The sequence below is a fragment of the Nicotiana tomentosiformis genome, chromosome 9, assembly GCF_000390325.3.
Source record: "Nicotiana tomentosiformis chromosome 9, ASM39032v3, whole genome shotgun sequence".
Classification (NCBI taxonomy): domain Eukaryota; kingdom Viridiplantae; phylum Streptophyta; class Magnoliopsida; order Solanales; family Solanaceae; genus Nicotiana; species Nicotiana tomentosiformis.
Window position 1 is genome coordinate 12323825 of NC_090820.1, and position 144179 is coordinate 12468003.

The 144179-nt window shown below is 39.6% G+C and overlaps 4 protein-coding genes and 2 long non-coding RNA genes across 8 annotated transcripts in view; 3 read left to right on the plus strand and 3 right to left on the minus strand.

Annotated features, from left to right (window-relative positions):
* Positions 1-28267: 28267 nt before the first annotated feature.
* Positions 28268-33940, minus strand: LOC104096890 (U-box domain-containing protein 24-like). Of its 2 annotated transcripts, none has more exons than XM_009603341.4 (5): positions 33687-33940; positions 33026-33102; positions 31532-32940; positions 30720-31038; positions 28268-29979 (listed from the first exon to the last, which is right to left on the minus strand). In XM_009603341.4, the coding sequence occupies exons 3-5, from the start codon at positions 32759-32761 to the stop codon at positions 28481-28483; spliced, it is 3048 nt and encodes a 1015-aa protein (XP_009601636.1). In that variant the 5' UTR covers positions 32762-32940; positions 33026-33102; positions 33687-33940; the 3' UTR covers positions 28268-28480. The 2 variants fall into 2 exon arrangements, with proteins under 2 accessions (XP_009601636.1, XP_070042041.1); XM_070185940.1 differs by lacking the exon at positions 33687-33940 and adding an exon at positions 33524-33638.
* Positions 33941-34336: 396 nt separating this feature from the next.
* Positions 34337-83589, plus strand: LOC138899464 (uncharacterized). Its single transcript, XR_011411114.1, has 3 exons — positions 34337-34383; positions 79773-79827; positions 83427-83589. It is a non-coding gene; the product is annotated as an uncharacterized lncRNA (long non-coding RNA).
* On the minus strand, positions 34639-39455 carry LOC104096891 (uncharacterized). Of its 2 annotated transcripts, none has more exons than XM_009603342.4 (2): positions 39241-39455; positions 34639-35169 (listed from the first exon to the last, which is right to left on the minus strand). In XM_009603342.4, the coding sequence occupies exons 1-2, from the start codon at positions 39367-39369 to the stop codon at positions 35053-35055; spliced, it is 246 nt and encodes an 81-aa protein (XP_009601637.1). In that variant the 5' UTR covers positions 39370-39455; the 3' UTR covers positions 34639-35052. The 2 variants fall into 2 exon arrangements, 1 of the variants encoding a protein (XP_009601637.1); XR_011411042.1 differs by having other exon boundaries at positions 35084-38497; positions 39241-39376.
* Positions 83590-131962: 48373 nt separating the features above from the next.
* On the minus strand, positions 131963-133241 carry LOC138898397 (uncharacterized). The gene is made up of 2 exons (XM_070184458.1): positions 132951-133241; positions 131963-132127 (listed from the first exon to the last, which is right to left on the minus strand). Exons 1-2 carry the CDS (start codon positions 133239-133241, stop codon positions 131963-131965), a joined length of 456 nt encoding a protein of 151 aa, XP_070040559.1.
* A 7472-nt stretch (positions 133242-140713) lies between these two features.
* LOC138899467 (uncharacterized) overlaps positions 140714-144179 on the plus strand; it is a 6057-nt gene continuing 2591 nt past the window's right edge. Inside the window, exon 1 of the long non-coding RNA XR_011411124.1 lies at positions 140714-141414. This is a non-coding gene — a long non-coding RNA (uncharacterized lncRNA). The remainder of the gene's footprint in view (positions 141415-144179) is intronic.
* LOC108945163 (uncharacterized) lies at positions 142245-143655 on the plus strand. Its single transcript, XM_018770876.3, has 3 exons — positions 142245-142337; positions 142382-143054; positions 143372-143655. Exons 1-3 carry the CDS (start codon positions 142245-142247, stop codon positions 143404-143406), a joined length of 801 nt encoding a protein of 266 aa, XP_018626392.3. The 3' UTR covers positions 143407-143655.

The window sequence follows — 144179 nt, forward strand, 5'->3', positions numbered from 1 at the left end:
CTTTCAAAGTTGGCAAATCAAACGAATAACCTCTTTACCTTACCATCCTGTGGCAAATGGACAAGCTGAGTCGACGAATAAGATTATCATCAATAATTTGAAGGAGACTAGAAAAATTGAAAGGGAATTGGCCTGAAGAATTACCAGGAGTGTTATGGGCTTATAGAACCACAACAAAAACAACCACGGGAGAAAATCCATTTTCGTTTGTGTATGGTTCAGAAGCTTTAATCCCAGTTGAAATAGGAGAACCAAGCACGAGATTCGCATTGGCAACGGAAGATTCGAACGATAAGGAATTAAGAACAAACTTGGACTTACTCGAACAAAGAAGAGAAGCAGCTTTAATATGGATGGCAGCACAAAAGCAAATCATAGGACAATACTACAATAGAAAGGCTCACCTCAGGTACTTCAAAATTGGGGACTTCGCTCTTAAAAAGGTTTTCCAATCAACGAAAACAACCAGAGCAGGAAAGTTAAATCCAAATTGGGAAGTGACCCTATAAAGTTTGAGGTATCACTGGAAAAGGTGCCTACGAGTTAGAAACCATGGATGGCAAGGTTTTACCCTCGAGTTGGAATGTTGGTCATTTAAAGAAATACTATTTCTGAGCAAAAGAAATACCCACGGTCAGGAATCGTTCAATTACGATTTTTGTTTTGTACAGTTAAAATTATACTAACAATTTTAGATGATAGGCAAAAAGCTAGCCCACATCAAATGATGATATTAGACCTGAAGGACACGAGGAAGCAACATTATTCCCGGTCTAGGGTTTCAACCTTTTTGATAGAAATATAAAGGGTTAAGCAGTCATCATCTAAATTATATATACCTATAAGTCTCGTATGTTTTTCCTTTTCAGGAAATGGACCACATAGAAGGAATAATCAAGTGCTCGAGATTTCATACTTCAAAACTCAAACACTTGGGGGACTATATATTTATTTATAAGGAAGGCAAAGAAGACTGGAAAAGTCAGAATTCAAGTCAAACCTATAGTCTACCCAACAAATCGAAAGTTAAGAGCAAAGTCAAGAGCAAAAAACGTAAGCCTGATTCAAAAACCTATGAAGAATACACTCGTGGATGTAAATTTTAAAATCTTACGAGTGTTTAGGTTAAAGGCAATATTTAGTCATGGGTTGCAAGATATACCCTTGAATTTTGTAAAATCTGTCGTAAAAAAACAGTTACGAAAGAGTTATAGATGATACTTGAATACATGTAAAGTATTATACAATTTGAAAGTTCGAATGATACAAAACTTCCTCAAAGTTATTCAAAGAAACGTGTGTGTTCCTATTTCTTCTTTCGTATGTTTACACCATTATGAAATTGAGACGTCTTTTTCATTAAGTGTCGTTTATAAAAGGGCCCTCTTATATAATTCGTGCTTGTTCAAAAAATCACGAAGAATTGAAGCATTTTTAAATGCATAATAAAATAGTAGAACAGAAACTCAAAATGAAATATTATAAGAGTAGAACAGAAACTCAAAATGAAATATTATATAAACTGGTTAAAACTAAGTTCAAACCAAAGTATTTGATAATAAACCCCAAAATGAATCAGGGGTAAAACTTGCCAACCATTCCACAAATAATAAAAAAAAACACAAGTTCACTATGGGGCAGATTCTAAAGTAGTACTATCAGCAACGGGAGAAGTCAAGATGGCAAAATCAGCAGCAGTAGAAGGTTCGACTTGCGCAGGAGATATTTGAACACTAACTTCACCAGGAGTAAGTTCATTACCCTCGGGAATGCCGACCTCAGGTGAGGAAAAGTTTTGACTCTGCTGAGTTTTTTCAATGGTTTCCTTTATTTTTGCAATCTCAGCAGTCAAGTCAAAACCTTCCCGGTTAGCCTCCATCAAAGTCTCGAGGTGCGTGTTCAAAAAAGCCCAGCTTACATCAAGAGTTGATTTATCCTCAAGGGCCTCATAATCCCTCTCCCATTGCTCAATTTCGGCCTCCAACTCTGCCTTTTCAGTCAAAGCAGCATCATAAGAAGTTTGTAAAGGGGCGAGTGATCTCTTTAAGAACTGGACCTTGTTAGAAGATGCACGAAGGTCTTCTTGAGCCTGAGTGAGCGTTTGAACAAGCTCCCCCGCATAGACTTCCATCTGATTAAGCAGTTCTTTCAGACCCCTAATTTCCTTAGTAGCTTTAGAAAGCTGCTCGACAAATGAAGACTCAAGGAGGACTTTATCCTTGCCCACTTAACTGGAAGAGGCTTTTTCAATCGCCAATTCTGCTGCCATCACTTTCACTTGTTGTTCCAAAGCAAAATTTTCCTCATCTAAAACTTATTTTTCTAACTGAAGGCCTTCAAATTGTTCTTTCCAGTTGTCCGCTTCCGTATGATAGTCGTTGACTAACTGCTCAGTATGGACAATTCTCTTCATCAGCTTTGTGCCTATCAGGTTGATCTACAAAAGAAAGGGAAGAAGTGATTATCAAACAAAGATAAAGAAATCACATGCAAAATAAAAGGTTAAGGCTTATACCTTTAAAGATGAATGGACAATGTCATTCATCCATGTCAAAGAGCTGTGATTTTCTAATTTAGACTTCTCAACTGGGCCAATCAGCAATTTTAGCCATACATCAGCTTGACCAGACTTTTTCAAAAGATTACCATCCTCGGGGACTTCAATGGTAACTTTTTTCATCATCCTACTGCTACTGGAAGAACCAACTTCAACATGAGAAGTGGTAGCAATAGGGATAGTTGAGGAAGTAAAAATAGCCATGGGAGGAGAAGTGGCAGCAACAACAGGCGCGGGAAACTGAGAACCAATAGGAGTAGATACCGGAAAGGAGGCAAGGGTTGCTTCATCAGAAACTAAGCCAAAGTCTTCACTATCAAACCCATGGGAAAATAACTGTTTTGTAGAGTCACGAGGTGCAGCAATCATCTCTTCATCAGAGCTCACCAAAGTGGCACTTTCAGGCTTATTCACGGTAACTGAATTTGGAGGAGGAGTGGCTTCATCATCCGAAATAACGCGTCTCCTAACCCGAGGCTTACGCACTAAAGAGACCTCCTCTTGTTCCTTTTCACCCTCAGAAACATGAGCTCTCTCTTCTTTTCTCCTTGATGAAGAACTCAAAATCATCTCTTGAGCCATGGACAAAGAAAGTCTTGATGAAGCAATAGACGCGACACTAACACCCTGTATGGGAAACCCTAGCAGAAGAAGAAGTTAATAAATCTCCAAATAAATATGAAAGAAAGGAAGAAAGTTAAAGGGAAGCATACCATGAGTTTTAAAATTTCTAACCAAACCTATGAGAAAGGTATTTCCAAGACCTTCTTTCCATAGGAGCAACCGACAGTAATTTTCCTACGCAAACACGGAAGTCTGGTATTTCTTCGACAACTTCCATGGTTGCTAAATAAAAAAAACAACCACGGGATCGTAAGTTTCTTCTTCCTTCATAAAAGAGAAGAAAGATATCTAAAATAAAACTTACGTGCAAAGTTCCATTTTTCTGAAAAAGGCATGTTCTCTTCACCCACTAAATTATTTATGGAAGCAGTAATAAAATGGGCATACCATCCACGATCTTTATCGTCTTCAGGGCTAACCAAAACCCTTTTACTCCTAGCCACGAGAGTAAACACCCCTGAACAAAACAACTTAGGGGAATAAAGATGAAGCAAGTGTTGAAAGGTGAAGGGTAAAGAGACCGAATTAGCCAGGTATCTTAAACATGCAACAACTCTCCATACAATAGGACCAATCTGTCCCAAGCAAACGTTAAAGAAACAGAAAAATTCTATGATGGCTGGGTCAATAGGTAGTCTAAAACCTAACGTAAAAGGATATGTGTAAATGAAAGAGTAACCAGCTTGGAACGAAGTAATCCTTTGGTTTGGACGAGGAACTAAAATTAGAAAGTCAAATTTCTAATGGCATTCTCTTCGCACAAGAGAAATCAAACCCTCAGTATTCTGGGAAGGATAAACATCGGCACGATCATGGGAAGTCATAGAAGTAACTTGATTTCTAATTGATTCATGATCATTGGAGAAAGAAAATTCTGCAGGAATAATTTCGTCAATAGTTGATTCTCGAATAGGTTCACTCGAATCCCTATTTCTGGCAAAAGATCTGTGAGTTGAAGAAGCCCTAGTTCTAAAAGAAGAAGGGGTAGCAACTTTGGTTTGAGAAGTAGAACCACGAATAGATACAGATCCTAAACTACGTAATCTACCACCTCTTCTACTCCTAACGGGAGCAGTTGAAGGGGGAGGTTCATCTACAATTGCTACTCTGCAAGGGTCGGGGTTTGATAAAGACATGGTTATATAAGAAAATAATGCGCGCTGAAGAACAAGAACGATTAAAGAAGAACACTGTAGATTGAAGGTTTTGTGAAACTAAAAGTGACTGACGCAGCCGCAAGAAAGCTTTAAAAACCGCTGAAGAGTCGCAGACCCAATCAACGAACGCCACGTAGCATATACATTAAATGGAAGTGACATGCGAAGCGATGGTTCTAAAGAAGACGCAATGATACATGGGAAACGGCGGCATAAAATTCCCGCCATAAATACATGCCACTTCCCAAATATTCAATTGCAGAATATTCGGCAAGTGGGGGGACTATCTGTATTGGTAAAAAATAAAATGTTATACGTGAAATTATATGAGGATGACAGGGCAAGATACGTGGATCACTAAGAAGATGTCAATTGGAGTGTCGCATTAAAAGATTCACAATTTACAATAGGTACTAACAAATCACTCACGAGACGAAAGGGTACAGTTGCTCGAGCCTAAATTACTCAGTGAAGAGACACAAGCAGGATGAATCAAGACAGTAAAGAGGAAAGATTCATGAACCTCTAATTAATGTGGAAGAAGAATCAGAACTGTTACAGAATCTTCATGAACAGTTACAGTTGCCAATAATAACGTTTCATTAATGTCATTAATGCTCATAATGATTCGGTCATAAAAGGGAAGAAATATTATATTTGTACATTCCTATATGAGGGAAAGAAATTTGACTTGTAAGGACACGTTCTGATGAACATTGGAATATAATTACTTTCTTGTGCTTTCTTTTGATTACTTTGTCATTTCTGATTCTGATTTCCTTTCTTATTTTTGAGAGAATATTGAATTTCTTGATTATTAGTAACCCGAGTACTTCTAAAAATAGACTTTGACTGAGAATCTAATTCTTTGGTTAAATAGTGGCGAATTTAGAGCATTGTTTATGAATTTTCGGAAAGTTAGTAATTTTTGCGTTGATCATGTATTTAAATACTAAGAAATTCATGAAATACCTATAAATATCTAAATGTAAACCTAATTATTATTGTATATTAATTTGAGATTACGATAGAAACTCATAAACTTCAAATCCTCGATCCGTCTCTGCTCAAAAATTACAAGCATCGACGTAACTCCACCTCTCTTCATGTGCAAAAGTTGGTAACGAGTTAATTGCATACTGGCACTCATTATTTCTTACATATGTATGCATATGGTCAAATTTTGTTACACAGACCATTTCTAGAAATCATAAGACTTGATTTGATGAAGTCATATTTTATACTCTGTCCCATAATGTGCACGTAAACCATAGTCTCACATCATGATGGACAACTGTTGTGTTGAAATAAATGAGAAACTGAAGTTTCAACCAAATGGTTACAATATTCTATCCTGAACTCTAATATTGCCATGCTCCGTATATTCTAAAGATTTGGAAGGAAAAAAAAACATAAAAATAATAAAAGGAATACTCTAATATAAGCCATCTTTGATTGTGACATTAACTTGTTAATTTTGCTTAAACTTTCATTATTAAAAAAAAAGGCAACCCGGTGCACCAGGGACATACGCAGAATCTTTTTTAAGTGGTGTCGTATATATATATATATATATATATATATAATAAGTATTATTTAATATCATTTTACAACAAGCTGAAAGCCTTGGCCCAATGGTTTAGTTGAATATTATTGCAAATGGAGGTGTAGGTTCGATTCTCCTTAGCCTCAAATTTTTACAAAGATGCTCGCTCAAAGATGTTCAAAAAAAGAATGTCAGGAGGTGGTGTCATTATTATATATTGCTTCATTTTTGCAGAACTTTAGTATAAACATTTAATAAATTTTTTCGGCGAAGCGGTGTCGGCTGATACCGCTTCAACCAATGTGCATCCGCCCCTGCGGTGCACAGAGCATCCCGCATTCACGTAGGAGTTCCGGAAAGGGATGCACCTAAGGGGGTGTGATGTTGGCAGTCTACCCTGATAAAAGCATCAATTGATGATTCCACGCCTCGAACCTGTGACATATAGGCCACACGATAATTTGGTCGTTACTCCAAGGCTAAACTTTCATTATTGTATCTTGTAACGACCCGACCGGTCATTTTGAGAGTTGTAGCCCCATTCCTCCATTTACTGCTCATTCTGTACTTTATAACTATATTGTGACTTGTCGGGGTAGTCAGTTCGAGTCCGAAGAGATTTTGGAATGAATTGAGACACTTAGTCTCAAAGTTGAAAATTTAAGTTGAAAAGGTTGACCGGATATTGACTTATGTGTAAACGACCCCGAAATAGAATTTTGATAATTTCAATAGCTATGTATGGTGATTTTGGACTTAGGAGCGTGTCCGAAAAATTATTTGAAAGTCCGTAGTTAAATTAGACTTGAAATGGCAAAAATAGAAATTTAAGTTTGGAAGTTTTACCGGAGAGTTGACTTTTTGATATCGAGATCGAAATCTGATTCTGAAAATTTGAATTGGTCCATTATGTCATTTATGACTTGTGTGCATAATTTTAGGTCAATCGGACTTGATTTGATAGGTTTCGACATCGAATGTAGAAGTTAAAATTTCTTAGTTTCGTTAGGCTTGAATTGAGGTATGATTCATGTTTTTAGCATTGGTTGATGTGATTTGAGTCTTCGACTAACTTCGTATGATGTTTTAGGACTTGTTGGTGTATTTGGTTGAGGTCCGGGGGATCTCGGGTGAGTTTCGGATGGTTAACGAATCAAAATTTGGGCTTAGAACAAACCTGAAAACTTTCTGTCATCTGATGCAATCGCACCTGCGGAATTTGGCTCGCAGGTGCGAGCTCGCAGAAGCGGGCGTGGGAGCGCAGAAGCAGAAAAGGGATAATGGAGCGGTGGCTGCAGGTGCGGAGGAAAATTCTGCAGATGCGGACGGAGGATCGCAGGTGCGGTTGGGACCGCAGAAGCGGACACTTCATCGCAGAAACGGGTCCGCAGAAGTAAAGGCTATCGTAGAAGCGAGAGATTTACCGTAAAAGAGGAACCGTAGATGCGGTTAAAAATTTCGCAGAAGCGGAACCTCTGGACAGTGTACAAAAATAGAGGGTTCCAAATTTTTGTCATTTCCAACATGGTTTTGGGGTGATTTTCAGAGAGAATTCACGGAAAAACTTGAGGTAAGTCACTTGTGATCATTGTTAGTCAATAATATTGGATTATCATTGAGTATTTCGATTAGATTACATGTTTTTGAGGTGAAATTAGAGGATTTTGGCCTAGGGAATTTCAAAATAAGAATTTGAGATTAGGAGGTCGAGTTGATGTCGGAATTTGGTAAAATTGGTATGGTTGAACTCGTGGTTAAATAGACATTCATATTTTATAACTTTTATTGGGTTCCGAGATGTGGGCCCCACGGATAATTTTTGAGTTAAATTTTGGATTTTTATTGAAATATCTGTATTTTCATATGGAATTAATTCCTATAATTTGTATTGACTGAATCGAATTAATTGTGACTAGATTCGAGCCGATCGGAGTCGGAAAATCGAGGAAAAGGCATTCTTATTGACTGATTGAGTTTGGCTTGAGGTAAGTGGCTTGTCTAACCCTGTGTGGGAGAAATTCCCTTAGGATTTGATACTGTTGTAATATTTTGTGATATGTGAGTGTCGTGTACGCGAGATGACGAGTGAGTACATGGGCTAAATTTGGAAATATCGGTTCTTGCTGAGTAGTCTTCTTTTAAATTCTTTAACTGAGTTGCTTTAGTATATGTAGTGATTATGTTTAGTCTAGTATCACATGTCTACGTGCCCTAACTCTTACTTGCAATATGTGTAACATGCTTAGCTTGATTTGATTTAAATCTTTAACTCTGAGATTCTTGCTGTAAATTCGTTATTTCCTTCAGATATCTGTTTCATATTTACTTTTGGGACTACGAGGCGGTTCCTCGGGAGATCCCCCTGTACTGCATATTTAATTTTGGGACTACGAGGCGGTACCTCGGGAGCGCCCCTGTTATTTACCTCTATTTGTTGTGTTGTTCACTTCTCAGTCATTTCGTTATATTATTATATCCTATGTCTTACTTTTCTATTATTTTCAGTAGGGCCTGACCTGACCTCGTCACTACTCTACCGAAGTTAGGCTTGGCACTTAATGGGTACCGCTGTGATGTACTCATACTACGCTTCTGTACATCTTTTTGTGCAGATCCAGGTACTTCTTACCATCCCAGATATCAGTTAGTTACTTGTGTGCGGAGACTTCAAGGTACATCTGCCAGCATCCGCAGACCTCGGAGTCCCCCCTTATCCTTATCATGTTGTTTTCCTTATTTTAGTAGACTCTGATGTATAGAGACATTAGTATTTCTCTTAGAAACTTGTGACTTGTTTCTACCGGGTTTTGGGAGATTGTAGTTCTTTGACTTGCAGATTTTATTTATTACAACTATTGAGGTTTGAGATTCCGACTAGTCGTGATGGCACCTAACCCAACCAACTAGATAAGTCAATTAACCACTAACCAATTCCAATAACAATTAATAAAGCAATTAAGTAAAGAAATATTTGAATCTTATACATTTTCTCAAAGACTGGTAGTACAAATTATGAGCTTTTAAGAATAGAGTTTATAAAGCCGGTATGAAGTAAATACATCATTTGTTTGAAAATTACATAAACAGAATTTTATGAATCTAAGGCTACCATGAACAAGAGGCAGCTACAACCGGAACGCAAGTACATCTTCAGATCCAGCTCCCAACGAATACAGCAACATCAGCAGGCAACATCTGCACGCAAGGTGCAGAAGTGTAGTATGAGTACAACCGACCCCATGTACTCAATAAGTAACAAACCTAACCTTAGGTTGAAAGTAGTGATGAGCTTGTACCAAGGTCAGAGTCCAACTCCAATAACCAACAATAATTCATGACAACATAACGTAAGTAATAAAAGAAGTAACTCAAAGATAATATGCTCGGCTTAATCATGATTTCTGAAAATAGTTCTGCCTTTCAAGTATATCAGTAAAAACCCAAATCGTTTACCGAAGTTTCCAAAATTATGAGTAAGTTTGAAAACAGTAATTTTCTCAAAAATCCTTTCAATAATAAATAAGATGTTTCATTTTCTTTTCACATAGCCAGTGTAAAACAAATGCATCACTATGCCCATGTGTCAACATGTGTGAGAAGTCATGAATGACGTGATACTGTACAGCATGAGGAAAATACATCTCTATGCATGTATTTCATGTGTGCATGTCAATGCAATGTATCTCAGAGATGAACTCATGTACTCATACTCTCAAAGTACTATTCTCACTTTCTCACACATTCCACTCATCATGCTCAATCACTCGGTACTGTATATGGCTAATTCGGCCCAGGGAAGATCCATCCCGGAATATACACATCAACTGATCATCAGTCACTCAGTACCGAGTAGGATCAATCCAACCTATGGAGAAGATCTATCTCCAGGTATATAATGCTTCGGACAAGATCCATGTACAGGGAAAATCCATCCCTCAATAATATCAACCGTGCTCACTGGAAGTATGCGCAGACTTCGGAGGGGCTCCTTCATCCCAAGCGATATAATCTGCACGGACAACTCACGTGCTATAGTATCAATATCTGGATCCGTACGGATAACTCACGTGCTTCACGGATAACTCACGTGCTATAATAAGCCAATATGGCATGCTGCGGCGTGCAGCCTGATCCCATAATTATCCTCGCAATCAGTCCCTCGGCCTCACTCAGTCATCAATCTCTCCAGTCTCTCGGGCTCACAATGTCAGGAAACTAGCCCAAAAATAATGATACGATGTGTCAATATGTAGCAACAGAGACTGAGATATGATATGAAATGAATGAACATGACTGAGTATGAAATTGCAATGTAAGCAAATAACTCAACAGCAGTAACGACCTCAATGGGTCCCAACAGAATAAACATGTAGCCTAGATATGGTTTCTAACATGAATCACAGCTCGATAACTCTAGTATGTAGAGATTTCATGATTACAGATAAGTTCAGGTAACTACACAGTATCACAGGAATAACAGAGTCACAGTTCACACGGTGTACGCCCACACGCCCGTCACCTAGCATGTGTGTCACCTCAACACCAAACACATAACACGTATAATCAGGGTCATACCCTCAGCTCCAAGATTAGAAGAGTTACTTACCTCGAACAAGACGAATCCAATGTCGAGCAAGCTAAACACTGCTCCAGAAATTATATTCTGCGCGTATCAACTTCTGAACGGCTCGCATCTATCCACAATAAATTTGATTCAGCCCACACAATTATAGGAATTAATTCCATATCAAAATACTAATATTTTCCTATAAAATCTGAAATTACACTCCAAAAATTGTCTGTGGGGCCCACATCTCAGAATCCGACGAAACTCACAAAATTTGATAACCCATCTAATTAAAAGTTCAACCATACTAATTTCACCCAAATCCGACTTCGAATCGATGTTCAAATCTTGGAAATTCATTTTATGAAATTGTAAAATTTTCTCTGATTTCTCTTGAAAAATCAATAATCTAACGCCGAAAACGAAGATTAATTCATGAAATATAATCACAAGAAAGTCAATAACACTTACCCTAAGTTTTGTGAAATATTTCCTCTCTAAAATCGCCCAAACCGAGCTTCAAAATCCGAAAATGGCTAAAAATAGCGAAACCCCGAACTTAAAGGTTCTGCCCAGCGTATTCCGCATCTGCGGTCGAATAGCCGCATCTGCGACCTCCGCTTCTGCGCAAGAAGCTCGCATCTGCGACTGTGGTCGCTTCTGCGACGTGCAAACCGCATCTGCGGTCGCTCTTCTGCGCGTGCATGTCTGCATCTGCAGCCTCTGTCCAAAGCCTCCCTGTCCGCTTCTGCAGCTCCTTTTTCGCTTCGATGACCATCGCACCTGCGCAAACCAGCCGTAGGTGCGGTCACACCAAAACTAGTAGCAACCATCAATCACAACATAAAGAAAATAATGGTCTGAAATCAATCTGAAACACGTCCGAGCCCCTCGGGACCCCGTCCGAACATACCAACAAGTCCCATAACATAATACGAACTTAGTTGAACCTCTAAATCACATCAAACAACGCTAAAACCACGAATCATACCCCAATTTAAGCTTAATGAAACTAAAAAATTTAACTTCTACATTCGATGTCGGAACCTATCAAATCAAGTCCGATTGACCTCAAATTTTGCACACAAGTCATAAATGACATAATGGATGTATTCCAACTTTCAGAATCGGATTCCGACCCAGATATAAAAAAGTCAACTCCCCGGTCAAAGTTCCAAACTTACATTTCTATTTTTAGCCTATTCAAGCCTAATTTAACTACGGACTTCCAAATAATTTTTCGGACACGCTCCTAAGTTCAAAATCACCATACAGAGCTATTGAAATCATCAAAACTCTATTCTGGGATCGTTTACACATCATCAACATCCGGTCAATTATTTCAACTTAAGCTTTAAATCTTGGAACTAAGTGTTCCAATTCACTCTGAAACCTCTCAGACGAGTCACAAAATTATAATTGAACACAAAATAAGAAGTAAATAGGGGAACGGGACTGTAATACTCAAAACGACCGGTCAGGTCGTTACAACGACATCCTACGGAGGATGAATTGGGGTCGTGACATATCTAGAAATAGTCAATTATCCAAGACTATTTAGTTTTAAGCTAAAAAAGGAGTTTGATCATGTTAATGCAATTTATATCATTATACAGTAACATCAAATTTCAACATAGTACAGTACATATAATGCATATATTACTTTGACAAGTCAAAAACAGCTAGGGAAATGTCATCTCCCTAATAAAAGCAACGTTCAACTAGTCCTAGTATTTAATAAAATAATTGATTTACAACTAATTGTTTATGAGATTTGTTCAAATTGATAAGTTATGTGCCCATAGACTACATTGATTAAGATTGTGCAGATAGAGAGGAACTTGTTTCCTTTACCTATGAGTTGCAGATCAGCTGAAATTTCTATCCAAGTTTCAATCATAGGTGTCAAATCATGAATTTCTATAATACATACCACACAAGAACATAATTACATACAGCTAATAATAGGAAAGAAGAATGAAGAGACTTCACTGTAACATATTAGGTCTTTAACCACGCCTGAAACTGTGTGGCCTAAATTATCAAAAAATATAGCCTTTGATCAAAGGCCACACATTTCGACCTAAGACAACGCTTTACGGGAAGTGGAATGTAATGTAAGAATGGAAATTATTAACCAGATATTCCTGTAACAAGAGATCTAGATGATCTGGATTGGCGATCGATAAGTAACAAGACTCTAGCAGCTTTCCTTTGGAGATGTCCATCTTCACAAATCCTACCTCCTATTGATTTCATAATCTGAAAATTATGCTCTTAAACGTGAAAAGTAATATCAAATGCTAAACTGCAGGTTGACAATAATCACACATGTAACCATCTCATATATGCATCTATAAGTGGTTCACATGATAGGTGAATGGGCTCATATTCACCTTTTATATATTTCAGAATTAGGGGTCTTAGTCCCAACTTTAGCTAGTATAATCATATTATTATGAGAACAAGCAACACAAGAGAATTCTTGAATAATCTTCTAGTTATTCAATATATCATTACCAAAATTCTCAATTAGCTCATGGTATTTAAACCAACAACAACAATACAACAATACAATAATAACAACACAGTATAATCCCACTAGTGGGGTCTGGGGAGGGTAGTGTGTACGCAGATCTTACCCCTACTCTGGGGTAGAGAGGCTGTTTTCAATAGACCCTCGGCATGGTATTTAAACCAAATGAAAAATAAAAACTTCCAGTTTATTATGACATGTGCTATATGTTAGTAAACTTCTGGTGTACTATGACATAAATTTTTATATCAGTTACTTCTAATTTACTGTGGCTACTTTTGTATCAGTAAATTTTTGATTTACCGTAGCTACTTTTGCCTCAGTAAAAATTTCTGGTTTACTATGACTACTACTGTCACAACCCAAAATCCAACTAGTCGTGATAGCACCTAATCCAACCCGCTAGGTAAGCCAACTTTCAATTATCCAATTCCAATAATAATTATTAAAGTAATTTAAGTGAATAAACATCTTAATCTTATACATCCCCCAAGAACTGATAGTACAAATCATGAGCTTCTAATAATAGAGTATACAAAGCAGAATGAAATAAATACATAGTCTGTTTGAATAGTATATAAATAGAGCTTTTATAAATCTAAGGCTACCCTGAACAAGAGGCATCTACAACAAGAACGCAAGTACGTCTTCAAGTCCCGCAACCATCGAGCACAGCAACAACAACAACAGCCAATATTTGCACGCAATGTGCAAAAGTATAGTATCAGTACAACCGACCCCATGTACGGAGTAAGTAACAAACCTAGCCATAGATTGAAAGTAGTGACGACCTTCCACCAAGGTCGGGTCCACAACCAATAGTCCACAACAACAATAAACAAATAATACCAGAAGTAACTCAGAGATAAAATGCTTAACCAAATCATGATTTCAAAAAAAATAATAGTTCTTCCTTTCAAATCCATTAGTGAAAATCCAAATCGTTTGCCAAAGTTGCCAAAAATATGAATAGTTTGAAAACAATAATTTCTCCCAAAATTTTTTCAATAATAAATAAGATGTTTCATTTTTCTTCCGGATAAACCGTGTAAAACAAATGCATCACTATGCCCATCTGTAAAAATATGTGAGAAATCATGAATGATATGATGTTGTACAACATGAGGAAAAATACATCTTTATGCATGTATGTCATGTGTGCATGCCAATGCGATGCAATTCAGTGATAAAATCATAAACATCCCCTCGGGCAGAACATCACTCATATATAACCCCTCGGAAAAACCTCACAGTCATTCGTGCCACTCGGGCATACCTCACAATCACTCTTGCCACTCGGACATACCTTACAATTACTCATGCCTCCCAGTCACTCAGCACTCGACACTCGGCACTCAGTAGGTACCTGCGCTCACTGGGGGTGTGTACAGACTCCGAAGGGGCTCCTACAGCCCAAGCGCTATAATCTGCACGGAAAACTCACGTGCTGCACGGACAACTCACGTGCTATAATAATAAAGTATGTTGCAGGCGGGAAGCCCCGATCCATACTCATCCTCACAATCAGGCCCTCGGCCGATATCAAACATGTTGCGACGTGCAACCCGATCCCATAAACATGTAACATGCTGAGGCGTGCAGCCCGATCTCATAAATATGCAACATAAATCAGGCCCTCGGCCTTACTCAGTCATAAACCTCTCAAGCCACTCGGGTATTTCAGTAAAAGAGGGCATTCGGCCCAAAACATTTATATGCATCAAAATAGAGTCATAAAACTGAGTTATGATATGCAATGAGATAAATATGACTGAGTATAAATTTTCAATTTAAAATAATAATTCACAGCAATATGACCTATGTGGGTCCCAATAATAATGGCATATAGCCTCAACATAATTTTTAATATGTTTTTCAGCTCAATTTCTTTAACACATAAAACCGCATGGAAAAAGCCAAGATTATTTAACTATAAAATTCCACAAAAATAATTATGTCACAATTTCTATAGTGCACGCCCACACGCCCGTCACCTAGCATGTGCGTCACCTCCCAACAATTCACAAAAATACATATATTCAGGGTTCATACCCTCAACTCCAAGATTAGAAGAGTTACTTACCTCGAACAAGCCGAATCCAAAGTCGAGCAAGCTAAACAATGCTCCAGAAATCCCATTAAGCGCGTATCAACCCCCGAACGGCTCGAATCTACCACAATTAATTTGATTCAGTCCACAAAATTCATAGGAATTAATTTCATATCAAAATGTTAATATTTTCCACAAAATCCAAAATTACGCCCCAAAAATCACCTGTGGGGCCCACGCTTCGAAATCCGATAAAACTCACAAAGTACGACAACCCATCCAATTACAAGTTCAACCACACTAATTTCACTCAAATCTGACTCCAAATCGGTGTTCAAACTTGAAAAATTCGTTTTGTGACATTATAGAAATTTCCTTCTATTTCTCTTGAAGATTCAATAATCTTACACCAAAAAATGAAGATAAATTCATGAAATATAATCACAAGGGAGTTACCCCAAGTTGTGTGGAAAATTTTCTCTCCAAAATCGCCCAAATCGAGCTCCAAAATGTCCAAAATGAGAAACAATCTCAGAACCCTCGTTTTAAATACTGCCCAGGCATTTCCGCACCTGCGGTGCTTGGGCTCGCACCTGCGCATCCGCTTTTGCAGACAAAAATGCACGTTAGCGAAAATAGCCAGCCTCCAAAAACCTCGCATCTGCTGACCTTTTCTCGCATCTGCGGGCTCGTAGATGCGCATTCCCCTTCGCACCTGCGGTCGCCTCACGCCAGCCCCAGTCCGCATCTGCGCAACACTTTCGTACCTGCGGCTTCGCAGATACGGCAAATTCCTCGCACCTGCGAGCACTGCCTAGTCCCACTCTTGGTCGCTTCTGTGGCTTATTTCACGCACATGCGGCTTCGCACCTGCGATAAAAATCTTCGCATGTGCGATTACACCAGTAGGCAGCAGTTCCTTAAGTCCAAATTTTATCCGTTAACCGTCCAAAACTCACCCGAGGCCCCCGGGAGCTCAACCAATTGTATCAACAAGTCCCATAACATAACACGGACCTACTCCATGCCTCAATCACACCTAACAACATCGAAACGACAAATTACACCTCAATTCGAAATCATTGAACCTTGAAACTTCAAATTCTATAACTTGTGCCGAAACACATCAAATCACGTCCGATTGACTTCACATTTTGCACACAAGTCACATTTCACATTACAGACCTATTCAAATTTTCAGAATCGGATTCCGACACCGATATCAAAAAGTCAACCCCCCGATCAAACTTTTCAAAAATTAATCTTTCGGCAATTCAAGCCAAATTCTACTACGGACCTCCAAATAATTTTTCGAACATGCTCCTAAGTCCAAAATCACAATACTGAGCTATTGAAAACATCAAAACTCCATTTCGGGGTCGTTTACACATTAGTCGACATTCGGTCACTATTTTAACTTAAGCTTTAAACCTTGGAACTAAGTATTCCAATTCATTCCAAAACCTCACTGGACCCGAACCATTTACCCCGGTAATTCACACAACAACTGTAAAGTACAATTTGAGCAGTAAAGGGGGAGCAAGGTTGTAATACTCAAAATAACCGGTCGGGTCGTTACATTGTCCCCCTCTTAAACATACGTTCATCCTCGAACGTGCAAAAAGTTATTTCAAGCCATCAAATCACTGTTCCATCTTACCACACACGTACCCGGGGTGAACCCACGTCACCCTATTCCACATAGGCTTGACTACACAATACAACTGAAAATCATTAATTTAACCTTAGCCCATAAACCTTGGAGTTTGATTTCCAACCTTTAGAATTTCTTTCAAGACACAAATCTTACATTTACACATTGTAATAGTCCGAGCAAGTTGCATCTAGCTATAACTATAACCACAGATATAATCAACCAACATATTATACAACTCGCCCGCTCGTGGCACCATTCCTGATCGCAGTGACTACTCCAAAACCAATCGCATACTAGTATAAACCTATATCGAACCAAACCTCATCCCAAAACCTTCGTACACTGTTGATAATAAAATAAACACGGGAAATTTCATGACCACTTACCAGATCAATAAGTCATGGAGATCTCTCGCCCCAACCGGAACCATAATCACTTTCTGAGCCGACTTTTAATATTATACTCCCGAATATACTGAAATTAAACCTGATAGTACCCATTCCAGGTCCAATGACCTTATATTACTAAACATAACTGTTCCACAAACATACCACACTAATATAACTCGGAGCCACAACTCGTGCCATCCGTGCACCAATACGCAACATTCAAATATACCCAGTCATGGGAAATGACTTAAATGAGAGAACTGCCCTACCAGATTAACAAGTACCGCCACATCGAAACGCTGAAAATTCATCATACATCGTAGAACCATCACGCGATTCTAACACGAGGTTCATATTAAATACTCCGAGCCACCCTGCTCCAAATTAATAACGACGGAGATTCAAATGACAAAAATACCACACAAAACCTGAAAGGACATAACCATTACGTTATCGATCATGCAATACCCAATTACTCATCACACTTAAATTCTGCTATAAAGCTCAAATAGAACCGCACCATCTGTGTACATAACCAATGAATCACAACTCTTCGTAGCATAAAGGAATAACTCACAGATCATTTGAGAACACGAATAAGTTCAACATCAACCAAATGAAATATCCCTCAATAATAGCAGTATGGAGCCAACCATTCCGGCTCGGTGTAGAATACATATCTTAATTGGGCCTACCTATGGACCCCCAAATCAACTCGGGTTACCCACAAATAGATAAAAATTCTTCTGAAAATCCATAATGACTAAATCATAACACATTCTATCATCTGGCTAGCTCCGGTCACAACTTCACAGTCCACAACCATGAAACAATCTGCTCCTGGGAACTCCCAATCTCCGAATCCATAGAACACGCGAATCACCATATTTGATTCCATCTCCACCGCCCGAATGACTAACACTTCTCTCATACACGATCATCCCACGACAAATACTTTAAAATTTCTTTCGTGCCAATTGACAAAATTTGAATATCAACAGTCTATCAACCATGTGAGTACCGCAATACTAATTTATACATCCGTAAGTAAAAATACAATGCACCTTCTGAAGTCCGCCCCTTTCTCATACAATACCAAGTAGTAATAGTATTCACCTAGTTATTTGAAACCATCCATGTTGTCCAACATTCGTTACCTTCTTTTCAAGACTGTACTGCCACCTTGTACATAAAAATCTAGCTTTTGTACAACCCATAACATCTATCTTACCATCATGTGAAAAGCACAAGAATCTTATTATCAACCTTGAGTCACCAATAATTTACATACTATTTTAGTTAGAAACCTTTCTCTTGCTTCTTTCAAGGAGGAAATCACAATACATAACACGTTCTCCACATCGGTAGAAACCATCAAGAATACTTGGGAATCCATTTGCACGTAATCAAGCCCTTAAAACTAAATTCCTCTAACTCGACCAAGCCACGCAAGTCGCCAAGTCCAGATGTATTTCCACAAAGCACCTGTAGAAAACCCCCATATCATATGCACCCAAGGAACCGATCTTATCCATTACCATACTGATCCAACCTACTACCGAGTTGTCCTATTTTTCTCCGAGTCCCTTCTGAATTTGTCTTCAGATTGATACTTTTTCTTGCTAAAATACCATGATCTTTAACCACAACTTACCCCACAAACCTTAGCATAGAACCACAACGCCCTACGGCCCATAAGCAACTATATTCTTCTTAAGCACCTTCAAAAATACCACAACTACAACACTCACTTTGAGAATACATTATGTGAATTTGAAATTGTTCTTCTTACCTTCCTAACACAAAATGTAGAATCCATAGTCATATAGAATTTCCGCAAGTCCAGGCACCATCAAACGCAAATCTCGGATTTTTATCCATACATAAGTCCGGAAACATTCTCAATTGCTATATAAAATTCTCAAACCCACTGGAATTTTCTCGGGAGTCACTCACTTTGCTCAAGTCTAATTGAACCGCCCAAATGGGCCAAAAGACATGTGCCTCATTAGTACAACAACACTCAAAGAAGTAACTCTACTTTAACACCACATATCAAATTCATACTCCGTGCGCACTACATCATTCACCAATAACAACTTACTCATCCTGCGAATTTCATTTACTCATACGTGCAATATAACCCTTAAGCAGGAATTTCCTTATTCGAGTCATCCTCGATCTCAACTTCTGCAAGTCATAGCTAACCCACAAGTATGCCTCATACCAAAACTAAAATTTAATATATAACCATAAAATTAAGTCGTCTGCAGCAGGCTCCCCCACTTGGCTCAAAGCCATAAATTTTATCACTCCATAACTCACAATATCCATACTCTACTACTGCCCTAATACTTCCGTCAGTTCAACAAAAAATTCTTCTCAAGCTCATACAACGCCAACCATAAAAATACCCCAAATCATCCGCTAAGCTCGCAATCCTTCTCTTGACACTCAAGTCAACTTTCTCAGCCAGATTCAGATTCAATTATCCACCCATACACTCCGTCGACAGAAAAGAAACTCTCTACTCACATCATAAGTAATACTCCTACATAGATTACTCCGCAAAGGATAATCCACCTGATTAGCCTCAAACTGGTATCTTGTTATATCCTTTCGCAGTCACAATTACTATGCAATCACTTAGTCTATCTGAGTCCAAACTCACTAACCAAACATGAGAATTTAGTCTGTCCCAAAATTTAACAATGTGAAAGATCCTTCAAAACATTCGTACTCGAGACTGTACGTCACATCAAATAAAAAATGAAGCATCCAATGGACTTCCCTTTACACATGAAGGAAACACTTCTCGTTATGTTCAAATCGTCTTAACACATCCCACGGTCACATCACACCCATCATACCGCCACTTTACCGCTCATCGAGCCATAAATTTTACTGTAGGGTCATCACCGGACATATGAGTTCAATAGTACAAATTACAACTAAAGCTACCGAACTTAAGCTGCGATCTAAACTTGGCCTCAAGTCCTCTAGACTGGCCCATCACCAAAACACAGAATACATATGTTGAACCTCGTTCATAAAATCACAAGTCGGTGATGCACAACTGATACCGAGCGCTCATGTGCGCATACGAATACGTGGAAGAAATTCAAAGAGTTTATGTCTCAAGCTGAATCAATCTTGCATGATAAGGAAAGAAAGATGGGAAGTATATATCATAAATGCCCTGTAGCCTCTCGAAGATAAGTATAGACGTCATCATACCAATTTGCAAGACTCTACTAGACACTTGCTCATGACTTGTAGAACCTATGAACCTAGAGCTCTGATACAACCTTGTCACGACCCAAAATCCAACTAGTCGTGATGGCACCTAACCCAACCCGCTAGGTAAGCCAACTTTCAATTATCCAATTTCAATAACAATTATTAAAGTAATTTAAGTGAATAAACATCTTAATCTTATACATCCCCCAAGAACTGGTAATACAAATCATGAGCTTCTAAGAATAGAGTATACAAAGCGGAATGAAATAAATACATAGTATCTTTGAATAGTACATAAACAGAGCTTTTATAAATCTAAGGCTACCCTGAACAAGAGGCAGCTACAACAACAGCCAATATCTGCACGCAATGTGCAGAAGTGTAGTATCAGTATAACCGACCCCATGTACTGAGTAAGTAACAAACCTAGTCGTAGGTTGAAAGTAGTGACGACCTTCCACCAAGGTCGGGTCCACAACCAATAGTCCACAACAACAATAAGCAAATAATACCAGAAGTAACTCAGAGAAAAAATGCTCAGCCAAATCATGATTTCAAAAAAAATAATAGTTCTTCCTTTCAAATCCATTAGTGAAAACCCAAATCGTTTGCCGAAGTTGCCAAAAATATGAATAGTTTGAAAATAATAATTTCTCCCAAAATCTTTTCAATAATAAATAACATGTTTCATTTTCCTTCCGGATAACCCGTGTAAAACAAATGCATCACTATGCCCATCTGTAAAAATATTTGAGAAATCATGAATGATATGATGTTGTACAGCATCAGGAAAAATACATCTTTATGCCTGTATGTCATGTGTGCATGCCAATGCAATACAATTCAGTGATAAAATCATAAATATCCCCTCAGACAGAAAATCACTCATATACAGCCCCTCGGGCAAACCTCACAGTCACTCGTGCCACTCGGGCATACCTCACAATCACTCATGACTCCCAGTCACTCAGCACTCGGCACTCGGCACTCGCACTCAGTAGGTACATGCGCTCACTGGGGGTGTGTACAGACTCCGGAGGGGCTCCTACAGCCCAAGCCCTATAATCTGTACAGACAACTCACGTGCTGTACGGACAACTCACGTGCTATAATAATAAAGTATGTTGCAGCGGGTAGCCCCGATCCACACTCATCCTCACAATCAGGCCCTCGGCCGACATCAAACATGTTGCGGCGTGCAGCCCGATCCTATCAACATGCAACATGCTGTGGCGTGCAGCCCGATCCCATAAATATGCAACATAAATCAGGCCCTCGACCTTACTCAGTCATAAATATCTCAAGCCACTCGGGTATTTCAGTAAAATAGGGTATTCAGACCAAAACATTTATATGCATCAAAATAGAGTCATAAAATTGAGTTATGATATGCAATGAAATGAATATGACTGAGTATAAATTTTCAATTTAACACAATAATTCTCAGTAATATGACCTCTGTGGGTCCCAATAATACTGGCACATAGCTTCAACATGATTTTTAATATGCTTTTTAGCTCAACTTCTTTAACACATAAAACCGCATGGAAAATGCCAAGATTATTTAACTATAAAATTCCACAGAAATAATTATGTCACAATTTCTATAGTGCACGACCACACGCCCGTCACCTAGCATGTGCGTCACCTCCCAACAATTCACAAAATACATATATTCAGGGTTTATACCCTCAACTCCAAAATTAGAAGAGTTATTTACCTCGAATAAGCCGAATCCAAAGTCGAGCAAGCTAAACAATGCTCCAGAAATCCCATTATGCGCGTATCAACTCCCGCACGGCTCGAATCTACCACAATTAATTTGATTCAGTCCACAAAATTCATAGGAATTAATTCCATATCAAAATATTAATATTTTCCACAAAATCCGAAATTACGCCCCAAAAATACCCGTGGGGCCCACATCTCGAAATCCGATAAAACTCACAAAATACGACAACCCATCCAATTATAAGTTCAACCACACTAATTTCACTCAAATCCGACTCCAAATCGGTATTCAAACTTGAAAAATTCGTTTTGTGACATTATAGAAATTTTCTTCTATTTCTCTTAAAGATTCAATAATCTTACACAAAAAATGAAGATGAATTCATGGAATATAATTACAAGGGAGTTAAGAAAACTTATCCCAAGTTGTGTGAAAAATTTCCTCTCCAAAATCGCCCAAATCGAGCTCCAAAATGTCCAAAATGAGAAACAATCTCGGAACCCTCGTTTTTAACACTGCCCAGGCATTTTCGCACCTATGGTGCCTGAGCTCGCACTTGCGCATCCGCTTTTGCGGACAAAAATACGTGCCTGTGGAAATAGCCAGCCTCCCAAAACCTCGCATCTGCGGGTTCGCAGATGCACATTCCCCTTCGCACCTGCGGTCGCCTCACACCAGCCCCAGTACGCATCTGCGCAACACCTTCGCACCTGCGGCTTTGCAGATGCAGCAAATTTCTCGCACCTGCGAGCACTGCCCAGTCCCACTCTTGGTCGCTTCTGTGGCTTATTTCACAGGTGCGATTACACCAGTAGGCAGTAGTTCCTTAAGTCCAAATTTGATCCGTTAACCGTCCAAAACTCACCCGAGGCCCCCGGGACCTCAACCAATTGTATCAACAAGTTCCATAACATAACACGGACCTACTCGAGGCCTCAATCACACCTAACAATATCGAAACGATGAATTACACCTCAATTCGAAATCATTGAACCTTGAAACTTCAAATTCTATAACTTGCGCCGAAACACATCAAATCACATCCGATTGACTTCAAATTTTGTACACAAGTCACATTTCACACTACGGACCTATTCAAATTTCTAGAATTGGATTCCGACCCCGATATCAAAAAGTCAACTCCTTGGTCAAACTTCCCAAAAATTCAATTTTCGGCAATTCAAGTCAAATTCTACTACGGACCTCCAAATAATTTTCCGGACACGCTCCTAAGTCTAAAATCACCATACGGAGCTATTGAAATCATCAAAACTCCATTCCGGAGTCATTTACACATAAGTCGATATCCGGTCACTATTTTAATTTAAGCTTTAAACCTTGGAACTAAGTGTTCCAATTCATTCCAAAACCTCACTGGACCCGAACCATTTACCTCGGCAATTCACATAACAACTGTAAAGTATAATTTGAGCAGTAAAGGGGGAAGCAAAGTTGTAATACTCAAAACGACCGGCCGGGTCGTTACAGCTACGTGATGTAGTACAAATTGAAGAATAATGCAAGTAACTTCTCACATATATATTTACCCCCTATGATTGTGGAAACATGAAGATTTTTAATATTTCAATCAGTTGTAGTCTCAGTATGATTGTCATTTGTATTAGTAAACTTCGGGTTTATCATAGCATATGTTTTGACCACAATAATGACAAATAAGCTCTTTGGGAGTCTTCAATTTATTGTCCACAATCAAATATTATTCAGACACTACTTGTATCATGTGTCTTCTAGACTAACAGTTAGCTCTTCGGGAGCTTTTGATAAATTTTGTACTACAAAATATTACTCAGACACTTCTGGTGTTATGAGAGAAAATTATAATCAAATGAACAATATAAAGCCAATTCTAAATTTATAAATGACGAAAATTAAAAATTTTAATATTTCTACCACTAACTTTGTGACAAATATCTCCTTCAAGGAGAAATATCATTAACATCTGAATATTTTGTATCAATGCGGCAACCACATAGTCATTGCATCCTTTAAGAAAGATACACAAGTTGTTATTTTCTTCGGAAAACTCAATAATTAATCATAATATATTAATATGGTTGTAGTAGAAAGTTTGCCTTAGAATGATACTTAATAAAAGTATCCAATATGTTTTATGTACAACAGGTACGTGCAGCAATGATCTTTATGCCACAAAAATAATATTTATATCCTCTGTTACTCTAACTCCTCAGGAGGTGAGTTGTGGTATTTCTTCATTCACTCCAGGGAATGAAAATGTGCTTCAAAATTAACTTTGAATAGCTCATTATTTTGTTTAAGCACAGAAAGACACAGTTTCATAATATTTTCCTGCTTCAGGAGAAAAATTCAATTGTTTTACTACTTCAGGAGCAAATTTAAAATACAAAATATTGAATATATATTCTCTCAATCATACTACCTCTTCTAGAGGTGAATCGTAATATATTTACATTAAGAGCGCGTTCATATTTACAAGCTTTATTAATATTGTCACATTCACTTCAGGGAATGGATTAATATTATCAAAAGTTCTCTTTCTTCGGGAGATGGAACATAATTATCTGAACGTGCAATAACCACATTAAATTGTGCTGGCGTCTGACTTCTTTTAATATATTTGCTACTTCAGGAGCAAATCGAAGTGTGTATGTAATATAGAAAAAATTTCTCTGACTTATCTTCATTGTAACCATAGCAAGCCTAAATTATCATTTCTAGTGGTCATAGGCATATACCATTTTTGATGGTTAACAAAATTTAGTTATATTAAGATATACGAAACACAACCACTTTTGATGGTTGTATATTTCTTACAAACTCTGCGGGAGTAAGTGAATCTAACAACGTTATCCACTTTGTAATCATTTATTAAAATAATCAGGATGAAAACAAAAACCAAAATAAGTATAGTATACGTAGCACATAACCAAGCAATTGATGATAAATATATTAAACTAAATATAAGAAAAATGCTCAAATTACTTTACACAAATTTGGCCTCTCCAGACGTTAGTGATATCTACATCACTACTGTTAAGAAAAAAAACTCACCACCTCAAGGATATAATATGTCTTATGATGCTCAGAATGAACAGGATCTAACCACACGGACGTAAGAGCGTCGCCTTACATCGGAGATGAACACTAAAATAGAAATTAAATTCGAAGTAAGTGCTCAAAATGGAAGAGTTCGTGCTGATAACGTGTTATAAAATTAAAACTGTAAAGTAAATAAACCGTAGACAAGTATATAGAGAGAGATTGATATATTATTCAACTTCAAACTGATGTACATAATGAACCGAAATCTCCTCTATTTATAGAAGAAAGGAAGCAGCTGCAAGGCTTTTCAGGAAGCTGCTGCAAGGCTTTTTAGGAAGCAGCTGCGAGACTTTTCTTGAGCTGCTTGTAAGCTGTCTGTATGAGCTGTTCGCAACCTATCTGTTTATATAAGAAGATGTTGCAAGTCATTTCATTGAGTTGCTTGCAACCTGCCTGCATCAGCTGCTTGTAGATAAACTTCAATGGAGTACTAAATGAATAATCTTTTTCAGGAAAATTATCTATAACAGAGTAATAAATGGATATCCACAATAATATTTTCATAACATACACTAATTTATAGGAAACTTTGAAAATGCCAAGTCAATAGCCCGTAATTTTGATATAGATACAAAGACTTTGAAAATGCCAAGTCAATAGCCCGTAATTTTGATATAGATACAAAGACATGTATATTAATAATAAAGTTAGTAACTCAAAATTTATACAAAAGCACGTTATTTCTATAGTATTATATGGCAGTTTCTTCAAAACAACTAAAATGTAGCTTTTGTCAGAACACTTTCTAGGTGAAAGACTTAAAAATTTGTCTTTTACATAAGATGTAATAGGAAGCTCTTAATCTTCTAAAGATCATCAACTCTTAGCATTAGTTAGCAAAGCCTCAACTATGTTATAAATATAAATAATCTGGAAATAAATCGGGAAGGGCTATTTATTTTGTCCAAAAACTTAGTACTAATTTTTGTAATATGCTTGCCAGGTTGGGTAATCTGAATGTCCATATAGGACAAGTAATATCTTTTCTAATGCTATAAACAATGTTCTCCAGTTTAATATAAATATATTCCTTGTTGTCAAACAAAAAAGTAACTGGAAAAGCCTATAATAGAATATATTAATTAACCATAGCTTCACCGCCACATCCCTTACATCCCACCAGTGTTTTTGATACGGAAGACTTGATACGTCAAGAAGTCTACAACCAATAGTAGATCACCTTTTGCTTTAAAAGGCCCGTTCATCTCGTATAGTATATAATAAAGAAAGTAGATTATTTTTAGTTTTTTTTGCTTTTTTTTTTGGGATCTAATATAAGATGTATAACGTGCTTATTTTATATGAAAAATTATTAAAACTTAATGGATTCTGAATCCATAATTTCAGAAGTGCGGTAATAAATTCAATGGTAAGAATTAATGGTTGAATCCATCAAATTAAAATCTTCGATCCGTCTCTGCATCTCACCTCTTCAAAAGAAAGCCAAAGATCGGCAGGACCTCAAAAGTAGTGGCGGATCTAGAGCATTTTTTATGGGTTCCCGAGAACCTAGTAACTTTTTGCACATACTATGTATTTATATATTAAGAAATTCACGAAAAAATTTCTAAATATCTTACTGTGAATCCAAATATTATTATATGTTAATTTGAGATTGCGGTAGAAACACATAAACTCAAATCTTGGATCTGACTCCGCTCAAAAATTACAAGTATCGACATAACTCCACCTCTCTTCATGTGCACAAGTAGGTAATGAGTTAATTGCATATTGGCACTCATTATTTCTTGCATATGTAAGCATGGTCCAATTTGTTACACAGACCATTTCTAGAAATCATAAGACTTGATTTGATGAAGTCATATTTTATACTCTGTCCCATAATGTGCACGTAAACCATAGTCTCACATCATGATGGACAACTGTTGTGTTGAAATAAAGGAGAAACTGAAGTTTCAACCAAATGGTTACAATATTCTATCCTAAACTCTAATATTGACATGATGTGTTGAGCGACGACGGAAGCAGTATTTCCATCGAGGGGATTTAAAAAATAAAAAAAGTAAGTACGCATAAAAGCTAAGGAGATTCAACATCTAATATACATACATAAAAATAATTTCACCATATATACATAGTGTAATTTTCGGGCGAAGGTAGTTCGGTTGAAAACCCTTCCGTCTACTTGGCTCCGGCCCTGGTCCGTCTATTCTAAAGATTTTGAAGAAAAAAATACATAGATAAAAGGAATACTCTAAAATAAGCCATCTTTGATTGTGATATTAACTTGTTAATTTTGCTTAAACTTTCATTATTGGATACAGAAATAGTCAATCATTCAAGACTATTTAGTTTTAAGCTTAAAAAGGGGAGCTTGATCATGTTAATGCAATTTATATCATTATACAGTAACATCAATTTTTTCACCATAGTACAGTACATATTACGCATATATTACGTTGACAAGTCAAAAACGGCTAGGAAAATGTCATCTCCCTAATAAAAGCAACGTTCAACCAGTCGTAACATTTAATAAAATAAATGATTTACAACTAATTGTTTAAGAGATTTGTTCAAATTGATAAGTTATAGGCCCATAGACTAGTGATTGAGATTGTGGAGATAGCGTACTTGTTTCCTTTGCCTATGAGCTGCAAATCAGCTGAAATTTCTATTCAAGTTTCAAACTAAAGCTATAACCAATAAGTAGTTGTACTTTTCCTTTAGCTTGATCAACTACTAGGCTGTTTTTGAGCATTTTTTCAGTCAAGCTCTCCGATTAGAATGATGACATTCTTTTTTGCTTCAGAAACGAGAAGGGAAAAGGCGATTTGCATGACCATCCTTTCTCAAAGTTTCGGTTAGTATGCATAGACTTCTACAGAAAAGCACGAGTTGTCCTTAAAATGGTTCAATCTAGAATATTAAAGATCAATATACCTCTATCATAGGTTTCAAAATATAAAATGGCAGCCCGATGCACAAAGCCTTCCGCATTCACGCAGGGTCAAGGGAAGGGCCGTCATCCCAAGGGGGTGTGATGTAGGCAGTCTACTCTGATGCAAGCATCAGAGACTGATTTCACAGCTCGAACCAATGATCTATAGGTCACACGGATACAACTTGACCGTTGCTCCAAGGCTCCCTCATAGATCTCAAAATATGAACTTGTTTAATACATAGCACACAAGAACATAATTACATACTGCTAATAGGAAACGAAAAATCAAGAGACTTCACTATAACATATTAGGCCTTTAACCACACCTGAAACGTGTGGCTTAAACTATCAAAAAATGTGGCTTTTGATCAAATGCCACACTACGCTTTCCATGGAGTGGAATGTAATGTAAGATTAGAAATTATAAACCAGATATTCCTGCAACAAGAGATCTAGATGATCTGGATTGGCGATCGATAAGTAACAAGACTCTAGCAGCTTTCCTTTGGAGATGTCCATCTTCATAAATTCTACCTCCTGTTAAACGCGCAAGATGTAGTCGAGCTGTTGGCCCGTAGAAATCAACCATTTCCCTTGACATAAATACTTTTTCCAGCAGCCCTAAAGCTTCTCCTTTCAAAGATTCTGATCCCCAGTTTAGAACTTCTATTATTGGTGAGATTGCATCTTCCTTGTGCAGCACATAAGCTCCTCTATGAGGAGACTCTTCTCTAACCAAAGTTGAGAGCGTTTGAATCGCCTCATAAGACGTGGCGTGTATCTTTTCTTTTAAAAGTTTAACCAGATCAGGCAATGCATTTGCCTCTAATAGACAAAATGTTTTGCTCACAGTACAGGCACCCCCATGTGCAGGACAGATAGGAGCACGTGCTCGGCCAATACAGAAACAAGAAGCTTTCTTGGATCCGACACTGAGTTCATGACTGCGCATTGATAGATCAGTTAAGAGTGCTGCTGCTCTTGCTTCTGCAGTTATTGAATTAGCTTTGAGAATAGTTACAAGTATAGGATATGTTCCAAGTTCAACCACATTACGTTGAGACTCGAGATTCGTTGGATCTGTGAACCTGAAGAGGGCACTGAGAGCATTTTCCTTCGCTTCCATGGTTCCGGTTTTTAAGATGTTAACAATGGCCTTCAGTCCACCTAATTCTATGAGTTTCTCTCTGAGTGATGTTTCTGATTTAGGGAGGTTCGCGAGTAAACCGGCTGCAGCCATCTGCACATCACCTTTGTTATCATTCTCAAGAAAACCAACTAAAGCCTCCAACCTTCTTGGCTTAAGAAGATACTCAACGACCCCCTCTGGCTCGTGCTGTGAGAAGAGGAAAAGAAGGTTTATTGCTGCTTCTCTTATTTCCTGGTTCGAATCATCGAGAAGGGGAAGTACCACTGAAACACCACCAGCAGAGAGAACTGCTGACTTGACTAGTCCAGCTTCAGATTGACAGATTCCTAATAGTGCACGTAAAGCATGCCTACGAACAATGTCCGAGGATGTGAGATTCTGCTGAAAAGCCAGCAAGTATGCGATTACAGGCTCTAGTACAAGTTGGTTTCCAGTTTCATCAATCAAGAACTTAACTCCATCGCCATTGCCAGAAAGATTAGCAAGAACTTCACAGCACTTAGCGATGATAATTGAACGTACATGAGATGAAATCATTAGCTTTAAAATGATAGGAACACCTCCAGCCGCAGCTATAAGCATCTTATTGCAATTTAAGCTTGATAACTTCACAAGTGCAGATAACGACAGTTCTTTTGATACAATATTTCCAGATGCCATCTCAAGCAGAGGAGGGATCACGCCTTTCTCCCCAAGGATCTTCATATCTTCATCCCCGAGTTCCAAACCAAGAGTTGCTCTAACAATTGTCATTCTTGAAGATGCTGATCCTGAAAATAATTGAATGTTGTAACTAAACTAAAACTCAAACAAGCAAATACATGTGCTGCAATTGTACACCGATCAACATCAAAATACATCTTTTTCTTTTCTTGTATGAATGAAGGAACATAGTTACAACTATGTGCTTGAAAGGGATCAGATCAGTGCATGACACATGGAATAATATTTCCTCAATTCAATTGCTCTAAGCCTCTACTCTTAGGAAAAATCTTGAGCTCTTATACCCATGCCTTTTGTCTTAGGGAGACAAAAAAAAAAAAATCTCGAGCTCTTTTCCATGTTTTTGCTCTTAGCACAAGTGTTTGTGTTTTAAGAGCTAACATCCAGAAAGAAGCTAGGATTCTATCAATTTTCTAGAGTCATCAAATTGAATCGCTGTGAGAGTTTTCCAACTCATACAGTAAGCACAAGTTTATACTTTAGGTACGATATGTTAAGAAAATTCTCTCACTGTTTATACATTTCAGTCAGTGTCTTTTACTTTTTACCGTTTGCTAGGATATTTTATATATGATTAGAAGACCGAAACCTCCTTAAAGAATTTATCATGAAAAAGAAATAGAAGAACCAAAGAAATCAAGTGGGGTAACTCCAAGAAGACTAACGCCGCATGTATATACATAGGCTGATGCAAGAATTCAATAGAGAAGAATAGGTTGATGTATTAAGATGACTATCTATATGCATGTGCTGATGTAACATTTAAGAGTGTTGCAGCTATGCTTACCATGATGCAACCTATCAATAAGAGGTCCATACCATCCCTCTCGAGCAGCCTTAACAATGTTCTCCTCTTCCTCATCACAAAGCTTACCCAAGATTTCTTCTACTTTCTCAGCTAATGGACCGGCCTGACTTTTGAGAAAAGAGACGAGAAGCAAGATTGCATTGGACTGCTGAGAAAGCATCTGGCAATAAGCCAAGTTCCAACCAGGCCGGTCTTGTAGAACCTCATATATCAGCTCAATTGCAGCGCCTGAAATGGTTGAGTCTGTTCCGTAGCATGTCGCAACATTCTCAAGCCCCTGGTTCTCAACGAATACGTCCTGTATATTAGATGGAAAACAATTTGATTAGGAATAAAGTGAATTAGGACTTTGCATGGGTAAAACTTGTATGCATTTTTGCTCATAAAGCAAAATATTATCCCACCCCCTCGCGTCCTACTCTTGACTTCGTGATGTACTATTCTCGAAAACAACTAAGCAAGGAAAGGAAAGGAAGACCAAGCATATGGTAATAACAACTAGCAACAAACAAGAGCATACCACAATGTAAAAACTACTTAATAGTTTTAGAGTGGAAACAGTAAAATGAGAAAATAAACGAAATTACCTATTTTTCAGTTTTTCAGATAAACACTAAAGTCCTGTATGATGAATACATTTGAAACAACTAAACATAGGAAAAGTGAAAGCCCATAGTTTTCTAGGTTAAAGCAGAACTAATTCTTCAATAAATTCAGGAACTAGCAATTTCAGAGTCTATTCTAATTACTTTAACATTTGTTTGTGTAATACTAACAAATCTTTCACTCACCTTGTTTCTAGCATGCCCTTCTACAACATCCTTCAACGTAATCATCGCTTTATCTTGCAGATAACCGTTATGCAAACTGCCAAGCTTGGAGATGACAATTTCAGTGAGTCCTCCAATTGTCACCCATTCTTTATTTATTGAATTTTCTTTCATAAGTTCTTGCATTTGCGCAAGAGCCTCCTTGATTAATGCATCCACTTCAGAAATCAATTTCCCCTTGCAAGCCCTGATTTTGATGCAATAGTTGAGCTCTTTCCACTCCTCAATTAATTGTCTCAATTGGAGGTTTGGTCTGAAGGACAAATCCTGCAGCTCTTCACCTGTTTCGGGATCTGTTTTCTCCCCTGAATCGAACCAAGCTTGAAGAGACGCTCGTTCGCAGGCAGTACCGGTGCATAGGCTTACAGGATCTACCATTATAGTTCCAGTTATACAACAAAATAAAGCTTTAAATGGCTGAATATATTCTTCTTTAGGGTCGTATCCCTCGATAATGCTAACTCTCTGGAAGTACTGGCTTCTGACTTCCTCATAATCTCTTGCAGCATCGGCTCGAGAGAGCAGCTCAATAACTTGATTCAGAAACAAGACTTCAGCTCTCTCTTTCCTATAAGCAGCTTCTTCTTTCTCTTTCTTGAAATTATCCAGCTCTTTCATTATCTCTGCAGGCTCCACTGGTATGCCAGCAGCCCTTGCTATTTCGTTGAGAATATTGTTCGCAAATTCCTGATCATGTATTTGATCGGATAGACCTTGGTTTAACTTGTTAACAATTTGGAGCCGCGACTGACAAGCCTCAAAGTTAGCTCTTTGCATCTCATTCTGCAGCCTATTTACCTCTTCTGAAATCCCCGACAAGACTTCAATGTTGACAAGGGATAGCGCGGATAAGGATTTTCCAATGTCCCTCGTAACCTCCTGTACCTCCTTGACAATGTTCCTACACTTGACCAGCAAGTAGAAACGGGCTCGGTTTTTATACTTTTCGACCAAGTCATTTGCCTTCTTTAAATCAGCTTCAAGGGATTCCAAAGCTTGCCTTGCAGCAGGCGAATCGTTTAACTTTTGTAACTGCAATTCTTTCAAGACAGGTTCAATGTCCAAAAGGTAATTTCCCAAAACCTTAAAACTCTCCTTCTCAAATAATACATCGTTCGCAGCTAGAGCTGTTTTCATTACTTGACTGCTAATCACAGCCAAAATAGTCCCAATTGGAACTAATTCCGCCATTATGATAAAAGTTATCAAATGCCACTTGTTCTCCTGACTTGATCACTAAATCTGTAAAAGCTATGCAAGTTCTTTTGTGTTCAATATATTGCCTCTACTCCAACAATCTATTCACTATTTCAGATTTTCGACAAATTCTTGGAAGATAGAATTGTATACATGCTCAGCCTCAACTTTCCCTGAGATGAAAAAATTTGATTCAACATAAACTAACAAAGAAGTCTAGAGGTGAATCTTAATATTCCTCATGAAATTTTGACTTACATATAAGAAAGAAGAGGAAGGGAGCCCAAAAACAAATCCAAATGTTTCTGCAAAATGTGTCTAAAATTCCACTTCTCCTGGAAAAAAAATTAATTCTTTTTCAAGAATTGCTAAGAGCTGAGGCCCGAGTAAATGCAAACTATACAGTTTGGTGATAATTAACAAATTTCCAATGGTAATTGAGCAAAACTGTAACAATTCTGTATGTAAAAGAAAATAGATAGCACTTTTCTGACAACTGCATCACTACTAAAGCTCAACAACAACGAAAACATGCCCAGTGGGGTCTGAGGAGGGTAGTGAGTATGCGGCCTTACCCTACCTTTAATTAGGTAGAGGGGCGGTTTCCAATAGACCCTCGGCAAAATCACTACTAAAGCTCATTCCTAAAAATAGGATTTTCAAGAATCTTGGACTCAAGCAAGTAAATACAAATACAAAAACCACACACAATAATCTCTTCTAATTGTAGAAATGAAGTGAGAGGAAATGCTGCACCTTATTTAATGAATGAAAGCAAGAATGAGAATCCCATAGCTGATTAAGGTATAGACTTCGCCAAAAAATTATAACTTGACTATAAATAGATTTTGCAAATGAATTTATTCAAAGATTGTCAAAATTTCAGTGCCAAAAAAAAAGGTAAGAAGTAGAGAGTTACCTGCCTTGTCTGCTACTCTTAGCTTCAAGGAAATTCTTATGATCGTCAGAACTGCCATTTGTTCAGAAAAGACTCATTATTTTAAGAGATAGAAAGACCCATTGACTCATGCAAGTCAATGAATACCAAGAAAATAAAACACCAAAATTCTTCTCCTCATTTGCTTGGAAGAAGCATGCCATAATATATTTACATTTTAATATGACTACCTCTAGTTACCTTCACTGAAATTGTTGCTCTTCTCTCTTTCATTCTTTTCCAATAACTACTCAGAGCCAGTTTGTGTACACATCGACTAATTTCACGGGATACTGTCACCTCTCACCAGCAATATCACCTCTCACCAGCAATAGATATTAGGTTACTCTGTCCACTAAGACTTGGACAGATGGAAAGAAATAACATAGTGTTTTTTGTTAATTCAAAAACAAACAACTTAAACGTTCCAAATTTTGAGGTTCACTTTTATTAAATCAACATAGTTTTAGACTTTTCAAGCGTTAACCGTAACCATGAGTTCTTCCCATACATTTAAGTATTTGCAAATTATAATTACTGAATCTTTAAATATAAATTTTTGAAGATACATTAACGTACACAAGATTTTATTTATGTTAGCGAAGAGAGAAGTGACTAATACTTTGGTATGGAAACCCAAAAAAAAAAAAAAAAAAAAAAGGTTGTTAAATGAAAAGAGGTCGCTGAAATTTCCACTTGTGGAACCCATACATCTAAAGTTTGAATTGATGCACAATAAAGACCTTGACTTTATGTCTAGTCTTTTTGAAAGAATTATCCTGTCCCTTGACAGGGGATAAGAGGAGACGCTGCACCTTTCCCCTAAACATACTCCAGACCTCCAAGTTTCTCAGCGGAGAGTTTTTTCATTTCAAGAATTCGAACTCAAGACATCTAATTAAAGGCGAAGAGAATTCATCCATTCATAGTGCCATTGAAACTAAAGAAGAATATTATAATAATGTCCAAAACATGTCTGAGAAATCGTAATAAAAAAGAACTTTTCCCTTCTGACATAGTAAAGTGTGATATAAAATCGGACAGAAGGAGGGAGGGAGGGAGGGGGGTGGGGTTCCGACCTCCGGTTTACTTGCTACAAGGTTACAAGAAGGAAGATACATCAAACTCAAAGATAACAATATAATCCATGGCTTTGTCGCACTGTTTTATTGACAACACACTCACTTATTGGTGAACAGAAAAGTGGTAAGCGCACACATATCTTGGCTGACGCTGAACAAAAAGGACTTCTGGCTTTTCCTTAGTGCAAACATTACTTACAGACCTACAAATTCTTCTATGCCTCTTCGTTTTGTGGTGTTGCAAGTCAGTTCTTGTGCCATCTTTCTCAGTTCCGCAATCCTTGGTCCCTCTCTCTCTTCCGAGCTATTTCTTTTGCCATCTCCCTCAGTTCCTCGGGCGATTGGGGCCTTACTGATTCTTGAGGATAAACTACATATTCACGCTTCACAAGCAAAAACATGGAAGCTTTAGATGGATATATCATTTTCTAAGACAAAGATGTATTGGAACCATGTTGCAAAAAAATTATAAAAACCAAAGCCATGCTCTACATTCATTCAGAGATTATACATAATTAGAGATGAGCATTGCGTAAATTAATTATATATGATTTGGAGATGATCATTGTTACTGCATCAGCTCAAAGAAGAGCACATCAAATTGAGCTAAATACAGACTTAGAAAAGGTGCAGAAAGATGTATATTATCTGTATGCAAGGAGAAATTGGAATAACTAAAGCACAGGGCTTTATCTTGCATACATATCCAACAAAATATCTTCGTCTTCCTTTCTTGGTAAGTAATATCAACCAAATATCAAATGATTTAGATATGGAAATGGCACTGACTATCTCCATCATCCCATGGATCTAGTCAAGATCACAAGAATATGTTGCTTGTAGAACACATAGTTTTAAAAGGCGTTTTCGGGGCGAGCCCTGGGGCGAGGCGCACCAAAAATGCCCCGAGGCGATGGTGTGGGGCGAAAGTCTCAAGAGTCGTACGCCCAACAATTCGGGACGTACACCCGAGTGTTCGGGGCGCGTTTTTATAGTGAAGCCTAGAGACTTTTTCAAATTAAAATAAAATTTGTTGAATAAGTCCATATAATACCCAAATTCTCAAAAGTCGGTTTGTAATTACTCAAATTTTTTTAAAAGGAACTGAAATGTATTAAAAGCAGATACCACCAGGTACCACCGTGCATTTAGTGGACTATCTGGACAGAAAGAAATCTAAGATGTTTTGAGGGTACAAGCAGCCTAATTCAAAAGATCAAGATGAATGCCCATTTGTTATTTTATTTTTATTTTAAAGAGGAATTTACATTCAATACTGAATCTATCCTAGAGATTTTAGAGTCCTTGTAAGTTGTGTAGGATATATGCTTTTTTTTTCCTACTTTCTTTCCACTTTCTCTCCCGTAAATTTGGCATTGGCACAGCCTTAGTGCCCTGTTATATGAAAATTGTTACCATTCTCAAAAAATATGTATTAAATTTAAAAGTCAAGACCTTTTTTATTGATTGAAGCCCTAATTCATGGTCTTTCCCAATTCTTTATCTTGTCCGCTAGTCTGCTAATATCTCCCAAAAGCAACGAATATTCAAAAACTTTTTTACAAAGAGAACTCCATTCTCCTTCATAGCAGCAAGTTCAAAATTCAAATTGTAGGTTAATCATCCTTTTTGTTCCTCCATGTTGAAAACTTTATTCTTTTCGACTCAAGTTACTTGTGCTTGTAAGTAGCGTATAATAGATTATTTTGACTTGTTTTTGGGGGGATGGAGCACATCTCTCTCTATATATATATATATATATATATATATATTTCACATATTTATAGTTTTCTTCAATTTTTATGTAATTTTACATGTTTATAAATATTACTGTAATTATATACAACAACATACCCAGTATTATCCCACACTGCGGGGTCTGGGGAGGGTAGTGTGTACGCAGACATTACCCCTACCTTGTGACGATAGAGAGGTTATTTCCAATAGACCCTCGACTGTAATTATATAATTTTATAAAATATTAAAAATTAAATACCTATAGGGCTTTCGCCCCGTGCTTCGGGGCTTACGTCTCGCTGAGGCATATGTAAAACGCATCGCCTTACGCCCAAACCTTTTAAAACACTAGTAGAACATAACTAGCTTTCTTACAAACATCATCTTTTCTCTTCCTTTTTTAAAAATTTAATACTCAGAGAAATATTTTTCATCAGCTCCTAAGTTTTCAGTTGAGGTAACTATGATTGAAACTATGTAGGAAGCTGAATTAGCTTAGCTGATAGAATGTGGAAACTGATTGAGAATTTACCAAATTGATCTATATAAAGAATTGATTGTAAGATTTCCAGAATGTAGGAGTAATTATACGTCTTTGTCAGTTTAGGAATTCATTACTATTCATCAAGTAATTTCCCTATTTGCCTCGGGGTCTTACCCAACGTTTTCCAAGTGTTTTGACAACTTATGACTAGCTTAGAATTAGAGAACAGAGACAGGGAAGGGACAGAGAGAGACAAACTCCAACAGTCAATTTCGCCTCACTCATCAACAACAGGGTGTTTTAACTGCTGTAATCCTGTAGAAGCCATCGCAATGTCAAACATCATCCAAAGCAGGAAGCAAAACCACCATATGGGTTGACTCTACGTGACCCACATGACTTGGGAATTACACGGGCTTATAATAACTACGAACTTAAAAAAATAATGACCACAATTTAAACTTGAAAGCTATCGGCAGCTTAAGGGAAGACATTTGTGATTATAACCCTGAAGAACATAACTAGAGAGAGTTTCAAATAACATAGGTAACCTATAAACAAACCCAAGACTGAAAAATGCAAAATGTTTTTCTGAATGCATCGTTAGTTTGAAAGAAAATACTCCAACTAAAGTGGGCTGCATCATCAGTTTGACACCAGATACATACTTCTGAATGCATCTTCACAATTGCTACAGCATCGACAAGTTAGTAAATATTTTCAATGAGGTAAACAAAGAAATAGTTGGTCTATGTACATAGATGATCCAACTATACTACCCACCAAAAAGAGAAAATATATCGTACTCGTTGTGAACAAATGATCATCTTTACTTGTAACCATAGTCTCTTCACCACTAGAAGTACATACTTGGCCTGTACTTATCGCATTTGAGGAGTCAGGCAAGTTGCATGCTTAGTATCCTTAGCATAGCTACACTTCTAGTGGCCTCTTTAGAGGTGTTCATGATTTAATGGAATAGAAAGGAATGGGAAGGTAAGATTGTTCGTTTTAGTCAAAAATATCCATGTGACTTTGCTTTGCTTTCAACTTAACCAGCGGACACCTAAAGAAGAACATTAGTAGACTTTATTTTACCGCCCAGAATTCCAGACATACATTTCACGTGCAGAACTATATAGAGATGCTACAGAATTACAAGTCTTCTTATAAGCCTTAGAATCTCCAAGAACATGTTAGTATATCCAAATCCAAAATGAAAGCAAGATCTAAAATGTAGTTATTTCCAAGAAATCTACACCAAAAAAGTCCAATCCTCTATGGAGCAACAACTCTCTCTTGTTGAAGTTCTACTCATCTTCTATATTATTTTGTTGATATTCTAATTTAGAAAGTATGCCACACTTTCTCATCTCTGTTGTGCTCTTTCACCCTCTCTTAAATATCCTTCTCTCTCTCTCTATCACCGGCACCACTTTTTCATCTCTAAATTCTGTATTCTTCACTCCTCTTTGTTCCAGGATATTCGTCTGTGCAAGCACATTACCTCAAATCTATAGAAGTACTAAATACGGCGAACAAGAACATTCTACTTTATGCGGGGGGGAGCTAGCATAGGACTTGCGGGTTCGGCCAAACCCAGTAACTTTGGTCTAAACCTTGTATTTGTCTTAAAAAATTCATTGAATATGTATAAATTATTAATTTAGAACCCAGTAACATATCCCAAACCCACAAGTTTCAAATCCCGGCTCCGCCTCTGACTTTATGTAATGTTCAATTGTTAGTAAAGATCAAAGTTGTGAACTTACTTAACTTTTAACGGATGCTTGAAGACTTATCCGTTTTAACTCCAAACCACCTCCCAACTCTTCCCAGAAAAAGAAAAACCTAAAAAAAAAAAAATGATCCATTTGAATCACCATTTTCATTCTTCCTCGAACTTTATTCAATCAATACTACGTCTTAATCCCAAACTAATTGGTGTCAGATCTATGAATCCTCAATATTCCATCAAACTCTCCTAAATTTAAAAAAATAAGGTAAAAGGGGTTGATTTTTAAGCTTCACTATACTCCACCTGCTAACAAACCAACAACAAATCCAAAGCAGACATGTAAAGCAGAAAACAAAGCTTGAATTTAAAAAAGGTACATTCATGTAATTCAAGTCTAGCTGAATTAAAAAAACTCAAGAAAAATATAAGCATATAGAAAGAAGCTTTACAATAAAAATGACCCAAAAAAAAAAAAGAGAGGAGAAAAATACTTACATGTCCCATGATTTTCTGAAGATTCTTGTTGTTGTTGGCGAACAAGTACATGAGACTAATTGGAACTGAGACGTATACTGCGAACTTTGCTATCTCTAAAACACCCTTTGAAGTTCCAACGGACGACATCGTTTTCTACTTCTTCTTCTTCTTCTTCTTCAATTTGCTTTTTGATGCCAAACTGAAACCCTTTAAATCTGCAGAGAGAATAAGAGGATGAGAAGTAAGCTACGTGGAGTTTTGGGCTTCTATTGTTGACAATTGAATTGGGCCGAATGGGCTTCTGCGAATCCTACAATAGGTGTTCTATAAGAAATCCATGCCCGGCCCAGTAGTAGTTATAAACTTGGGATTGTTACACAAATGGCCGGCCAAATTCAATATTTACTTTTTCTAGTTGGTATATATAGATTATACGTCGATTATACACAGTTATACGTATATTATACATGAATTATATATAATATATTATACATTCGCCGGCTATTTTTAGTTTAACAGATTAGGTGGGGGCTATGTGGGTTAATTCTTCTATACACTTTTGGGGCACGGGAAACTATGGATAAAGTACACAAATAGCCCTCAAAGTGGATGGTCCCAAACGTTTTGCCTCCGATTTCTCTATGGACAGAACTTCAAGTTCAACAAGTGTTCTCCTCGCTTGTTCATAGGCAACACTTTTAGCTTTTGCCTTGAAGTTCTGCTCCCGGGGCAAGTCGGGGTCAAAAGTTAAAATATAACCCCAAAAAGTATTAGGACATGTCATGTCCCTCGCCCAAGACTAAGCATCGCTCCCGCGTGCACAGCCCAATCCTCAAGCTTGACACTCGCCTAGTGCATCTGCAACTAGCTCGTGCCTCTCCCGAGTAAGGCAACCTTTAGCCCTTGGTCATTGTCATGCACGTCTTTCATGCCATGCCCATACATTTCCCTCGCGACACGTTTCTATCCTGAATAGTGCAGTGTCGCCCCACAACTGCACCTTTAGGCCAACGGACCCTTACTTGCATGGTTGAACCCAAGCCATGCTCACAAGTCGACACATGATGACCCTATGACAGGTGCGTCAAGTATCCAATCGGTACGGAGGTCTCCTTCCAACATTCGGCAGCCCGCGAGGTTGATTGTCCCACACATCGAGCCTCCAGCACCACTTTGATGCCCAATGCTAACCCGAAGGCGTTGCGCCATCCATAGAGTTTCCCTAACTCGTATGGATACCTTTGACACTCCTTTGAGTCATCTAGGCAGGCCCTTGTGGTTGCCCTTAAGGTAGCTCGTTCTATACGGCTTGGTGGCAGCACGTATGGGGGAGGCAGGTCGGAGCTTTCATCACCTATACCCCCCTTATATATGCTTAAAATTAAAAAGCCCAAGTTGCCCGAGTAGACAGTTCTATGTCAGACAATCAGAAGAGCCTTTTCTCACCAGTTCTTGGCCGAAATCACAACACCAAAGTGCGAGTTGTGACATCTTCCCACACTCATAATGTCATCGTCCCCGATGACACATCATGGCCTAAGACATCCCGGAGTCTGCCCCCTTAGGTATGCCCATTTCAGCTCCCTTTGTCCCGTGGGTTGGACTTCCTCGAAGTCCTTTCTCAAAAGGAGTCGTGCCCCATGCACTTCTCCCCCAAGTATCTTCCAAGCGTGCCTCTGCACTTCATCGCCTTTCGATGTTCACTTGGAAAGTGCCTCCGCACTTGCACCCTCTAGTGTCTCACTTTGTAGTTGACCCACACTAGTCAACTACACCATGACCCTCACGGCCTTCATGTCCGTCTGAAGCTTTCCTCTACAGGTTAGCACATCAATGTGCTCTTTGGCGCGGCTCTAGTAGCTCAATCGCTCACATAGCCTTCAAATGCCTCTGGCATAGCTCCCGTAGCCTTTCGCTCCCGTAGCTTTTTCTTGCCTTCACTACCTAGAAGATGTGTTGGCTTCCGGACTCACTACTTCGCCCATATGCCTCTTGCATAGGCCGGATCCTCCCACACTCAATGTGGAGGATACATCTTAGCACTGTCGTCCCACTTAGCATTCGGCCAGCTCTTGGGAGGACCTTTGGGAGTACTACATTCCCAAAGTCATAGCATCGCTGCATTCCCGAACAAAGCTCTTTGTTTTCCAATTGTCACTTCCTCAGCAAGTAGCCAATGCTCCTGGTAGTACTTCAATACTCGTCCTATAGACAAGTACCCTCTTGGTCCTACTAGCACGGCTTCCCGGTTCGGTGTGCCTCGCACTTGGACTCTCAACAGTCCCCGATCATTCGACGTACTTCTTTCCAGAATGACACCTTCTAACTTGGAAATTCGCCCAATTCTGAAGCTTCGCTATACCCTCGAATCCGTTTCCTCACCTTGGCAATGCCCTCAGGCAGCTCACAAGTCTATCCCGAAGGAAATACACTCAACTGATGCGTTGCACGCATCCTTGGCAAGATCTCCGCTATGATCATGCCCAAAGTTTATAGTCCATGGCTCCCACTCTTCGCAATATGGTTGCACGACCTTGCAAACATGGCCTTTTCTTGACCATCCGACTTATCGGCATATCACCTCATTCAGTAGCACCTTAGACTCTCGAAAGACAATGGAATCACCCATTTCTTTCTTCGACCATCAGTATCGGGTTCTCGATCTCTGGTGGCATATAAACATCAATCTCTGCTTTGATGTGATCTTTGCACTGACATCCAAAATGCGCTCGCCATATCCACCCTTTGCCTTGACATTGTGCCATGGCATAGTATGGCCTTAATCACCTCTGATACCAAGTGTCACGGGCCCAAATCCTTACATTGGGTAGCGGAACCTGCTCGCTTGTACGGCACCTGCAGTTCCCCTCGCTGCAGGCCAGCCTATTTTCTTTCCCAGGATTCCAAGCACGATCTTGTGCATGTTGGTGGAGCTCGCCCATGAGGCTCGCTCCAACTTGTGCCGCCCGTAAGATGTCTAGGCCCTTGGCCCTAGACATGTCGTGGCACTTCATCTTAGGATCACAATCCATGCCCGCCCTGGGGGATTGGCTTAGGACATGTCTTGTCCCTCGCACAAGACTGAGCATCGCTCCCGCGTGCACAGCCTAATCCTCAAGCTTGACACTCGCCTAGTGCATCCGCAACTAGCTCGTGCCTCGCCCGAGTAAGGCAGCCTTTAGCCCTTAGCCATTGTCATGCGCGTCTTTCGTGCCATGCCCATACATTGCCCTCGCGACACGCTTCCATCCCGAATAGTGCAATGTCGCCCCACAACTGCACCTTTAGGCCAACGGACCCTTGCTTGCATGGTTGAACCCAAACCATGTTCACAAGTCGACACATGATGACCCTATGACAGGTGCGTCAAGTATCCAATCGGCACGGAGGTCTCCTTCCAACATTCGGCAGCCCGCGAGCCTGGCCGTCCCACACATCGAGCCTCCAGCACCACTTTGATGCCCAACGCTAGCCCGAAGGCGTTGCGCCGTCCATAGAATTTCCCTAACTCGTATGGATACCTTTGACACTCCTTTGAGTCATCTAGGCAGGCCCTTGAGGTTTCCCCCCAAGGTAGCTCATTCTATACGGCTTGGTAGCAGCACGTATGGGGGAGGCAGGTCGGAGCTTTTATCACCTATACCCCCCTTATATATGCTTAAAATTAAAAAGCCCAAGTTGTCCGAGTAGACAGTTCTACGTGAGACAATCAGAAGAGCCTTTTCTCACCAGTTCTTGGCCGAAATCACAACTCCAAAGTGCGAGTTGTGACATCTGTCACTAGAAATGGAGTACACCCCCCAACCAACCCCCCAAAATGAGATTTTTAGGCACGAAATTGGATTAATCGAACCTCAAAACGACTACCAAAAATCGAGTGCGAAACTGGAAAAAACTATACGTTATATTAACGTCAAATAATATGATTCAAAAATTTAATTTACCTAATGATTGTGATATGTCGATAGAATATTTTCTTTCCCCAATGGTACAATTCTGCAGATAAAGTAACATAGAAAGTACACAATGAAAATTTAAATCATATTCTAGAATTACTATTTAGGATAAACATATAACCCAGAATAATGTGCATAAATAGTCAATGGGGAATGAAGTGGGTTTTCAATGTAAAGAGAAGCTCACAGTAATGTCTTCCTCATATTCAAAATTAGGAAATTACACTCAATAACCTTAAAATTTAATGGTTTTAATTTTTTTACCCCGCTTGCTGTTAAAAGTCAAAAGTGTTTCTCATGGGGCAAACTTAAACTTGAAGTTCTGCCGATGGAACAAGGGTGGTCAAAAAATCAAGAGTGACACCCAAAGTGTCCTATTTGTGCAAATCACCCTTTCAAAATTGGGCTTCAACTGAAGAAAGAAGCCCAATAAGTGGACCGTGATTTTAACCAAAACAAGAGGCGTGAAAGAACAAGGGGTATTATCACTTTTAGCCCGCGTCAAAAACATACATCTGGTAGCCGAAAAAGTATATAAAATTTATATAATTTTTGTATATAACATACAGAATGTGTGATATATATATATATATATATATATATATATATATATATATATATATAAAATATAAATTTTATATATTTTTTCGACTATTATTTTTACGGCGGCTATAGCATGTCATTTTTCCAACGGCAAAGGGCCAAATATACCCCTGTACTTTCGAAAATGATCTAAAAATATCCCTCGTTATACTATTGGGCTATATATATCCTTCCCGTCATACTTTGGAACAAATATACCCTTATTTTGGATAGAGTGCCACGTGTCAGCACCAGATGAAAACAACCCATTTCTTTTTTTACCCGATCCGTTTTAAAAAACCCATCACCCGACCCGTTTTAAAATTCAATTTTTTTAAAGCATATATTTTGTAAAAACTGGAATTTTTTTTGTAAAAACTGAAAAAAAAATAATTTTGCAAAAAATATATTTTTAAGTCTTTTCAGTTTTTTAAAGTATTTTTTTTTTGTAAATACTGAAAAAAAATATTTTTTTAAAAATACTTTAAAAACTAAAAAATATATATTCTGTAAAAACTGGGGGAAAAAAGGAATTTGCAAAATATATATTTTTCAGTTTTTTCAGTTTTTTAAAGTATTGTTTTTGTAAAAACTGAAGAAAAAAAAATAGATTTTGTAAAATATTTTTATTTTTTAAAAACTAATGCATATGTAGTCCACTACTTTAGGAGAGTCTTTTTTTTCTAGTTTTTTAAAAAAATATTTTTTTTTTCAGTTTTTACAAAAAAATACTTTAAAAAAACTGAAAAGACTTAAAAATATATATTTTACAATTTTTTTTTTCCAGTTTTTACAGAATATATATTTTTCAGTTTTTAAAGCATTTTAAAATAATAATAATTATTTTTTTAGTTTTTACAAAAAAAATACTTTAAAAAAACTGAAAAGACTTAAAAATATATATTTTGCAAATTCCTTTCTTTATTTTCAGTTTTTACAAAAAAAAAAATAGTTTTTACAAAATATATGCTTTAAAAAACTGAATTTTAAAACGGGTCGGGTGGTAGATTTTTAAAAACGGATCGGGTAAAAAAAAAAGAAATGTGTCGTTTTCATCTGGTGCTGACACGTGGCACTCTATCCAAAATAAGGGTATATTTGTTCCAAAGTATGACAGGAAAAGTATATATAGCCCAATAGTATAACGGGTGTATTTTTAAACCATTTTCGAAATTACAGGGGTATATTTGGCCTTTTGTCGCTTTTCCAAAGAACAATGAACAAAATTTTAAGAAAAGAATCATAATTACAGTGTTAGTGTGTAGGTTTATTGATATTTTTCCTTCCGTAGCATTAATAGGGGGATAGGGAAGACTGAACATGTGTAAAGAAGAATCATTATATTAATAAAACTTGTGAGCGCAACTTTATATATTTTCTAATTTGTATCTAATTTGTTTTCTTGATTCTAAGTCGCATGCCGTGATGTATTTTGAAGATATATGGATTAATTTGGCAGTTACAAGTAGGAAAAAATTCGTCTGCTCCCTAATAAACACCTTTTCGCATCGGCTAGCTATTTATATCAACCCAATAAATTATGACCTTTTGCCGCTGAATTGGCTTCAGAAGAAAACATTAGTTATAGTTTTGCATATAATCTGAACACCAAGTAACGTGATTTCCTTGCTTATTTTTTTTTTTTTTTTTGGGAAAAGTGAGGTTGAAAATTACGAAAAAGGGTAAAACAAAAGGATTAAGCCTTTTCTTTTCTTAAGTAGTGACCCTGGGACCATATGTTTTGGCAAAAATCTTGCTCCCTAGGCATGCACCAAAGTTGCTATTTAAAATTCAGCAGAAAGATTAATTGTTCCCAACTAGTGTTCCTTCTTCGTGTCCTTTCATAGATAGCAAGAGCCATACAAATTCAAAGTGTAATTGGTTGTTTGCGATTCTACATTGTCTTTTAGCACTCAGATAAGAACGAGGTTACTTAGATTTTTTTTTTTTTAACTTTGAGATTAACATCTCAAAATATCTGCAATAGCAAATAATGTAGTGCAGTTTTGTTATTGATAAAAAAGAGAAAAAAATTTAAAGAATGACATGAAAGATAGATTTGGATCTTTGATGCTTTTCTTGTTGTGATAATCTATAGTCCAATCCAATAATGCCATGCTATAAGCTTAGTGCTTAACCTATTGATTAATGTTTAGTGATTTTTAGAAGGGGTAGACAACAAGTAATACTTAGTAAATGTTTTACTCTAGAGGGAGTATTTTGACTAGCACTTCTCACATTCATCTCAATTACTCTATATTTAATGGATCTTTGATTTTGATCGTAAGAAGTATTTGTTTATCCGAAAAACGGATGGAGTTGAATTTATACGTAGTTCTAAGGATATGTGGCGCAACTTAATATAAATTGTAAGGATAAATAGAAATACAAATATAGATTGCAAAGAATACAAAATAGATAAGTTTGTAAAGAAGATGAATTTTAGGATTCAACAAGTGGAATCAATTTAAGAAGCTTGAAAGAATAATTCTTTACTATGGGAGAATATAGTGTTTTGATGACAATGTAAGCCTGAAAAACTTGCCTTTACAGAAATGATAACCATGCCCTTTATAGTAGAGGGATCTTGCTCTAAACATAATTAAAAATACTCACTGGGAGACCCACGATAAATCAGTTTTTCCACAATTCGTGTCAAGATTCTCTCTAGTGGGATTGCAACGGCTTTTGTCTGCGAGCTCGATCTTGACTCGAGCTCTCGATCTTGGTTTAAACTCGATTCTGACTCGAGCTCTCGATCTTGGCTCGAGCTCTCAAATTGTTTCGGGGTCAATGTTGGTCGGTCTCTGGATCATAAGCTTGATAGCTTTACTTTGCATCATAGTTCGATTTGGATCCGAGCTTGACAATGATATCGAACTCGACATTGATCAGCCCTTTGGATTCAAAGCTTGTTTGTGCCATCTTCGGAACCCATCTCGAGATCTCACTTCGATCGATTATCTTTCGAACTCGATCAGACGTACGAAGGCCGAAATCTATTTTGATCGTATACAGATAATCCCCTCATTTCTCAGGAAGAATGTGGTGAGAAACGATATGATTTTTTAACGGCTCGATCGGATTATAAGCTGACGTCTTCATCGGGCTCGATCATGACCCACGTGATACCTGTCCCGTCGATTTAGTCTTTCAAGGCATTTAATGCATGTCAGACGGTGGTCGGCCACTGCTGATACTGAACCGCCATCGCTTAAACATATCAATAACCCTTTCTTCTATCATTTACCAATTTTACCTCTTCAATCTTCCAAATTTCTCAAGTCCCTTTTCGTATTCTCTGGCTTACCCGCTAATCTATGATTTCTCTTTGCCAAAAGCCCCCCTTCAATTTTACCAAATCTTTGTCACTTTCTTCTACTCCTCACCTTTGAATTTGAAAATGGCGAAAATGTCACTAACCATTCCTCAGAAAGAGAAGGCTTCATCTTCACAGTATGCCGCTGATGAGACACCGGCAGAACCACGGCCTAAAGAGTGCATTCCCGGGGCGTATGTCCTTACTTCTGATTTTAAGGTCGATAAAGGCTCATCGGCCCCGGGCCAATGTGAGCCATTATCGAGGTACATGTGTTCGATAACTGAGAAGCACCTCAAACAGCTAAAGAAAGATTGCAATTGGGATAGAAAAGAAATAATAATTCCTACTTCTGACGAAGATATCACCTCTTACGTTTTTGAATGTGTATACTTACCCTTTCACGTTAGGTCCCCTCGATTCCGTTATTATTGATTTCTGTCGTCAATACCAAATAACCCTAGGCCAGGTCCATTCTTCTTTTTGGCGGATAGTTATCTTGATCTGATACTTTGTGAACAAAATGGAGGGAATGCCGTTCACCCTCGACCATCTTATCCGATTGTACCGTCCTCGAGTTTTTCAAGGAGGGTTAATAAAACTTCAGCGTCGGGCTACCAAGGCTCTGTTCTAGAGCATTGACGAGGACAGGGATCGGGGTTGGATGGGCAGGTTCGTTCGAGTGAGGACTTTAGACCTGATTCCGACCAAAAAGATGCCCTTTTCCCGAGGATTGGAATATGAAACGTAAGTGTGATCGTGCTGTTACTTCCTTCTATTTTGTTCTTTTATTTCTTTTCTCATCGATACTCTTCTTTTTGTGATGCAATGGTTCCCTGGATACCCGGAGCAGTTCCCGATCTCAAGAACTAGGTACGAGCTCTTGTTTCGACCTTCACATACTCCGAGCGCTCATGGCGTGATTTGTCAAAGGGTCGGTGGGAGGCCAAAAATCACGGTAAGACCCTTTCTCGTACTCTTTGATAATTCGAACGAGATGCCTTCTAAATATTTTAATAAAATTTTCCATATGCAGGTTTAGGCAAAGATGCGGTTTTGAGGCCCTTGTCCATCGATGAAAAATTTTTGGCCTTTGTCCCAAAGCTGGTGAAGGAAAATAAAAGGAAAAAAGCCTCTGTTCCCGAAGATCCAAAACCAAAGAAGAGGACGGCTCGTAAGCCGAACAAGAATGTTATTCCTTTGACCGTAGAATCGGTTCTGCATCTAAGGGATGAAGATGAAGAAGAAGAAGAAGAAAATGATGGGTCCGCGCTGGCAGCCCGAACGAAGAGAACAACCGATGCCCCATCGGCAGCTGGATCGATGATGCTTCATGAGGCTCCGCCTTGAGCTGAGGGTATACAGGAGAAAGATTCAGGCGGAGTCCCTGAGTTGTCGGAGATCGAATATGCATCCCATCAGAGCCAACAGATGGGGGATATGTCTGAATGGGCCCCTCTTGAATCCCTTCGAACCGTAGAGAATGCTCCAAGTGATTCATTTGGGGCAGCAACAATCGAAGATTCGCCCACCTTTCTCGCTTTTTTCGCAGGGTGATTCGGGAAGCCCAAGCTTTGGGGGCCCTCGATCTAGACATGCCTCATGATGGAGAGGATCCCTTTCGTGACCTGTTTACCAGTATCGAGGACGTTGCTGGTACTAGTGATAAATCTGATATTTTTCGCGGGGTGCAGCAGGCTTTGAATCAGGTAAGCCTTAAAATTATTTTGTCGATACTACCTTTGTGTTTACTTTTCGTTTCTAACTTCATTTCTTGTTTCTTTGCAGGCAGCGGTAGTTCATCGAGAAGCATGTTCTCGGTCCCAAAACGAGCTGTGTCAATACGAGGCTGACCTTTAACGGGTTACTGATGAGAGGAACTCCCTAAAACTTCTCATAGGGCAAAGGGAAGAGGAAATAAAAGACCTCCGAGCTGAGTTGGCCAAGGCTTACCGAGATCAGACCGATCTATTCGAGCAAGTAATGATACTTTTAAAAGCCTATGGGCTTGATACCGGAACAATGGCTAATTTTTCGGTCTCACAGTTGCAGCAAAAAATTGAGATGATCGGGAAGCTTCGTGAGGAGGTCGACGTGATAAAAATAGAGTCTTTGCAGTGGAAAGAAAGTATGGACCATTTTGCTGCAAAGAAAGAAACCACTTGAGCCCAGTTATCATCGGCCAAAACCCAACTTCAGAGACTGAAGGAAAAAGGCATGGTTTAAGCAAAAAAATAGAGGAGCTCGAGGCTCGGTTGGCCTCTGTACTTGCCAAGGCTGAATCTGATGCCGAAAAGGCAAAGGCTGATGCGGATGCACTCGTAGCCGTCTATCGGGCCGATGCTGAAGCTGCCTAGGTCCAAGCAAGAGAGGCTGCCGAGACCGCCGATACTCGAGCACATTGGGTCGCTGAACTTGCTAAGTGCCGATCTCGGAGGGAAACCCTTGAGGAGATCCATGCTCGTAGTTTCGACCTCGCTGAAGAGATAAAAAGGGCCAAAGAACTCGAAGCTGATGCTGAAGCCTTGGTTTCCGATGACGATGATGATGACAATGATGATGGCGATGGGAGTAAGAGCAGATCTGAGAACGGGGAAGAGGGGGGCGATAGAGAAGAGACCGCTCTTGGGGATGACCAGGAAGCTTAGTCCTTAGTTTTTACGTTGTAATCAATCATGTAAACAATTTTGTATATAGAAATATCCCCCTTTTTTGCCGACTTGCTTCTATTTTGTTTCCGGTATTGTGAAGACTTTATTTACGCCTTGTGAATGTTTTCACAAGGATTTAAACAACTTAATCAAATTTGGACTTCGTAGCCTTTATAACCGAGCGAGCGCTTATTCAAACTTGAAGTGATGTAGCCCTTAGGCTTATTAGATAAGTCAATGATTTGAGCTCAAAGAAATATAGCCCGTAGGCGTAATGGTCGAGTGAGTGCTTGCTTGAACTCAAAATAAAAGTAGCCCGTAGTCTTAGTAGTCGAGTGAATAATTCGAACTTGAAGTAATGTAGCCCGTAGGCATAATGGTCGAGTGAGTGTTTGCTCGAACTTGAAATAAATGTACCCCGAAGGCTTAGTAGTCGAGTGAATGATTCGAACTAGAAGTAATGTAGCCCGTAGGCGTAATAGTCGAGTGAGTACTTGCTCGAACTCAAAATAAATGTAGCCCGTAGGCTTAGTAGTCTAGTTTATCTTAATTCTGTTTGCGTAATAAATCTCCAAATAGAGGAATGTTTCTTGATATAAGATGTCGGTAAAGAGGAGACCTTTCTTTGCAAGTCATTATACATGTGTTCATGTTTCGCGTCTAGGTTCGGGCCAACTGCATGAGCGTGGTTCTTTTTGACCATTTGGCTCTTACAACTTTTCCTATTAGAACTCCGTTGTTGTGAAATAACTTTCTTGCATCAGAACTTGATATATTTGAGGGCTAATGCCCCCCTAGTATTCTAGGTCGATTGTAAAGAGGCCTCAGTTACTGTTGTAAGTGCAACACGATCATTGGTTGCCTCATTAAGAACCTTGCCGAAAAACCTATTTGGGATAAAATCGGTCTAAGGGTAAAAAGAATGCAATGCGTGCTTTCAGATCTAAGGCTTCGTATTGAAGGATCCATCTTAGCTCCTGATCGGACTTCTACAGGGGTTAGTTTTGAAATATAAATGAATATGGGAGGGTCGTACCTTAGCAGTGGTATCGTTTTAGATGTGACACATTCCAATTGTTTGATAGGTGCTTGCCGTTTATAATGCCGAGCTTGTATGATCCCTTTCCGACGTTCTCGAGAACCTGATATGGTCCTTCCCAGTTCGGTCCTAGTTTTCCTTCGTTCGGATTTCGGGTATTGAGGGTGACTTTCCTTAGCACTAAGTCCCCGGGCTTAAAATGTCGGAGCTTGGTTCTTCAATTATAGTATCTTTGGATTCGTTGCTTTTGGGCGGCCAATTGGACGAGAGCAGTTTCTTATTTTTCGATAATTCGAGGCTGGTGTTCATAGCCTCGTTATTTGATTCTTCTGTTGTGTATCAAAATCTGGCACTGGGTTCGCCGACTTTGACTGGTATCAAGGCTTCAGACCCATTTACTAAGGAGAATGGGGTTGCCCCCGTACTAGATTTTGACGTTGTTCGATATGCCCAAAGGACTTCGGGTAAGATTTCTCTCCACTTTCCTTTAGCGTCGTTCAGCCTCTTCTTTAGGTTTTGAATGATAGTTTTGTTCGTTGATTCGACGTGTCCGTTCCCACTAGGGTGATACGGTGTTGATAATATCCTTCTTATTTTGTGATCTTCGAAGAATTTTGTCACTTTGCTGCCAACAAATTATTTCCCATTATCACATACTATTTCGGCGGGTATCCCGAATCGACATACGATATGATCTCAGATAAAGTCTATAACTTCTCTCTCTCTTACTTTCTCGAATGCCTGTGCTTCAACCCATTTAGAGAAATAGTCAGTCATAAATAAAATGAATTTAGCTTACCTGGGGTCGATGGCAGAGGGCCGACGATATCCATTCCCCATTTCATGAATGGCCATGGGGATAGGACTGAGTGAAGTTGCTCTCCGGGTTGATGGATCATTGGTGCAAACCTTTGACATTTGTCATATTTTCGAACAAATTCCTTCGCATCTTTGCCCATATCGATCCAATAATACCCTGCCCTGATTATTGTTTGGACTAATGGATCGACACCAGAGTGATTCCCACAAGTTCCCTCGTGCACCTCACGTAGTATGTAATCGGTATCTCCTGGACCCAAACATACTGCCAATGGTCCATCGAATGTCCTTCGGTATAGCGTTCCATCTGAAGCCAACGTGAATCGAGCAGCTTTAGTCCGTAGGGCCCTTGAATCTTTAGGCTCCGATGGGAGCTTTCCGTTCTTTAAGTATTCAATATACTTATTTCTCCAATCCCAGGTTAAGCACGTAGAATTTATCTCGGTGTGACCTTCTTCGATCACGGATCTTGAGAGTTGAACGACAGTCCCCGAGCTCAAGTCACCTTCCTCGACCGATGATCCCAAATTCGCAAGTGCATCAGCCTCACTGTTTTGCTCTCATGGAACATGCTGTAAAGTCCATTGTTTGAAATGGTGCAAAGTGACATGTAGTTTGTCCAAATACCTTTGCATTCTATCTTCTCGAACTTCAAAGGTTTTGTTTACTTGACTTACAACCAGCAAAGATTCGCATTTGGCTTCAATGACTTATACTTCCAAGTTTTTAGCTAGCTCGAGACCTGCAATCATAGCCTCATACTCGGCCTCGTTGTTAGTCAACCTGGTAGTTTTAATAGATTGCCTCATAGTGTTACCCGTAGGTGGCTTTAAAACTATGCCTAGTCCTGACCCCTTCACGTTCGAAGCCACGTCCATAAAAAGGGTCTATACCCCCGATGATGTACCCGATTTCAACACGAGTTCTTTTGGGCCTCGGGTACGAGGGTTGGCATGAAATCGGCCACGAAGTCTGCTAAAATTTGAGACTTGATGGTCGTATGGGGTTGATATTCGATATCGTACCCACTGAGTTCGATGGCCCATTTGGCCAATCGGCTTGATAGTTCGGGCTTGTGCAAAATATTACGAAGCGGGAAAGTGGTTAATACGCATATGGGGTGACATTGAAAGTATGGTCTTAACTTTCTAGAGGCGCTTATCAATGCAAGTGCCAATTTTTCTAGGTGCGGATATCTAGTTTCTGCTTCTCCTAAGGTCCGACTTATATAATAAATGGGAAATTGCGTACCTTGCTCTTCCCGAACTAGGACACCGCTTACTACGATTTCTGATACTGCCAAGTACAAGCAAAGTTTTTCGTCTGTTTTTGGAGTGTGAAGTAGTGGTGGGCTCGATAGATATCGTTTTAGTTCCTCTAATGTATGTTGGCATTCCGGGGTCCAAGCGAAATCGTTCTTCTTTTTGAGTAAAGAGAAAAATTTATGACTTCGATCTGATGATCTCGAAATGAATCGGCCTAAGGCTGCAATCCTTCCCGTTAGCTTTTGTGCAACTTTCACACTGTCCACGATGGTGATGTCTTCAATGGCCTTGATTTTATCGGGGTTAATCTCGATTCCCCGATTTGACACCATGAAGCCGAGGAACTTGCCCGAACCGACCCCAAAAGAACATTTTTCGGGGTTGATCTTCATGTTGTATTTCCTTAAAATATCGAACGTTTCCTGCAAATGGGTCAAATGGTCCTCTGCGCTAGGGACTTAACTAGCATGTCATCAATATAAACTTTTATTGATTTACCTATTTGTTCTTCGAACATTTTATTTACTAGGCGTTGGTAAGTGGCCCCTGCATTTTTTACCCGAAGGGCATCACATTATAACAATATGTTTCATATTTGGTGACAAATGAAGTCTTTTCCTGGTCCTCCAGGTTCATCTGTATTTGATTATACCCGGAATAGGCATCAAGAAAAGTGAGGATCCCGTGGCCGGCCGTGGCATCAATCATACGATCGATGTTGGGCAGCGGAAAAAAATCTTTGGGGCATGCTTTGTTCAAATCCTTATAGTCCACACACATTCAAAGTTTATTCACTTTTTTAGGCACTACAACTACATTGGCTAACCATTCGGGATATTTCACCTCCCGAATGGACCCTATCTTGAGAAGTTTGGTTACCTCGTCCTTTATGAATGTGTGCTTTACCTAGAACTGGGGTCTTCTCTTTTGCTTCACCGGTCTGAACCTAGGGTCCAAGCTTAGCCGATGCGTCGTTATGTCCGGTGGGATCCCTGTTATATCTAAATGGGACAAGGCAAAACAATCAATGTTATCGATAAGAAATTGAATAAGTTTCTTCCTGAGTTCGGGGCTCAACCCCGTTCCCAGGTATACCTTCCGTTCGGGCCGATGCTCGATTAGTGTGACTTGCTCCAGTTCCTCAATCGTTGATTTGGTGGCATCAGAGTCATCAAGAATCACGAAGGATCGAGGGATCCTCTGATCATCATCTTCTTCGATCTTCTGGTTATCTGGTTCGGTCAAAACCTATGTCTGTGATTGCTATTTGGTATCTCGTTCCCCTTCTGAGCCCGATCCCTTTTACCGGCAAAGGCGAGGATATTGGTTTCGCTTCCTCGACGGCGAACATTTCTCTTGCGGCTGGTTGTTCTCCGTACACTATTTTGACTCCTCTCGATGTTGGGAATTTGAGGATCTGGTGTAGGGTCGAAGGTACAACTCTCATGTTGTGGATCCATGGCCTTCCGAAAAGGGCATTGTATCTCATGTCGCTTTCGATCACGTGGAACTTCGTTTCCTGGATGGTTCCGGCCACGTTTATTGGTAGAATTATCTCGCCTTTGGTGGTTTCACATGCCATATTGAATCCGTTTAGAACCAGGGTTGCGGGTACAATCTGGTCCTGCATGCCGAGCTGTTCTATGACCTTCAATATGATGATGTTGGCCGAACTACCTGGATCAATCAACACACGCTTAACTTTAGTTTTATTCATGAGTACAGATATTACCAGTGCATCATTATGAGGTTGTATAACTCCTTATGCATCTTCATCATTGAAGGACAAAGTTCCTATGGGTGTGTAATCTTGGGTTCGAGATCGCTTTTCTCTCACAATCGATGTCTTAGTGCATTTAAGCACTGGTCCCTGAGGAGTATCGGCGTCGTCGATGATCGTGTGAATTTCTTCTTGTTCATTTTTCTTGCTAAAATCCCTGTTTTTAACATGGTTCTTCCCTCTATCGCTCAAATATTCTCGAAGGTGCCTTTTGTTGAATAACTGGGCTACTTCCTCTCTTAGTTGCCTGCAATCTTCCGTTCTGTGGCCATGGGTGCCATGATATTCTCACATTTGATTGGGATTCCTCTGGGCAGGATCGGTCTGCATGGGTCGAGGCCATTTAGTGTCTTTGATGCGTCCGATAGCCGAAACGATGGCGGATGCATCAATGCTGAAGTTATATTCCGATAACCGAGGTGCTTCCTTAGATCCGGCAGGCCTATCGAACCTACTTCTGTTCATCAGCCCCTGGGACCCTTGACCTCGATCAGTTCTTTTGTTACTTTGCCTGAGGTTATGTCTCAATTCGCTGAATCTGTGGCTTCCGTTGTACGGTTGGTATCGATCCCCGATCGGACCTTGTTCTCGATTAGTATCCCTTTGAATATCGTGTTCAGACCCCAATTGATCATCTTCGACCCTAATTTTTGATTGGTACCGATTGTGAATGTCGGCCAATGTGATGGCTGGGTATTCGATCAGGTTATGCTTTAATCGCCGTGAAGCCGTCGAACTTTGTTCGTTCAAACCTTGAGTGAAAGCCTGAACAGCCCAATCGTCTGTGACTGGTGGCAAGTCCATTCGTTCCATTTGAAAACGAGATACGAACTCCCTCAGTATCTCGTTATCCTTTTGTCTTACCTTGAAGAGGTCCGATTTCCTTGTTGTGACTTTTATGGCGCCGGCACGTGCTTTCACAAAATCATTTCCCCCTTCGAGAGGGTCTCTCCGAATTTGTTTAACAACACATATTCGATTTCATCGTCTTCTAAATCATTGCCCTTGATGGCACACGTGTAAGAAGTGACGTGCTCGTTGGGATCGGTCGTTCCGTTATATTTGGGAATTTCGAGCATACAAAATTTTTTGGGGATAGGTTTCGGGGCTGTGCTCGAGGGAAAAGGTTTTTGCACGGATTTTTTCGAATCCAACCCTTTTATCATTGGTGGAGCTCTCGGGATCTGATCGACCCTAGAGTTATAAGTTTCTACTTTTTTTTTATCATTGGCTTCGACTCGCTTTGTGAGTTCCTCGACAAATTTAACAATTTCGGGAGTAGTCCCCGATTCTTGCTCATTTGACTTCACTATGGCTGGCTCCGTTCTGTGGGTGATTTCTCGAGGTGGACTGGGCTCCGGCCTGCTTTGTAGCTGGGTTTGGCTCTGCAACTGAGCTATTGCTGCCTGTTGGGCTTGCAACATTTCGAAAATCATATGCAAGCTAACGCCGTTTTCCTCGACGTTATGGGTATCTCGAGCTGCAGACTAAGTGCCACCATTGATGCTATTCTCGGGTTCAGCATGGAGGTTCGCCTCAATGGCTACATGCGAATTGATATCTATTGGCGCTCCGATTCGAGATCCAACAGCGTTTACAAGTGGCCTTTCGGTACTGGGTGTCAAGTTATTATTCTCATCTTGAAGACCGGCTCAGTTGTCGATTGGTGAAGCCATTTGATTGGTAGTTAGTCGTTGCTAATCCGAAATCCAAGATATTTTCAGAACCGAGCGCAAAACACAACAGTGTGTTTCTTCAGATTCGTATCAAATAACCATTGTTATCCTTATCCCCACGGTGGGCGCCAAACTGTTTACCCGAAAAATGAATGGAGTTGAATTTATACGTAGTTCTAAGGATATGTGGTGCAACTTAATACAAATTATAAGGATAAATAGAAATACAAATATGGATTGCAAAGAATGCAAAATAGATAAAGTTGTAAAGAAGATGAATTTTAGGACTCAACAAGTGGAATTAATTTAAGAAGCTTGAAAGAACAATTCTTTACTATGGAAGAATATAGTGTTTTGATGACAATGTAAGCCTGAAAAACTTGCCTTTACAGAAATGATAACCATGCCCTTTATAGTAGAGTGATCTTGCTCTAAACATAATTAAAAATACTCAGTGGGAGACCCACGATAAATCAACTTTTTCACAATTCCTGCCAAGATTCTCTCTAGTGGGATTGCAACGGCTTTTGTCTGCGAGCTCGATCTTGACTCGAGCTCTCGATCTTGGTTTGAGCTCGATTCTGACTCGAGCTCTCGATCTTGGCTCGAGCTCGATTCTGACTCGAGCTCTCGAATTGTTTCGGGGTCAATGTTGGTCTGTCTCTGGATCATAAGCTTGATAGCTTTACTTTGCATCATAGTTCGATTTGGATCCGAGCTTGACAATGATATCGAACTCGACATTGATCAGCCCTTTGGATTCAAAGCTTGTTTGTGCCATCTTCGGAACCCATCTCGAGATCTCACTTCGATCGATTATCTTTCGAACTCGATCAGACGTACGAAGGCCGAAATCTATTTCGACCGTATACAGTCTTAATTTCTTTTCAGATAAGATACATGGTTCACTCGCACCGGAAAAGATATTAGCAATAATGACAAACACATTATTAAAGAATTTAATCTTTGCTTCCTTATTATTTGTTAACTAAATATAAACCTTCATAAGTTAAAAGTAAAAGCACCTAGCCTATCTTCTCTCCCATGCAAAATAACAATTTGTCCAGTCGTCTTCGATTTATTTTGATGCCTCTTTCTTTTGTGTGTGTGTGTGTGTTTTCTTCTTCTTCTTTTTAAGAAATTGATAAAATCATGAAGAAAAAAAAAGGTTCCAATCTTAAATAAAAACTACAGTTAAATACTCTTGAAAATTGAATATGATTATTGTTTGTCTTGTTTTCTTGTATTTTTGTGATTTCTCCATTTCAAATGAGCCTAATTGTTTGCATGCAACTTCTTTTCTAGGCCGTGCAAAAGATCTAAAATGCATAATAATATTCAAAACTAAGCTAATGATAATTGTCTATAATTGTTAAGCATGGAAGGAGCTGTTAGTTAAGAAGGATGAGTTGGTCAATTATTATCTGTTTCTTTATTCTGAGAGGGCACATTCAGATTTAAAACATATTTCTTTTGTTAAGCCTCCGGAATGAATTAAGATAGATCTCCAGTGAGCTGCTTTGAGAAAACTATCTTCTGAGAGAAGTGTTTTTTTGGCTGGATTGCTTAATTTTGTATTGCTGAATCATACAAGTCACTGTATTTAAAATTCAGAAAATTTGAAATTTTAAAGTTATGTCGTTTGTGTGCTAGCACGGAATATAATTTAGTCCTGTCTTTTCTAAATGTATAGGAAACTAAAATCTTTTAGTTACTGATCTGATTTATTTGAGCACGTTAAATCATTCGTTTTAACTAAATTATAATTATCGTCTTATCTATCCAATAATAACATTTAATTATAATTATATAAACAACTCATACAATTATCAAATAACTTTTGAATGATGCTCAAATATCGTAATTATATAGGTTGTGCTACAAATATCTATCTATATCTATAATTAAAAGGGGAAGAAAAGGCATTATCATTATGCCAAGTGGCATCATCACTATATGCCACTTGGCACTTTAGGACAATCCTCCAAAAACAATAGGAACTATAATTATTTTTATAAAAAAAACTAAAAACTCCTTCACAAATTTCAGGTTTCTTTATTTTTAAAAAATTAACTAATTTTAAATATTTTTTTTAATCTTTAACTTTTAAAAAATAAATCTGATTTACAATATTATTAAAAAATTAAAAATTAAAAATTGCTCATTTTAAAAGTACGTTTTTTACTCTTTAACTTTAAACCATGAAGACCGAACTTTTTTTAAGGAGCTTTATTTAATTCAAAATTTCAGATTTACTTATTTCTAAAAAGAATAACTGATTTTAAAACATAGATTTTAACAAAATTAACTGATTCAAAATTATTTGGAAATAAAAACCCCTTCAAAAAATGATCATCTATTTTTGAACCATGAAGACCGTAAAAACATTCTAACGAAAAAGCTTTATTACTTCAAATTTCATATTTCTTTAATTATAAAACTTTAACTAATTTTAAAACATACGTACTGTTTAACTTTAAAAAAAGAAAATTGTTTTAAATTATTATAAAACATTAACTAATTTTAAAACATACGTACTCTTTAACATTAGAAAAAAGAAATTTGTTTTAAATTATTGTTTAAAAATAAATTGTTTTTACATATTTTAAACCCACTTTCTCTAAATTTTCTCTGCAAAGGGATAATGGACAGTTGCTCAACCACGCACAACTCACGAAACATACGCACATTGAAACTCACAAAACCAAACTGCCGCCCAACTTCTATTTCTCTGATTGATAATATTCTTAAATTCAAATCCTCCTGCTGCTATAAAAATTCAAGAAATCATACGGTTTCCACAATTTCAAGAATGCAATATTTGGGAACAACCAGATCGTTACAATTTAGACGTTACTTTTTCGATTGAATAGGTTTTATAAGATGAAAAAATATTAAAAAACTGTTATTGTCCTATAATTTGTTTTGGTAACTCTTTCATGTGTGTATTCATGGGATAATCAGTACCAAAACTCGATTGAAGAATTTGTGCACCAAACATATGTATCCTCAGATATGTTTCTCGGTGATATACTACAACATATATCACGTTTGCTTCTACGTTTTTTATTTTCAAATCTGGATTTTTTGATGTATTAAAATTTAATAAACTGCATTAATATTTGTATCACAAGATTGTGTTTTGTGATAAACTGTTGCTATCTTTGTAAGAAGGATGAGTTGGTCAATTATTATCTGTTTTTTTAATTCTGAGAGGGCACAGTCAAATTTGCACCTAAGGGTGTGGCGTAGTGGTCAATTAAGTGGGTGAGAATCATGAGGTCTCAGGTTCAAATTCCAACGGAGGCAAATACTAGGTGATTTCTTCCCATCTATCCAAGCCTTGGTAGATAGAGTTACCTGATACCTGTTGCTGGTGGGAGGTGACAGGTATCCCGTGAAATTAGTCGAGGTGCACGCAAGCTGGCCCGAACACCACAGGTATGAAAAAAAAAAGAAGAAGAAGAAGAAGAAGAGGGCACAGTCAGATTTGAAACATGTTTCTTTTGTATAAGATGCATTGGGTAATGGCTAATTATGGTAAGGCTTATTGGGCATGGTTTGGTACTTGTTAACCCGAAAAATCGGATAACGTTAAATTTATGTATGGTTCTAAGAGCAAGTAGATTCCTCTAATATGAAAATAACAATACACGTATTTATAGTGCAAAAATAGAAGATGATGAACAAAGATATTAGGTAAGCTTTAGAAAGATAAACACAATGAATTTTTAATCCCAGTCAAAAGTGTGTTCTATTACAAACTCTCCTGCCTTTTATAGCCAAGGATCACTATTTTATCTATAGCAACATGATGGAATAAATATTACTAGTGGAGGACCCATGATGGTGTGTCCCCTCCTTATTTCCTGCAGAGATTCTCTCATTTGGTGCGGTTGTAACAGTTTTTTATCTGTGAGCTCGATACCGACTCGAGTTCGGTATCGGATCGGAAACCCGGCCATGGTTTCGAGCTAGGTGATCACTTTTGGGCATCGATGTCCGGGACCTGTATCGGTCGATGTTACCATGGTCGATTCGAACGCCTGAACTCGACGCCCCCATCTCGGAATTCGTTCGGGGTCTCCATGAAGATACCCCTCGATTGAGATGCCATCCTCAATCGATCTTCATGACCGAGGATCGGTTTTAACCGTATACAGATAGCCCCCTCGTTTCTTGGAAAGGAGATGACGAGAAACGATGTGATTTCCCTAAGGTTCGACCGAGTCGATAATGACGTTTCTATCGGCTTTGACTATGACGTGCGTGATAGCTGTCCCATCGATTTGGTTTTATCGAGGCATTTAATGTGTGTCAGTCGACAGTCGACCACCGCTAGAAACGAATCGCCATGCCTTATAAATGGTTTTCACATATAATGTCTTCCACTTTTGTGCTTCCTCTTCTCCCAAATTCTCTTTGATTAGTCTCTCTTATTTCGTTGCTTCAGTGCCGCTTATACCAGAGTTTCGGTGCTGTCCCCTCTTTCACCTTTCTTTGTGACTTTTTCTTCTCGTATCAATGGCGAAAACTTCAAAAATCGTACCTCACAAGGAGAAAGCTTCTTCCTCACGGCCGTGTGACGATAAGGCGCCGACCGAGCCGTCTGTTCAAGATTATATTCCCGGCCCATGTGTTTTAAAAGCTGATTTTAAGGTGGAGGATCCTTCGTCCGTTCCGGGTCGGTGTGAGCATGTATCGATGTATATGTGCTCTATAGCGGAGGTTAACCTCGAGGCCGTCAGGAAAGACTGCGGCTGGGGTTCTGAGGTTGTGATACAAATTCCCTCTTCCGATGAGAGCGTCACTACCTATGTGGAGGGATTTCTAAGTGTTTATACCTATCCTTTACGTTGGGAGCTGTCGATCCCGTGATTTTTGATTTCTGCAGGAGATATCAGGTCACCCTCGGCCAAATTCATCCTTCCTTATGGCGTATAGTCATCTTATTGCATTTCTTCTCTATCAAAGCCGGAGGGTTGGATTTTTCTCTGAGCCACCTTATACGACTGTATCGGCCTCAGATTTATCGTGGACTTATTAGGCTATATCGTCGGGCATCAAAGGCTTTGATGTCGAGCATCGATGAAGATAAGGATCGAGGCTGGATGGGTCGATATGTTTGAGTGAGGACTCGTGATATTATTCCGGAGGAAAAGATGTCATTTTCTGAAAAATGGAACTTCGACCGTAAGTGATCCATGCTTGCTTTTCGTGTCTCTTTCCGTGTTTGCTAATATTATTTTCTGATGTTCAGCTGCACCTTGGATGCCACAAGCTGTGCCTGATCTCGAGGATTGGGTTCGAAAGTTAGCCTCGACTTCATCCTATGCCGAGCGCGCTTGGCGTGATTTGGCTAAAGGTAGATGGGAGGCCAAGAATCATGGTGAGGTTTGATTCCTGTTTCCCTCGAGGTATATTCTGCGTTCATTTCGTTATCGATTTTTTCCTTGCATATAGGTGTAACTAGGGATGCCGTTCTGCGGCCTTTGAGCGGTGATGAAGGCAATAAGCCCCCGGTCCTGGAACAGGGAAAAGAAAAGAAACGAAGGGCTTTCTCTCGGCCGGAGGACCCTAAGCCCAAAACTCGAACGGTGAGGAGAAAAATCATTGCCCTTTCGATCGACTCGGTCCATCGACTAAGGGAGGAAGAAGAAGAAGAAGATAGCTCCTCGGCTTTGGTAGTCCGACCTGCGGAGGCAGTCGAGGTTGTTAGAGCTGCTGAGCCGATGGCGGCCGTGCCCATCGAGGTTGGTTCCGAAGACCTAGGTCTCGATCGGAGTACTCCGAGTGATTTGCTCGGGGCAATGGCAATGGGTCATTCACCTTCCCTTCAGTCTTTTTCTGAGGAGGCATTGAAGGAGGCTCGAGAGCTGAAGACTCCCGATATTGGTGCTGGCTCAGGTGCAGCGGATCCTTTTAAGGATTGTTTTACCGGTGTTGATGACAATTCCGATATCGGTGATGCTTCTCTTTTGTTAGAGGAAGCTCAGCGTTTTATTACTCGGGTAATGATTCTTTCGTACTTGGCTTCTTTGTTCTTTTCCATACTTGGCGGTTCCGATATCGGTGATCTTTTTTTTGCTTTATTGGTGTTGATGACAGTTTCTAACTGTGCAGGCGATCGGTAGGTTTCGAGTTGATCTTAGCCAGTGTGAGGCCGAACTCCGGAAGGTCTTAGGTGAAAGAGATGACCTTCGGCTTCTTTGTAGCAAAAAGGAGGAGGCTATCAAGGATCTTCAAGCGGATTTGGCTAAGGTTCGTGAAGAAAGGGTCGAGCTCGATCAGCAGGTGAACCTTGTTCTGTTAAAGTATGGATTCGACTCGACTGTGGAAGTTAACCATCCGTTGTCTCAGTTGCAGCAAAAGATCGAGAGGATCGGGCTACTTCGAGAGGAGGTCGATCAAATCCGGGCCGAATGCAACCAGTGGAAGGAGACTATTGACCGCCTGGCAGCGGAGAAAGAAACCATCTTAACAAAGTTATTATCAGCCGACGTTCAGCTTCGAAACGTCAAGCAAAAGGTGTTGGTTTAGACTAAAAAAATCGATGAGCTTGAGATACGACTTGCTGAGGCTAAGGCGGAGGTTGAGTCGTCGAAAGTTTTGGCAGATAAGTCTATTACTGTATATCGAGCTGATGCTGAGGCCGCTCAGGTGGAGGCCCGAGAAGCGGCGAAGATTGCCGATGCTCGAGCTCATTGGGTTGCCGAACTTGTTAAGTGTAGATCTCGGAGGGAGACCCTCGAGGAGATTCATGCTTGAGGTTTCGATCTTACTGAAGAGGTAAGAAAGGCAAAAGAGCTTGAAGCGGAAGCTGAAGCCTTGGCTTCTGATGATGATGACGATGATAACGATGATGGTAGCAAAAGCGGGTCCGGGGGTGGGGAAGACCCCGACCCAGAAGCTTAGAGTCTAATTCCCATTACCTGTAAATTAATTACGTAGGCAATTTTGTATATATATGACAAGGTTGATTTTGCTTGTTGAGCTGATGATGATGTGGTGGTTAACGTAAACTCTGAGTAAACGTAGCTTTTTCAATATTTCAAATTCGATTGGGTCCTTGTTCGAACTTGGCAGCCCGTAGGCTCAACGGTCGACTGAGTATTTCGAACATGATATAGGATTAACCCGTAGTCTTAATGTTCGAGTGTTTATTTCGAACTCGAGATTATGTGGTAGCCCGTAGACTTAATATTCAAATGATTATTTCGAACTCGAGATAATGTGGAAGCCCATAGGCTTAATATTCGAGTGATTATTTCGAACTCGTTGTTGAAGTGATTATTTCGAGCTCGATGTTGAAGTAACCCGTAGGCTCAACGGTCGACTGAGTATTTCGAACATGATATAGGAGTAGCTCGTAGGCTTAATGTTCGAGTGTTTATTTCGAACTCGAGATTATGTGGTAGCCCGTAGGCTTAATATTTGAATGATTATTTCGAACTCGAGATAATGTGGAAGCCCGTAGGCTTAATATTCGAGTGATTGTTAATTCTGGTTGCATAATAAATCTCAAGCCATTGTACATATGTTTTGGGGCAATCTAATATGAGCATGGTTTATTTTGACCATTTTGGCTCTTACAATTTTTCCTCTATTGTTGTGAGAAGACTTTGTTGCATCTGAACTCGATGTATTTGAGGACCTGGTGCCCCCCCGGTATTCGAGGCCGTTCGGGCTAAGGGTCGAAAGCCTCGAATACTATTTTGACAGCGCAGCACGATCGATGGTTGCCTCATTAAAAACCTTGCCGCAAAAAACCCATTTGGGAAAAAGCCGGTCTAAGGAAAAAAGAGTGCAACACGTGCTTTTTGAGTAAAAGAATACTTCTGTTCTTTGTTCGAACTTCTGTACGGGACAGTTGAATAAGGTCGTACCTTAGCAGTAGTACCGTTTTAGATGTGATACATTCCAACTGCTTGATAGCTGTTTGCCGTTTATGATGCCGAGCCTGTACGATCCTTTCCCAAAGTGCTCGAGCACCTGGTACGGTCCTTCCCAATTTGGTCCTAGTTTTCCTTCATTTGGATTCCGAGTATTGATGGTGACTTTCCTTAACACCAAGTCCCCTGGCTTGAAATGGCGAAGTTTAGTTCTTCGATTGTAATACCTTTCGTTCGTTGCTTTTGGGCGGCCAACCGGATGAGGGCAGCTTCTCGTCCTTCGTTCGATAATTCAAGGCTGGTGTTCATAGCCTCGTTATTTGATTCTTCCGTCATGAATCAAAATCTGGGACTAGGCTCTCCGACCTCGACTGGTATCAATGCTTCAGAGCCATATACTAAGGAGAATGGGGTCGCCCCTGTACTGGATTTCGATGTTGTTCGGTATGCCCAAAGGACTTCGGGTAGGATTTCTCTCCATTTTCCCTTTGCGTCGTTCAATCTCTTTTTTAGATTTTTAAGAATAGTTTTGTTTGTTGATTCGGCTTGTCCGTTTCCACTGGGGTGGTATGGGGTTGCTAGTATCCTTCTTATTTTGTGGTCTTCGAAGAACTTCGTGATTTTGTTGCCAATGAATTGCTTCCCATTATCACATACTATTTCGGATGGTATCCCGATTCGGCATATGATATGATCCCACAAAAAGTTGATAACCTTTTTTTCTCTTACTTTCTCGAACGCCTGCGCTTCAACCCATTTAGAAAAATAGTCAGTCACAAACAAAATAAATCTGGCTTTACCTGGGGTCGATGGTAGGGGACCGACGATGTCCATTCCCCATTTCATGAATGGCCATGGCGATAGGACCGAGTGAAGTTGTTCTCCGGGCTGATGGATCATTGGAGCAAACCTTTGACATTTATCACATTTACGAACAAATTCTTTTGCGTCTTTGCCCATGTCGATCCAATAATACCCTGCTCTGATCACTTTTCGAACTAACATGTTGGCACTAGAGTGATTGCCACAAGTGCCCTCGTGTACTTCCCGGAGGATATAATTGGTATCTCCCGGACCTATGCATACCGCCATTGGTCCATCGAATGTTCTTCGATATAACGTTCCGTCCGCAGTCAAAGTGAATCAAGCAACTTTAGTTCTAAGGGTCCTGGACTCTTTGTGGTCTGAAGGGAGCTTTCCATTTTTTAAGTATTTAATATACTTGTTTCTCCAATTCCAGGTTAAGCTGGTAGAATTTATTTTGGCGTGCCCTTCTTCGATTACAGATCTTGAAAGTTGAACGACAGTTTTCGAGTTCAAATCATTCACCTCGACCGATGATCCCAAATTAGCAAGCGCATCGGCCTCGTTATTCTGTTCTCGTGGAACATGTCGTAGACTCCATTGTTTGAAATGGTTCAAAGTGACAAGCAGTTTGTCCAAATACCTTTGCATTCTGCCTTCTCGGACTTCGAAGGTTTTGTTTACCTGACTCACCACTAGCAAAGAGTCGCAATTGGCCTCAATGACCTCCGCTCCCAGATTTCTAGCTAGCTCGAGACCTGCAATTATGGCTTCATACTCGGCCTCGTTGTTAGTTAACCTGATAGTTTTAATAGCTTGCCTAATAATGTTACCCCCGGGAGATTTTAAAACTATGCCTAGCCCGGACCCCTTTACGTTCGAAGCTCCGTCCGTAAAGAGGATCCATGCCCTCGTTGATAAATTTGATTTTAACAGTAGTTCTTTTTCGACTTCGGGTACGAGGGTCGGCGTGAAATCGGCCACGAAGTCTGCTAAAATTTGAGACTTGATGGCTGTTCGAGGCCGATATTCGATATCGTACCCGCTGAGTTCGATGGCCCATTTGGCCAATCGGCCCGATAGTTCAGGCCTATGCAAAAGATATTACGAAGTGGGCAGGTGGTTAATACGCTTATGGGGTGGCATTGGAAGTATGGTCGTAATTTCCTAGAGGCGCTAACTAGCGCAAGCGCCAATTTTTCCAAGTGCGGGTATCTATTTTTCGCTTCCCCTAAGGTCCGACTTACATAGTAAACAGGAAATTGCGTACCTTCCTCTTCTCGAACCAGGACACTGCTTATGGCGACCTCTGATACTGCCAAGTACAGGTAAAGTTTTTCGTCGGTTTTTGGAGTGTGCAGCAGTGGTGGGTTCGATAGATATCGTTTCAGTTCTTGCAACGCTAGTTGGCATTCCGGTGTCCAAGCGAAGTCGTTCTTCTTTTTGAGTAGAGAGAAAAATTTGTGGCTTCGATCCGATGATCTCGAAATGAATCGGCCTAAGGCTGCTATTCTTCCTGTTAACCTTTGTACAGCTTTCACGCTGTTCACGATGGTGATGTCTTCAATGGCCTTGATTTTGTCTGGGTTAATCTCGATTTCCCGATTTGACACCATGAAGCCGAGGAACTTACCCGAGCCGACTCCGAAAGCACATTTTTTGGGGTTGAGCCTCATGTTGTATTTCCTCAGAATATCAAACGTTTCCTGCAAATGGGTCAAATGGTCCTCTGCGCGCAGGGACTTGACTAGCATGTCATCAATATAGACTTCCATTGATTTACCTATTTGTTCTTCGAACATTCTATTTACTAGGCGTTGATAAGTAGTTCCTGCATTTTTTAGCCCAAAGGGCATTACGTTATAACAATATGTTCCATATCTGGTCACAAACGCAGTCTTTTCCTGGTCTTCCGGGTTCATCTGGATTTGATTATACCCGGAATAGGCATCGAGAAAGGTAAGGATCTCATGGCCGGCCGTGGCATCGATCAAGTGATCGATGTTGGGCAGTGGATAAGAATCTTTGGGGTATGCTTTGTTCAAGTCCTTGTAGTCTGTGAGCACTTAATTTTTTACCGTGTTTGAATATTTTCCGCTCCCGTCTTTCCGCGCGTGTCCCCACCATACCGGTCCCCCATGTCTTGTCCCCCCTTATTTTTGTGTCCCCCATGTCTTGTCCCCCCATTATTGTTTGTCCCCCATGCCTTGTCCCCCACGTCTAAACCCCCCATTATTCTTGTCCCCATGCTTTGTCCCCCCATTACTTTTTGTCCCCCCATGCTTGTCCCCCTCCCACATGCATAAAATCAGTCCAAATCCACCCAAAAAACGGGGGAAAATACACTGCTTTTCTCACTCAAAATCGGATCCGAAAATAGTCCATAAACCAGCTCTGTTTCCACATCAAAACCCCAGCAAAAATCAGTTCAAAACAAAAAAAAAAAAAAAATAGCCAAAAATCACTCCAAAAAATAGCTCCGAAAATACCTGAAAAACAGCCCTTTTCCAGCAAATATTCGCTGCAAAAATAGCCAAAAAAGGTTGACGAAAATCAGTAAGAAAAAAAAAAGCTATTTTTCCAGCCAAAGAATCCAGCACTAAACCACCCCGAAACAGCCACTATTCCTATGTCAAAAAAAACAGAGGCTACCGGCGAGTTCGGGCTCCTTGTTTGAAGTCGTTGTTCGAGTCACTTGAGGTTCGAAAGCTCCAGTCCGAGGTTTTGTTGCTGTCCGTTTTCTGTGGGCGAGTTTGACAATCGGAGTCCCACTTTGCTGTATACATTTGGAGTTTTATATCAATACACATATTTGAAAAGCTTCACATAAGGTCTCCTCCCCCCCTTTAATTAATTTTTTTTTATTTTTTTTTTATTTTTGCTCCTGTTGGTTTAAGTAAAAGTTCTGTCGCTTAATTGATATCTTGTATTAGCATGCCTTTGTTTGTCGTCTTAATTCGCTAATTCATATTCTAGATATTTACTTCATTATTTGCAGTTTCTGTCCATGTCACTTGCATTTGCAGTAATTCTGTTTTGAGCATGTGTCATGGAGTTAAATATTATTTTATCATTAGTTTATTTTTGTGAAAGCTTTGGAGAAGAAAGCTGTAAGAAATTTCACTAAGTCAAATGGGTCAATATGACGTGCTACGTGTGGTTTTGGGCCTAATAATTAAGCCAAGTTGTAGTCAATGAAGCGACCGTGCTAAAACCACGGGACTCGGGGAATGCCTTACACCTTCTCCCCGGTCAACGGAATTCCTTACCCGGATTTTGTTTTGCAGACCAATAATAAAAGAGTCAAATCTTTCCTTTGACTAGGGATTCAAACAAAAGGTGACTTGAAACACCCAAAAAAAATCAATTTCAAGTGGCGACTCTGTAAATAAAATAATCCCTATTCAAGTTTGTCACTTTAATTGGAAAAACTCTTTAACCCACCATCCACAATCAATAATACTCATTTCATCATTTTGGGGGTAAAAAGGAGGTGTGACAGCTCTGGCGACTCTGCTGGGGATTTCATGAATTCGAGCTTGTATAATGACTTTGTTTGGCTTTATTAATTTTTGTATATATTGTGATTTATTTGGGCCTAATGTGTTACTTGTCCACTTTTTTCCGTTTTGATATTGTTGAACTGTACATATAAATTGTATCCTCTCGCACCCCTCTGAGTCTTCTTATAGTTAGTTATGCTGTGTTTGCCTACCAGCATCACAAAATTTCTGTCTTGAGATAAAGTCAGTTAGCCTACCAGCTTCTGGTGAAGGATTTAGTCACACATGCTTAGACGGGAGAGCCGTTAGCTAGCCAGTGTTGTTCTACTACTGGTAATGCTTGACGCTCCTCGGCTCGGGTTGTCCGCCCGGGTGAGCCAGGTCTAGATACCATCTCCTTTAGGATTTACAAACTTAGAAGAACAAGCCATAAGCAATGAATATCCCTAGTAGGCTACGCTTTATTTGCATCATGTGCATTTGACTTAGCAGCAGTCGACTCATGGGCCGAGTTTTATTTTAGGACAGGTACCTAGTTGAGACCATTATGTCATGTTATGTGCTACTTGTTGCATTATTTGGGAGGCTTGCATGTCGACCGACTTTAGCATAAATCAGTTGAACGAACAGAGAAAAAAAAATGATGTGGTCTAGTGCATATGGTTTTTGAAGATTAATTTAAAAAAAAAAAAAGAAGAGAAAAGAACATAGTCGATTTTCACCGAACTACGCGGGTCTGATTCTCACCGGATGTGAGATACGTAGGCAAACCTCATCGGTTCCGGCCCCAATTTTCAAAAAACAAAAATCAAAAATATTTTTCTTTTCCTTAATTCCCTTTTTACAATTCTTTCCTTAGAAAATCCAAAAAAAAAAAAAAAACTAAATTCAAAAATATTTTTTATAGTCCCACAGTTGAGTTTTTATTTATTTATTTATATTCTTTTATGGAGTCCAAACACAAGAAATCGGAATTCTTGTGTGTCAATAATATGTTTGATCAAAGCCTAACCCCGTATCTGTTTAGACAGGTATACCATGAGTGGGGAAAGAGATAAGTCTGAAAAGAGGCCCAGATCAGAAGGGATACCAGATTTTCTCATTGTCGATCAGATACCACAGTTGTTGTGGGATTGGTGGAGAGACTTTAAGGAATATGAGCGAAACCAGATAAAGAAATACTTGGGACATTTGGTTCACATGATTACGATAAAGCCCAGGAGGGATGTGATTGAAGCTTTGATTCCGCACTGGGATCCTGAAAATAATGTGTTCCGTTTTACCGACTGTGAAATGACTCCGACCTTGGAGGAAATCGCCCATTTCTAGGGGTGGGGCCGTAATCTTCGCCGCCAAAGACCCATAGTACCAAAAATGTGAACGAAGGTAGGTTTCTGAAGCTTTTGAACATAAATTACGAACAATATGAAAGTCTAGGAGGCAAATGGGTTAAGTTGGGCTTTTTGTTTCAATTGTATAGCCTAGAATGTAATTTCGAAAGGAATGTGGGAAAATTGAAATCAAAGGAAGATAAGGAAACATGGAAGGTACATAGGAGGTTTGCATTTATGGTCACTTTTTTGGGGCGTGTAGTTTTCCCGGAAAGGGAGGGACGCATTGACATCCGCTTGGCAGGTGTAGTTGAGGCTCTAACCTCAGGAGGGGGTGATTATACTTTGGTCCCTATAATTCTTTCTTGCATTTTTCGTGCTTTGAATAGATGTAAAATGGGCGCGCGAAACTTTGATGGTTGCAACATTTTGTTACAGATATGATTTTTGGAGCATTTCTATCGTCATCCTACGATCACTAATTTTAGTGAGCTATGGCCCAATCATACTTATGATCACCAGAAAAGAATTGACGAATGTGACTTACCAGAGGGGATTGGCACCTGGAAAGAACTACTTCTTACTCTGTCTGCCAAACGGATCACTTGGAACTACGATTGGTTCTCCTCTAAAGAGGTCATTTGTGAGTCTGCATACCACTCTTATTTGGTACTCATAGGATTGGATGGTGTTCAGTCTTATGCTCCACTTCGGGTGATGCGCCAATTTGCACGACTACAGGAGGTGCCACCAACACGAGATATGAGCAAGTTCTGTTATGATTTTGGTAAAGATCAACCTCATGACGAAGAAGAAATTATGAAAATTTGGTATGCAAGTAAAGTCTCGGAGTTGAATGATATGGTAGAAGACCGAGATCATGGAGATGTGACCCCTGAATATATTACCTGGTTTCATAACCCTTCGTTGCTTAGAGATAGGCCTGAAGGATTCAACAGGAGGAGAAACGATCAAAGAGCTATAGAAAGGTTAAAAGAGGAATTGGAGCATTCCCGGATGACCATATCTAAACAACAAGCCCAACTGCAAGCCGGAGTCGCTCAGATTCGTTTAAATATTGAGAAAGATTATCAATCGGCCTTACGGGGCATGGATAAAGATCTAAAGCATGCTAAAAGTGAGGCGGCCCGCTTAGAAGAAGAATTGGCAAGCACTATTGGTTTAGTTAGAAGAGTTGAGGCAAATAAAAATGTTGAAATGCATAAGCTGCAAGAAGACTTGAGTATCATTGAAGAGGATGCGCACCAACAACAATTGGAGTTTGATCAACAGAGAGAGCAGTTTGCAAGAGAAAGGGCCCATTCGATACGTTCAAAGGGTCAGTTTCTTGCACAATTGGAAGAAATGAAAAGTCATCAACATGCAGATTTTGAGGTAGAGCGGCGTCAGTGGATGATTGAGAGAGCTGTGCTAAACCTCCAGATTGAAGAATATGAGGGACGCGAGACTGAGATGGGTAACGCCCTCAACACTACCCAGATATGGTTGCAGAATTGTCACATGAATATGGGGCAAGCTAGAGAGAAAGTACTTCAATTGGCAGAGAAAGCAGCATATATTCATGACGATCATCGTCATCTAAACAATGAGAAAGTTGGTCAACAGGCACGTGCCCTCGTTCCACAATTGCCGGGAGTGTTTCAGAATTTGTACGAGATGTTGGGGGGAGAGTGGAGGCCAAGGGATGCAGACCATTGATGATTTCAGTTTAATAAAGAATGCCATTGAAGATTAAAGTTTTAGTGCAGTCAATTAGTTTTTAGTTTCATTTTGCATTTGTCGTATTTTTAATTTTATATTTGTCACATTTTCAGTCATATTTATGTTTTTAGAGTAAAAAAAAATGTTATTATTTCCTCCTGAACTACGTAATGATCTGATTCATGCGGCGACATGATACGTAGGCAACCCACAAAAGGTTCGATCAAAATATTTTTTCAATGATTCTAAGATGATGGATCAAAATGAGGCGTGAGTAATAAAAAAATAAATAAATAAAAAAAAATAATAAATAAAAAAAAAAAAAAAAAAAGCGTCAATAAGAAGCTACCTCATAAGCCGGAATGAAACATGAAGCCTCCAAAAGCATGTTAGAAATATTGACAATGATAGGAGCATGGCACATTATGTGATTCATATCTATAAAATGCTTAACCCTAACACGTTTGCGGTCTCTTATCTAGTAAGCTTAGGGTGGTTGGTTTGTGGTGAAACTGGCAACACACCATTACTTCACTAGATCTAAGGGAGCGGTAGTAATGGCCAACGATGATGAGATCGAGTTGATCAGTGACGATCCACAAGGTCAATCAGTTGAACAAGAGTCAGAGGAAATAAGAAAATTGAGACAACAATTGTCTGATGTGTATCAAGCTTGGGTGTCTGGTCAGCCTCCACCCCGTGGTCCCTCAGAGGGAACTTCCACCGTACCCCTGGTCACTCAACCACCGCCTCATGCAACGAGCGACCACATCCTACCACCAGGGTATGTGCCAAACTACAGCCTCCACGTTGCTCCCGGTACCTCTAATGTGCGACCTCCAGTCGCACCGGTCAGGAACACTCCTCTAGTCGTGTCTGGCGCACCGGCATACACAATCCCGCCTCCACATCCTGTGACGAGGCCAATCAACGAGCCACCATCTCACGCTTATGATGGCCAATACTACTCTCCAAACATGGCTTTCGGGGTTTCGGCTCCATATAATCAGACTCCTCAGTACGAGTCACCAGTGGAAAATGAAAAGCCTGCCAAGACGGTTGAGTCGGATGAGATGGCCAGGAAAATGAAAAGTCTTGAACAGAACATAAAGAACATGCAAGGACTAGGGGGTCACAAAAGTGTTTCGTTCAGTGATTTATGCATGTTCCCTCACATCCATTTGCCACCAGGGTTCAAGACCCCAAAATTCGAGAAATATGATGGGCACAGCGACCCTATTGCCCATTTGAAAAGGTACTGCAACCAACTGAGGGGTGCAGGTGGAAAAGAAGAATTGCTGATGGCTTATTTTGGAGAAAGTCTTGTGGGAGTAGCCTCTGAATGGTTCATTGACCAAGATATCTCTCACTGGCATGTCTGGGATGACATGGCCCAAGCCTTCGTCAAACAATTTCAATACAACATAGATATTGCACCGGATCGCAATTCCCTGTCCAATATGAAGAAAAAGCCGACTGAAAGCTTTAGGGAGTACGCAATCAAGTGGAGGGAGCAAGCAGCTAGAGTTAAGCCACCCATGGATAACCACGAGTTGATTACTGTTTTTCTGGAGGCCCAAGAGCCTGATTACTTTCAGAACATGATGTCCGCAATGGGTAGACCTTTTGCAGAAGCGATCAAAATAGGAGAAATGGTCGAAAATGGCCTCAAGACTGGCAGAATTGTAAGTCAAGCTGCTCTCAAAGCCACCACCCAGGCTATCCAAAATGGGTCGGGAAGTTTGGCAAATAGAAAGAAAAGAGATGAAGGGTCCATGATGACTTCGGGATCCAGGGAAGTTCAAAGAGGGGCATCGCACCCTTATGTGCAAGCTCAGCAGGGGCACTCCATCTACCCTCAACATTACTATCCCCCGCCAATTCCTCAGTACTCTTTGGGACCGCCACAATACACAGTGTTTAATGCTCAATCATATGCTCGTCCTCCTAATCAACAGGTACGGGCACCAGCTCCAAGATTACCCCGACCTCAGCAGCAAAATTTTCGGGCACCCTACAACGCTCGTCCTAGGCAGGATTATGGTCGAGAGCAGAGGCCAGTGGAAAAATTTACTCCATTGGCGGAATCATACTCTAGTCTGTTCCAAAAGTTGAAGCAGATAGGAGTGATTGGACCCATCGCTCCCCACCATGTGCATCCCGATTCACATGGATTTCAAGCAAACGCTAGATGTGAATATCATTCAGGTGCTCCGGGGCATAGCACTGATGATTGTTGGACCTTGAAAAGAGCCGTAGAAAGACTCATTGTTGAAAAATTGATTGTAGTCACGAATGGTGAGGACCCTCCTAATGTGACCAATAACCCGTTACCAGTACACAATGATGTTCATTTTGTGGGAATGATTGGCCGAGATCATGAATACAAGCCGGTTGGTCGAGCAGAAATGACAGTGGTAACAATTCAAGAGGGAACCAAACTGGAAGTAAATCCAAGCCTAGATGCACCGTTGATTGTGAAAGGTGCTCAGGGCTCAGAAGGGGCAATTTTATATGTTCCAAAAATCTCGAGGTTGGAGGTTCGCTCCAATGCTCAAAGCCCAAAGTTATACGTCCTTGGAGGTCACCCCATCACAAAGGAGAATCAGGGCGGTACGACGAGTATAATAGAGCCAATCATAATCAAGCCTGCCACACAACCCCGTATAACAAATACGAAAACCATCCCTTGGAACTACAACAAAACTGTAGTAACCTACAAAGGTAAGGAAATCATAGAAGAAGTGGGGGAAATTGGAGGTTTGACTCGATCAGGAAGGTGTTACTCTCCAGAAGAGTTGAGGAAGGCTAAGCAAATCAGAGAAGGCCAAATGCCAATAAAGAAACCGGTCACTGAAGAAGAGGCGGAGGAGTTTTTGAAAAAGATGAAAGTTCACGATTACTCAATCATTGACCAGCTGAGAAAGACTCCTGCCCAAATCTCTCTGTTATCTCTGCTTATACACTCAGGAGAGCATGCCCGTGTACTAATCAAAATCCTGAACGAGGCACATGTCTCAGAAAATACCACTGTGAATCAATTAGAGAAGATGGCCAATAGATTTTTTGAGGTGAACAGAATTTCCTTTACTGATGATGAACTTCCTGAGGAGGGAGCCGGTCACAATAGGGCTTTGCACTTGACTGTCAAATGCGAGGGGCATTATGTGAAGCGAGTCATGGTTGATGGAGGCTCGAGTGTAGATGTATGCCCCCTTTCTACCTTGAAAAGAATGAAGATCAATACAGACAGGATCCGACCCAGCAATGTTCTCATCCGGGCTTTTGATGGCTCAGCGAGGGATACCATTGGGGAGATCGACCTGACCATGACGATTGGGCCTGTTGATTTTGAAATTGTCTTCCAAGTATTGGACATGAAAACTTCTTATAACTTGCTTCTTGGAAGGCCATGGATCCATACAGCCCGAGCTGTGCCATCCACTTTGCATCAGATGCTCAAATTCGAGCACAACATGCAAGAAATTATTGTTCACGGAGAAGACGAGTCATCCATTTATAAAGACCCGTTAATCCCATGTATTGAGGCCAAGGAAGGATGTGAGTCCATTGTCTATCAGGCTTTCGAAGTGGTTGTTGTGGACCATGTTGAGGAAGGAAAACCCATTCTACATCCGCGTCTCTCTGCCACATCTGTAATGGTGGCTGCACTTATGATGAGACAAGGTTATGAGCCAGGAAAAGGTTTGGGGGCATCATTGCAAGGAATTTCAGAACCCATTTCTCCGTTCAGTAACAGGGGTACTTTTGGTTTAGGCTTCAGGCCAACACAAGCAGACAAAGACAAAGCCAAGCACTGCAAGAAGCAAGGGTGGGTCTTGCAGCAACCTATCCCTCACATTTTCCACACTTTTGTCAAGCCACGATTCAAATATGGTGAAAATTCCGAGGCGCATGCAAACATTGATGAAATTTGCCAAGACCTCAGACAGATGTTTTTTGAAGTGAACATGATCCATGCGGGAGAAGGCACTAGTCGTGCCGATATGCAACTAATTGGCCCAGAAACCATGCTCAATAACTGGGAAGCAACTCCTCTCCCCATAAGGAAGGAGTTTTGGTAGTTGACTTTTGCAGTTTCTTTCTTTTGTACTTTGGGTTACTTCCAGGGTTGTAATCCGAATATCTTAGTATGATTGTTTTATTTTGATGTTAACCCTCCTATCCTTTCGAATTCAATGAAATGCAGTTCAGTTTCGTGTTAAATTTTGTATATTTTCCTTTTCCTAATTCCTGCCATTTTTATTTCCATTTCAGTGTTGTTAATGCCGGCTTTAATAACATGACATGCATGCGGAATTCACGCCCAGATCTCAAAAGGCTGTCTAAATTCGAAATAATGCATCAAGAGGTCGAATATGATGAAGATAAGGTCTTTGATGAAATAAAAAGAGAGTTGGAACAATTTGAAAACAAGCCTAGGCCCAACCTCAATGAAACTGAGCCAATCAATATCGGAGGTCATGAAGAAGTTAGAGAAACAAAGATAAGCATTCACACTGAACAAAAAACCAAAGATGCCTTGATTCAACTTTTATTTGAGTATAGAGATGTGTTTGCCTGGTCTTATGATGATATGCCTGGTTTAAGCGTCGATTTAGTGGTTCATAAACTTCCCACGTATCCTGATTTTCCACCAGTCCAACAGAAGCAGCGAAAATTTAAAACGGACATGAGTGATAAAATCAAAGAGGAAATAATGAAGCAGTTGAGCGCCAATGTTGTCAGAGCTGTACGATACACCACCTGGGTGGCAAATGTTGTGCCCGTGCCAAAGAAAGATGGAAAAACTAGAGTCTGTGTTGACTACAGAGACCTGAACAAAGCAAGCCCGAAGGATAATTTTCCTTTGCCGAACATCCATATTCTTGTAGATAATTGCGCAAAGCATGAGATACAGTCGTTCGTGGATTGCTATGCTGGGTACCACCAGATTCTAATGGATGAGGGTGATGCAGAAAAGACCGCTTTCACCACTCCATGGGGTACCTATTGTTACAGGGTCATGCCATTCGGTTTAAAGAATGCAGGGGCAACTTACATGAGGGCCATGACCACCATTTTTCACGACATGATGCACAAAGAGATTGAAGTATATGTCGATGATGTCATCATAAAATCAAAGACACAGGCTGACCACGTGAATGATTTGGAAAAGTTCTTCAAACGGCTTCGAAGGTATGACCTTAAGCTCAATCCAGCCAAATGTGCGTTTGGGGTTCCATCTGGGAAACTCCTCGGTTTTATAGTCAGTCGGAGAGGCATCGAATTGGATCCATCTAAGATAAAGTCCATTCGAGATCTGCCACCCCCGAAGAACAAAAAGGAGGTCATGAGTTTGCTCGGAAGGTTGAACTACATCAGTAGGTTCATCGCTCAGCTCACAACCACGTGCGAGCCCATCTTTAAGTTGCTGAAAAAGAATGCTGCAATCAAGTGGACAGACGATTGCCAAAATGCTTTTGACAGGATCAAAGATTATCTATCAAAACCCCCTGTACTGGTCCCACCTGAACCTGGTAGACCTTTGTTTTTATATCTATCGGTGATGGATAATTCTTTTGGATGCGTTCTGGGGCAACATGATGCGACATGCAAAAAGGAACAAGCAATATATTATTTGAGCAAGAAGTTCACAAATTATGAGGTTAAGTATACCCTTTTAGAAAGGACATGTTGTGCTTTGACTTGGGTCGCTCAGAAGTTGAGACATTATCTCTTGGCCTATACTACTTACCTCATATCCAGAATGGATCCTCTGAAGTATATTTTCCAAAAGCCAATGCCCACCGGCAGGCTCGCAAAATGGCAAATCCTACTTACAGAGTTCGACATCGTCTATGTCACTCGCACTGCAATGAAAGCACAGGCTTTGGCCGATCATTTGGCAGAGAATCCAGTTGATGATGAGTACAAGCCACTTACCACATACTTCCCAGACGAAGAGGTCAACTCAATAGAGGAAGTAGTTCCAGACGATAACCCTCTATGGAAAATGTATTTTGATGGAGCTGTCAATATCAAAGGAGTTGGGATCGGGGCAATCCTCATCTCACCTATTGGACAGTATTACCCTGCAACAGCCCGACTTCGGTTCTTCTGTACCAATAATACGGCAGAATACGAAGCATGTATCATGGGTTTGAAAATGGCCCTCGATCTGGATGTGCACGAACTATTGGTTATGGGAGATTCTGACTTGCTTATCCGGCAAGCCCAAGGTGAATGGGAGACTCGAGACATCAAGCTTATTCCATACAGACAATGTGTACAAGATTTGAGCAAAAGATTCAAATCCATCGAGTTCAGGTACATTCCCAGGTTTCACAACGAGCTAGTAGATGCTTTGGCTACTTTAGCCTCGATGCTCCCTTATCCGGGAAACACCCATATCGATCCACTAGAAATCCAAATTCGGAATCAACACGGTTACTGCAATACAATTGAGACAGAACCAGATGGTGAACCATGGTATCATGACATAAAACGATTCCTGAAAATGTGAGAATACCCAGAGCACGCTAAGGGAGATCAAAAAAGAACTATAAGGAGGCTCGCCAACGGTTTCTTCCTGAGTGGGGAAATTTTGTACAAAAGGACCCCAGATTTGAACTTGTTGAGATGTGTAGATACAACAGAAGCTAAGCGGATCATGAGTGAAGTACATTCGGGGGTATGCGGACCTCACATGAATGGATATGTTTTGGCGAAGAAGATTCTGCGGGCAGGGTATTATTGGCTTACAATGGAGCGAGATTGCTTCAGTTTTGTTCGCAAGTGTCACCAATGCCAGATTCATGGTGACCTGATCCACTCGCCACCTTCAGAGTTGCATCCCATGTCCTCTCCTTGGCCTTTCGTTGCTTGGGGAATGGATGTTATTGGGCCAATTGAGCCAAAGGCTTCAAATGGGCATAGATTCATTTTGGTTGCAATTGATTACTTCACCAAGTGGGTGGAAGCCGTCACTTTCAAAGCAGTCACCAAGAAAACAGTGTTAGACTTTGTTCATTCCAACATCATCTGCCGCTTTGGTATCCCAAATACCATTATCACTGACAATGCAGCCAATCTCAATAGTCATTTGATGAAGGAAGTATGCGAGCAATTTAAAATTATGCATCGCCATTCTACCCCTTACCGGCCAAAAGCCAATGGAGCCGTTGAAGCAGCGAACAAGAACATCAAGAAGATTCTTAGGAAAATGGTCCAAGGCTCGAGACAATGGCATGAAAAGTTGCCTTTTGCTCTCCTGGGATACCGCACGACTGCTCGCACATCGGTCGGTGCAACTCCTTATCTGTTGGTATATGGGACAGAAGCTGTAATACCGGCTGAAGTCGAAATTCCCTCTCTTCGGATCATTGTGGAGTCGGAGATTGAAGATGCAGAATGGGTAAAGACCCGTTTAGAACAACTAATGTTGATTGATGAGAAACGGCTAGCAGCAGTGTGCTTTGGCCAGTTATACCAGCAAAGAATGGCACGCGCTTACAACAAGAAAGTGCGTCCAAGGTACTTTGAGGTAGGCCAACTCGTCCTGAAACGCGTTCTTCCACACCAAGTAGAAGCTAAAGGAAAGTTCGCCCCAAACTGGAAAGGACCGTACATCATCAAGAAAGTGTTACCAAAAGGGGCCTTGCACTTGGTAGATGAAGAAGGACGGCTACCAGATATGACTATTAATGCAGATGCAGTCAAAAGATATTATGTATGATATATACCCACTGTGGAACTTTCGTGCATGATTTTCTTAGATCGAGATGACGAAGGCTACCATTGCTCGCTATTCCAAGAAAGTGTCACCCTTTTGTTACCCCTTTCAAGTTGTATTTTTCTTCTTCCTTTGTTTTCCACTTTTTGGAACATGTGTACTTAAAAAAAAAAAAAAAGAAGAGCAAATTTTCTGAGTTATTGAACTACGTCCGACCTGATTCCGAAAGGATACGTAGGCAGCCTTACCCCGGGTTCGGTCCCATTGCAACAAAAATCCATATTCCTAATATTCCAAAACTGGGGCAGAAGTTTGTTTTATCTTACAGTTTTTCCTGTAGAAACAGTTCCAAAGGTCGTAATTCAGTTCAAGGTTCCTTTCGCCTTTTCCTGTCAAGAACTTCTGATCGATCTTTGAGAATACTTGAAGTCCCCATGCCAGGGGCATCAGCCAACCTTCCGTGGGTCGTATTTTAGTAAAAAAAAAAAAAAAAAAAAAAAAAAAAAAAAAAAAAGAAGAAGAAATGAGAGAGTCTTATCGGTGAAAACCCGTATGGGCACTATAAGGCGCCAGTGATTAGAGAAATGAGAGAGGTCAGTTAGTGAAAACCCGCAAAGGGCGCTACTAACCGAATGAGGGTCTTCCATGCGCAGACATGAGTACAACTAAGACAGTTTCAAGATGAACATTTGCGACGTATTTTGAGAATTAGACAGCTCAGACAGATCAGGCGTCCAATCCAAAATGCATGTCATGATTCATTGAAGTCGGCACATATCTCCAGATAAGTCTCCTTATTTCTCTCCCCGAAAGGGACACCTTTTATTTAGACACAATTCCTTTTTCATTTTCCAATTGCTCTTCTATTCTTTTCCACAATTTTTCTTAGATTCTCTTTCGGTCTAATCTTGCATCAAGAGCAAAGCAAAGATGGCTGCGAAACTGGCTATAACTTTCCCGTAATACCAAGCATAAATTTGGAGCATATACGGCATTGACGAAGGCAGGAATCCATATGTGATCTCTTTTTGATAAGGCAGACAAAGTGTCTCAAAGAAACTGAAAAGGTCTCTTGAGCAAGACTTGCTTCATGGAAAAGTTGATAAGCACTACAGAAAAACATTGGTTTTAGGTGAAAGACCACTAAGTTTGATTTTAAAGGAAACAGCCAGGGGCACCGTCAGAAAGACAATGTCTCCAGAAAGCGATACAGAGTATTCGGGAACCTCGGTATCACACTGACAAAATCAGTTCTTCGACAGCAGAGGGGTGAATTCGAACTACTAAGGGCATCAAGGCCACAAACCGACCACCACTCTAAAAACTCACAAATTTTTCTTTGTTTGAAGCAGGATCAAAGCGGTGCAAAATGGCGATTTTCAACGGGCGAATGTCACCAAAGGTAGGTTTCGTTAAAATCTCCACTTTCCTTTATTTGCAGCATGCATCACTACTGTTCATACCTCCCATTTTTGTAGCTTAACCCAGGTAGAACCATTTCGCCTAGGGGGATCCAGCTCATAGTTCCGGGTAGAAGTACTCTTCGCTCAGGTTGCTTTTCGTAGCTTAACCCAGGTAGAGCATTTTCACCTAGGGGGATCCAGCTCATAGTTCCGGGTAGAAGTACTCTTCGCTCAAGATGTTTTTCGTAGCTTAACCCAGGTAGAACCTTTTCGCCTAGGGGGATACAGCTCATAGTTCCGAGTAGAAATAATTTTCGCTCAGGATTTATTTTTCCGTAGCTTAACTCGGGTAGAACCATTTCGCCTAGGGGGATTCAGCTATTAGTTCCGGGTAGAAGTACTCTTCGCTCAGGTTGCTTTTCGTAGCTTAACCCAGGTAGAGCATTTTTCACCTAGGGGGATCCAGCTCATAGTTCCGGGTAGAAGTACTCTTCGCTCAGGATGTTTTTCGTAGCTTAACCCAGGTAGAACCTTTTCGCCTAGGGGGATACAGCTCATAGTTCCGAGTAGAAATAATTTTCGCTCAGGATTTATTTTTCCGTAGCTTAACTCGGGTAGAACCATTTCGCCTAGGGGGATTCAGCTATTAGTTCCGGGTAGAAGTACTCTTCGCTCAGGTTGCTTTTTGTAGCTTAACCCAGGTAGAACCTTTTCGCCTAGGGGGATACAGCTCATAGTTCCGAGTAGAAATAATTTTCGCTCAGGATTTATTTTTCCGTAGCTTAACTCGGGTAGAACCATTTCGCCTAGGGGGATTCAGCTATTAGTTCCAGGTAGAGCATTTTCACCTAGGGGGATCCAGCTCATAGTTCCGGGTAGAAGTACTCTTTGCTCAGGTTGTTTTACGTAGCATAACCGAGGCAGAACCATTTGGCTAGGGCGATCCAGTTCATAGTTTCAGGTAGAAGTACTTTTGGTCAAGTTGTTTTACGTAGCTTGACCTAGGTAGAACCTTTTTCACCTAGGGGGATCCATCTCATAGTTTCGAGTAGAAGTACTATTCGCTCAGGTTGCTTTTCGTAGCTTAACCTAGGTAGTTTGCCTAAGGGGATCCAGCTTATATTTCCAGGTAGAAGTACTATTTGTCCAGTTTTGTTTTTCATAGTTTAACCCAGGTAGAACTTTTTCACCAAGGGGATTCAACATTCTTTTTCTCAGTAATACATGGCACCAACCACCTGGTTACATTTCCTTTTCAGTAATACAGGGCACCAACCCCTGATTACATTTTCTTTTTAGTAATACAGGGCGCCAACCCCTGGTTACATTTGCTTTTCAGTAATACAGGGCGCCAACCCCTGGTTACATTTCCTTCTCAGTACTACAGGGCACCAACCCCTGGTTATATTTCCTTTTCAGTAATACAGGGCGCCATCCCCTGATTACATTTCCTTACCAGTATAGGGTACACCAATCCCTTGTTGTGTTCTCCAACATATGGTATACCACTCCCTAGTTGATTTGATTTTAAAAGCAGGATACACCACTCCCTGGTATCATTGCCAATATAGGGTATCCCATTCTCTGACCACAGTTTCCTAACATAAGGTACACAAATCCTTAGTTGAGACATTCTTTTGGGACAATAAAAAAAAAAATTATCATGACCTTTTCAGGGTACACCATTCCTGTTCTTTTATTTCTTTCAATAAAGAAGTAGTTTAGAATTTTTGTTACAATAACTCACGAAATTTTCCTAGTGAAAACTGGGGCAGAAAAATTTCGTTTGTTTGTTTGTTGTGATGTCTGAGCAGGTTTTACCGCGAGGCACAGTGTTCGAGATGAACAAAAGAAAAAGTCTCAATCCAGAATAAAGAAAAGAAAAGGAAAAGAAGTGAATCAAAATGCAGAAGAAGATAGAAAGGATATGGACTACTCAAGACATGACTAAAGTTACGAGCTTCACATTTCCCGTCTTGCTCAGAAGAAGCCGTAGAAGAATGAACTAGCACCTACAGTTAGCAAGCATCAAGGTTCGGATCAGAGTCCGTATTGAACAACCAGTCAAGACTCAAGATCAAGCTCCAAAAGACTTATAGATAGGAATCTTGTAACTCATAGTTGATAGGCTTGTTTAGTTTCTTTCAATTTTGATGTAATAGCAAGACCACGGACCAGAGCCTCGACGGAACCTCACTCGACTCTCCAACTCATCATTCCATCATTATCCTTGAACTACACGCGACCTGATTCTCTTATAACCCAGGATATGTAGGCAGTCCAAACCAAAATCTAGTCACACGGCTCACTTTATCTTTGCCTGAAAACCTTTAATGTTTCCAAGCAAAGAGGGGCATGCTGTGAGCACTTAATTTTTTACCGTGTTTGAATATTTTCCGCTCCCGTCTTTCCGCGCGTGTCCCCACCATACCGGTCCCCCATGTCTTGTCCCCCCTTATTTTTGTCCCCCATGTCTTGTCCCCCCATTATTGTTTGTCCCCCATGCCTTGTCCCCCACGTCTAAACCCCCCATTATTCTTGTCCCCATGCTTTGTCCCCCCATTACTTTTTGTCCCCCCATGCTTGTCCCCCTCCCACATGCATAAAATCAGTCCAAATCCACCCAAAAAATGGGGGAAAATACACTGCTTTTCTCACTCAAAATCGGATCCGAAAATAGTCCATAAACCAGCTCTGTTTCCACATCAAAACCCCAGCAAAAATCAGTTCAAAACAAAAAAAAAAAAAAAAAAAGCCAAAAATCACTCCAAAAAATAGCTCCGAAAATACCTGAAAAACAGCCCTTTTCCAGCAAATATTCGCTGCAAAAATAGCCAAAAAAGGTTGACGAAAATCAGTAAGAAAAAAAAAAGCTATTTTTCCAGCCAAAGAATCCAGCACTAAACCATCCCGAAACAGCCACTATTCCTATGTCAAAAAAACAGAGGCTACCGGCGAGTTCGGGCTCCTTGTTTGAAGTCGTTGTTCGAGTCACTTGAGGTTCGAAAGCTCCAGTCCGAGGTTTTGTTGCTGTCCGTTTTCTGTGGGCGAGTTTGACAATCGGAGTCCCACTTTGCTGTATACATTTGGAGTTTTATATCAATACACATATTTGAAAAGCTTCACATAAGGTCTCCTCCCCCCCTTTAATTAATTTTTTTTTTTTTTTTTTTATTTTTGCTCCTGTTGGTTTAAGTAAAAGTTCTGTCGCTTAATTGATATCTTGTATTAGCATGCCTTTGTTTGTCGTCTTAATTCGCTAATTCATATTCCAGATATTTACTTCATTATTTGCAGTTTCTGTCCATGTCACTTGCATTTGCAGTAATTCTGTTTTGAGCATGTGTCATGGAGTTAAATATTATTTTATCATTAGTTTATTTTTGTGAAAGCTTTGGAGAAGAAAGCTGTAAGAAATTTCACTAAGTCAAATGGGTCAATATGACGTGCTACGTGTGGTTTTGGGCCTAATAATTAAGCCAAGTTGTAGTCAATGAAGCGACCGTGCTAAAACCACGGGACTCGGGGAATGCCTTACACCTTCTCCCCGGTCAACGGAATTCCTTACCCGGATTTTGTTTTGCAGACCAATAATAAAAGAGTCAAATCTTTCCTTTGACTAGGGATTCAAACAAAAGGTGACTTGAAACACCCAAAAAAAAATCAATTTCAAGTGGCGACTCTGTAAATAAAATAATCCCTATTCAAGTTTGTCACTTTAATTGGAAAAACTCTTTAACCCACCATCCACAATCAATAATACTCATTTCATCATTTTGGGGGTAAAAAGGAGGTGTGACATAGTCTATACACATTCTAAGTTTGTTTCCCTTTTTAGGCACTACGACCACATTGGACAATCATTCGGGGTATTTTACCTCTCTAATGGATCCTATTTTGAGCAGTTTAGTTATCTCATCTTTTATGAATGCGTGCTTTACCTCCGATTGGGGTCTTCTTTTTTGCTTCACCGGTTTGAATCTAGGGGACACACTTAGTCGATGTGTCGTTATGTCCGGCGGGATTCCTGTTATATCTAAATGGGACCAAGCAAAGTAACCGATGTTATCGATAAGAAATTGAATGATTTTCTTCCTGAGTTCGGGTCTCAAGCCCCTTCCCAGGTATACCTTTCGTTCGGGCCAGTAATCGGTCAAAATGATCTGCTCCAATTCCTCAATAGTTGATTCGGTGGCATCGGAATCATCGGGGGTCACGAAGGATCGAGGGATCCACTGATCACTATCTTCTTCGATGCTCTGCTTATCTGGCTGGGTCGGGGCCGATGTCTTTGGTTGCTATTTGGCATTCCGGTCTTCGACTGTACCTCCTTTTGAACCCGATCCATTCACTGGCGAAGATGAAGATGTTGGTTTTGCTTCTTCGATGGAGAACATTTCCTTTGCTATTGGTTGTTCTCCGTACACTATTTTGACACCTGTCGGTGTTGGGAATTTGAGGACCTGGTGTAGGGTCGAAGGTACAGCTCTCATGTTGTGGATCCACGGCCTTCTGAAAAGGGAGTTATATCTCATATCGCCTTCAATCACGTGAAACTTTGTTTCCTGAATTGTTCCAGCGACGTTTATCGGTAGGGTTATCTCGCCTTTGGTGGTTTCGCATGCCATATTGAATCCGTTTAAAACCAAAGTTGCGGATACGACCCGATTTTGTAGGCCGAGCTGTTTTACGACCTTCGATCTGATGATATTGGCCGAGCTACCTGGATCAATTAACACACGCTTAATTTTAATTTTATTCATGAGTACGGATATTACCAGTGCATCGTTATGGGGTTGGATGATTCCCTCTGCATCTTCATCATTAAACGATAAAGTCCCTGAGGGAGTGTAATCTTGAATTCGAGATCGCTTTTCCCTCACAATCGACGTTTTAGCGCGTTTGAGCATAGGTCCCTGAGGGGTATCAGCGCCTCTGATGATCATGTGAATGGTGTGTTGTGGCTCTTCTTCGTTTTGCTTGCCGAAGTCCTTGTTTTTAAAATGGTTCTTCGCCCTATCACTCAAAAATTCCTTGAGGTTCCCTTTGTTAAACAAGCGGGCTACTTCCTCTCTTAATTGTCTGCATTCTTCCGTTTTGTGACCATGGGTGCCATGATAATCGCATATTTGATTGGGATTCCTTTGGGCCGGATCGGTCTGCATGGGTCGAGGCCATCGGGTATCTTTTATGCGTCCGATGGCCGATATGATGGCGGATGCATCGATGTTGAAGTTATATTCCGATAATCGAGGAACTTCTATAGGATCGGCATGTTTATCAAAACCTCTCTTGCTCATAAGTCCCCGAGAAATTTACCCCCGATCATATCTGCGGTTACTCCTAACTGTCTCATGCGCCGAACTGTGGTTCACCCGATCTATGACGTACGGTTGATATCGGTCTCTGTTTGACCTTTGTTCTCTGTTGGTTTCCTTCAGAATTTTAGTGGTTGCGCGGTTCTGAGGCGTGGGTGCATACGGAAATCCCAATTGATCATCTTCGACCCTGATTTTCGATTGATACCTATTGTGTATATCCGCCCAAGTTATTGCAGGGTATTCGATCAAGCTTTGTTTCAACCGTCGTGATGCTGTCGAACTCAGTCCGTTCAACCCTTGGGTGAAAGCTTGTATGGCCCAGTCATCTGTGACTTGTGGCAAATCCATGCGTTCCATTTGAAACCGGGATACGAATTCCCTCAGTATTTCTTCACCCCTTTATTTTACTTTGAATAGATCCGATTTCCTCGTTGCGACCTTTACGGCACCAGCATGTGCTTTTACGAACGAATCTGCTAACATGGCAAAAGAATCGATAGAATTCGGTGGCAAGTTGTGATACCAGATCATTGCTCCTTTTGCGAGGGTCTCTCTGAACTTTTTCAATAATACGGACTCGATCTCATCGTCTTCCAAATCGTTGCCTTTGATGGCACATGTATAGGAGGTGAGATATTCGTTAGGATCGGTCGAACCGTTATATTTGGGAATTACAGGCATACGGAACATTTTTGGGATCGGTTTCGGGGCCGCGCTCGATGGAAAAGGATTTTGTATGAATTTCTTCGAATCCAGCCCTTTCATCATGGGCGGAGCCCCCGGGATCTGATCGATCCTAGCATCATATGTTTCGAATTTTTTGTCGTTGGCTTCGACTCGCTTTGTGAGTTCCTCGAGCAGTTTAGCAATTTCAGGAGCGGTTCCTGATTTTCGCTTGTTCGGTTTCACTGTGTCGGGCTCCGTTCTGGGGGTTACTTCTCGAAGAAGCGGATTGGAGTTTGGATTGCTTCGCATATGAGTTTGGCTTTGCAACTGAGCTATCGCTACTTGTTGGGCTTGTAGCATTTCGAAAATCATGCGCAAGCTGACCCCGATTTCCCCCGTGCTGTGGGTGTCTCGGGCTATGGGTCGAGCGCCACCCTGAACGCTTCTTTCCTGCTCGGAATGTTGATTCGCTTCTAGAGCTATTCGTGAATTGATATCTACTGGTATTTCAGCTCGAATTTCGGGTTCCTCGATTCGAGCCTCGTTGACGTTGTTGGGTAGCCTTTCGGCCACGGGCATCAAGTTGTTGGTTTCGTCCTGAAGGCCGGTTTCGAGGTCGATTGGCAGAGCCATTGCTGACATGAAGTTATAAGTTGGAGTGTGCTGTATATTTGTATCAAATAATCACTTGTTATCCTTAGCCCCACGGTGGGCGCCAAACTGTTTACCCGAAAAATCGGATAACGTTGAATTTATGTATGGTTCTAAGGGCAAGTAGATTCCTCTGATATGAAAATAACAATACACTTATTTGTAGTGCAAAAATAGAAGATGATGAATAAAGATATTAGGTGAGCTTTAGAAAGATAAACACAATGAATTCTTAATCTTAGTCAAAAGTGTGTTCTATTACAAACTCTCCTGCCTTTTATAGCCAAGGATCACTATTTTATCTATAGCAACATGATGGAATAAATATTACTAGTGGAGGACCCATGATGGTGTGTCCCTTCCTTATTTCCCGCAGAGATTCTCTCTTTTGGTGCGGTTATAACAGCTTTTTGTCTGTGAGCTCGATACCGACTCGAGCTCGGTATCGGATCGAAAACCTGGCCATGGTTTCAAGCTAGGTGATCACTTTTGGGCATCGATGTTCGGGACCTGTATCGGTCGATGTTACCATGGTCGATTCGAACGCCCGAGCTCGACGCTTCCATCTCGGAATTCGTTCGGAATTTCCATGAAGATACCCCTCGATTGAGATGCCATCCTCGATCGATCTTCATGACCGAGAATCGGTTTTAACCGTATACAGTACTAACATTTTTAACTGGATACTAAAAGCTTGAAGCACTCCTGTTCTTATCCCTGGTTGGAGCCTCCGGAATGAATTAAGATAGATTTGAGCTGCTTTGAGAAAATTATCTTCTGAGTGAAGTTTTTTTTGGCTGGATTGCTTAATTTTGTATTGATAAATCATACAAGTCACTGTATTAAAAATTCAGAAAATTTAAAATTTTAAAGTTATGTCGTCTGTGTACTAGCACGGAATATAATTTAGTTCTGCCTTTTCTCAATGTATAGGAAACTATAATCTTTTAGTTACTGATCTGATTTATTTGAGCACCTTAAATCATTCGTTTTAACTAAATTATAATTATCGTCTTATCTATCCAATAATAACATTTAAATGTAATTATATAAACAACTCATACAATTATCAAATAACTTTTGAATGATACTCAAATATCGTAATTATATAGGCTGTGCTACAAATAATATGAAAATATAAGATGATTCTAAACGAATAAGAATACATTATAAATAAATGAATCTAAAAAAATCTTCATTTACTAATTTTCTAACTTCATTTGTTATTTATCCATCATCATCATTACAATATTCAATCCCTTCCTACTTATATTTCGTGATGAAAATCATAAAGAGCTTCATTTGTAGATACATGTTTATTTATAAATAGTCTTATATGAGATAATAATTCATCTTGACTTATAATGATGATAAAAGAATAATGTGATACAAAAGAACTAAAGTCATAAACTATATGGATTGCGTTAATTCAAAACTTGAGAAACTGCTGATTCAGCCTCTCTGGTATTCCCAATTTTCTCAAACTAACTGTAGCTAATATATTACATTTAAAACCAACCTTATAAGTCTTATAACTATATAGTGGTAATAATTTTAACTTTGAACTACCCCTTCATATATTATGTCGAAGATTTATTGGCTGATCTGTCTGAACCATTGAGTTAGTCTTTAGTGATAATAGAATTGACAATCGATGGTAACTATATATAGATACTTGAAATTCTCCGGAATCTTTATGCAAATAGCCGGCATAATTTATTGTTTATTTTTAGTCGGTATATATAAATTATATATTAATTATATATACATAGTTATATGCCTATCCTACACGGATCACACATATTATATATTTGTTGTTATTTTTAATTTAGGCGGTTAAGTATACGGCTATTTAGATTAATTCTTCAAATTCTCTTGGATATTGGAGTTGCATTTATCTTTAATCGCTTGGTTCCTCATAGCCTTTCATTTCTGAATAATTTATTACTTTCATATTGAAATGATGAACCTTGTTCATGTAGCTGTCTGCATTTTGACAGGTCAATTTGTTTGGCTGATATAATTATTAAGAAGGGGTGATAACAGGCTAAGCCAAGCTTGGTTGTGTAGTATTTGTTTGCGATATTACCTCATGGCATGCAATACAGCATGGATCGACTACGTATGAAAAAAAATTGCAAAAGAAAAACTTGTCTTTTAATTTTTGGTTCCGCCACTGTATCAAACAATAAAATTATTATACAACAGATAGAAGTTTTATTGTTTGATATCAGTGGCGAAACCAAAAATTTTAAATATAAAAATTTAAAAAATGTAAATGTGCACAGATAGTGAATGCACTTGGGTATCAAGAGATTCAATAATTTTATATCTGTACAAAAGTTTTGTCTGTACCTATTTGGACAGTGTATTTCTTCGATGAATGAGATACAATTGACCACTTTAATATATCGTGTTCAAACACTAGAGAAACTTAAAATGAGACAGAGTATAGTGCATCATATAAACTAAAAGTTATCTTCGTGTTACTTATAGTTCACGAGTTCGAATCATGGAAAGAGTCATTAATGCTTTCATTAGGATAGACGGTTTACAACACACCTTTGGAATGCGGTCTTTCTCCGAACACAATATAAATGCGGAATGCTTTGTACACCAGATTGTAATGCCCTGTAAACTTTCGCCAAGAAATTTAAGGTTTCGTGATGCCAAGGTAGGCTAATGTATTGTATTTTCGTACTTATTGAGTTGAACAATGCGTTGGGGAGTTGAATCATTTCGACCTCGCAAAGCCAGGTATGTAGCGCGCTAGACCGTGCTATATCTCTCGCGAAGCCTGGTATTTAGCTCGCTATAGAGCTCGCGAAGCCTGATATTTAGCTCACTATAGAGCTTGCGAAGACTGGTATTTAGCTCGCTACAGAGCTCGCGAATCCTGGTTTGTAGCCCGGTCTGGAATTTGGAGGGTTTTTTATAACCCGACCTCCATTTCATTTAACTCATTTAGGGTTCATATTTTTGGGTATTTTCTGGTGTTTTAGAGAGAGGGGAGAGCGATTCTAGAGAGAGGAAAGGAAGTACTAAGGATTTCACTACTCTACCTTAAATCAAACCTTGATATCACATCAAAGGGTTGCTAGAGCTTCAAAAAGGTAAGAATTTCTTTCCCCAATCCTTCAATTTCTAAATCTAACTAGAAATGGGTAATTAGTAAGATGATTCTTGGATGTGAGAGTATTAGTTATACATACTTGTACCAATAAGGTTGTGGGAAGGTTTTTAAGTTCAAATGGGTAAAGATTAGGTTGAAAAATGGTAGAAATCTTCAAAAATTATAATTGAAGATTTGAAGGGCAATCTGATGTCGGAATCGATAATTTTTGTATGGTTGAACTCGTATCGAAACGGGTATTCGAATTTCGTGAGTTTTTTCTGGATTCGAAACGTGGGTCCCACTGTCTATTTTTAAAATGATTTTTGGATTTTAATACGAAATATTAGTAATTTCATATGAAAGTAATTCCTACGATTCGTATTGAGTATATTGAATTGTTTGTGACTAGATTTGAAGTGTTCGGACACGAATTCGTGAGGCAAAGATTTATTGGAATCTTGAATTTGGTTGCGAAGCGAGGTAAGTATCTTGCCTAACTTTGAGTGGAGGAATTATCCCTTAGGCATTGAGTCTTATGTAGAAATTGTATAATTAAAAATCATGTACGCGAGATGACGAGTACGTACTTAGTTTATATGTGCAAATTATATCGGTTGAAATTCATAGACGCCCTTAAGTATTAAATTAGAAAATTGTTGTAACTTATTAAATCCCTTATTTGTCATGCCTCATTCCTTGTTTGCCGAGGTTGTTTTTATATGATAATTTGGTGTGATTGCCAATTGACTTTTATGTGAACTCTGTGTTTGTTTGAGTTGCCATTTTTATGGAAAACACTTTCATTATTGATTTTACCTACAGATAATTTAAATGGAAAAAATTAGTTAATAAGATGAATAAATCTATTTATTTCCTGAAGTTGTGGTTTAAAAGAGGTGTTGTTCCGTGATGAATTACTTTTTAGTTCACGTTGTTGAAAATTTGGTATTGAATTATAAAGGCCATGAATCATATTGAGGCAAAGTGCCAAATTGTGAAATATTATTCGCTTGAGTTGTTCACTCCCGAATATTTTTTGTTAAGATGTTGTGCACATTATGATCGAGTCGTGGGCTCCTTATTGTGAAAAAATAATGTATTGTTGATTTCTGTGGAAAGTTGTAATATTTGAGTACTTGATGTGCAATTTGTGATATGTTGTAATATTTGAGCACTTGATGTGCAATTTGTGATATGTTGTAAGATTTGAGCACTTGATGTGCAATTTGTGATATGTTGTAATATTTGAGCACTTGATGTGCAATTTGTGATATGTTGTGATATGTGAGCACTTGAGGCGCAAGTTGTATTATGCTGTGATATTTGGGCACTTGAGGTGCACTTTGTGAAATATTGTGATATTGATACGCATGCGGTGATATAAGGCAAGGGTGTTGAAACGCATGCGGTGAGATAAGTGTGGCTTGAAACACGTGGCTAGTAGGGGAACTACTAGAAGTCATGCGGTGTGATAAGGATGGCTAAAACACAGGATGCTATTTCGGGAAAAATGATTTCTTTAAAAATTAAATGTGAAGGCTCCCGCGGTGATATAAGAAAATGAGATATTGTGAATTTATTTATGATTTGGGACTACGAGGCGGTACCTCGGGAGTGCCCTGTTGATATTTCTTTATTTATGTTCTTGTCTTTGGTGATTTTGTTTCATTTAATACTCCATCTGTTTCAATTTATGTGAACCTATTTCCATTTTAGTCCGTGCCAAAAAGAATGACCTCTTTCCTTATTTGGAAACAATTTACCTTTATGCAATGATTTATAGCCACACAAAATATATGTGCTTCATTCTACACCACAAATTCAAAAGTCTTCTCTCTTTTCTTAAACTCCGTGCCCAATCAAATGGGTTCACATAAATTGAAACGGATGGAGTATGTAAATTTTTGTCTTCTTCTGTGATGTACTAGTTGACTTTATTATTATGTATTTTGTACTCCTAGTTGTATTGTATTGGCTTTGGCTTTTTAGCACGAGACTCTGAATTAGTATATTTATGTTTTTTTTTCTTACTGATTTTTTATGATTGAGTTTTTTTAAATAAAAAAAATTATTATTATGTTTTAAATTAAATAGTTTTACATCCAAATCAGTAGTTTATCTGATGTTTTAATTTAAGTGCAATGTTATTTTCTTCATCCAAATAATTTTTAAAATAAATTCATTTCTTTGTTGATTTCTTACTTGATTTAAATATTGTAAACTCACTTTAGTGGAAATAAATTGATCATGTGGATCTTATATACATTGATATTATTGATACGTGAGTTGTCCGTGCAGTTGTGATAGAAATACGGGCACGAGGTGCCGTAAAAATATGGAAGTGGGCTGAGACCCGTATTTTTATGATTTTTAAATGAGGTGTCACAAGGTGACTTTTATTTGAAAGAATTATATTCGAAAGATATTTATTTGAAGGAATTATATTTGAAAGATATTTATTTGAAGAAAGTATATTCGAAATATATTTATTGGTAAGGATTATATTCTAAAGATTATTATTTGAAAAACTTTTAGGTAAAAGATTTATAATTGAAGGACTTGATTAAATGGTTGTACTTGTATTCATTATTTGTTGAGCAATATTTATGGTGTTCTTGTTGTCCTGCTGTTTATATCACTGGTTGATTATTGTTGCTATCATTACTATTTGTTTCATATTATTTTTGTATTCTATATTGTATAGGTTATTAGACTAGTGAGTGTCTTGACTGTACCTCGTCATTACTCCACCGAGGTTAGTCTTGATACTTACTGGATACCGACTGTGGTGTACTCATACTATACTTCTGTATATTTTTGTGCAGAACCAAGTATTGGAGATATCAGACTTGGACAGAGTTAGAGTGTGATCGCAAGGACTTAAAGTAGATCTGCTTGGTCGTCGTAGTCACTTGGAGCCTTTTTATTTTGAATAATATTTTATATTCGATCCTTGAAATCATTGCATGTATTCAGTTAAAGTTCGTGACTCAGTATTACCAGTATTGGGAAGGTGTTATAATTATTTACGATGTTGGTTTCGATTATCTATTTCAAAAAAAAAGAAGGCTTGAATTGTTATTATGATCGACTTACTTAGTCTTAGAGACCAAGTGTCATCACGAAGCATGTGGTGGGATTTTGGGTCGTGACATAGACTATCCTATATAAGCTAAAATTCAACAGATTATGACAAATACTTTGAATAAAAAGCACTTCAATAATTAAAATTAGAGAACTCAAAACTTAAAAGTCACTCAATAACAACAACAACAACCGAGTATAATCTCACTAGTGGGGTCTGGGGAGGGTAGTGTGTACGCAGACCTTACCCTTACCCTGGGGTAGAGAGGATGTTTCCGATAGACCCCCGGCTCCCTCCCTCCAAGAACTCCCCACCTTGCTCTTGGGGTGACTCGAACTCACAACCTATTAATTGGAAGTGAAGGGTGCTTACCATCAGGTTTTCAATAATTGACATGCAATCTCGAGCTCAATATGTAGTTTTTTTTAAAGATACGAAATACTAGTGCTACATATATATACACACACAACAATTATAGTTGTTGGAATAATTGAAGTAGCCTCTCACATCAATCATAGTTGCAAAGTATAGCCGCTTAAACTTGAGGACCGAAACACTTCTGAACAATATGAAATTTCACTGAGACCTGCTAGGTAGAATTCATACGCTATGGTTCCTTAACAAAAGACAAAAAAGCAGGGACTTGGGAGAGCCGCCGATGGCACGGCTCCGACTACCGACCATGTACGATTCATATTAAATCTGACCAACTGCTCATCCTGTCTTCTCTACGTTCTTGATAGCTTATTTTTGTCTTAGTAGAGTCTTTTAGGGGTACATTTCGATCATCTTCTCCATTACTTAGAAAAAACGAGCGACCAATTCAAGTACAAGATACTATTATTATAGGGTGGACAATTAGATATCCAACCAGTAATCGCAACAACCCAATTGGAAGATAATACAACACAATAAAAGGGTCATTAGACACTAGCTTGCGCGAAGGAAGACGCTAATCAATCAGAATTGAGAGAGGAAAGAGATGCGAATGAGAGATTTTCGAGTCTACAAGCCAAACAAGCATTATGGTGTCTTTTCAGAAAATATATCTATATTTCTTATCGAAAATACTAGGATGAGCTAGTTGAACCTTTTTAAATATAGCTACATCCGCGTTAATTGCAACGGGATACCATGATGTTATAACTTAATTTTTAATAAAATATAGAAAAGGAAAAAAGAATAAATAAAGAAATTAGATTCTACTGTATTTTAATGATTGGCACCCAAATTATTAGACCTTTGGAAGTGCCAATGGTTGTGATATGCTTTCAATAATTTAATTCGACTCTTGATTATTGACTGTCCAAAAAGCTAAAACGTGCATAACTTTGAAAATAATAATTTGGAGTATGAATATATACGCAAAAGCTTTTGTTATTTCTTTAATTGCAACTATTTATTTATTTATTTATTATTTATTTATTTATTTTAGGTGCAAATTGTATAAGACGTAAGCCGTCATCAAATTTTAATTCCTACCAGCTATAGAGATTAGATTACTGCATGAGGCGGCTGATATGTTACTTGCTCCTTTTAATACTGTTTTGACGATATTTGTGAAAGAAAATGATTTCACCAATTAATGAAGGAACTATTTTCCTCCTTTGGTATTTTTTATTTTTGGCTAAAAAGAATTTCACAATTTAAGTTAAGCAAATAGTGCTGGAAAATATTTCTTTTTTTTTTCCGGTTCAAGAAAACGTTTTCTTGCTTGCAAACATACCTAATTAATTTCTTTTCAAAAATAGAAAAATAAACATATAAAGCTCCTCAACGAAAACCGAGGACTAACATTTCAAAATTTTAAATATTTCCACTAAATTAAATCAAACTAAAAGGTGGTCAATCTTATCATATTCTTGACCTAGTTGTTAATGCAAAAAGGGCCAAGGAGTTCAAAAAATAGAATTCCCTAATAATCCCTATAATGGCCTTTAGAGAGAAATATGAGTTTTCTGATTTAGTTTTACATGTCTCTCTTTATATTCTTTTTGCTTTGGCTATCGTTTAAAGAATATCACTAGACTTTATCGTTGATATTGATCGCAGTTTCATTGAGATTCTCATCTCGACTCTTTCTATTTCATGTTTACCTTGCTTCATAAGGTAAAAAAAATAAGATCTTCTTAGGTCTAGTGAATGGTTAAATACTTACCCGGCTTAAATATTTGGTGCGAATAAATTTTTACCCTAACATATAGTAAACTGTGTTTAAAAACAAAAAATCAGAAATGCAAAAGCTAGATTAGAAATAAAAAATTTTGAGCCCACAATTTTCTTGTGTGTCCTTAAAGAATTTAATCTCCTTATTGTTACTAATGTACTTGGATTAATTTCGATAGAATGAAAAAATTATTCTTTAATAGCGGTAATACAAATTATAGAACTTCAGCGAGCTCAAGTTGCAAAGCAGAAGCATCAGATTTTACGGCTCAAAGCCTTGACCAGTAGGCCACACGAAGACAGTTATATCATTACTCGAAGGCCCTTCCAAATAGATACATTAGAATCTACTTAATTTTAAATTGTATTGATCATCACTGATTAACAAACAAACAATCTCCCTTTCAATTTTAAAGAAAAATCCAAGAAAAAGACCTTACTAGATCAGTGATAACACTTTAACTTACTTTAATATGCCAAAGACAACTATTGTTTGGCTTTTTTTCACAATCAGAAGAATATTACGATAGTGATTTGAATAAATATGGGGAAAAAATAACATGATAAGCATCTAACGAATAAAAAGTTTATCACCAAAGGAAACAGACATGATCTCTTAATCCCCAAAAGCAACAGCTCCTCCTAATTAAGACATCTTACCAATTGAAAAAGCAAGTCGAGCGAAACTGATGGAAATTATAACATGAAAACCCTAATTGTTAATGTTAAGTGCTTCAGAAAATAACTTCTACTCCAAGTGTTTCAATTTATTTGGCATATTTTGATTAGTTATAGCTTCAGAAAAAAAGACATTCAAAATTTGTAATTTAAATATAAAAAAATGCCATTATCTCTTTAAACGAATTAATAAGAAAGTATCACGTAAAATTAAATGGAAGGAGTAATATATATCATGCGGGGACGGAGGTTAGAGTGCGACATACGGATTCTGACGAAATCCAGTAATTTTTGTTTAGATCTTATATTTGTATTGAAAAATTCATTAAATATATATAGATATTTAATTATACATACGAATTATGAGTTCGACGATAAATTCAGAATCTATAAACTTCAAATACTTATTCCGATTACGCGTGTGGTTAATCATATCGCTGCTCGTCACTTTGCAAAGGTGTTGCTTTGCAATTGCATATTTTTATCTGTCACCAGCTTTCCATCAATGCTTATATGGTGTGTGACAATAAGAAAACAACACTTTAAATCATAGTAATAAAACGTGAAAGTGATTGATTATTAAAAATTTCATGAAAACAATACGCACCATTGAACTTCCATAATTATTTTATAGACTATAGTCCATAGTGGAAGTGGAGGTCTTATTATACAACTATAGTTCTTATTTTTTGTGGAAAAGCAGTATTCGTTCTTGCTAGAAGCATATCAGATATGAAACAAAAAGCTGCGAATAGATCTGATTGAAAATTCAGTCATATGTCCTTTACTAAAAAAAAAAAATTGGGTCCCTACTTTTTCTTTTCTTTTTAAAGAATGTTCACCTTTTTCAATGATAAATTGGCTTCGAGATAAGATAATGCTTAGAACCATCGAAGTTACGTATGTAAATTAGTAAGCTTATGAATGTCTTGGCATACATAATCGAAAATAGAACTAGAATTTTAAGTTTTTGAGTTGTGAATTCTACTAAATATAGCTTATTAAGTTATGATTAATAAGTTGATTTGTAAATATTAAGTGAATTTTAAGATAAATACAAATGTTGAATCCGTAAGCGGAACTGTAACTATGTCCCTGCATATATGATCAATTTCATTTAGTAAGCAACGGTTTATATTTACATTCATATAGTCCCAAAAAAAAAAAATCAAAATAACCCTACTAATGAATGTAGTTTATATTATCATAATTTTAGTATTAACGTGTGTACAGCGAACATGACAGGGAAAGTGTGCAACTTGTCGAAAATCTGGCTTCTATTTAAGTAGTAGTAATAGTCAAGATCCTGTGAGATGGTGTTATTTTTTATACATTTGAATTACTCATATTATGACATTTGAAGTCTAAAAGTCTTGATTGAAAAAGTCTTTTTTATGCGTCAGGTATTTATTAATCTGTTATTAAACTAGGAAATTGTTAGGCCAGAAAAATAGTATTGGTGAAAAATGAGATTGTGAGATCGCATGATTAATTTGGTCCCTCTCGTAGGCATGTGTCCACGAATGTGTTATTGTTGCTGTTATTGTTGTGTTTTTTCTTCTTTTTTTTTTGGGAAAAATAATATTTTTTGTTTTAAAAATTTTCTTTTACAATGGAAGATCAAGGAAGGGATAAAGATCAATCTAGAGCTAAAACTAAATTTTCAGATGAATATTGAAAATCAACCTCTATATTGTACGTAGTAATTTCCATTCAAAATGAAACAGGCCTTGCAACTTTGCTAGGTCATGCATGGATCGCAGACAGAGGTAGATTTAACGTTCAGATACCGAGTTCAATTGAACTCGTAACTTTCTACGAAGAGCAAATTTATATATAAGAATTTATTAAAATTATAAAAAATAGTATATATGAACCCATAATTTTTAAAATACAATAAGTTCAATGGTAAAAACCTCAAAGGTTGAACTCACAGAGTTTAAATCTTGAATTCGTCATAATAGTGTCATGATATCTTCAATATAATATATATATATATATATATATATATATATATATATATATATATATATATATATATAGAGTCCCTAACATTGGTGAGCATGGAAGATGCTGTTACTATATTAAAGTAATGGTGCAGATCTTTTATTAAGTATTGTCAATCTCGTATTGAATCTAATATTTATAAATATATAATTTATGAGTGATGGACATGGATTATGCCAGCTTTCTTTCTCTTGGAACAGTGACAAGGACTATATATAGTTAACAATAACAAGTATATTCATGCTTGTAAGCATAAAAATAGTTTTAAGTTTAGCTACCCCTTTCATATATTTCTACAAAGTAAACTAACAAGTCCAACAACTATTAGGTTGAGCGCAACCGACGTACCTCCCAATTGTCTTTTTACTGATAATACATTAGCAATTTAGATATATTAGAGAGGTCACTGGAATATTGAATTGGTGTTTGTCCTATAGTCTCTTGGTTCTTTGTGCCTTTCGTTTCTGAATGAATACTTGACCAGCAAATAATTATATTTCTATGGTTAATTCTTGAGAAGAAACTTCATTCTAAAATCGTAGATTTTAATTTCCAACAACTTAGTTATGATTATTTACATGTAAGCATGTAAAATTAGCCTGAGTTATCACGATCCAAAATTCACTATAGATCGTGATGGCGCCTAACGTCGTCGTCAGGCAAGCCAACGGTGATTGATCAATTTAATTACTCATTTTATTACTTTCGAAATCATAAGTTTTAATAAGAAAGGAAATTTACACTTTTAAATCCACGAGAATGTACAAAATTTGTAGTTTGTAATAAGAGAAATAAAAGGCGATGATAATATACAGAACCATAAGCATCAACTAGTATATCCCAAAATTCGGTGTCACAAGTGCATTAGCATTTACTAAGGAGTACAATAATAATACAACATCTGTCTAGAATGTAAATGAGACAGGATAAAATAAATAGTACGATGGAGACTTTGTGGACTGCGATGCGTAGTCTGGAATGCAGCTCACGTAAAGTCTCCTCAACAGTTGCGCCTACGCGCCAAGATGATCACCAAATTAACATGTCAGATCTTGCACATTTAGTGCAGAAGTGCAACATGAGTACGTAAATTAATGCATACCCAGTAAGTATCTAGCCTAACCCCGCAGAAGTAGTAACGGGGGATCGACATTGGCACTTACTAGTGGTCCAATAAATCAATATGGTAAATCATAAACAGATAAGAAGTACAACAGTAGTAGCGAGGTAAATCTGTAACTAATGCAATCTTCTAATAATTTCTTTAAACGATATCAATCTCTCATCTGTAATTCTATCTCAGCAGCTTAGAAAATATCCAGTGCCAATATCAAATGAATAAGACATACCATATAAAAATGCAAGGCATCAGTGGAAGGAAAAATCTCGTGAATATTCGGACTGCTAGCGATGTAACGCACGATTATGCCGAGGTCATACGGCCAGAGCTCAGAAGGAATATAATACTGCCTAGGCGATCGGCCCTATCCCATCATAACGTGTATATTGTCAAGGTTCAAGCGGCACGAACCATAGATGCATCTATTATACTGTCGAGGCGAACGACCCGCTCCCATAAGAGTGTGGTACATAATCCTGTCGAGGCGTTCGGCCCGCACTACAAGAAAGGAAACGAATTATCAAATTACAAGACACGAGCTTACCATACAGTATATGAACACAAAGTGAGTATAACCTTTACCGTTTCTCAAATAACTTGCCAACAACTCAAGGCAATAAGGCTCAGCCTAACATATATGTATATATTTTCAAATCAAATTCAATTATAATTTTAATTAATTAAGCCAGCAAAATGAGTTCAAATATTTTAAATATTACATGGTAAAGTCCTAAGTCTACCCGAACATAAACATGCTTTAGCTACGTACGGACTCTCATCACGTCGTGCGTACGTAGCATCCGCAACTAATAGCACATAACAATCACATCACCTAGGGGGTAGTTTCCCCTTCACAAGGTTAGACAAGAGACTTACCTTACTCCGAAGTTTCATAACTGGCTCCAATGCCTCTCTAACACCTCAACTCAAAGCCAAGCATCCCAAAACTAGTCAAACAACGTGTAAATCAATCAAAATATACTCCAATGCTTATAATTTAACAATTTATAATAATTTTCAACTCCGCTCGAAAAGTTAATAAAGTCAACCATCGGCCCACGTGTCCAGATTCCATTTTTTTTTGAAAATAAACTTTACGCATAACACCACAAACTCAAATATATAATTTATTCCTAATTCCATGTCCAATTTTGTGGTAAAAATTCAAAAATACCAATTTCTAGATTTCTCTCAAAATCTCAAAATTTCTACTAATTTTCATATTTAAATCCACATATAATCCACGTATTTCACTAACATTATGTGGGAATTATTTACCTTTCAATGGTTGATGAAAATCTCCCCTTCAAACTCTCTAAAAATCGCCCAAGCCAAGAGAAAATGGGCCAAATTCCGTATAAAAATCAAGTCTGCCCAGCGTTATCTCGCATTTGTGGTCCCCTGGTCGCTTCTGAGGCTTCAATATCGCACCTGCGAGAACCCCGGCCAGGTCGCCGGCCACATCTGCGGTTCCTGTTGTGCATCTGCTCCCCCACTTCTGCGTCGCCCCCTCCGTAGGTGCGGTTCCGCTTCTGCGGCGAAACGACTGCATCTGCGGTCCCAGCACTGCCCAACCAAAATTCGCTCATGCGCTTTCCTGGCCGCTCCTGCGCCGTCGAATCTACGGTCCTTTTTCCGCAGGTGCGATCTCACCAGTACTCAGGCCCTTCAGCAATACAACAAAGCTCCAAAGTGATCCGCGACTCATCCGAAATACACCCGAGGCCCCCGGGACCCCTTCGAACTTACCAACAAGTTCCATAACATAAAACGGACCTGCTTGAGGCCTCAAATCACATCAAACATCATCAAAACTATGAATTGACGATCGAAACCTTTCTTTAAACTTCCAAACTTTCAAACTTCGACAAACGCGTCCGATTCATACTTAAACATTCCAGAATGACGCCAAACTTTACGTACAAGTCACAAATCATGACACAAACTTATTCCAAGGCTCGAAATCCCAAACGGACATCGATAACACCAACGTCCACCTCAAACCAAACTTAGAAAATTCTAAAACCTTCAAAATGCCAACTTTCCACAATAAGCGCCGAAATGCTCCCGGGTGACCCGATACTCAACTCGAACATACGCCCAAGTTCAAAATCATCATACGAACCTATTAAAACCTTCAAATCTCGATTCTGAGGTCATTTACTCAAAAGTCAAACCTTAGTCAATTCTTCCAACTTAAAACTTCCGAAATTAGAATTTTCCATCCGAATCAACTCTGAACTTTCCGAAATTCGATTCCGACCACACGTACAAGTCGTAATACATAAAGTGAAACTACTCAAGGCCTCTAACCGACGAACGATGCACTAGAGCTCAAAACAATCGGTCGGGTCGTTACATTCTCCCACACTTAAACATACGTTCGTCCTTGAACGTGCCAAGAATTATTCCGGAGTTGTCCAAAATCACTGTTTAACACCTCGTGCACCTACCCGTGCCACCATAACCTAGTTGAGCACAATTTCTCGAGTTAGACTGAAGATCCTCCCTTTTATTTTGTCAATAAGCCTTATAACAAAATTCCAACCTTCGAATTTCTCTACAATACCTGATTCTAACATTCGAACACCGTATCAATCACTACACACTGTACCAAAACATGATCATGGACCTATGCTGAAATCACACCATGCACCACATAAGTCGGTTGCCCATAATAACTTCATCCGACCACAATAGCTGGAATTTTACGAATCTGATGCTCGCAATACACCTCATAATGCATACGAGCCTTGTTCCAACTCTCGCAATACTTCCATGACGGAAGAGATGTGTAGAAACTAATAACCACCTGCCGAATCAACAAATCATGGAGTCTCTTCTCCTGACAAGAACCATTACCTCATTCGCAACTGAATAACGATATTTGCTCTTTAATATACCCTATATGACTCCGATCGCACTGATCCCAAGTCCAATAACCTCATCTCATCCAGTACAAGCTGCTCAGGCAATAAGCCATCTCAAACACAGCCCAGAATTTCATATGACGCCATCAATACACTAACAAGATACAACTTGAATATGATACATAATGAAGAACGATCTCTGGAAAGAACTACCCAGCCCGCATAACGAATAAAATGGTTGAACAGATGCTATGAAACTTTCTCAGAGAATGAGGAACAAAATACACAAGAATAGATATAGGGAACCGTACTCGACATCTCACAGTTGCGGCGTGCAACTCGATCCGCACATGATACCGTTGCGGCGTGCAACCCGATCCAAACAACATACCCGTGGCAACGTGCCACCCGATCCACACATAACAATCTATAAGGAAACATCTACCGAGCCAGGATGCTCATACCCACGAAATTCTCGAATATTGACCACAAGAACGCCAAGTGCATAATACAATCCTTAGGGAGACGGATAGCGCCATACGTTACAAAACCCAAGCATGACTAAGGTGAAATAAATGACCTGCATCTCGAGAGCCATCTCGCTCATATAACACCACAAATTACACGGGATCACAACACATGTGCGAATAATCAAGTCGTCTCACAACCCACCTGACACAATAGAGTGTTACATGGAATAACTGATGACGGGAATAACATCCAACGCCCGAAGTCTCCTCCGTAAGCAATGCTATGCCGAGTGAACGTGTCTGACCTGACGTAGAGCACACATTAACATTAGACCCACCAACGGACCTCAGCCGATTCTGATCATACCATACTGGGCCAACAACCTTTCAAGGATCCATAATGGCCATATTCATGACACACACGGGCAGCCGCCCAATCCGTAAAAAATTCCCAGAGTTCACAACCAAAGGAATAGAGCACCTTCAATTCATAAACTCTCACATTAACGATAGTACCATAATCTTCATGCTTGGTTTCAATCTTTAACAATCAAGTAACTAATATGTCACACTTATACAGATTTTCCCGTGGGATACGCTCCCACGACCTTTCGCACCAGGTAGAAAAGCATGCACCTCCATACCACCAACCGTACTAATGTTGTAAATAAAATCAAGAATCTGCAAATCGGTACACTAAGCCTCTTACATAGGACACCTTTCTCAAGTGACACTAAAGAAAATGTAGCTTATTTTGAACATCTGAATTCTTCAATGCTCATCCGAGCTCGTGACATTATTATCAACACCGGACCGCAACCTTGATCCTCAACATCTAAGTTGCAACATGTAACTGAATTCCCATAACCATAGAAAATACAAACATCAAGTCGTGATCTAAACCGCCATAACACCTCAGAAATCCATTTACACAATAAGGCCATTTGAATCAAATACCTCCCAAATCCATCAAGTTATGGTGGTTGTCAAGACTGCACGTACCGCCACAAATCACCTGTATAACATTAACTCGTCGAAGGAACTGATCATTGCCTCAATCACGTTGATTCAAACCATTACCAACCGACCTAACTTCATCAGATTCACTCTTGACCTGCCTTAGAAATAATAATAATAATAATAATAGCTCCATTAAAAAACATAACGAACTCAATCCGCACTCATCCTGAGTGACCCCAATCACGAGACCACATCATCTCAATACCCATGAACCATCTCATACCCTCCTCAAGCGCACAATAGCATCTCCAACTGGTATACCCATTCTGCAAGACCTTCCGCGAATCCTAAGCTATTTCTCCCTTTTCCTTATTACTGCACCGTAGACCCGATGATAACATAGAATACTCCAAGCCCCTTTCATAATCCACTGCAAAAACTCGATCCTTAACCTCACAATGGACCCAAAATCCTTAGGCGATGCACTTTAATTCTTGAACCCACTAGGACAGTTGTTGAGAGTCACCCACTCTTTTAATTATAACCAAACTTCAACGCTCTTCTAGCACTTGAACACCCTCTCAAAGAAACAACCGGCTAAATTCGTTTCCTCGTACATCACATCCACAATAAGCACAAACTCCGAGTCTTCCCAAAAATCTACACATGAATCAATAAGGAGAAATATAGCACACACTCATCAAGTTCTTTGTTCGAATTACCCCTGATGTTTTCTTTTCTTAGTCATAAACAATCCACCGATAACCAGAAATCGCACAAGCCGACAACCACGCGATCCAATCCTAGATGGTGGGCACCCCCACTTAGCTTTAAGCTACTATATCATAAATCTAGAACCCCCAAAGATTCCTCCTTCTCATTCACCATGATCTCGCACTGTTAACCCGCCAAATATCACAAAATCTTTATTATTAAACTTTTCATAAAACATCCCGAATTATCAGCCACAATTGCCTATTCGAACTCCCGCTGAGTAGTAAATAGAACTCATAGTAGAAGCTTCATCAGAAATCACGCAACCGCTGACCTGCTCGTAAGAGATAGCCCACATGTGGAATTCCATCCCCACATCTTTCAACGACGCTGCACTGGGTATAACTACCACGAAATCAGTAAACCCTCCTGAGCCCATGCTCGCCCGCCAGCTATAGGAGTCTGTTTATTCCCTATAGACATCAACTGAAAGTCCGACAATACATTCCAAACTCGAAGTCACGTTGCATCCAAAAATGATAATCAAGTTTTCACACCCATCTTCATTTCAAGAAAACTCCTATCTGCCATATTCAATCTTCCTCAGTATAGTAGCCACCATCCCAAGTAAAATCCGTAGACCCAGTCACTTTCCACCATGATTCCCAAATCGCTCTAAACTTTCTCAAGGCGAGTGGCTATCCTACCACAGGATCCATATGCTACTCTGTCACTCCCATTTCGGTTAACCCATCTCCTTTAAGCAACTACTCGACCTCTGTTTTTCATACTTGACCTGCTAGCAATTCAACCACCGCAAGATACCATCCACCATGAACGTGTAATCTACCACCAACTATGAGACTTCATAAATATCATCTCCCTGAGCCATTAACATTAGGAACACCAATTCGAATAAGAAATGGCTACACACCGCTATCTCTGACAACCGTTTCTCAGGCATCATTTCACAACACCATTCCCCGAAGGCAAATCGAAGAAGACCATAACACCGGCAGACCTTAATGCATTCAAACAAAGACAACGACACCACCTCACAAATGAGAATTCCACCTCGCTCGAAAATATCAAGTCTCATTACTCCATTACCCAAAGCCTGAATATCCATAGTCCGATTGCCTTTCCTCCGCCGGATGTAAATGCCGAACCTCTAATCGTGCACTGAGAAATCCTCCTTTCAAGTCATTCACTACCTCGACACATAAACAAGCACCCTACCATTACTAACATTGTGCGATAACAATGCATGAACCTCGTAATAATCCCTGCATAGCCTCGAAACCATAGAAAATACAGATACTGGGTTGAAACAATAGAACACTCTTCCACAAGGTGACAATAATAGCCTGCCCGAATACGCAGGGAGAAACATCCTACACCATGTATGCAGTACCACTACAACTCCTCGATGCCTGATTGATAACAAGTACCCCACGTCTCGTAAGATTGAGTAGGAAGGAAATAAAGGCACAAGCCTCAAAGGAAATCAAATCGCACGTTGAGGAATCAAGAAGGTAAGTTCTCTTAACATCCCCGTAGCCTCTCGAAGATAAGCACATACGTCTCCATACCGATCCGCAAGAATCTACCAGACTTGCTCATGACTCGTGAGACCCAAGTGAACCTAGATCTCTGATATCAAGCTGTCACGACCCAAAATCTACTATAGGTCGTGATGGAGCCTAAAGTCGCCGTCAGGAAAGCCAACGGTGATTGATAAATTTAATTACTCATTTTATTTCTTTCAAAATAATAAGTTTTAATAAGAAAGGAAATTTACACTTTTAAATTTACGAAAATGTACAAAATTTGTTGTTTGTAAGAGAAATGAAAGGCGATGGTAATATACAGAACCGTAAGCATCGACAAGTATATCCCAAAACCCAGTGTAACAAGTGCATGAGCATTTACTAAGGAGTACAATAATAATACAACATCTGCCTAGAATGTAAATGAGACAGGATAAAATAAATAGTACGATGGAGACTCTATGGACTGCGATGCGTAGCCTGGAATACGGCTCACGTAAAGTCTCCTCAATAGCTGCGCCTATGCGCCAAGATGATCACCAAATGAACCTGTCAAATCCTGCACATTTAGTGCAGATGTGCAGCATGAGTATGTAAATCAACGCGTACCCAGTAAGTATCTAGCCTAAACCCGGAAGAGTAGTGACGAGGGGTCGATATTGACACTTACTAGTGGTCCAATAAATCAACATGGTAAATCATAAACAAATAAAAAATACAACAATTGTAGTGAGGTAAATCTGTAACTAACGCAATCTTCTAATAATTTCTTTAAACGATATCAATATCTCATATCGTTTTCTATCTCAACAACTCAGAAATATCAAGTGCTGATATCAAACGGATAAGGATGTACCATATAATATGCAATGTATCAGTGGAAGGAAGAACCTCGTGAATATTCAGACTGTTAATGATATAATGCACAATTATGCTGAGGCCATACGACCAGATTCAAAAAGAATATGATACTACAGAGGCGTTCAGCCCGATCCTATCATAACGTGTACACTGCCTAGGGTCGAGCGACATGAACCATAGATGCATCTATTATACTGCCGAGGTGAATGGCCCGTTCCCATGAGAGTGTGGTACATAATCCTGCCGAGGCGTTCGACCCACTGCACAAAAAAGGAAATGAGTTATCGAATTACGAGACACGAGCTTACGATACAGTATATGAACACAAGGTGAGCATAACCTTTACCGTTTGTCAAATTACTTGCCAACAATGAAAGATAATAAGGCTCGGCCTAACATATATGCATGTATTTCTAAATCAAGTTCAATTATATTTTCAATTAATTAAGCCAGCAGAATGAATTCAAATATTTCAAGTGTTAAATGGTAAAGTCCTAAGTCTACCCGGACATAAACATGCTTTAGCTACGTACGGACTCTCGTCACCTCGTGCGTACGTAGCACCCACAACTATTAGCACATAACAATTACATCACCTAGAGGGTAGTTTCCCCCTCACAAAGTTAGACAGGAGATTTACCTCGCTCTGAAGTTCCATATCCGGCTCCAACGCTTCTCTAACACCTCAACTCAAAGCCAATCGTCCTGAAACTAGTTATAATAATTCCCAACTCCTCTCGAAAAGTCAATAAAGTCAACCCTCGAGCCCACGTGTTCGGATTCAGAAAATTTCCAAAGATAAACTTTACCCATAACACCACGAACTCAAATATATAATTTATTCTCAATTCCAAGTCCAATTTCGTGGTCAAAATTCAAAAATACCATTTTTTAGGTTTTCTACCAAAATCCCAATTTTTTTACAAATTTCCATATTTAAATACATATAGAATCCATGAAATTAACTTACAACAAGTGGGAAATTACTTACTTTGATATAGATGATGAAAATCTTCCGTCCAAGAGCTCCAAAATCGCCCAACCAAATGAAAATATGAGAGAAATGGGCTAAGTCTCAGATTAAAAACACCCCACTACGCAACGACTTTCGCACCTGTGGACGCATTTGCGCGCCTGCGAGCTCACTTATGCGAGAAAAATCTCGCTCCTGAGGAAGTCCACTGTCAGCAGCCCATCGCACCTGCAAAAATTCTTCCGCTTCTGCGCAATCGCAGGTAACTGCCTCACGCATCTGCGCATTTGCCCGCACCTGCGGCAATGGCCTCGCTTCTGCACACACACAGGTGCGCTGCTCGCCTCTGCTTCTGCGACTACACGGCCAGGGTGCCCAAGCTGCTTTTGCGAGCTTCACCTCGCTTCTGCGACCAAACTTCCGCAGAAGCAATCGTACCAGCAACTCTACCAAGTCTCAAATCGATTTGAATATCGTCCGGAACTCATCTGATGCCCCACAGGACCCCATCCAATCATACCAACCATTCCCCAAATGATGCAAACTTGCTCGTGGTCTCAAATCATACCAAACAACATCCAAACTACGAATCGACGATAAAAATCCTTCTTTAAACTTTCAAACTTTCAAACTTCGACGAACGCATCCAAATCATATCAAAACATTCTGGAATGATGCCAAATTTTATGTACAAGTCACAAATCACGATACGAACCTATTTCAAGGCTCGGAACCCCAAACAGATATCGATAACATCAAAACCTACTTCAAACCACAAACTTAGGAAATTCTTAAACCTTCAAAATGCCAACCTTCCATAATACGCGCCGAAATATGTCTGGACCACCCGATACGCAACCCCAACATACTCCCAAGTTCAAAATCATCATATGAACCTATTGGAACCTTAAAATCACGATTCCGAGGTCGTTTACTCAAAAGTCAAACCCTGGTCAACTCTTCAAACTTAAAGCTTCCGTTTTAGAAGTCATAATACATGAAGTGAAGCTATTCAAGACCTCAAACCGCCGAACGACGCGCTAGAGCTCAAAACGACCGGTCGGGTCATTACACTTACTTTTATATTTCTTGTCATTTGAATATTTCTTTATTTGAGGTCTTAAATATAATTTTTGGCAAGATAGCTTTTACATTTTTTGCTTTGGTCAATTTTGGAACTATTGATCGTACTTGACATAAATCACCTCCCAAACTATTACTTTTCTACCAAACGGTTCATCGATATCTAATATATCTCTAAAACTCTAGGCGATTGTTTTGATCATTTGACGCTTAGCCAAAAGCTCTTCATCCCATATTATCACTTTTGCTTTTCTTATAAATTTAGCACTATTGATATATTTGTGGTGGTTATTTCAGTTATTTGAAGAGGTATATCAAATCTAAAATAAGTTGTATGACCTCATAATAAAATCGTTGCTGGTACACCACTTATTCTTATTTCTAACAATATCATGCCTCTTGATATAACATTTGCGAGTAATGCATGACATAGGAACATTATTTCGATTCCGCCGGAGGCATCTACAAAGGATAATCCCGCTATACCAGAGTCAACTTTTTATAATATATTCTTGAAAGCTTATTCTTGATCAGGATTTAGCTTTGATTGTGCTTTGTCAAACACTTGTATGACCTTCTTAATATTATACAATTTCTTTTTTATTTTGTGATCTATTGTTTTTAATCTCTAACACTCTTTTTATAAAATAAATTTATGTACCCAAAGATTTCTTTTTAACTTGAAAAAATAATTTTACTTATATGATGAATTTAAAAAATAATTTAATTGGAATTATCTTGCTAAATAATTAATTGAAAGATTTTATTATTTGATTTTAACATAAAATATAATTTATTTTTTGTTGATTTATATTCGTAATATTAGTTCATCTCATGTTTGAATATTTAACCATGATTAAAATTTTATTCACCATAAAATTTATTTTTAAAGAGTAAAAAGATCGATGACATTTCACTTTTAAATCTTTATGTTTGCAAAATCATTAGTGGTATTGGCTCTTACCAATCTTTTTCTTTCTTTTCTCACACATTTATAATCTTAAATTTTTTCTTTGTTGTTCTTTAATGATTGGGTATATATTTCTATATTACACGAAAAATTAAAAATAAAAAAATATTACTTGAGTACGAAAGCAATTCAAATATAATATTGTAACGACTCGATAGGTCATTTTGAATTCCAGTGCGTCGTTCGGCGGTTTGAGGCCTCGAGTAGCTCCACTTCATGTATTACGACTTGTACATGTGGTCGGAATTGGATTTTGGAAAGTTTGGAGCTGATTCGGAAGAAAAATTCTAATTTTAGAAGTTTTAAGTGGATTTTGATATTATCGATGTCCGTTTGGAGTTTCGAGTCTTGAAATAGGTTCGTATCGTGATTTGTGACTTGTGCGTAAAGTTTGCCACCATTCAAGAATGTTTAAGTGTAATTCGAAAACGTTCGACGATGTTTGGAAGTTGAAAGAAAGGGTTTGGCCGTTGATTCATAGTTTTGATGTTGTTTAGTGTGATTTGAGGCTTCGACTAAGTTCGTATCATAATTGGGGATACGTTGGTATATTTGGTTAAGGTTCCGGGGGACTTGGGTGTTTTCCAGGTGATCAACGGATTAGATTTTGGACTTAAGGAAAAACTGGAAGTTCTGGAAGCTGGTGTTTTCGCACATGCGCAGGAAGGACCGCTGATGCGGTGCCGCAGGAGCGAGGCAGTGGCATGCAGAACCAACCTGGGCAGGGATGGACTGGGGTCGCAGGTGCGAAGATGTATTCCGTACTTGCGTGATCACGGAAGCGGAATTGAAGGCGCGGAAGCGGAAGCGGGCAACTGGGACATTTCCGTAGAAGCGGAGGGACGAGCGCAGGGGCGCCCTCGCAGGTGCGAATTTGTGTCTGCAGATGCGAATGTGGGAGGCCTTAGGAGAACAACAGAAACATAATTTTTGGCCGCACCTGCGGAACTGCAGAAGCGGTCAAGTGGCCGCAGGTGCGATGATCGCTGGGCAGAGGGCTTGTTTAAGTACATGGGTTTGGCTCATTTTCATTTCATTTCTTCCGTGGGAGCCAACCTTGGAGAGATTTTGGAGTGCCATTTCATCGTCAATCATGAGGTAAGTGATTTCTACAAGTTGTGAGTTAAATATATGAATTTGGGCTTGTAAATACATGAATAATTATGGAAATATTGGGATTTTAAGAGGAAGCCTAGAATTTGGTATTTTAGATTTTGACCACGAAATTGGATATGGAATTGGGAATGAATTATATATTTGAGTTTGTAATGTTATCTGCAATGTTTATCTTCAAAAATATTTAGAATTCGGGCTCCCGATGGTTGACTTTATTGACTTTTCGAGCGGAGTTAGGAAGTGTTATGAAGTAATAAATTATAATGTTGGAGTATATTTGTTTTTGGCTTCCGTGATTGTTTGACTAGTTTCAGAATATTTTTGCTTGGAGTTGAGTGTTAGAGTGGCGTTGGAGCCGATTATGGAACTTCGGAGCGAGGTAAGTCTCCTATCTAACTTTGTGAGAAGGAAACTACCCCGTAGGTAATGTAATTGTTATGTGCTAATAGTTGTGGGTGCTACGTACAAATGGGGTGACGAGAGTCCGTACGTAGCTAAAGCATGTTTATGTTCGGGTAGACTTAAGACTTTATCATGTAATACTTGAAATATTTGAATTCATTCTGCTGGCTTAATTAATTAAAAATATAATTGAACTTGATATATAAATACATGCATATATGTTAGGCCGAGCCTTATTACCTTGAGTTGTTGGCAAGTAATTTGACAAACGGTAAAGGTTATACTCACCTTGTGTTCATATACTGTATCGTAAGCTCGTGTCTCGTAATTCGATAATTCATTTCCTTTTTTTGTAGAGCGGGCTGAATGCCTCGGCAGGATTATGTACCACACTCTCATGGGAGTAGGCCGTTCGCCTCGGCAGTATAATAGATGCATGTATGGTTCGTGCCGCTCGACCCTGAGCAGTGTAAACGTTATGATGGGATCGGGCCGATCGCCTCAACAGTATCATATTCTTTCTAAATCTGGTCATACGACCTCGGCATAATCGTGCGTTACATCGCTAACAATCTGAATATTCACGAGGTTCTTACTTGTGACACCGGATTTTGGGGTATACTAGTTGATGCTTATCGTTCTGTATATTATCATCGCCTTTCATTTCTCTTTTAAACTACAATTTTGTACATTCCCGTGGATTTAAAAGTGTAAATTTCTTTTCTTATTAAAATTTGTGATTTTGAAGGTAATAAAATAAGTAATTAAATTGATCAATCACCGTTGGCTTGCCTGACGGCAGCGTTAGGCGCCATCACGACCTAAAGTGCATTTTGGGTCGTGACATCTTAGTATCAGAGCTCTAGGTTCACTTGGGTCTCACGAGTCATGAGCATGTCTAGTAGAGTCTTGCAGATCATGGTAATTGAGAAGGAGGAATCATTGTGGGATCTACATTATGTGATGGTAGCTTAAAGCTAAGTGGGGGAGCCTACCATTTACGATTGGATCGAGTGATTTTTTGCTAGTGCGGTTTCTGTTTATCGGTGCATTGGTGGAATGTTTACGACTAAGAAAAGGAAATATCAGGGGTAATTCGGGAAAAGAACTTGATGAATGTGTGCTATATTTGGCCTTATCGATTCATGTTCAGGTTTTTGGGAAGACTCTGAGTTTATGCTTCTTGTGGATGTGATGTACAAGGAAAAGAATTCAGTCGGTTGCTTCTCTAAGAGGGTGTTCATGTGCTAACAGAGCGTTGGAGTTTGATTATATTCGAGACCAGGTCAGAGTGGGTGACTCTCAGTAGTTGTTTTAATGGGTTCAAGGATGTAGGCGCAGTGTCTAAGAATTTTAGGTTCGTTATGTGGATGAAGATCGGTATTTTGCTGTAGAGTGTGAAGAATACTTTGGGATTTTCTATGTTATCATCAGGTCTTCGGAGTAGTATTGGATGAATGGGAGAAATGGCTTCGGATTCGCGAAAGGTCTTTCAAAATGGGTATACCAGTTGGAGATGTTATTGTGCGTATAAGGAGGGTATGAGATGGTTGATGAGTATTAAGACAATCTGGTCTCGTGATTCGGGTCACTCAGGATGAGTTTTGACCAAGTTCGTTATGTTTTGAATTGATCTATTATTATTTCTAAGGCAAGTCAAGAGTAAATTGGAAGAAGTTGGGTCGGTTAGTAATGGTTTGAATCATCGTGATTGTGGCAATGATTAGTTCCTTCGGTATGTAAGCTATACAAGTGATTCGTGGTTGTACGTACGGGATTGAAAGCCACCGTAATTTGATTGATTTGGAGGTATTTGATTATAATGGCCTTGTTATGTGTAGATGGATCCCGGAAGAGTTATGACGACTTAGACAACAACTTGAGGTTTGTATTTTCTACGGTTATGGAAATTCGGTTACGTGTTGCCATCGTTCCTCTGAAATGTGTGGAGTGAAAGGGGTTCTAGATGATGAAGTGTTTATTCTATTGGTGGTTTAGGAGTTATGATAAAATTCTTGTACTCTCGCGTAGAGGCATGATAGGTGCAGTGAGCGTCATGGGAATTGGATATTGAGGATCAAGGTTGCGGTTCGGTATTGACAAGAATGTCACTAGCCCGGATAAGCAGGGAAAATTTCAGATGTTTAGAGGAAGCTGGCACTATCTTAGTGTCGCCTGAGAATGGTGTCCGGGGTGAAAGGCAATGTGTATTGATTTGCAGACTCCTGGTTGGCTTTACAGAATTAGTACGGTTGGTGGTGAGGAGGTGCAGACTTTGCTACCTGGTGCGAAAAGTTGTGGGAGCGTATCCCATGGGGAAATTTGTATAAGTGTAACATGTTATTCACCTGATTGTTAAGGATTGAAACCAAGTATGGAGATTCTGGTACTGTCGCTAATGTGAGAATTTATGCCTGAAAGGCGCTATATTCCTTTGGTTGTGGACTGTGGGAGTTTTTTCTAGATTGGACGGATGTTCATGTGTGTCATGAATATGGTTATTGTAGATCCTTGGAAGGTTATTAGCCCAGTATGGGATAAGCGGAATCGGCTTAAGGTGCTCTAGTAGATTTACATCAAATTCGTCATAGCATTGCTTACGGAAGAGTCTTGGGGCATTGAATGTTATTCCCGTCGTCATCTATTCCATGTAATACTCTATTGTGTCATGTGGGTTATGAGATGGCTTGATTAATCGCACAAGTGTTGTGGTCCTGTGTAGCTTGTGGTATTATATGAGCAGGATGGCTCTCGAGATACAGGCCATTTATTGCACCTTACTCATGCTTGGGTTTTGTAGCATATAGCGTTATCCGTCTCCTTAGGGTTGTATTTTCACACTTGGCGTGCTAGTGGTCGATATTTGGATATTTCGTAGGTATAAGCAATATGGCTTGATGGGTATTTTCTTATTTATTGTCATGTGCGGATCAAGTTGCATGCCATAACGGTGAGATGTTGAGTACGGTTCCGTATATCTACTTCCGTGTATTTTGTTTCTCATTATCTGAGAAGGGTTCATAGAATTTGTTCGATCATTTTATTCGTTACACGGGCTGGGTAGTTCTTTTCGAAAGTTCGTTTTTCCTTATGTATCATATTCGAGTTTGTAGCTTGTTGGCGCATTGATGGCATCATATGAGGTTTTTGGCAGTGCTTGAGATGGATTATTGCCTGAGCAGATTGTACTGGGTGAGACGAGGTTATTGGACCTAGGATCAGTGCGATCTGAGTTATGCAAGGTATATTAAAAGGCAAATAACTTTATTCAGTTCAAAATGAGGTAATGGTTCTTGTCAGGAGGAGAGACTCCATGATTTATTGATTTGGTTAGGTGGTTATGAGTTTCTACACATCGTTTTCATCGTGCCAGTATTGCGAGAGTTGGAACAGGGGTTACATGTGTTATGAGCGTATTGTGGGCATAAGATTCATGGAATTGCAGCTATTGTTTTCAGAGGATGTTATTATGGTCCATCGACTTATGTGGTGCATATTGTGATTTCAGCAGAGGAGCATGGTCATGTTGGGTGCAGTGTGTTGGGATTTATACAGTGTTCGCATGTAGAATCAGGCCTCGTAGAGAATTTCGGATGTTAGAATGTGGTTCCAAGGCTTGTGGACTAAGGTAGCAGGAAGGATTTTCAGTCTCGCTCAAGCAAGTGTGTTCATATGGGCCATGGTGGCACGGATTGGTGCACGAAGTGTTGAACAGTAATTTTGGGGAAACTCCGGAGTAGTTCTAAGCACGTTCGAGGACGAACGTATGTTTAAGTAGGGGAGAATGTAACGACTCGACCGGTTATTTTGAACTCTAGCATGTCGTTCGGCAGTTTGAGGCCTCGAGTAGCTCCACTGCATGTATTATGACTTGTACGTGTGGTCGGAATTGGATTTTGGGACATTCAGAGTTGATTCAGAAGACAAATTCTAATTTCGGAAGCTTTAAGTTGGAAGAATTGACTAAGGTATGAATTTTAGGCAAACGACCTCGGAATCGGGACTTGAAAGTTCCAATAGGTTCGTATGATAATTTCGTACTTGGGCGTATGTTCAGATTGAGTATCAGGTGGTCCGAAAGCATTTCGATGCTTATTATGGAAAGTTAGCATTTTGAAAGTTCTGGAATTTCATAGGTTTGGTTTGAAATGGTTTTTGATATTATCGATGTCCGTTTGGAGTTCCGAGCCTTGTAATAGGTTCATATCGTAATTTGTGACCTGTGCGTAAAGTTTGGCGTCATTCCGGAATGTTTAAGTGTAATTCGGATGCGTTCGGCGAAGTTTGGAAGTTGGAAAGTTGAAAGAAAGGTTTTGGCCGTTGATTCATAGTTTTGATGTTGTTTAGCGTGATTTGAGGCTTCGACTAAGTTCGTATCATAATTGGGACGCGTTAGTATATTTGGTTGAGGTCCTGGGGGCCTCGGGTGGATTCCAAGTGATCAATAGATTGGATTTTGGACGTGAGGAAAAAATGGAAGTTCTAGAGGCTGGTGTTTTCGCACCTTCGCAGAAAGGACTGCAGGTGCAGTGCCGCAGGAGTGAGCCAGTGGCTCACAGAAGCGACCTGGGTAGGGCTGGACTGAGGTCGCAGGTGCGAAGATATTTTTCGCACCTGCGTGATCGCGGAAGTAGAATTGAAGGCGCAAAAGCGAAAGCGGGTAGCAGGGACATTTCCATAGAAGCGGAGGGACGGGCACAAGTGCGCCTTCACAGGTGCGAATTCATGTCCACAGATGCGGATGTGGGAAGTCTTAGGAGAACCACAGAAGCAGAATTTTTGGCTGCAGGTGTGATGATTGCTGGGCAAAGGGCTTGTTTAAGTACGTGAGTTTAGCTCATTTTTATTTCATTTCTTCCATGTGAGCCGGCCTTGGAGCGATTTGGGAGCCATTTTCATCGTCAATCATGAGGTAAGTGATTTCTACAAGTTGTGAGTTAAATATATGAATTTGGGCTTGTAAATACATGAAAATTTGTGGAAATTGTTGTATTTTAAGAGAAAACCTAGAATTTGGTATTTTTGATTTTGACCACGAAATTGAACATGGAATTGGGAATAAATTATATATTTGAGTTTGTAATGTTTATCTTCGAAAATATTCGAAATCCGGGCACATGGGCCCTAGGGTTGACTTTATTGACTTTTCTAGCAGAAGTAATTAATTATAATGTTGGAGTATATTTTTATTGGCTTCCGTGATTGTTTGACTAGTTTCGGAACGTTTTGGCTTGGAGTTGAGTGTTAGAGTGGCGTTGGAGCCGATTATGGAATTTCGGAGCGAAGTAAGTCTCCTGTCTAACTTTGTGAGGGGGAAACTACCCCTTAGGTGATATAATTGTTATGTGCTATTAGTTGTGGGTTCTACGTACATACGAGGTGACGAGAGTCCGTGCGTAGCTAAAGCATGTTATGTACATGTAGATTTAGGACTTCACCATATAATATTTGAAATATTTGAACTCATTCTGCTGGCTTAATTAATTAAAATTATAATTGAACTTGATTTAGAAATATATACATATATATTAGGCCGATATTTATTACCTTGAGTTGTTGGCAAGTTATTTGAGAAACGGGTAAAGGTTATACTCACCTTGTGTTCATATACTGTATCGTAAGCTCATGTCTCGTAATTCGATAATTCTTTTCCTCTCTTGTGGAGCAAGCCGAATGTCTCGGCAGGATTATGTACCACACTCTCATGAAAGCAGGCCGTTCGCCTCGACAGTATAATAGATGCATATATGGTTCATGCCACTTGACCCTCGGCAGTGTACACGTTATGATGGGATTGGGCCGATTGCCTCGACAGTATCATACTCTTTCTAAGATCTGGTCGTACTACCTCGGCATAATCGTGCGTCATATCGCTAGCAATCCGAATATTCGCGGAATTTTCCTTTCACTGATGCCTTGCACTTTATATGGTATTTCTTATCCATTTGTTATTGACACTTGATATTTCAAAGCTGTTGAGATAGAATACAAGATTGAGAAATTGATATCGTTAAAAGAAATTTTGGAATATTGTGTTAGTTACAGTTTTACCTCACTACTACTGTTGTGCCTCTTATATGTTTATGATTTACCATGTTGATTTATTGGACCACTAGTAAGTGTCGATGTCGACCGCTCGTCACTACTTCTCCGGGGTTACGCTAGATATTTATTGGGTATGCGTTGATTTACGTACTCATGTTGCACTTCTGCACTAAATGTGCAGGATCTGACAGGTTCATTTGGTGATCATCTTGGCGCGTAGGCGCAACTGTTGAGGAGTATTTACGTGACCTGCATTCCAGGCTACGCATCGTATTTTACAGAGTCTCCATCGTATTATTAATTTATCATGTCTCATTTTCATTCTAGACAAATGTTATATTATTAGTGCACTCCTTAGTAAATGCTCATGTACTTGTGACATCGGGTTTTGGAGTATACTAGTTGATGCTTACGGTTCTGTATATTATCATTGCCTTTCATTTCTCTTATTAACTACAATTTTGTACATTCCAATGGATTTAAAAGTGTAAATTTCCTTTCTTATTAAAATTTGTGATTTCGAAGGTAATAAAATGAGTAATTAAATTAATCAATCACCGTTGGCTTGCTTGACGTCGGCGTTAGGCGCCATTACGACATATAGTGAATTTTGGGTCATGACAAATATAATAATATATTATCGTGGGGATTTATTTCTCAATTTTTACGCTTTATGTTGTCCGTTTAGCATTACTTTTTTTTTGGTATTGAATATTATAGAGTTGTAATGTATTATCGATATGGAGTGATTTTATTAAATCTTCCTACATATTTTTAATAAGAATTCAATATACAAGATTGTATTAATTTTAAAATCTTAAATATTTAAAAAATTAACATAGAAGTTATTGTAGTCCAAAAAAATAAGTTGCTACAACTATGTTTTTTTCCCTATGAGTTCTTCTATTTAATATTTTTGGGCTATTTTATTCTATTAATATTATAGTCGTGATTTTGTATATATATATATATATATATATATAGGCTCTCTTGTTTCTAAATGGATTTGGACAATATAATACGTTTTCAAATTAAATTAGTAATAGAAATTTTTTAAGAAGTATATTCTAAAAGTAATAGAATTACAAGGCCAATATCTATGCCCAAAAATAATTATACTAATAGAATTCCTAAAGGTAATCATGTAGGATTCCTAACGTGTAGTATTATGTCCTAAAACTAATAGGATTACAAGGCTAATGTCTAGAATTTCGATTATGTCCTTTAATTGTGAGTTATTATGCTTAATATTAAAAGGTTATTTTTGTAATCCTATAATTTATTCATGTTTTTATATTATGTCCTAGAACTAATAGGATTATAAAGCTAATGTCTAGAATTCCTATTATTTCCTTTTATTGTGAGTTATTATGCTTAATATTAAAATATTTTTGTAATCCGATATTTTATTCATGTTTTGATAATAATATAGATAAATTTATAATAATATAGATTAATTAACTTATGACATGCAAGTTTAAACTTCATAAGGTATACAGGTATTTAGAGCATATTATTTAAAGATATATTCTCTTAAATATCGTTTAAGAAACTGTAATTAGAGCCTAGAGAAGTAATTATGTATGTGTCACCACTTAGGTTGTTATATTTGTTATCAACCTGTGTTCGAAAATTATTTCTACAAAAAACAAAACAAAACAGAAGCAGAAACAATATAGAAACAAAATAAATAAAAGTTCCGAGCCCAACAGAAAACTGTTTACTTAAGGAATTTAATCCCCACTTTTGCTCAAGGTTATTGGATTAATCTCTCCCACGATAGAACGGAACAACTATTATGTAATACTAGCAATGGGAAGTAAAGAACTTCGTCGAACTCAGCAAATGACAGTACACCACACTTATGCTTACGTTTTTCTTTGGAAAAATACTGCAGGAATGCAGAAGAGAGGGGAGAGTATGCATATTTTCGGTCTTTGAAAAGTGAGCCTGTAACGACCTGACCAGTCGTTTTGAGATCTAGCGCATCGTTCGACGGTTTGAGATAATGAGTAGCTTCACTTCATGCATTAGGACTTGTACGTGTGGTCGAAATTGAATTTCAGGAAGTTCGGAGTTGATTCGGAAGGAAAATCCTCAATTCAGAAGCTTTGAGTTGGAAGAGTTGACAGAGGTTTGACTTTTAAGTAAACGACCTCAGAATCGGGATTTGAGGGTTCCAATAGGTTCGTATAATGATTTCGGACTTGGGCGTATGTCCGGGTTAAGTATCGGGTCGTCTGGGAGAATTTCGACACTTGTTGTGGAAAGTTGGATTTTTGAAAGTTTTAGAAATTCCTAAGTTTGACTTGAAGTGGACTTTGGTGTTATCGATGTCCGTTTGGAATTCTGAGCCTTGGAATAGGTTCGTATTGTGATTTATGACTTGTGCGTAAATATTGGCATCATTCCGGAGTGTTTAAGTATGAATGAGACGTGTTCGGTGAAGTTTAAAAGTTTAAAGAAAGGTTTCGATCATCGATTCATAGTTTTGATGTTATTTGATGTGATTTAAGGTCTCAATCAGGTCCGTGTTATATTGTGGAACTTGTTCTTATATTCGGACGGAGTCCCATGGGGCTCGGGCGAGTTTCGAACGTGGTCCCGATCACTTTGGAACCTATGGGTTAATGCTGGTTTTGGCCAAGTCCTGGTTGACCATATATGCAAATATTTGGGCGCATGTGTGGAGCCGCTGAAGTGGCAGTCAAAGCACAACAGGGAGCTGGGAGTAGAGGATCGCGGATACGGAGTTTTGGTCGCATATGCGCAAGGGCAGAAAGCAGAACATTGGGCGCAGAAGCGGGAGAAGGCGCAACAACGGAATAGGCTCACACATACGATGTTGCAAAAGCGTAGAATGTTTCCGCAGGTGCGAGGTATCATGCTTGGGTGATTTTCAGCATAAGCGGAAGTGTGGTCGCAAAAGCCACGCCGCAGGTGCGGCATTTTGGTTCGCAGATGCGAGGAATATTGGGCAGACTCTAGTTATTCGAGGTTTGAAGTATTTCATTCACGATTTTGCGCTTGGAGCTCAGATTTGGGGTGATTTTAGAGTGACATTTTCATCATCCACCACGAGGTAAGTGATTCCCCCTTATTGCAAGTTAATTTCATGAATTTCATAAGGATTTAACATGAAACATTATGGAAATTTTGGGATTTTAAGAGGAAACCTAGAAATTTGTATATTTGGATTTTGATCGCGATATTGGGTAATGTAATTTGGAGTAATTTACATATTTGAGTTTGTGGTGTCATGGGTAATGTTTATCTTTGAAAATATTCGGAATCCGGGCACGTGAGCCCTAGGCTTGATTTTGTTGACTTTACGAATAGAGTTGCGAATTGTTATAAATTAAGTAATTATGATGTTGGAGTATATTTTTAGTGGTTTTCCTTATTGTTTGACTAGTTTCGAATCGATGGGCATCGGTTTGAGGTGTTAGAAAGGCGTGGAAGCCGATTTTGAAACTTCGGAGCGAGGTAGTTTCCTGTATAACCTTGTGAGGGGGAAATTACCCCGTAATTGTTATATTGATTACATGCTACATGTTGTGGGAGATATGCACGTACGAGGTGACGAGTGTCCGTGCATATACTAGAATTCCGGATTATGTCCGTGTAGACTAAGTGGGATTATACTGGGTTGTTGTTGTTATTATCCGTGTAGACTAAGATTCACACCATGTTTTAAATATACTATTTGAGTTATCCTTGCCTGTTTAATTACTTTATTTTGCATTACGGCTTGAGATTAGACTTGCGTAGAGTAATGGACTCGCTATTTTAGAAATTGGACAAGCTCCTTGATCAGCCGTGAAAATTGTGCTTCCTTTACGAATTTCTCCCGCGTTGTGCGTATTCATCGCAAAGTTATCCTTAAACTTCATAACTCACACGTATATCCGTGAGTGGGGTCAAGGACCCGTTAAGCTTCTTACTCTTATAGGATCGGGCCATTCCTCGATAGGATATTATAACACACTCTTACAAGATCGGGTCATTCGCCTCGGCGGGATACTGTAACATACTCTTATGGGATCGGGTCGTTCGCCTCAGCAGGATATTGTAACACACTCTTCTGGGATCGGGCCGTTCGCCTCGGAATTTCTATAAAATACTTTTTTGGGATCGGGTTGTTCGCCTCGACAATTTCATGAAATACTCTTATGGGAATGGGTCGTTCGCCTCGGCAGAATCGTGCGTAATATTGACAAGAAGCCATCATATTCGTGAGTTTTCCTGATGTTATGATCCCAAACTCCCTCCGTATAATATCGTGACGGCACCTAGTCTCTATGAGTAGGTAAGCCTAACAAATTGCGGAAAAAAATAAAGAGGAAATAAAACTTGGCAACTAACAGCAGTGGATAACTGAATAACTAGTAACAATGTCGCTCGGCATGTACAATAACCAATACTCTATAAATACACCATCTTCCCAAAACCCGGAATATCATAAGTCACAAGCTACAGAAGGGAACTAGTATCTATATACGCCAGAGTCTAACAAAAGAAGTACAGAAGGTAAATGACATAGGAGAGTATAGAGGGGTACTCCGAGGTCTGCGGACGCGGCAGATGTATCTTGAAGTCTCCGTACAACAGCAAGCACTCTCCATACAACAACAAGCACTCTCAGCCAGTAAGTGTCAAGCCTAACCTCGGTAGAGTAATGACGAGGTCAGGTCAGGCCCATTGGTATATAATAAATAAAGCAGGTAAATATAACAGTATAATAAGAGTCTGGAATTTGACAAAAAGGAAACACAACGATATAACAATGCAACACACATGGATAAACAAAAGGGGATCTCCCGAGATACCGTCTCGTAGTCCCAAAATAAATATGCAGGGAGAACTCCCGAGGTACCGTCTCGTAGTCTCAAAATTAAATATATAGGAAGAACTCTCGAGGTACCTCCTCGTAGTCTCAAAAGTAAATGTGCAAGGAGAAATCCCGAAGTACCGCCTCGTAGTCTCAAAAGTAAATATACAGGGAGAACTCCCGAGGAACCACCACGTAGTCTTAAAAGTAAATGTGCAGAGAGAACTCCCGAGGAACCGCCTCGTAGTCTCAAAAGTAAATATGCAGAGAGAATTCCCGAGGAACAACCTCGTAGTCTCAAAAGTAAACACACAGCTCAACCGATAAATATCATAGTTAATAGCAAGAATTCTACAGTTAAGACCGATAAAGAACAAGGAAAAGAAGGAAATCAACTAGGCATGCTTCACAGAGTTCAAATAAGCAGTTAAAGCACGTAGACATGCGATATTAGACTAAACAGGATAACTACACATGTTGGAATAGCTCAAATAAGAATGAAAACATACTAATACTCATTTAAACGGTATAACTCAAATAAAAGAAAAACCAGGTTGCTACTAAGTAAAATAAATTGGGTTTTACAACAAATAGCCCATGTACGTACTCGTCATCTCACGTACACGCCGCTCACATATTACGACAGTACCAAATCCTAAGGGGCTTTCTCCCACACAAGGTTAGGCAAGCCACTTACCTCGAACCAAGCTCAATCGAGCGGTAACAATGCCTTTTCCACGAATATCCGACTCCGAATGGCCCAAATCTAGCCAAAAATAATTACATATCATAAATACAACCATAATAGACTAATCTAATTAATAAAATCAAGAATTTAAAAAACAATTACGAAATCCGTCCTAAAAAGTTGACCCGGGCCCATGTCTCGGAATCGGGTAAAAGTCACAAAATATGAACACCCATTACCTCATGAGTTCACTCGTACCAAAATTATCCAAATCCGATGTCAAATCTCAATCAAAACCCAAAATCTTAGTTGAAGAACTTCTTCCTATTTTCCCCAAAAATTTCAACCCAAATCCGAAATTAAATGATGAAATCAACCATAGATTAGTGAAATATAACCATAAATGAGTTAAGAATCGTTACCCAAAAGTTTTCTCTAAAAGTCCCTCAAATAATCCCCTAATCCGAGCTCTCAAAGTCCCAAAATCGAAATGGGAAATCTACCCTCAAAATCCTATTTTCTGCCCAGCAAACTCGCTTCTGCGAGCCTTCAACCGCACATACAGTACCGCACCTGTGGAAAACTCATCGCATGTGCAAAAATGGCTTAAATGGATGGGACCGCATCTGCGAGCTTTGGGCCGCACCTGCGAGCTTTGGGCCGCACCTGCGAGCCCGCTCCTGCGGCTTGACTTCCGCACCTGTGCTCATAGACCTTCTTGACAAACATCGCACCTGTTCCCTTCTCCGCACGTGCGATCCTGCACCTACGATTTCCCCACCGCATGTGCAATAATACCAGAAACCAGAAGCTTCAGCCATTTGCCTATGTCCAAATTCAGTCCGTTAAGCATCTGAAACATACCCGAGGCCCCCGGGACCTCAATCAAATATACCAACAAGTCCTAAAAAACTATACAAACTTGGTCGATCCCTCAAATCACATCAAACAATGCTAAAACACGAATCACCCTCCAATTCAAACTTAATGAACTTAAAACTTTAAATTTCTACAACCGACGCCGAAACCTATCAAATCACGTCCGATTGACTTCAAATTTTTCACACAGGTCATATTCGACATTATGGACCTACTCCAACTTCCGGAATTGGAATCCGACCCCGATATCAAAAATTCCACTACCGGTCAAAAATCTCCACAAATTCGACTTTCGCCAATTCAAGCCTAAATCACCTACAGACCTCCAAAACACAAACCAGACACGCCCTTAAGTCCAAAATTACCCAACGGAGCTAACAGAACCGACGAAACTCCATTCCGGAGTCGTCTTCACACAATTTCAACTACGGTCAAAATTCTAAGACTTAAGCTTCCATTTTAGGGACTAAGTGTCCCAATTCACTCCGAAACCATAAACAAAACCTCCCGGTAAGTCAAAAAGCAGAAAAAAGATACAGGGAAAACAATAAATAGGGAATCAAGGCTATTACTCTAAAAACGACCGATCGGGTCATTACATCCTCCCCCTCTTAAAATATTTGTTCTTCCTCGAACGAGCATAAAGACATACCTGAAGTGGTGAAAAGATGAGGATAACGACTGCGCATATAATGCTCGGTCTCCCAAGTCGCCTCCTCGACCGGCTGACCCCTCCACTAAAACCTTCACTGAAGCAATGTTCTTTGACCTTAGCTTTCGAACCTGCCTGTCCAAAATAGCCACCATCTCCTCAACATAAAATAAATCCTTGTCCAAGATCATAAGCAACCTCTCCAACTCGCCGCAACACCTCCTATGGACCAATGAACCTTGGGCTCAGCTTGCCCTTCTCCCTGAACCTCATAACTCCCTTCAAAGGCGAAACCCGGAGCAAGACCCGCTCTCCAACCATGAATGCAACATCGCGAACCTTCCGATCCGCATAACTCTTCTGTCTGGACTGGGCTGTGCGCAGTCGATCCTGAATCACCTTCGCCTTATCCAGGGTATCATGAACCAAGTCTGTACCCAGTAATCTAGCCTCTCCCGGCTCGAACTAACCTACTGGAGACCGACACTGCCTACCATACAGAGCCTCATATGGTTCCATCTAGATGCTCGACTGGTAACTGTTGTTGTAGAAAAACTCCGCAAGTGGAAAGAACTGATCCCAAGAACCTCCAAAATCTATCACACACAGAGAGCATATTCTCTAGTATCTGAATAGTGTGCTTGGACTGTCCGTCCGTCTGAGGGTGAAATGATATGCGCAGCTCAACCCGCGTACCCATCTCCTGCTATACAGCCCTCCAGAACCGTGATGTAAACTGCGTACCCCGGTCAGAGATGATAGATTCCAGTACGCCATGAAGCCTGACAATCTCGCGAATATAAATTCTAACCAACTACTCGGAAGAATAGGTAGGCATCACAGGAATGAAATTCGCTGACTTGGTCAGCCTATCCACAATCACCCAAACTGCATCAAACTTCCGCTGAGTCCGTGGGAGTCCAACAACGAAATCCATAGTGATCCGCTCCCATTTCCACTCCGGAATCTCTATCTTATGAAGCAATACACCCGGCCGCTGATGCTCATACTTCACCTGCTAGAAATTTAGACACCGAGCCACAAACTATGTCCTTCTTCATCTTCCTCCACTAGTAGTGCTGCCTCAAGTCCTGATACATCTTCGCGGCACCCCGGATGAATGGAGTACCGCGAACTGTGAGCCTCCTGTAGAATCAACTCACGCAAACCATCTACATTATGCACGCATAGCCTGCCCTGCATCCTTAATGCACCATCATCTCCAATAGTGACATCCTTAGCATCACCATGCTGAACCGTGTCCTTAAGGACAAGCAGATCGGGGTCATCATACTGACACTCCCTGAGATAATCATAAAGAGAAGACCGAGAGACCACACAAGCCAATACTCGACTCGGCTCAGAAATATCCAATCTCATAAACTGGTTGGCTAAGGCCTGAACATCCAACGCCATGGGCCTCTCTGCTTCTAGTAGATATGCTAAGCTCCCCAAACTCTCTGTTCGGCGACTCAAAGCACCAGCCACCATATTGGCCTTCCCAGGGTGGTACAAAATGGTGATATCAAAATCCTTAAGCAGCTCTAACCACCTCCACTGACGCAATTTAAGATCCTTTTGCTTGGACAGATGCTGCAAACTCCGATGATCGGTGTAAATCTCACAAGGAATACCGTACAAATAGTGCCGCCATATCTTTAAGGCATGAAAAATAGTTGCTAACTCAAGGTCATGGACATGATAGTTCTTTTCATGCACCTTCAGCTGTCTGGACGCGTAGGCAATCACCATACCGTCCTGCATCAACACCGCACTGAGACCAATCCGTGATGCATCACAATATACAGTATAAGACCCCAAACCTGTAGGCAATACCAATACTGGGGCTGTAGTCAAAGCTGTCGCGAGCTTCTGAAATCTCTCCTCATACTCCTCTATATACTTGAACGGAGCACCCTTCTCGGTCAGTCTGGTCATAGGTGCTACAATAGATGAGAATACCTCTACAAAACGACGGTTATACCCCGCCAAACCAAGAAAACTTTGGATCTCCATAGCTGATGACGATCTAGGCCAACTCTGCATTTCTTCCACCTTCTTCGGATCCACATGGATCCCATCACCTGATACTACATGACCCAAGAATGCCACTAAGGCTAGACAAAACTCACACTTTGAAAATTTTGCATATAACCTCTTTTCTCTCAAGGTCTGAAGCACAGTCATCAGGTACTGCTCATGATCCTCCCGATTCTGGGAGTACACCCGAATGTCGTCAATAAATACAATGACAAATGAGACAAGATAGGTCCGGAACACACTGTGCGTCAAGTGCATAAAAGTTATTGGGGCATTGGTCAGCCAAATGATATCACAAGGAACTCATAGTGACCATACCGAGTCCTAAAAGCAGTCTTCGGGATATCTGGCTCCCGAATCTTCAACTGATGATAGCCGAAACGTAAGTCAATCTTGGAAAACACTCTAATACCCTGTAACTGGTCAAATAAATCATCAATAAGAGGCAATGGATACATGTTCTTCACTGTAACTTTATTCAGCTGGCGATAATCAATGCACATACGTATAGAGCCATCCTTCTTCTTCACAAACAAGACAGGAGCACCCCAAGGTGACAAACTAGGCCGAATAAAGCCCTTATCAAGCAACTCTTGTAACTGCTCCTTCAACTCAGGGAGAGCCATACGATACAGAGGAATTAAGATGGGCTGAGAGCCCGAAAACAAATTAATGCCAAAATCAATATCTCTGTCACGCGGCATGCCCGAAAGATCAGATGGAAACACATCTGGAAAATCCCTCACTACTAGGACTGACTCAACTGTAGGGGTATCAATACTGACATCTCTCACATAAGCTAGATGTCACGACCCTATTTAACCTATAGGTCGTGATGGCATCCAACACTACAGCTAGGCAAGCCAACTAATAATTTAAACCCATATTCAATTCTTTTAAAATTAACCGAGTAATTAAACTCTTCTTACTTGCAGGAATTTAGTAAATTAAAACAACCAAGAACAAAATTTAAATCCAAACATTCTACTAGTGTGTGTGCCAAGACCTGGTGTCACAAGTATATGAGCATCTAGTAGATTATACAAACTCCAAATATTGTCTGAAATAAAATAGACAGAATGCAAATACAAGAAGAGACACTAGTAGCTGCAGAACGGCTCAGAAAGACAGCTCACCACTACGCCTCTGGATAATGTGGGTGTGCGATGATAGGTCCTCCACTAGTACATGTCTTAGATCCTACACAAAAAGTGCAGCAAGTATAGCATGAGTACGTAAACAACGTGTACCCAGTAAGTATCAAGCCTTCGAAGAGGTAGAGACGAGATAGCCGACTTTGACACTCACTATGGGTCAATAATAATAATTGAAATAAAACTAAAATATCTAAATCAACATGATTCACAAAGTTAACAAAAATTTATTTAACCAGCAGAAATAATTAAATTCCTTCAAATGCAATAATTTCCAAACTATTAATTAAATTCACAAACTGCAATTGAAATGCCAAGGTATTGTATAATTATCATTATTAGGCACGATTTCTGCCGAGGTCATACGACCCGATCCAAAGTGTCGTGTACACTACCGAGGGATTCGACCTGCTCCACAAGAAAGGAGGACATGTTCTTATGTACCTCCAGAAGGAGAGTATATTTATTATAAGATCAATTCGAGAGGATGAACGATTTCTTTAACAATTAATTAATTTAAACAGAAAATTAAGCATATGAGATTTTCACCTTTTAATAATTTCTCTAACAATTCACAATATATACCAAATAATTTAATTAAATAACGAATACAATTTACACAAGTAATTCATGCTTTGAGTCCTAAACTACCCGGACTTTAGCATTAACAGTTGCTACGCACGGACTCTCGTCACCTCGTGCGTACGTAGTCCCCCATAATTAGCAACAATTATTAATTTAACTACCTATGGGGTAATTTTCCCCTCACAAGATTAGACAAGAGACTTACCTCCCCTCACAAGATTAGACAAGAGACTTACCTCAACTTGCTCCAATTTAATCCACTAGAAGGCCTTTTCCACGATATCCAACTCTGTTTGGCTCGAATCTAGCCGAAATAATTCGATACAATCACTAAAAATTATAGAAACCAATTCCATAAGAAAATACTATATTTTTCAATAAAAATCCAAAATTAATTCAAACATCGTCCGTGGGGCCCCGTCTAGGAATCTGACAAGAGTTACAAAATATTAACGCCCATTCAATTACGAGTCTACCCATACCAAAATTACTAAATTCCAATAACAATTCGGCCCTCAAAACGTCAAATCTATCCAAGAGGGTTTTCAAACTTTTTCAACTTAATTCACCAATTAAATGATAAAAACGGTGATGGATTCGGGTAATTTAACCAATACTGAGTTAAGAACACTTACCCCGTTGTTTTCTCTGAAAATCTCCCAAATATCACCTCAATCCGAGCTCCAAATCAGTAAAAATAAAAAATGGGACTAAGTCCCATTTTTAGAACTTAAACTCTCTGCCCAGTGATTTCTTCTATGCGATCGCGAACTTCCTCACGCGATCGTGAAGAACAATTTCAACAGTGCCCAAAATTAACTCTACACGATCGCAGAAAGTCCCACGCGATCGCGAAGCACTGACTCCGCAAACCTATGCGATCGCGAATCTCCTCATGCGATCGCAAAGCATTAAGCGCGTGGCCCAACTCCTCCCTCCGTTCCTCTTCGCGAACTCGACCTTAGCCACGCGTTCGCATAACACAGCTCGCCCAACCTATGCGATCGCGGACATGCCCACGCGATCACATAGAACAACTTTCCAGCTGCCCAAATTTAGCCTACACGATTGCGTAGAAATAAGTCACCTCTGCCCAAATTACCCTACGCGGTCGCAGACGAACTTACGCGATCGCGTATAAGGAAAATCAGAAGAAAATACCAGCAGCTATCAGCTATCTCCCAAAGGCCAAAAATGATCCGTTAGCCGTCCGAAACTCACCCGAGCCCCTCGGGACCTCAACCAAATATACCAAAAAGTCCTAAAATATCATACGAACTTAGTCAAAACCTCAAATCACATCAAACAACGCTAAAACCACGAATCATACTCCAATTCAAGCTTAATGAAACTTAAAATTTCCAACTTCTACCTTCGGTGTCGAAACCTATCAAATCAAGTCCAATCGACCTCAAATTTTACACACAAGTCATAAATGACATGACAGAGCTATGAAAAGTTTTGGATTTGGATTCCGACCCCGATATCAAAAATTCAACTCCCCGGTCAAACTTCTAAACTTAAATTCTTGTTTTAGCCATTTCAAGCCTAATTTAACTACGGACTTCCAAATAAAATTTTGAACACGCTCCTAAGTCCAAAATCACCATATGGAGCTATAGGAACCGTCAAATCCCGATACCAGGGTCGTTTTCTCAAAATATTGACGGAAGTCAAACTTAGCATTCTAAGGTCAATTTGAGGAACCAAGTGTTCCTTTTTCAACCCGAACACTCCCAAATCCCGAACCAACCATCCCCGCAAGTCATAAATTAATAAAACCACATACATGGAGTTTTATTTAGGGGAACAGGGTTCTAAAAGTTAAAATGACCGGTCGGGTCATTACATTCTCCACCTCTTAAACAAACGTTCGTCGTCGAACGAGTTTAGAATTGTACCTGGAGTGCTGAATAAGTGTGGATATTTGTTCCGCATTGTTTTCCTTGGCCTCCTAAGTTGCTTCCTAGACTGGTTGTCCCGGCCCCTCCACTGGACTTTTACTGTGGAAATCCTCTTGGACCTCAACTAGCGAACCTATTTATCAATAATGGCAACTGATTCTTCTTCATTGCCCAAACTATTATCTAGTTGAACTGTGCTGAAGTCTAATACATGTGATAGGTCGGCCTGATACTTCCGGAGCATAGATACATGGAAAACCGGATGAACTCCTGATGGATTGGGAGGCAATGCAAGCTCATAAGCAACCTCCCCAACTCGTCCCAACACCTCAAATGGGCCTATAAATCTTGGACTCAACTTTCCCTTCTTCCCGAATCTCATGAATCCCTTCATCGGCGAAACCTTCAAGAGAACTTTTTGACCTATCATAAATGATAAATCACGCGCTTTCTGATCTGCAAAACTCTTCTGTCTGGATTGTGCCCTAAGAAGTCGCTCCTGAATCAACTTTACCTTTTCCAAGGCATCTTTCACCAAATTAGTACCATATAATTTAGACTCACTGGGCTCAAACCATCCAATGGGCGAACGACATCGCCAACCATATAAAGCCTCAAATGGAGCCATCTCGATGCTGGATTAGTAATTGTTATTATAAGCAAACTCGGCCAAAGTCAAGAAACGATCCCACTGACCTCCAAAGTCAATCACACATGCCTTGAGCATATCCTCCAAAATCTAAATTGTCCGCTCTGACCGCCCGTCGGTCTGCGGATGAAAGGTTGTGCTGAGCTCTACACGGGTCCCCAATTCACTCTGTACTGCTCTCCAGAAATGTGAAGTAAACTGAGGGCATCTATATGATATGATAGAAATTGGCACACCGTGCAACCGAACTATCTCCTGAATATAAATCTGGGCCAACCTCTCTGATGTATACGTAGTCACAACCGGAATGAAATGTGTCGACTTGGTCAACCTGTCAACAATCACCCAAACTGCATCAAATTTCCACACGGTCCGCGACAACCCGACTACAAAGTCCATAGTAATGCGTTCCCATTTCCACTATGGTATAGTCATCTGCTGAAGTAGGCCACCTGGCCTCTGGTGTTCATATTTAACTTGCTGACAATTTAGACACCTAGCTACATACTCAACTATGTCCTTTTTCATTCGTCGCCACCAATAATGCTGCCTCAGTTCACGATACCTCTTCGTAGCACCTGGATGAATAGAATACCAAGAACTATGTGCCTCCTCTAGGATGTTTTCCTCAGTCCATCCATATTAGGAACACATAGACAAGCCTGGAGTCGCAGAACACCATCCTCTCCAATAGTAACTTCCTTGGCACCACCCCGTAGTACCATTTCTCGAAGAACCATTAAGTGTGGATCATCATACTGGCGAGCCTTGATCTACTCAAATAGTGAAGACTGAGCTACAACACATGCAAGAACTCGGCTGGGCTTTGAAATATTCAGTCGCACAAGTCTGTTGGCCAAGGACTGCATATCCAAAGCTAATGGCCTCTCTTCTGCTGAAATGAAAGCCAAACTACCCATACTCTCTGCCTTTCTACTCAAGGCATCTGCAACCACATTTCCTTTACCCGGATGGTATAGGATAGTAATATCATAATCTTTTAGTAACTCCAGCCATCTGCGCTACCTCAAATTTAGGTCTCTCTGCTAGAAAAAATGCTACAAACTGCGATGATGAATGTAAACTTCATAGGACACCCCATAAAGATAATGCCTCCAAATCTTAAGAGCGTGAACAATCGCAGCTAACTCCAAATCATGCACCAGATAATTCTTCTGGTGGGACTTCAGCTGTCGGGAAGCATATGCAATAACTCGCCCTTCCTGCATCAATACACAACCCAAGCCAACGCGTGAAGCGTCATAATACACTGTATACATTCCCAAATCGGAAGGCAACACTAACAGTGGTGCTGTAGTCAATGCTGTCTTGAGCCTATGAAAGCTCACCTCACAATCATCAGAACATCGGAACGGAGCACCTTTCTGGGTTAATTTGGTTAAAGGTGCTGCAATAGACGAAAAACCTTCCACGAACCGACGATAATAACCTGCTAAACCTAGAAAATTCCTGATCTCAGTCGCCAAAGTGGGACGATGCCAATTCTGAACTGCCTCAATCTTTTTGGGATCAACCTTAATGCCCTCGCCCGATACAATATGCCCCAAAAATGCTACAGACTCTAGCCAGAACTCACATTTGGAGAACTTAGCATATAGCTTTTATTCCCGCAATGTCTGAAGCACTACTCTCATATGCTGCTCGTGCTCCTCCTTACTGCGCGAGTAAATCAAAATGTCATCAATGAAGACAATGACAAACGAATCAATATATGGCCTGAATTCCCTATTCATCAAATCCATAAACATTGCCGGGGCGTTAGTTAAACCGAAAGACATCATCAGAAATTCATAATGACCATGTCTAGTCCGGAAAGCAGTCTTCGGAACATCCGAATCCTGAATCCTCAACTGATGGTACCCCGACCTCAAGTCGATCTTAGAGAAAAACCCTAGCACCCTGCAGCTGATCAAATAGGTCATCAATACGTGGCAACGGTTACTTGTTCTTAATAGTGACTTTGTTCAATTGACGATAATCAATGCACATTCGCATCGTTCCATCCTTCTTCTTCACAAATAATACCGGTGCACCCCAGGGCGATACACTCGGTCTGACAAACCCTTTAGCTAGTAACTCCCCAAGCTTTTCTTTCAATTCTTTCGGAGCCATGCGATTAGGTAGGATAGATATAGGTTGGGTATCTGGAGCCAAGTCAATACAGAAATCAATATCACGATTAGGTGGCATGACTGGAAGATCTGAAGAAAATACATCGGAGAACTCCCGAACTATAGGCACTGAATTAATAGCCAGAGTCTTTGCTGTAGTATCCCGCACATAGGCTAGATAAGCTAAACAACCCTTCTCAACCATGTGTTAAACCTTCATAAAAGAAATAACCCGATTAAATGCACTAACAGACGAACCCTTCCACTCCAGCCTAGGCAATGTTGGAATAGCCAAGGTAACAGTCTTGGCATGACAATCTAGAATAGCATGATATGGAGATAACTAGTCCATGCCCAGAATAATTTCAAAATCGGTCATCTCAAGCAATAGGAGATCTGCTCTAGTTATAACCACATAATGTAATAATACAGGATCGGTAGATCCGATTCACAACAACAGAATCGCCCACAGGAGTGGACACATAAACAAGAGTACACAAGGACTAACGAGAAACACCCAAAAATTGAGCAAATAGAGAGGACACATATGAATATGTAGATCCTGGATCAAATAATACGGAGGCATCTTTTACGCAAACAGAAATAATACCTGTAATCACGGCATCTGAGGCCTATGAATCTGGTCTGGGCGGAAAATCATAGAACCGAGCTGGAGCACCAACTAGCTGGCCTCCGCTGGCTGACCTCCACATTTAGGACGACCCCTACCCACATGTCCTCCACCTCTTGGTGGTCGGACTACTGGTGGAGCAACTGGTGCAGTAATCATAGGCTGCTGACCTTGCTGCATTAGCCTACCCCGAAGTCTGGGGCAGAATCTTCGTATGTGACTGGGATCCCAGTACTCGTAACAACTCTTCGGTACAATAGGCTGCTGACTAAGAATTTGGCCCTGGTAACCTGAATACCCACTGGAAGAACTCTGAATAGCTGGTGGGCGATAAGAACTCTCTGGTATAGCACTGAAATAAGGTCGCACTGGAGAACCCCGAGGAGGTGGAGGTGCTGGATATGGGGGCCTGCTAGACTGCCCTCTCACAAACTGACCACTGCCCCCATGGAGCACCTCTGAACTCTCCAGAATGCCTAAACCACTTATCTCTAGTAACCTGCTCTCGGCTACGCTGACGTACACCCTTAATCCTCCAGGCTATCTCCACGACTAGCTCATAAGAAGTACCCATTTCAACCTCTCGGGCCATAGTGGCCTGAATGCCAGTATGCAAACCCGCCACAAACCTCTGCACTCTCTCCGCCTCAGTAGGGAGTATCATAAGTGCATGGCGAGATAACTCATAGAACCTCGCCTCATAATCGGTCACTGACATCTAGCCCTGCTGGAGCTGCCCAAACTGAAACCGCAACTCTTCCCTCTAGGAGGGTGGTCTGCTCGCCCAACCTATGCGATCGCGGACATGCCCACGCGATCGCATAGAACAAATTTCCAGCTGCCCAAATTAAGCCTACGCGATCGTAGACGAACTTACATGATCGCGTATAAGGAAAATCAGAAGAAAATACCAGCAGCTATCAGCTATCTTCCAAAGGCCAAAAATGATCTGTTAGTCATCCGAAACTCACTCGAGCCCCTCGGGACCTCAACCAAATATGCCAATAAGTCCTAAAACATCATACGAACTTAGTTGAAACTTAAAATTACATAAAACAACGCTCAAACCACGAATCATACTCCAATTCAAGCTTAATGAAACTTAAAATTTCCAACTTCTACATTCGATGTCGAAACCTATCAAATCAAGTCCGATTGACCTCAAATTATGCACACAAGTCATAAATGACATGACGGAGCTATGAAAATTTTTTGAAATTGGATTCCGACCCCGATATCAAAAAGTCAACTCCCCGGTCAAACTTCCAAACTTAAATTCTTGTTTTAGCCATTTCAAGCCTAATTTAACTACGGACTTCCAAATAACATTCTGAACACGCTCCTAAGTCCAAAATCACCATACGAAGCTATTGGAACCGTCAAATCCCGATTCCGGGGTTGTTTTCTTAAAATGTTGACCGAAGTCAAACTTAACATTCTAAGGCCAACTTGAGGAACCAAGTGTTCCTATTTCAACCTGAACACTCCCAAATCCCGAACCAACCATTCTCGTGGCCATAAATTAATAAAAGCACATACAAGGAGTTTTATTTAGGGGAACGGGGTTCTAAAAGTCAAAATGACTGGTTGGGTCATTGCACTAGATATGCGTCACACCCCTTCTCAACCATTCGTTGAGCTTTAAGAAATGAAATAACTCTACTGAGAGTATACTCTAAGGTACCTCTCCACTCTAATCGTGGTAATCTTGGCATAGCCAGCGTCACGGTCTTAGCGTGATAATCAAGAATAGCATAATGGGGCTACAACCAGTCCATGCCCAAGATAACATCAAAGTCTACCATACTGAGCAATAATAAATCGACTTTGGTCTCAAAACCACTAAGAGCAATCAAACACGACCGATACACGCGGTCTAAAATAAGAAAATCTCCCACACGAGTAGATGCAAAAATAGGGGAACCCAAAGAATCATGAGATACGCCCAAATACGGGGTAAAATAAGAGGACATATAGGAATATGTAGAGCCTGGGTCAAATAATACCGACAAATCTCAATGACAGATCGGAACAATACCTGTAATGACAGAATTAGAAGCAACTGCCTCTGTACGAGCTGGAAGAGCATAATATCTGGCATGGCCTCCCCCTCTAGGGCGACCTCGACCTCCCCGACTTCCACCTCGAGCGGGATGAGTAGCTGGGGCGGTAGCTGGTGCTGGAATCATAGCCTGAGGGCCCGGTGGAGCACGTGGTGGCTGAGACGTCTGCGGAGGTGCACCTCTCCTAAGTCTGGGGCAATCCCTCACCATATGGCGGGTGTCACCACACTCAAAACAACCCATCGGAGAGCGTGTATGTTGTGACTGACTCGGGCTAGGTCTGATGGATTGGCCGCTAAAAGCACCCCGAGCATGAGGCACACTAGATACTGGCGGTGTATAATAACGCTCCTGGGGTCTAGCAGGGGCTGGAACACCACTGACGGCTTGAAGGACTAAATGAACGGGGCGACTCCCATAACCCCTACCATGTCGTATTGCAGCTGGGGCACGAGTACCGTTGTAAGTGCCTGATTCTCGAGACCTCTTGGCCTTCCTCTCCTCTCTATCCCGGGCAAGCATGCCCTTCAATCTACTAGCAATACTCACAACCCGCTGATAAGAAATATTCATCTCAAACTCCCTGGCCATACTAATCCGGATACTGGGGTGGAGTCCCTTAATAAACCGATGAACCCTCTCTCGAACTATGGCAACCAAGGCCGGTGCATGTCGGGCCAAATCATTGAAGCGACCTGCATATACTGACACAGTCATAACACCATGGCCCTGCTGCACAAACTCCACGCGCCATGCGTCCCTGAGGCTCTGAGGGACATACTCTCTCAAAAATATGTCCGAGCATTGAGTCCATGTAAGTGAAGCTGCCTCATCCGGATTACTCAACTCATAAGCACGCCACCACTGATAGGCTGCTCCTCTAAGATGGAAGGTGGTAAAAGAAACCCGACTCGTCTCCGCTATGCCCATAGTATGTAGAATACGATGACACTCCTCTAGAAAACCCCGAGCATCATCTATAGCCAATCCGCTGAAGGTAGGTAGGTGGTACTTCTTGTACCTCTCAAGTCTGAGTTGCTCTACCTCAGAAGCAGTTGTCCTAGTCTCGTGCTGAATCAGAGCTACCGGTAGCATAGGGATGAACTCTGGGGCCTGGTCGACCTGATCCCGCTGCTTTGGAGTACCTGCGACGGGAGTCTTTGCTCCTCCCCCGGCCTGAGATATGGCAGGAGCAAGTAGGATTAATCCGGCCTGAGCTAAGGTGCTGAACATGCTCAGAAACTGGGCTAGAGTCTCCTGGAGAGCTGGTGCAGCAATAGGCACCTCAGGTTCCTTCCCTCTAGCTGCACCGCGTGGACTTCCTGGGCCTCTACCCCGTCCCCGGCCTCACGCGACTCTAGCAGGGGGCACGGGTGCCTGGTCATCAGATCCGCATGTACGTGTCCTCACCATCTGTGAGAGAATAGAATATAGAAGTTTATAATTTTTTATGTCAACAAATTTTGCACGACAAGGAATCAAAGAAGTATAAGTTTTTCCTAACAGTTCCATAGCCTTCCGAAGATAAGTACAGACGTCTCCATATCGATCCGCGAGACTCTAATAAACCAGCATGTGACTCACGACACCTATGAACCTAGAGCAATGATACCAATTTGTCACGACCCCAAACTCCCTCCGTATAACATCGTGATAGCACCTAGTTTCTACGACTAGGTAAGCCTAACAAATTGCGGAAAATAACAAAGTGAAAATAAAACTTGGCAACTAAAGGCAGTGGATAACTGAATAACTAGTAACAATGCCACTCGGCATGTATAATAACCAATACTCTATAAATACACCATTTTCCCAAAACTCGGACCATCATAAGTCACAAGCAACAGAAGGGAACTAGTATATCTATACATTAGAGTCTAACAAAAGAAGTACGGAAGGTAAATGGCATAGGAGAAAATAGAGGGGGACTCCGAGGTCTGCGGATGCGGCAGATGTACCTTGAAGTCTCTGTACAATAGCAAGCACTCTCAGCTAGTAGCAGAGCTGATAAGAAGCACCTGGATCTGTCTCAAAAGTAAATATGCAGGGAGAATTCCCGAGGAACCGCCTCGTAGTCTCAAAAGTAAACACACAGCTCAACCGATAAATACCATAGTTAACAACAAGAATTCTACAGTAAAGACCGATAAAGAGCAAGGAAAAGCAGGAAATCAACTAGGCATGCTTCACAGAGTTCAAATAAGCAGTTAAAGCACGTAGACATGCGATATTAGACTAAACAGGATAACTACACATGTTGGAATAGGTCAAATAAGAATGAAAACAGACTAATACTCATTTAAATGGTATAACTCAAATTAAAGGAAAAACAGGTTGCTACTAGTAAAATAAATCTGGTTTTACAACAAATAGCCCGTGTACGTACTCGTTACCTCACGTACACGGCGCTCACATATCACGACAGTACCAAATCCTAAGGGTATTTCTCCCACACAAGGTTAGGCAAGACACTTACCTCGAACCAATCTCAATCAATCAGTAACAATGCCTTTTCCACGAATATTTGACTCTGAATGGCCCAAATCTAGCCAAAAAATAATTACATATCATAAATACAACCATAATAAACTAATCTAATTAATGAAATCAAGACTTTAACAAAAATTCTGAAATCCGTCCTAAAAAGTCGACCCTGTCCCACGTCTCGAAATCAGGTAAAAGTCACAAAATATGAACACTCATTCCCTCATGAGTTCACTCGTACCAAAATTATCCAAATCCGATGTCAAAATCTCAATCAAAACCCAAAATCTTAGTTGAAGAACATCTTCCCATTTTCCCAAAAATTTAAACACAAATCCGAAATTAAATGATGAAATCAACCATAAATTAGTGGAATATAACCATAAATGAGTTAAGAATCATTACCCAAAAGTTTTCTCTAAAAACCCCTCAAATAATCACCCAATCCGAGCTCTCAAAGTCCCAAAATCGAAATGGGAAATCAACCCTTGAAATCCTATTTTCTGTCCAGCAAACTCGCTTCTGCGAGCCTTCAACTGTACCTGCGGTACCACACCTGCGGAAAACTCATCGCAAGTGCGAAAATGGCTTAAATGGCTAGGATCGCATCTGCGAGCTTTGGGCCGAACCTGCGAGCCCGCTCCTGCTGCTTGACTTCCACACATGCGCTCACAGGCCTTCTTGACCAACAGTGCACCTGTGACCTTCACTCCGCACGTGCGATCCCGCACCTGCGGTTTCCCAACCGCATGTGCAAAAATACCAGAAACCAGAAGCTTTAGCCATTTGCCTAAGTCCAAATTCAATCCGTTAAGCATCCGAAACACACCCGAGGCCCCCAGTACCTCAACCAAATATACCAACAAATCCTAAAATACCATACAAACTTAGTCGAGCCCTCAAATCACATCAAACAATGCTAAAAACATGAATCACCCTCTAATTCAAACTTAATGAACTTGAAACTTTAAATTTCTACAATCGATGCCGAAACCTATCAAATCACGTCCGATTAACCTCAAATTTTGCACACAAGTCATATTCAACATTACGGACCTACTTCAACTTCCGGAATTAAAATCCGACCCCGATATTTAAAAGTCCACTACCGGCCCAAAATCTCCAAAAATTTAACTTTCGCCAATTCTAGCCTAAATCAGCTACCGACCTCCAAAACACAAATCGGACACGCCCCTAAGTCCAAAATCACCCAACGGAGCTAACAGAACCGACGAAACTCTATTCTGGAGTCGTCTTCATACAATTTCAACTACAGTTAAAATCTTAAGACTTAAGCTTCCATTTTAGTGACTAAGTGTTCCAATTCACTCCGAAACCACAAACAAAACCTCCCGGCAAGTCACATAAGTAGAAAAAGATACGAAAAAAAATAGTAAATAGGGAATAGGGGTTATTACTCTCAAAACGGTCAGCCGGGTCATTACACCTGACTTGAGTTGTGATGACCTATCTGGTGGGGACCATATTATATAGACATCATTTGGGGAGGTAACCGATATTTGAGGACTTGTGTTTACTGTTTAGAGGAGGATCGCATCATTGTTCCTATACTTGTTTTCACTGTTTAATTACCATGTTTTATACTTGTTTACTTTCTACTTTACTTGATTTATTGGACACTAGTAAGTGTTGATGTCGACCCTCGTCACTACTTCTCCGGGGTTAGGCAGATACTTACTGGGTACGCCATGATTTACGTATTCAGGCCACACTTCTGCACTTATTGTGCATGTATATATATTTCTAGTGGTCTTTTGGGCGTAAAGGTACAACTATTGTGGGGACTTTACGATGAGCTGCTTCCCTTGTTACGAACCGCAACATACGGGGTCTCCATCATAACTATTTACATTATCTTGTCTATCTTGTTTTCCAGACAAATGTTGTATTATTATTGTATCTTCTAGTAGATGCCCATGCACTTGTGACACCGGATTTTGGGAGTTCCCGATGGATGTTCACTATTGTAGTTCACGTTATTATTATCATTTCACTTTATGATTTATTTATATTCGGGAATTTGTAAAGAATAGCACATATTTCTATGAGTTTCATATTTCACTCTATTATTTAATGGGATTCATGATTTCAAAAATAATAAAATGAATAATTAAGTTGGTAGTTCACTGTTGTCTTGCCTAACGGTGACGTTGGGCACCATCACGGCCGATAGTGGATTTTGGATCGTGATAGAGGCCAAGCCTCTGAATTTAAATTCAAAAATTACAGTTGGGACCGTATATCTGGAAAAAGAAAATAAATAACGAAAAACGAAAAATAAATTTGATCCAAAAAATTATCAATCAAATCAATTGACCAAAGCCGAAGCCAAGCGACGACAACAGCGCGAGACACCATTTCTTCTCAACTCTTTAAGAGCTAGAAGATGTGCTTCTCTATATAAGTACAAAGATTTTCTTTTCATTTTTTTATGAGGGACAAAGTGCATTAGTAAAGGAAACACTTTAAACTATTCATTTTCCTCCATTTCTCATTTACCCCTCTCATTTCTATAATATAGAAGAGCAAATTTTCGACATAGCTGTTTAAAGTCATTAACTTTTTATTTGAGGGAATTTTAGTCCTTTCAAGTATCTATTTATATACTTGTCGCTGGAAGTTTCCTCAAACCCTACCTTCTGCTTCTACCGTCTTCTTCTTGCTCTCAAGATCTGTTTGTGTTCTTGCTACAATTAATTTTGCACATATCTTCTTATTTTTCCTTAATTCTTTTCTTTTTGAGTTCTCTCCATCCTTTTTAGTTTTGCTGTTCAATTCATCTTCAACCTCAAATTTCATCTTTTGTATCTCGCTTTATCTCTCTTTTTTCCCTTTTACCAGAAGCTTAATAATTTTCCATTGTTGATTTTCTCTTTTTTAGAGCCTAAATGCTTATCTATCTCGGCCCGATATTGACACTGATCTTGTTGATAAGCCTACTTAAGAATAAGAAAATTTTGGGTATAGCCTCACTGCTTAATAAAGTTTGGAGTTCTTTATCTTCTCCGGTTCTCTTCCAATGTTCCTTTTTTCAATTTCTTCTCCTCTCTTCTGCTCTTTCATGGCTCTATCACGGTAAACTACTATTGATTTTATTTATCTGTGTCTGAATAATAGGAACACGATTCGAGTTTTTGCACCATCTACATAAAGGCTTCAATTACTAGGTTTTAGCTCAGGTAATCTTCTTCAGTTTGATTCCCGTTATTCTTTTTCTGCAGTAACTGTTGAGAAGTATATACATTTTAGAGTTAGTTGGACTGTTAGAAGTTAGTTAGTGGATTAGTGTACAGTTGTCAACAACTGTTATTTTATTGTTAAGGAGTTAGTAGTTAGTGATAGTATGTATATATATACTTGTACAGTACATGATGATGAATAAGATTCGATATTTCTTAAAGGCAACTCTCTTTCTCTCTTCTTCCTCCTCTATTTCATCTATGATTTTCCAATGGTTGTGCCTCTTTAACATGGTATCAAAGCTCGGTTCAACTCCGGCGAGTTCAACAATGGCAGACGAGTGAGGAGAAAGTACAATTGAGTTGTTCGAATCCAGAACTTGCTTCAAATTACAGTTGAAGATACAACTTCTTCTTCACGCTAGGGTTTGCTGATTTTGAGAAAATTCAACAACTTTTCTGAATTCCTGCAACAATTTGAGTAAGTAATTTTCTTCAATTTACAAATCTACGAAGTTACTATTGTAATTAATGAAAATGAATCTGCTTCGACTATTGTTATATTGCCACCATCAGATACTCAGAATCTCGACTTAGCTCATCACAATAATCCTTTGTATATTCATCTTTATGATACTCAAGGTGATGTTCTTATCTCAATTCAACTTCGAGGTTCGAAAAACTATTTTCTTTGGAGTAGATCTATAAAAATTGTGTTGCATGGAAAAAACAAGTTAGGTTTTGTGCCAGGAACATGTAGGAATGATCTATATGATGCGGCTCTTCATGAACTCTAGGATCGATGTAATGCTATTGTTATGGCATGGATAATGAACACAGTTGCTCCTAATTTACTAAGTATTATGATCTATGCCTCTAATGCACACAAGGTCTGGGAAGATCTTCGTGAGAGATTTGATAAAGTGAATGATTCTAGATCATTCTAACTTCACAAGAAAATTGAAAGCTGACTCAAAACCTGCTAACTGTATCTGAATATTTATCAAATCTTAGGGAGTTATGGGATGAATATGAAGCCTTAGCTCCTCCTCCCTCATATGGATGCCATGAATCCAAGCAGCATGCAGAATACTATCAACTACAGAAATTGTATCAATTTTTGAATGGTATAAATGACTCCTTTGATAATGCTAAAGATCAGATTCTTATGATTCGACCACTTCCAAATGTCAATCAAGCCTATTCTATGGTAGTTAATGTTGAAAGTCAAAGGAAAAACAATACGGGTCTGAGTGTTGGCATTGGTGATTCTGCAGCACTGATGAGTAAGGCTAACTCTGGGAATGGAAATAGTAGTCTCAAACCTAGAAACAACCTTGGGAGGTCTACACTACAATGTGACTACTGTCACCTGAAAGGTCATACCAAAGACACTTGCTATAAGCTTCATGGATATCCTGCTAATTTCAAGGCCAAGAGAAGAGGTTATTCAGGTCCTCATATGAACAATGCATCCACTGCCCCATGGTTTCAAACTCCTGATTCTTCTCAACCTATTCCTCAATTCTCCTCCCCTGCTCCAGTTTTTACTCAAGAACAATATAATCAGATCCTACAAATGCTGAGCAAAGGAAAGCAGGTAGAATCTATGGCAAATGCAGCAACTATGAACAACACAGGTACTATAACAACTTCATGTCTCATATAGTTATTGGTAACTGAATAGTAGACACAGGGCCTCCAATCATATGGTACGTAATTCCAAGCTACTAAGTGAAATCAAGGATCTGACTAATATAGATAGAAATAAGGTTCATCTCCCTAATGGTGAGCAAATTGCTATAAGTCATACTCGTGTTTCCGAAATCTTAAAAAATAAATCATTACACAATGTCTTATACATTCAGACTTCAAATACAACTTGCTATCAGTCTCAAAGCTTACAAAGAAGCTGAGATGCCTTGTTGCATTTTTTCCTGATTTTTATCTTTTTCAGGACCTCTTGAGTGGGAAGGTAATGGGGATTGGTAAGGAAGTGTGTGGGCTCTACATCTTGAAGCCAGATGTTTCTAGGGACTCATTGCAACTGTAGGATGCAAAGCAAAGTACCAATTTAGTATCTTTTGTAAATACTGTCTCTAGTTCTAGTAACAATAAGGCAGTTCATACTAGGTCTACTGAGAATTGTATTATGTCTTTGTGGCACAAGAGACTCTGGCATGCACCTATGAAAGTTCTACAAAAGAATAATAGTTTACCTCATGTACCTATTCAAGATCACCATTGTACAGTGTGTCTTATTGCTAAGCAATCTAGACTTCCATTTCCTCATAGTACTTCTTGTTCTGCTCATCCTTTTGAACTTGTGCATGTTGATGTCTGGGAACCATATAGGGTCCCAACTTATGATGGTAAGAGATATTTTATGACATTGGTAGATGATTTCTCCAAGTACACCTGGCTTTTCTTAATGAACACTAAAGCAGAATCTACTATTGTGTTAAAAATGGTTTTAACACTAGTTCAGACTCAATTTGATTACAAGTTTAAGTGTCTCATGTCTGACAATGGTATTGAGTTCTTCAATGAGCAGGTCAACAGTTTCTTGGTGCAATATGGAATTATTCATCAGAGTTCCTGTGTATATACACCTCAACATAATAGTAAGGTTGAGAGAAAACACAGGTCCATCCTTAATATGGCAAGAGCCTTGAGGTTTCAAGCCTTTGTTCCACTACAGTTCCGGGGTGAGTGTGTTTCTACAACAGTCTATCTTCTAAATAGACTGCCTACAGTCTTGTTGA

Bases quoted from the DNA above. Each gene is read 5' to 3' on its own strand.
- LOC108945163 (XM_018770876.3), top strand. From the start codon at position 142,245: ATGAACACAGTTGCTCCTAATTTACTAAGTATTATGATCTATGCCTCT. The intron at 142,338-142,381 runs GTGAATGATTCT...GAAAATTGAAAG, and splicing joins TTCGTGAGAGATTTGATAAA to CTGACTCAAAACCTGCTAAC. The intron at 143,055-143,371 runs GTACTATAACAA...TATCTTTTTCAG, and splicing joins AGCAACTATGAACAACACAG to GACCTCTTGAGTGGGAAGGT.
- LOC104096890 (XM_009603341.4), bottom strand. From the start codon at position 32,761: ATGGCGGAATTAGTTCCAATTGGGACTATTTTGGCTGTGATTAGCAGT. The intron at 31,039-31,531 runs GTGAGTGAAAGA...TCTAATATACAG, and splicing joins AAGGGCATGCTAGAAACAAG to GACGTATTCGTTGAGAACCA. The intron at 29,980-30,719 runs GTAAGCATAGCT...AATTATTTTCAG, and splicing joins TATTGATAGGTTGCATCATG to GATCAGCATCTTCAAGAATG.
- LOC138898397 (XM_070184458.1), bottom strand. From the start codon at position 133,241: ATGGTTGAGAAGGGTTGTTTAGCTTATCTAGCCTATGTGCGGGATACT. The intron at 132,128-132,950 runs GTATTATTTGTG...GTATTGATGCAG, and splicing joins TATCGCCCTGGGGTGCACCG to GAAGGGCGAGTTATTGCATA.
- LOC104096891 (XM_009603342.4), bottom strand. From the start codon at position 39,369: ATGTCGTCCGTTGGAACTTCAAAGGGTGTTTTAGAGATAGCAAAGTTC. The intron at 35,170-39,240 runs GTAAGTATTTTT...TTGCTTGTGAAG, and splicing joins TTCAGAAAATCATGGGACAT to CGTGAATATGTAGTTTATCC.